We start from the raw sequence: 144,179 nt of genomic DNA, 5'->3' as shown, positions 1-144,179 counted from the left end.
CACAAGAACTGTCATATTATGCTATCTTGCCTTGTCTTTTGCCTTTTCTGTATGTCTTTTCTTTAAGTTCTGATATTCATTTTGTCGTCTCCATGAGTATTAAATATTTTTCTTGGGGATTAACCTGAAAGGTTGGTTTAAGCCTAGGTTAATTCTGAAATCTTTGAAGGCTTCCGTGGTGGTAGAAAGTTGGGTGGTATAAGGCTTCACGGTGCACCACGTATTCTTTCTGAAGTATGTGAGTGGCCCTGAAAAGGGCCTACCGAATCCCGACGTTTCGGCATGTTCTCGCCATTCTCAAGGGAATGAGAACGGCGAGAACATGCTTGCCGAAACGTCGGTATTGGGTAGGCTCTTTTCAGGGCCACTCACATACTCCAGAAAGAATACGTGGTGCACCGTGAAGCCTTATACCACCTAGATTAATTCCTCCACTTCTTTATATATAAGGCTATGCTTTATACATTTTTATGTGCCTTTATGCTGCAACGTACAATGTAGATGTTTTTATTACATTTTGAGGAAATGAAATGAATTAAATTGCTACATTAGATAGATACGAGACACTGCATAAAAGAACAACCAAAAACAAACAAACAAACAAATCACCAGGAAGTAGCAAGACATTAATCTTTTAGTTAAGGACGGATTCTAAGCTTAAAATTACAATAACGTAATTCAATACAATCAAAGTTTAATCGATTTTCAAAGCCTTCTAAGAAATGAAAAGAGAGTGTACTCCTTTACTCTGAAAAACTGGAACAGTTTTTACTGAGAAAAGAGTCTTTGAAGTTTAGTGTCTTGTCAAGGGAGTGATTTCACACAGCCGTGCTCTCCGCTGCAATGAACGGAACAATGAGCGGGATATTAAACTCCATGGTAACCACTTTGAAGGGGATATTAAACTAAACTGAAGCTTCGCCGATCATTCAGGACATTCTATTCATGACCGACAGCATCCAAGCCAGTGACATTATCCTCGCAAAAGTTAATAGAGTTGTTCTGAATTCGTATATCTGAGAAAGCCTTCGTAAGACCGGAAACAAAATGTTTGAGTAAAAAAAAAAAGTGCAAAGGAGAGAGTTTGCTATTCGCTTTATGATCCCAAACCTTAGAAATATGTTCAAGAGGATATGATTCTTACAGTTCATACAAAATGACTAGGTTTTCCACTTTCATTTGTTTTGAGTCTTAACGAAAATATAGGTCATGCGACTTTTTGTTGGTGTAATGCACGCTCACATATTCAATCGTGTGTGTTTATTGGCGCGTGTTTGTGTTTGCGTTTACGATTGTATTAGATAGTTTTATATAAGATAGCCACCACTGTTGAGTTGATAATATCAAAGTACACACAATCCATTGCAGTTTCGTTTATTTTCGTGAATAGCATAAAGCGATGAAATGTTGTTTTGACATTCAACTACATACTACATGTACATCACCGTACAATCCAACTTACAATGTACATCATGTTATCAACTTTTATTTTCCCTTGGTTGAAGATAAGACGGAATCTTAATCTGATTTTAAGGGATTGCTAAGAAGAGTACAATATAAGATACTGCGGCGCCTGTAACACATTCTGAGTAGCGATAAGACTACAATGTGAGAACATTTCTTCTTTGTTCAAATGAAAAGTCCACATTCCCTCCTATTGTTACAGTAAATACTCACCTACGTGTGAATTATAATTCACTCTGTTTCCTGAAAGAGGTAAGTAATGTATCATCTAATTTTTATTATGCCAGAAAACGGAAAATATGTTCACTAATGTGTTCTTTTATTCCCCAAGTATATTTGAGGTTCTCTCTCCTTCAATGAATTTAGTTCCTTTCTTTTTAATCAAAGAAAAGAAACGCGTGAATTTCAAAAACAATGAAAACGACTGCTCTGTGAAGCAAAGAGGTGAAAAGTTGCCTCACATTAAGTGAATTACAGACAAGAATTAGTGTTTACATGCTTTTCTGTTCAAGTTATGTTATTTACCAACTTTAGACGGAATTTTATTTTCATACTGGATGTACATGAAAACGTGGCCTATGTACACTTCGAATACTAGTATACACAAAATAGAATTGCACGTAGGCTATACGTAATGTTCTTGAATCTTCAGTTACCTGTATTAATGAGAGCAACAGTAACTCATAGTGACGATGCAAGTATCTATTCTTGCTATCTATTGACATGTTTCATTAAGTATCGATTATTGGTTCATCAATTTTAATTGTGTTTTATTTCTATTCGCGTCTGTCGGTTGATCAACATACTTTGTCCACGACTTTTCACTGTTTGCTTGTTTATTCTTTATCTTATTAGTTTTAATTGATTTATTATGTATTCAACAAAAAACATACACACGCTCACCCACACGGAGTGGAGTTGGTGTTGATGATTCGCTCGCCTACAACAAACCTTTCTTTAGTCGCATCGATTTCTACAACATCAACTGCAATCTCGTCTAATACCACAAGCTGCTTAAAGGCATAATTTACCATTTGCAGATGAAACAAAAACTCAGCATAGGTGCTTCAAAATAGTTCCAAAATAATAATAATAATAATAATAATAATAATAATAATAATAATAATAATAATAATAATAATAATAACAAAAATAATAATAATAATAATAATAATAATAATAATAATAATAATAATAATAATAATAATAATTGACAGTGCTTATATAGCGCATAACACAGAGTGATAATGTCCCTATGCGCTCAAAAAAAGAAGAAAAGATTATACAGAAACATACAATTCCAATTACAGTGATGGTACCGAGCTTCATGTATACTTACACTGTAAACAAATGCGTTTTCAAGGCAGACTTGAATCTATTCATATAAAGTGATTTGTCTTAATTTCTTAGGTAAATTATTCCATGGGAGTTAGGGATAGAAACAACTAATGTACAAAATTGAACCAGTGTAATCAATATTAAACATTGTTAGATATACAAAATGTGAAAAAATGTTTACAGACTAAGCCGTCTACAGTTATGGTCTAATGAGAAATATAGTGATATCTCCTTATATTTTAGGCTTTATAGCACAAAATGTATAATGTAGGATGCTTTGTAATGCAATGAACTATACGTATGCATCAAAAGTGATATCTTGAACATTGTTTAAAACACTGCTCCCAAAGGTAAACAGGACCTGTAAGAATACATCCTGGATATCAGTTGATCTGCTGATGGGTTGGGCGTGTACATGAGGGTAAACTTCCATTTGTCCGTATATGAAATTGAAATTAATATTTGTTTTTTCAAACAATGTGTAGCGCGCGTTCGTAACTATTTTATTTCTTACTTTGAGATTCTCATCACATAGACAAGGCGATCTAACTTGTCGCATTGCAGTGTCACGTAGATAAAAGAAAAACAATGCTAGTATGTACTCGAGACTTTTTTGTTTCCATCATCAAATTTATCTGCTTTTTATGATAAACGTACTGTAAACAATGAAGGAGCATGGATGGACCCACCCCCCCCCCCTCCACCTGTCGTTTATCTATAGGGCTTTTTACACTTGTAAATTTTTGCTTAGCCCCGGACCAACGGTGGGGCTAAGGGGGGGGGGGGGGCCTTAGCCCCACCGTTGGTACGGGACTATCCTTAGCCCACTTTCTGTTTACACTCGTTTTTGCCAAAGTGGGCTAGCCCCACCGATTATAGTACGGTACTATCTGGCCCTGCAAAATAGCAGGGGTTAGCACCGCAATTGCGGTGCCAAGCAAGTGAGTGTAAACAGAACGAAAAAATAATCCTGGGCTAAGCGACAGAGACAAAGTCCGACCCTCACTGACCAGTCAGAAACGAGGTAATCAAGTGCTGCCGGTGCGTGCGTGTACGTGTACAGTACACAGCGTAATTATGAATATTCATGTGGTTTGGAAAGTCCGGGGCTAAGAAATACGAGTGTAAAAAGGTCAGTTTTCTCCTTAGCCCCGGACAAGAGATAGTACGGGACTAATTGGCGAGTGTAAAAAGCTGAAAAAAATTGGTACGGGACTAACGATAGTCCTGGGTCAGAGAAAGTCCGGGGTTAAGAAACACAAGTGTAAAAAGCCCTTATATGACAAAGGGTCAAAGTTCGGGGAGAACAGAGTCTTACTGGCTCTGTAATAGCTTCATGCTTGTCTCTTTAAAAACTAGTTCAGCTCATCATTCTTCGCCAGTCCGTCGTGACGGAGTAGTATTAAGCTAGTCCAGCAGGACAGACTAGCTTCATATTTTCGTATTTCTGATACAAAACTAGTCCGTCATGCTGGACTAGCATTTATTCTACTCCAGCAGACAGACAGACTAGTTTAAGTTGTCAGTGTGGGTAAAAACAAGACCAAAGAACTATCATCAGTACCATTACCATTATTTCTGGGGTTTTATAACAACAACAACAACAACAAAGTAAGACTTTTCCCTTGAGTGTAATATATATATATATATATATATATATTTATATATATATATATGTATATATATATATATATATATATATATATATATATATATATATATATATTGTCATTGTCAGCGTCTTGACTGGACTCGGTAAATCCAGAGATTGATAGTACTTGAGAGAATTAACGGCAAGATTAGGCCTCTCGTAGTCAGCATCTTTTTTAATGAATAATCTGGTCCGCTGATTCGGGATTGGACGATGCGACCGTCGGAGGCTTTTGGTATTGATAAATCGTGTGGAAATCCATTTCTACCGTAGAATTAAGGCTTCTCGTAGCCATTGTTATCCTCTTCATTAAGTTGTTGACTTAGCCGTTCCGTTGGTTTAAGAAGTGTCCCGTACTCGGTTCCATCAGCATTACCGAAGTCCCCACGAGAACCAGCAGGTTTCTTGCCAAAAGGTCGCTGCAGATGTTGATAATCTTGTGAGTCATCATCAGCGGCCTCCGGTGGAGAAGCAAGCATTTCCAAAGTTTGGTAGTCGTTTGGAGAATTACCGTCTGCAGTAGATAATTCGCCATCGCCATCGTCAATGATCTTGTTGTTGGCAGATTGTGCAACCTTAGATAGTGCGGACCTTTGGAGCGTGTCATAGGTCTCAGGGTTAGTCATGGATAGTGAACTGATCTGAGGTTCTTCGTATCCTTCATCATCCCCATCCACTGATGCTGGAGCCGGCGCTTCGGGGGGACGAGATGTCTTCGCCACAGGCTCTTCGTAAGCCGATGCATTTGGTGCTGGAGTTGAAAGTGTATCGTAGTCATCTTCTCGTAACGAACTGATAGTTTGTCTTTGGCCTTTGTCGTTTGATTCTCCTGTTTCTTTTGACGTTCCAAGAGCATCGGGAGCAGTCTGGTCCAGAAGCGAGTACTCATTGTCTTCACCAAAGATATTAGTAGAGGTTTTGTTGTTCGTGGTGGGATGATAATGGTGCGATACGGAGCCGGGTTCGAGGGTCACGTAGCTGTGGTCGTCTTGCCTCAGATCCTGATATCCATATTTTTCTATCTGTGTAGCATAAGTTGCTTGTTTCTCGTCATCTGCCGCTTGCTTCGTTACACCAGAAGGGATAGACCTTGCAGCCTTTGTGATTGTATTGGGTGCTGAATTTGGAAAGAGTTCCTTGTTGCTACTATCCAGGGTAGCGGCAGTGGCGGGTGACTCCTTCCATTCCTCTGGGTTGCTGTACTCATGGTACTCGCTTGACACTCCGTCCCTGAAAAGTGCATGCGTGTCCTGCTTTTGTAGCTCATGGTAGACGTTTGCATTCAAAGGATCCTTTGATGCTTGTAGATTTGTGAAGAAGTGCTGTCGCATATTGTTGCCCTCCGCGCTTTGATTGATAACATTATTCTCCTTTACAGCGTCATCGTGTCGCTTATGTCGCCTGAGAGCAGAATGAAAAATCAATCTTTGTTAATTAGGACTACCTTCAGTTCTGTTCAGTTTTATTCATCACTATTTTAGGAGTATACTATAAAAAGACACAAAAAGATACATAATCATATGCAAAAAAATTGAACTTGATGGTGGGAATCCCAGGAGAAACGATGCTTATAGACAGCCGCCCTATAACACTCAGATATTAATTTCTGATAAACACGAATGAGAAACGAAAAAAAGTTTACATTTAAGTTTGTACATGATATTTATACATGTAGCCTACGTATTACATCCCATGCAGTTCATGATACTCAAAAACTTTGCGATTCCATTTGAATGGATTGTGATATACATAACTTAATGGTCTGACTGTATTATTCACAAAAGAAATTATGGACAGGGGCATTTGCCAGGAGTCTAATGAGAGTGGATAGCAGACTTCACATCAATGGTAACATTGAAGTTCAAATTGAAATAGTAATAATCCTAATAACAATAATAACTCAGTAAAGATGCATGTATGAATTGGGGAACAGCAGGATGATGATATGGGAACACTACGTCTTTCTAACCTTCGCCAGCACAGGATAATAATCAAACACGCGACGACAGCAAGGATAACCAGACACACTGAGACTGCCACGGCTGTGAGAGTCTCTTGTCTACCTGCAAAAGAAAATGAAAATGTGCTCGCGAGATATGGCTTTGTCTCGTTGAACAAATCATCCAAATAAGACCAAAATGCAACATTACAATTATAAGGTAGAGCTACATTTAGCATCTACTCAACTTACTCGATTTTTTTTTTACACTCAGCATTCACCTTTGTTCGTACGAATATTTGTGTTGGTGTGTATGTGTGTCTCTGTGTTTGACCTAATGTAGATTTCAAAAGTGTGTTACTAATATTTACGTAAATACAGATGATTAAAGACGATTTATGTTTGCTTTGTTGAATATTCGACTTGAATAGTATCATATGCATTTTCTGGACTTTCGGGGGAAAAAAACCCACCCGCCCTCGATAGTCCAGACGAAAAAATCAAAATGCGAATTCATACATCAAAGGGCGCATTTATGTTTGTCAACGAAATTACTCAAAATTGCAAAAGAGAAGAAGTTCAATCATTCACACAAAATAACCATTATTATATCATATTGATATATGTGACCCTTCATCATGATGGTATTTCTCTTTATTTTAAAGTTGCATATCTTATCACCAGGGGAGGAAAGTTAAAAAAAAAAAGTAATTCAACTTTGGAGGGCTGCAATTGTATAATTAATTGTCGGCTATGGAGAATGTACTGTTCGTTGTGAGGAAAGGGGAACTCTTCTTCTTTCCATTGATACCTAATTATGTTGATAATTGTCAAGCATGATGACAATAACAAATTGCACATTTTCCAAGTTTGCGTGTTATTGTGAAGGAACAATGCCTGTCTCACTAGATGGATGAGATCAGAGTAGACTGTCAATGAAAGTGGTCAAATACACCAGCCTGTACGAATGCAGGTGCAACAGAGGCCAAAATAACGGAGACCATTTTTCATATTCACCACACAGCTCGCAGCGACAAACCATGTCTTGAATATGAATAGTTAAGTATAGATAAAGGTTTGCACTTTATATGGGAAGGACCAAATTATTGACAACATGAGCATGTTCAAGGTTATGAACCACAAAGGGTTAGAAGAAATCGTAAACACGAACCTGCAGTCGGTCGTGCAGGCGGTTCTGGTGATTCGACCACTTTCCTTGACAGATCTCATCATGCAGTGAGACATGCATTGTTCCTTAACGATAATACACATACACATACGCACTGTAATAGATATGGGATGAGTCCGTCTTTTCAAAGAATATCTGCAGCATGGTCAGCGGAACCGTGGGGGCTGTGGGGGGGGGGGAGTGGAAGGGGAGATGAGCTGAGGAACTTTTTTTTTTTTTTTTTTTTTGCTTGTCAGCTGAAGAAACCCGGAAATGGAAGGGGAGAGATGAGCTGGGGACCTTTTTTTTTTTTTTTTTTTTTTTGCTTAGCTCATGAAACCCGGAAGTGGGCCCCCACACTTTTGAAAACGCTCCGCCGGACCTGTGCAGGGTTCATTATTCCACTTTCCTTCCTATGAAACTGTATGATTAAACGTAACATAATTATGATAGATAAATACTAGAATGCTACAGTTATATCTGTCGAAAGCTACTGAAAGGCACATCTTACTGCCGGTAGAAATGACAGCAGAAGTGGTCAATTCATCGCTGGTAGGAGAGGCATACTGTCCCTCGGTTCTGTCCGTAGCTGGTGAGGACTGGACGGTGGCTTCAAAGGAAAAAGACACACACAAACACGGGGTGAATGGGTCTTCATTCGGGCAATGGCGGGTAGAATATCTGCGCAATTGAAACCTTGATTCTACAAAATCGTGACGTTTGTCGTGTTTGCATGGCCTTTTGAAAGTTGTTCGGTATGGGTTTTCAATCATGCATTGATATATTGTAGTTTATGACTTGTGTTGATTCGCTAATAATTGTGGTTTACTCCCCCAGCATTTCTCTTTGATTTGGTGCATCGTATTATTATGATCGTTAGGAAAAATATTTGAAACGATTGTTGACGATTATTTTAAAATTGCATATCTTATCATCAGGGGAGGAAAGTTTAGCAGAGACCTTTGCCTTGAAAGTTGAATTTTGCGATGCTCGTAGGTACAGAGTATAGGCGATGGCATAATACAGTGCGTAAAAAAAAAAGTAATCCAACTTTGGAGGGCTGCAATTTTATAATTAATTGTTGGCTATGGAGAATGTACTGTTCGTTGTGAGGAAAGGGGAACTCTTCTTCTTTCCATTGATACCTAATTATGTTGATAATTGTCAAGCATGATGACAATAACAAATTGCACATTTTCCAAGTTTGCGTGTTATTGTTTTTTGTTTGTTTGTTTGAAAAGATTTTATTTTCTGCATTTCATATTTTCTTTCAGAATAACAAAAATAACAAAGGCAGGTTCAATTACACAAATACAATTCTGAAAATTATTGACATATTACATAGTAAGTCATATTTTGTATGTAAAGACAAATGAAACGTTAAATAACATACAAAATGTTTATATGGCCAATAATGACTTAATTCACAGTACAATATATAATATATACATAAGATGCAGAGGGCCGCCGTTATAAGCCGTGCTTGAACAGACGGACAGCCAGAGTTAAATTACCATTTTTTATTGTAGTACTTGAACACTAATACAGATGGGCCATGTTAAAGTGCGTGTAAATCCAGTTTTATACAATTACTTGGTAAACAGGAGTGGTGCCTGTGAGTGCGTGTGCAGGTGATGAAGCGCGAAAGTGTTGATGGTCAGCACTTCTAAGAAAATGATTGGATATGTTATAATAATGGGCGAAGGGTCAAGCAGCAAAGTAAAAGAAAAGGAAAAGGGGGTGGACCAAATATTGCCTTGTTGTTGAGTATAAGAGGTATATGTTTAATGATTACTGTACCGTATGATATTGTGCCAAGAAATATTTCTTTGTATTTGCCTTAAAGAAATAGAGAGATGTGCACTGTTTTATGTGGAGAGGGAGTGAATTCCAAATATCAGGCCCGTTATGCCGAATTGATTTTTGAGCTAATAGAAGTTTAGGGTTATTCAAATGGAAATCATTACGATGGCGCGTGGGGTAAGCATGGACATCCCTGTTAAGGGAAAATTCGTTGTGGAAGAGTGGGAGTAGATTTTGCGTGTATTTGAACATAAATATTGCTGTTTGAAATTTGTGTATATCGTCAACTTTAAGAACTTTTAGTCTAAGGAATAATGGATCAGTATGTTCTAGATAATGTGAGTTGGTACATATTCTTATTGCCTTTTTCTGTAAAAGAAAAATAACATTTGCTTTGGTTTTATTACAGTTTCCCCAGACAACATTACAATAATTAATGTACGGTAAGATTAATGCATTGTATAACATAATGAGTACTTTTTCCGTTACAAAATATTTTAATCTCCGAAGTATTCCAATGGCTTTGGATATTAATGTGGTTATATTGTCAATGTGGTTATTCCAATTTAAGTTGGAGTCAAGGGTTACCCCTAAGAACTTGGTTGATTTTTTTCCAACAATGGGCATACCATCAATAATAATGTTATTAGGCATTATCGGTTGCAAATGTGAAGTATTGAAGTTTATAAAACACGTTTTATCTATATTTAATGATAATTTATTGCATTTAAACCATGTAGAAATTTTTGCAAGCTCAGAATTAAGTATATCAACTAGTGTGTTTAAACAGTTGTGAGAGTAGAAGACACTGGTATCGTCCGCGAATAATACATAGGTGAGAAGGGTTGAGGAATTTATGATATCGTTGATATATATAAGAAAAAGTAGAGGTCCTAAAATGGATCCCTGTGGTACACCGCAAGTAATATATGACTTAAGCGAGGTACTTGAATGAAATGCTACGTATTGCTGACGTTGGGATAAATAATCTCGGAACCAGGAAAGAACTATTCCTCTTATGCCATAATTATGTAGCTTTTTTAATAAAATTCCATGGTCTATTGTATCAAAGGCCTTGCTCAGGTCCATAAAAACTCCTATCACGTGCTGTTTGTTCGCAATAGAATCGATAATTTTGTCACAAGTTTGAATGATTGCAAAATCTGTAGAAAAACCTTTGCGAAAGCCAAATTGGTTAGGATTTAAAATGTGGTTATCAACCAGAAACTTATACAAACGTTCATGTGCAATCTTTTCAAGGATTTTGGAAATGACGGGCAATGATGAAATTGGACGATAATTCTTTATTTGGGACGCATCATCTTTTTTGTGAATAGGGATTACTTTCGCAATCTTTAAAGAATTTGGGAAGATCCCAGTAGATAATGATAAGTTACAAATATGTACTATGGGGGTTACTAAAAAATGTATTATTTGTTTTAGTAAATGCATACTTAATCCATCGTGGCCACAAGATCTACTCGACTTAAAAGATCGAAGAATATTCAGTATTTCATTTTCATTCGTGGGAGTAAAGAATAAAGAATTATTATTACTTTCTTGAAGGTAATCTGTAAAATTTCCAGCGTTTGGAAGTATTGTTGAGGCGAGATTGGGGCCTATGTTGGTAAAGAACTTATTAAAACAATTTGCAATGATTTCAGGGTCGTTGATATCTTGGTCATTTTCGGAAATAACGGTCGGGAGTTCTTTCTTTTTATTCTTAATAAGGTCATTGATAGTTCGCCACAGTTTGGTTTTACTGTCCTTATTTGATTCTAGTATGTCTGAATAATATCGCTTTCGAGATGCCCGGATTAATGTGGTTAATGTATTTCGATATGTTCTGTATTTTGCTTTGTTCTGTGGTGTTGGTTTACGTAAGGACATTTTATATAAGCGATTACGGGTGAGTATAGAACGCATTAACCCTTTGGTAATCCATGGTTGTTTTGTTTTTGCGCGATTGTTCTTATTAACTAAGGGAATACGATTATTATAATAATAAAGAAATTTATGCAAAAACATTTCGTAAGATAAATTCGCGTCATTAACCGAAGTCACATCTTGCCATTGTTCGCGTGATAAATCAGATATTAATGAATTAATATTTTCGTGAGATTCTTTTCTTCGCGTTCTATAGCATTTTTGTTTTGGTAAATATTGGAAGATGATCAGATATATCTGAATAAAGTATCATTGTGAAGGAACAATGCCTGTCTCACTAGATGGATGAGATCAGAGTAGACTGTCAATGAAAGTGGTCAAATACACCAGCCTGTACGAATGCAGGTGCAACAGAGGCCAAAATAACGGAGACCATTTTTCATATTCACCACACAGCTCGCAGCGACAAACCATGTCTTGAATATGAATAGTGAAGTATAGATAAAGGTTTGCCCTCTATATGGGAAGGACCAAATTATTGACAACATGAGCATGTTCAAGGTTATGAACCACAACGGGTTAGAAGAAATCGTAAACACGAACCTGCAGTCGGTCGTGCAGGCGGTTCTGGTGATTCGACCACTTTCCTTGACAGATCTCATCATGCGGTGAGACATGCAATGTTCCTTCACGATAATTCACATACACACACGCACTGTAATAGATATGGGATGAGTCCGTCTTTTCAAAGAATACCTGCAGCATGGTCAGCGGAACCGTGGGGGCTGTGGGGGGCGGGGGGGGAGTGGAAGGGGAGATGAGCTGAGGACCTTCTTTTTTTCTTCTTTTTTTTTTTTTTTTTGCTTGTCAGCTGAAGAAACCCGGAAATGGAAGGGGAGAGATGAGCTGGGGACCTTTTTTTTTTTTTTTTTTTTTTTTTTTTTTTTTTTTTTTTTTTTTTTTTTTTGCTTGTTAGCTCATGAAACCCGGAAGTGTGCCCCCACACTTTTGAAAACGCTCCGCCGGCCCTGTGCAGGGTTCATTATTCCACTTTCCTTCCTATGAAACTGTATATGTGATTAAACGTAACATAATTATGATAGATAAAATGCTACAGTTATATCTGTCGAAAGCTACTGAAAGGCACATCTTACTGCCGGTAGAAATGACAGCAGAAGTGGTCAATTCATCGCTGGTAGGAGAGGCATACTGTCCCTCGGTTCTGTCCGTAGCTGGTGAGGACTGGACGGTGGCTTCAAAGGAAAATGACACACACAAACACGGGGTGAATGGGTCTTCATTCGGGCAATGGCGGGTGGAATATCTACGCAATTGAAACCTTGATTCTACAAAATCGTGACATTTGTCGTGTTTGCATGGCCTTTTGAAAGTTGTTCGGTATGCGTTTTCAATCGTGGATTGATATATTGTAGTTTATGACTTGTGTTGATTCGCTAATAATTGTGGTTTACTCCCCCAGCATTTCTCTTTGATTTGGTGCATCGTATTATTATGATCGTTAGGAAAAATATTTGAAACGATTGTTGAGATTGGAATAAGCAGAAGACTCTACGTTACACTTACATGTACTTTCAACTGTTGTATTTCGTAGAACCGTCATGGTTACATTTCCTATGGTGAGCCGAAGTGCCCCAGTGGCCTTGAATGCAATCTATATTGAGAGGCGTGAAATAACATCACATTAGACAATTTGCGAACTTATTGGTTAACCGTGGTAACCCATCCAGCACTCGATCGCACACCCCTCTCCCAACTCACACAAAGGATCCCTGAAGCCTATACTTCAATGGAATTCCGAAAACATCGGGAAGAATGTGAACACGAAGGTGCGTATCAGGACAATTACTCCTCGCTAAATACTGGTTAGTGAAAAGGTTAGAGTAAAATTCAGGGTTAGAGTTCGGTTCAGGACTTGGATGAGGGTTAGGGTAAGGGGAAGGGTCAGGGGAAATTGTCCAGGAGGTAATTACCCTAGAACCGAAAGGTGAATATGTATTTCTCCTGTGGAGTTAATTAACGGATTCAAGTTTGTCAGCATTTCCATCCATTAATTTATTTGAATTTATCGTATAAGTTGTCCAATTCGAATGTGATGGCGAACGACGTCATCTGCGTGAAAATTTGTGTCCGGTTATATCGAAATTGTTTGAAGTTGCTCTAAGACATCTCGATCATGACATTGAATTGCGCTTTGACTAAAATTTGCGATTAATTAATGACCAAACAATGGATATAAGGAGCGATTATCAGGATTATCTAGCCGCTTTCCCGTCTTTGGACAGGCTCCTCGACGAGTGTTGTAGCTAGGATGTCACCATATCGTTGTTTCGTGCTATACATAAAGCAAGGCGCATATTTGGTTGCAGCAGGTTACCTTTCCTCAGCACTCAAGTCGATACACAGGTCGTATACGTAGCAATTCATCTCAGGAATATTCCAAGCAGCACTAAGATATGGACCTACAGACCTCCTCGCTCTGATCTATTTTAACCTCTACTTTGTTGATGCCTACATAAAAATTTATACACGCTAGCGCGCACAAAAAAAAAACAAAAACACAATTTAAATACAGGGCATGTCCTCCTTTTACTATATGAAATGAAATATTATATCACATATCATATTATATAGTATATATTTATTATTATGTATTATATATTACATATTATATATCATATATTATATATCACATATCATATTATACAGTATATATTATATATTAGGTATTATATATTACATAATTATTAAATATCACATATTATATATTATTTATTAACTATTATATATCATACTTTATATTTTGTATATTACATATTAAATATTATACAAATAATGAATGTTTATGAGTGCAATGGACAGAATATTTCATGAGGTGAAAGATGAAATGATCCATTCAACGAGGCGCAGCCGACATAGCCGAGTTGAATGGATCAACATTTCATCTTTCACCGAATGAAATATTCTGTCCATTGCACGAATGAAAAACATTTATTATTTGTTTTATATAACGCCTAAAATAGATCCTTAATGTCATTTGATGTTTTATTAATTTAGAAACAGGAGAGAATCTGAGATCGCGAGAGTGCTCACCGAGTGCTCAGCGCTGTACACACACTGCAAATGCAAGCCGGCACCGTTTAACATGCGTAGACAAGTGTTCCGGGCTCTCAGCGAGCGTGCAATGGAGGAAATCGTATGGATCCAAAATTGCACGGTAAATGGAGCCACAATTGCACGGATAATGACGTCATAGTAAAATGGGCCGAATGATCAATGTTAAACAACCAATCAAATGACAAGGATCTCTTCAGGCGTATTATATTAATATGTATTATACCTGACACAACTGCCTTTCGTGGTTTTTGACATTTGGAGTTTGTCATTATTGTACAGATATGCTACTTTTTGCTTATGGCTGTCTGTCGTAATAGTACCCTGTAGACTATGTTAGAATTCGACTGGTGAAGTTGGGAATCATGCTACGGGATCTTGGTATGACGTCATACCCAGATCCCGTGGCATCAACTCATATAATATGCCTACGGGAACCTGATATAACATGTTCCAAAAAGTAGGCAAGAGTGTCTGCCACTCGTGGCCTTTGTGGATTTTTGAATGAATTTCACATGACGCACTTACCGCAGTGTGGGAGTTGGTAAATGTGCAAGAGACAGAGAGATGCACAACACCACGTCGTTGGAGCAAAGAGTGGTTTGATCTTTCACAGATCAGACTGAATCGCCCCATCCGCTGAGGTGAGCTGTCTCCCAGCATCCACAACATGTAATCAAATGACAGGAGGACAGAGGGGACATGCGGCACACCCTGGCAGACTATAACCATAGAGCCTCTCTTCCCACTGCCTGATTGATTATACCCTGACATCAAGAAGATGTGACAAACATCATTACTGCAGTTACATTTTTACAGTTGACAGTTAATTTCATTTCATATCTTTCATTTCCAACAAACATAACATACGAATGCACATACGTAGAAACCCAACAACGTACTGAAGCAAATTGTGAACTGAGATATAACGTTGAAAAGTTTTACAGGAAATACCGAAAGAAAGTTGTTGGAATGATATGGAGGCGATTGCTAAAAAGCATGTCTTGTAGTTGCAGTTCCCTCATTAAAAACGAAAAAATAAATCTAATTACAAAACTTACAATTAGGCAAGTTGATGGGGAGGGGGGACAATGACAGAAAAGAAGTACAGACGTCGTAAGCATGAACAAACAAACACGTGACAGCTCTCTTGTAAAAAAAAAAGAAAAAAAAAGGAAACTTTAAGAGGGGGAAAGTATTAAAGGACAAGTTCACCTTCATAAGCATAAGGGTTGAGAGAATGCAACAATACTAGTAGAACACATCATTGAAAGTTTGAGGAAAATTGGACAATCGATGCAAAAGTTATGATTTTTTTTTTGTGTTGGAACCGCTGGATGAGGAGACTACTACAGCTTGTGAGTCATATGCGTACAACAGTATAAAGAAAATGTAAAGAAAATTCAACATATTTTCACTTTTTTCGCATAATAAAAGAGCAATTGACTTGCCTCTTTCTAAAGGCAGGGGGAATAATATTACCCATAATATGTCGGTAACGAGTCAGGGGAATGTGTACTTTTTTCAAAAGATGAAATTTTGTGAAATTCTCTGTATATTTTCCTTATATTGATGTACGCATGTGACATCAAAGTTATTCATGCACTGCAGTAGTCTTCTCATCCAGCGGTTACTGCACAAAAACTTCAAAAATTCATAACTTTTGAACGGATTGTCCGACTTTCCTCAAACGTTCAATGATGTGTTCTATTAATATTGCTACATTCTCTCAATCCTTATGTTTATGAAGGTTAACTTGTCCTTTAAGTAAGCGTGAAATGTATGACAAGAAGTGCCTATCTACAATACACTGTAAATAGAGAAAGGGGAGAAAGAAGAGAAGATGGTGGGTTCAGTGGGTCAAAACCACGCAGGGCACCCCATACACTATATATGATATATAATCATAAATCACCGAAGTATAGCAGGATGGTGATAGAATATGTAGAGGACGATAAACAATTGTGGGAAAAAAAGGATTTTGAAATGAAGGTTTACAAGTGTATGATATTCGATATAAGAATTTCATTTATTTTGCTGTTTATTTAAATGTATAGGTATTAAGACTTAAAGTCTCTTTTATACTCTTATCAAAAGAATTTCAAAATTTCGGACCAGAAAAAAAAAAAAAGAGAATACAGATTTGGCCAAAGAAAAAAAAAATCCTGGTCAAAGGCAAGTGAAATTCTTTGGACTGCCAGGTATAATATAAATTGACACTTTCGTTTTTGATGAATATGGAATCAAATACTCAATTGAGGAGAGAATTGCAATGAGTTTGTACATATTTTTATTTATTGTCCCACGTGCAAATGATACAAACCATTAATCTTTATAATATGATTTTCATGGAATGAATCATCAGCATAATATGACATCCCCATGATTTCCTTTTTTGTTTTTATCACCGATTGTCGAAAATCACCAAAAAAAGTACTTACCGATCTATGGCACTATAATGCATTGAGCTTGTTGGAAAATACGACTCATTATCCGGGCAAATGGCTTAGCCAGATAAGTTTTTTAGTAGATCCTTTCGATGCATTGCAAGCAAATTCTAATGGTGGAAGATGGATTTAGAGCCCTTCTGAGAAGTATGTTCAGGTTTTTGAAAGCACTAAAGCACCAGGTGGGATTCGAGTTATTAAGGACCTCAGCTTCTGAGTATTACTCAAGTTCCACTGTACTGCAGCACCCGCTATTTTTCAGTTTTCACATGGTGAAAGAATACATCATGGTTGATCAGATATGAAGAGAATAAAACAGTGAATGTGCAATCCACCATTGGTCTTGCTTACCTTCGGGAGTCCATTCTCCTTCTAGTGTAGAATTGCATATTTCCTGATCCCCTGTGTTGATAGACTCTGCATTGATATCAACATTGCAGGAAAAAAAAAAAAAGAAACGATCTCGGGATATACTACGTGTGGTATGGAAATTCATCCTTTTATATCAGATTGTAAGCCACTTTTGAGTTCAATAGTTCAATAGTTCAATAGTTTATTTATTTATTTCCATCATCACAAAGAGAGAAAAGAAAAAGTTGACATAATCCAAAGTGATACAATTTTTTTTTTTATTTCTCTTACACTCGTCCGATAAAGGATTTTTTCAATACAATATAAAGTATATTATACACGAATGGTGTCGTAAAAAAGAAACAATGCACTTTGTCATGGCAACAAAAATAATAAATAATCACAATGATGGAAAACAGTGTTCCACTAAAAAAGCCACGCTTGTAAAACGTGGAACACTGGAACAAAACAACAACAGCACCAATTTGTTATACCAAATAGACATATTCATTTAAATTCTTCTATATACTATTGTACATTTTACTAATTGATATAATGATGTTGATACTATGAACAATACTTACTAGGATTTTAGGATGCAATCGTATAAACTATATAACATATCACATTTGTGGCACAGACACTATGGGGCCAGGTGTGCCAGGAAAATTGAATGGAAAAAGATATGCAATCGGCCACAAAAAAAAACATAACGACGACAACAACAATAACACAATACACAGAAATAACAAAATTTGAGGAAATGCACTCAGACAGATACTGGACAACGAAGAACGAGGAAAAAGTAGCAGGGAAGAATAGAGAAGGAAAAGGAGAGGGATGGAAAAGGTCTGTGGACACACTACAAAATCTCAAGGAAAAGTGAAACATGACGGGTTTTTCCATTGAACAGAATTAACTGGTATATTTGAAGAGTTTGTTTGCAAAAACCGATAAGTCCATATTTGCCAAATGGAGATATTTGCGATTAAAGGTCAAGAAAAATAAAGAAAATAATAAGAAAAGTTTTGCTTCTTTTGACCATAACTTCAAAAATACACCTTTTTATGTAGCGACCAATATATCATTTAAAAGGTATTATTTTGTACTTTATGACAGAGATCATACTTCAAAATCTTCAAAAATGGACTTATCGGTTTTTGCAAACAAACCCTTCATTTAGAAAACAAATATTTTTTGAGTTTATACTTAAATGTAATTAACTTCACAGATTCTTTTAGATCATTATCTAAGCTATTCCAAAATCTGGGTCCGGTATAAACAAATGTATTTTGAGTGTGTACAGTTCTAACTAAGGGAAGATGAAATTCTTTAGATGAAATTCTTAAGAGTTGGCTCATGGGCACATTGGAACAAAAGACATTTCTCTTTTTTCAGTCGGTTTTCAGAGCGACTTAATGCATTATGAAGCTTTACGTAACAATATGTGGGATTCATCATTCTCGTTGAAACAAAGAATAAACTTGCGTAGACCAAATGATCAGAATGATCCGTCAGTCAACACTTGGGAAAGCATCCATTTCATTATTTTGCATGAATGTATCGACATCCTTTCTTTTTTTTTTTTTTTCTTTTTCTATTGACATCGCCAAATCCACATTGCTGACAGGTAGATGTGCTGGCAAGCAGCATTTATAAGGATTACATGAATAATCATGACATCACAGATGCTTATCTCAGTGAATTTAAAGGCATAATTTACCATTTACAGATGAAACAAAAACCCAGCATTAGTGCTTCAAAATAGTTTTAAAATGTGAGTCAGGGATAGAAACAACCACTGTAAATATTTGAATCCGTATAATCGATGTTAAGTGTTGTTAAATACACAAAATGTGAACAATAGTTATAATAAGAATGTTTCCAGACTAAACCGTCTACAGTTACGGTTTATTGAGAAAAACACTGATATCTCCTTATATTTTAGGCCTTACTGCGAAAATTTTATACGGCAGGATGTTTTGTGACACAACAGACCTACATATATGCATCAAATGTGATATCTTGAACATGTTTTAAATCACTGCTACCAAAGGTAAACAGGACCTTTTAAAACCAACATGCCAGTTGGTCGATGTCCTTTTTTCTGCTTATGGGCAAATAGGAACAGTAGTACTGCGAACTGGCTAATTGAATGTATAGTATCATGGAAAAGAATTGACACTGATCCAGAATACTTTTGTTTACCTTAAGGCGTATGATGATGAGTGATGTATCTAGAGCTTTCTTTAATTACTTTGTAAACTCTAAAAGACAAACACAAAATATCATGTTAAAGCTATCATTTCCAGCAAAAAGATATTTTGTACTTGTAAGAAGGTATATCACACACCTATTAAAGTGCGTTATCAAAGCTGGAGATTTCTGGTTGCACCCTATCCAATGTACTAAGTAATAATTGCAGTACGCCCACATACAGTATTATTAAAGCACGCGGCAGCTCTGTTCATGACATAATCTGTCGCAAATGACGGAAAACGCAATTCCAAAGATCCCTTTATACTAAGAGTGCATGTACTAATACCTTGAAGGAATGTTTGTTGTTTTTGTTGTTGTGCGGGGTCCTTCCTGAACGGACTTCTCAAATACACTGACATCTGTATATTTTTTAGCCTTTAAGTATCTGCTACGTCTATTTATGAATAACATATTAGTCAAGCACTGACTTATTATCTCACCTACTTCTTGAACTGGAGTGGCGTAAACTGAGAACTCTCCGTCTCCCGGCTGAATTTCTGTTTTCAGCTCAACAGAAAAGTGAGGCGAGAGAAAACGTCCCGAGCCCCTGAAAGGTCGGTTTCCATTGGATTCGTATTTGGCTTCCTGGACCCCTTGAGCATCATCATCTTTTTCGATTACAATTTCGGACTGTCTTGGGTTGTCTTGCACTCTAACGAGCACTTGCCAATGCGTGGACGCATTGATAAACCAGCTGTAGTTTGCCAAGCTCTGGTTGCTCCAAAAGCAGCTGATCGTTGAGGTGACTCCAAGGGTTAAGTTGATGGCTGAATGAAATATTGGAGAGTTGGTTGGTTTGCCTTGCCAAATATCACGTGACTAATATTTCGTTTGTACAGAGCTTTTTGGAAACTAATAATCATGATGATGATTGCATTAACGTTAGATTGCACTAGCCTACATAAAATCATGCTTGCAAATATACAACAGTCTGAACATTTTATATTTCTATTATGTTATTATGCTTTATCATAATCGCGATCATATTGTACCATATCATTTACAAACTGATCAATCACAAAGTGATTTCATGTACATCAAGTTTTTTTTTAATTATATTTATCTATTTATCATGTGCTTTTAGATGCAGCTATTAAACATTTTATACTGTATTGTTTGTATCAAGTATTTGCTTCATGACATTTCACCTTCTAGTACAAATCGTTAATGCTAATTTGCAATAAGTTTGTGTTATTTTGATACAGAAATAAAGGAAACAAAATGAAAAAATAATACAGAACATTGCATTATATAACTTCATTTTATGTTATTCCTGTTATTGCATATCATTCATTATCATATTGCGTCATTTATTTCTATTTTTGTTTCATATTAACGAATCCTCGGAATGAGAACTTAAACTAAATACCAGCTTTTGGCACAGGCAGCTCGATCGCAATGGTCTCGCACAGAGCGAGCGGTGGATGGACTCGCACACAGCGAAACTCGCTGTTACTGTGCACGCCCACAAATTATTGCGAGCTGCCTTTGCAAAAATAATGCTAACCAAATACTAACTGGCAATACTCACTTGGACTACAGTCTTCGGAGAGGTATATCACCCGAATCAGCTGATCATTCATAGTTTCATTGCAGCATACCTGATCGTTGCAAGTGGAACTGGAAACTTGATCTATATGTCGAACGACTGTAGAATGACATACAGATCTTAATAAGAATCACATAATATCTGATTGAGCAATTATAAAGGCGGCATTTTGTAATAACAAGCCGCAAGTTAACGCCTAGCAGGTCTAAAGAAAAGAGTCTGCCCTTCGTAATGTGCATGTATACTGATGGTTGATTTTGGTTTCTACCAACACTTCTCACAACACAGCTATTCTTTGTCTTGTCTATCATTTGTCTTCATAGATACATATGTATATATATAGTTTAGTTATATATAGTTTATATAGGTTAGTTACAGGTTATATAATGATTGTATGTTTGTTGTCCAAATGATAATGAAATTACATACGCACACATCATTTGAAAGTGCTGAAATTACTCTATCGGAGACCTGTATAAAAAGTTTATATAATAGCAACATGGTAACGACAAGAATCCAGCTTCCTGCTTGGCTGTTGCTATTTCATCGTTTATGAAATGGGACCCAGCAATATCGAATTTACGATCATGTAATTATTACATTGATCACCCCACGCTCATGTAGGCTAGGCCTACTCCTACAGAGAAACGCAACACACACACACACACACACGCACACACACATGCACACACACACACACACTCACACTGATGAATAAGATTTAAACGTGCCTGATTGTAATTTGATAAGTCTTGCTATAACCCTACGAATGATCTGAGTAAGATAGCGTATAATAGAATTTATATAAAATGCTTTCGAGCCAGGAATTTCTACTGTTAAGAAAAGAAAATTGTATCGGGGTTCCTCCAAGGAGTCCGATCAAACTCTCCATCTAAATTCAATCTCAAACAAAAGAATTAAAATGTTATTTGAGGTATTCCTGTATTAAGGTTTCCAACGGAGAACAACATGCCCATTTTTTACCGTTTAATGGTAATGATGATTTATCATTATGAATATAAAGAAAAATGATAGTATAGGTATACCATCTCAATTCAGTTGAGATATCCTCAGAGAGACAGCCATGACAGCTCTTTAGATAAAATATGATAGGGACAGTAAAATATCTAGTTTGCCATCTGCTTGCATACAAACACTCATTTTACACACTTCATGTCGGACCACGGCTAGCATGCTGTTTCCTATAGATTAATGTAAACCGCATGCGAGTGCCAACATTGTGTCTAAATATTTGATTAATGACGTTAATTCATCCTAGCTGCATTCAGACACTAGCTCCTTTCTTAGGTACTGTGTCAATAGATCCAATGTTGAGATCACTCAAGAGAGAGGGAGAGAGAGAAAGGGGGGGGGGAAGGGGGAGAGGGGAAATGTAATTCTTACACATGTCATGTACTACCAGTTTAGTGGTCCACATCCATTTTATTCACCTACACTATAGTGTAGATTCTTATCATGGCTGAAGAAATGCATAGCGACATTAACTTTTCTTCCGGTTATACAGCTGGATGGGTAACCCGAAGGGCTCAAATGTCACATTATTAATTCAGCTTCTTTAAAGTAGGACGTGGACGAGCATACCCCCCCCCCCCTTTTTTGGGGGGGGGGATAACAGGAACCTGTTTGATTGCACTGTGTACTCTTGAGATATTTTCATTATTATTATAGAAGTTTTGACGGTCTTTTCTTTCAGACTGTGAACATTATGACCATCAACACATTTTAAGCTCACACTGTTGCTTTTTTCTTCCTATGTTACATTATGAGAATACTGCTATGAAGGATAGAAAATTCAGCCAACTATTACAAAGCCAGAAAGGTAATGACTCTTTTTCTTTCTTTTTATTTTCTTTTGGTCATCGATGTGGTTATCTTCCTAAAGAGGAAGTAATTTTAATCCTTGATATTCTTGTTTTCATTCTAGAACTTTTTTAATAGGCCTTTTTCCTTCAGCTCAGCCCATTCACATGATTTATTGTAACATAGTCTATGATATTGTAAATGATTTGTTTTTAATCTATACTTATGATTTTGTTAACCTTAATCAGCCTTTGTTGTAGTTTTGGTTTTGTCAGTACACATGTATCTTCTTTCCCGTGTTTTGAATGCTATCTTTTGTTTTGTATTATGATGTGTTGTTTTATAATGATGTAAATTGATATACGGACTCACTGAAAAACAGCCCTGAGGCTGAAAGTGTTTTTAACCGTATTGAAATAAAACAAACTAACTATCTAAAGAACAATGATGCCTATAATATTATGCCAATAATTTCTTAGTCATAACCTTACATTCACGTTGTAACGGTGTAACGCTCACAACTACGTTTGACATAGATTCAGCTACTAGCCCTTTGGAAGCACTGTTTCAAGAGTATGTTTTGTTTTTTCTTGAACGTAATTACTCCAACGTAGAAAGAAAAATTAATACTTTTCGGCTAAATAATCCCATCAGGGGCCCGTTTCATAAAACTTGTCATCAGTGACAAGTTGTCATAGATGTGACAAGCTACTGAAATCCTTTCATCTGACTGGCTGAGAGCAAATCTTTCATAGAAATGTGGCAGTTGTCACTGATGACAAGTTTTATGAAACGGGCCCCAGGACGGGGCCCTTCTGGGCTACTTCTACTACGGAACAATACCGATGGTCCAGTTTTGGCCCTATTATAATCTAATACACCAATATTATGGGCCCATAAAACCTTTTGTAGGTCCTATCTATTCCTTGAATAAAGTGATCACTTGTTTATCGCTTTGACTGGCATTAAAAGAGAAATAGATAAGGAATAAATAATTATGTGTACAGGTACATGCTTTCCATCTGCTGCATTTATGTCAACATGTTCATTCATTGTTCAAGATTCACCGATCATGAAATGTGCACGAAATATAGCTACAGGGAGATAACAATGTGACTATACACCTCGATAAGTTTTCTGCACTTTCGGATGATAATACAATCATTCTCCCCCTGCTGATCTAAGCAATTTATTAGACTGCAAACGACAATCTCTGTCTACAAAGGTACGCAACTTACGAAAGACGGCTTCGGCAAATTTGTATTAGTACACCACAATAGTCCAAAACGATGAAAAAGAATTTCACCGTTTAAACCCGGAAATGTGTAATAAAATTCAACAAACTGACGCGCAAGCATGGTGAACTAGTACAAACATTCGCTTAGTCATAACATCATTCTATGAAGTCTGTCTGCGTCATAAACCCCAGTCAAGAGTTTATCGACGTTGAAGAACTTACACACTGTAGCAAGTCGAGTCTCCACGATACAATACCGTTTGATTGCAACTTAAATATATTTTCATGTAGGCCTAACAGCCTTTATAGTAGAGCAGATAAGCCGAAAAATTGTGCAAAATTTGACTAAAGCATGAAACTTTCACCAGTGTTAGTACATGTTATAAGATTCATTTTAAGATCGGGAGGTAAGTCTGAATTGACCTCTGATGACCTCCAAAGGTCAATGACCTCAAAATTTGATAAAAATTGATATTTTGCGTCATTGATTAATCTTAAATATGGTAATGATGTACTAAAAATTCATTTTTGTTACAGTGGAATTGTTTTCATGTTCCATAGAACCCTGACAGGTTTCTACCTTTGACCTCTGATGACCTCCAGAGGTCAATGACCTAAAAATTTGATAAAAATTGATATTTTGCGTCATTGATTAATGTTAAATAATATGGTAATGATGTACTAAAAACTCATTTTTGTTACAGCGGAATTGTCTTCATGTTCCATAGATCCTTGACAGGTTTCTACCTTTGACCTCTAATGACCTCCAGAGGTCAATTATTGACCTCAAATTATCAGAATTTTGATATTTGGTGCAATTAGTTGATGATAAACATAACGATGCCCTAAAAATTCATTTGTGTTACAACTGAATCGTTTTCCTATTCCTCAGATCAAGGGAAATTATTTACATGTCTCTGCCTTTGACCTCTGAGGACTGTGACAAGTCAATTACCTCAAAATATCAAAATATCGATATTTGATGTATATTCAATGGTTAACTGTATACCTGGAGTGCAATCATGCATTATGCTATTAGCATTTATACTACATTGTACAAGAAGTGTCTTCTCATTCCACAGAACATTGGTCATTACCCTGTGTATATCCAACTTTGACCTCTAAGGACAATGTGAGGTCAGACTTTTAGAATATCACTAAAAATTTGTGTAGGATTGCAAATATTGATGTTTGGCTTCATTGGTTTAATCCTAAATGTTTAATCATGTACAAATCATGCCTTGACGTTTTAATCAAAGTATGTATGCACATTCCACAAAGCATTGGTTCATAGTAACAGGTCTCAGGAATGTGAGCGGTCAATTACTTCAGAAATTAAGCTTACGTGTCTTCAGTGATGGCAGTGACCTCGAATATAATATTTATGTTTGGGTTAGTTATGCAGACTAGCTTGCATGAAATTATGTGCAACATTATCCAATTTGCACTAGACAAAATTTGTACGCTTAAACATGGAAGGTGGGGAGAGGAGTACCATATTTTGGGTTGATGCTTAATAGTTTGTGAACAGGCATATGGCAAAGTCCCTTGAACTGGATGAAAGGGTGACAGATGCTAACCAGAAAACAACAGGCCCACCTCATCAGATGTACGTCACGAGTCAAACAACCCGAGTCGTACAGCCCATGAGTTACGCAGCTCACGAGTCATACATCCCGTGACCTAAATACTATACTAGTAGATGAACACGGCCAATGAGCTCGACATCAAATAAAATAGGCCCACAAGCTGTGCGGTCCGCGAGCTCGACACTCGAGGAAAACGAGGCCCACGAGATTATGTATTACATCAGAAAGCTTAATCTATTCAGTGTAGGTCTTGTGGACCTCCCCCTCCACCCATGTGTCGGACTCTTATGGGCCTGGTTTGCCTAAGTGTCAAGCTCATGGGCAATGCTACCTAGCTTCGAGCTGGTGGGCCTGTGTTGGTCAGTGTCAAGCTCGTGGGCTGTATGGTTTCGGTGAATGACTCATGGTCCTGGAGCATACAGTGACGTCATGGACCATCTGGAAAGCGACATACTGTGAGGCATAACATGCATTCCACATGAAGCAACCCTGTGTCTTGCAACTTGCTATTGTCATCCAATTAAGTTTGGGTCATTACGTCAGGAAATTTTGGGCATTTTTGCAATGACCTGTTTAGGAACCTCAATTCCAAATAGGAGTGGAACTACTATTTACTCTAATTGTCTTCTTTATGCTCGATACTCCTTAACACTTGGGCCTGGCCAAGAGTTGTGCCCCCATGCCCAAATATTTCGGTTGTTTCCAATATGCCGCCATCCGGTTTGCATCCAATGTGTGAATCAGGGTACCCTGGCAGCGGGTAATATCACCTGCATGATCCGGTTCAGACTCTCTGCCAGCAAGTGATGATTCAGTGTAACCTGCTGAAATTGCTCTACTGAGCTCTATACCCTCGATCTCTTTCAAGACAGGGCAGCATCTGCGTCTTCAGTGAAGCACGCGATCGGCACACAGATCTCCTCCACGACTAAACTGGATAGACATCCTGAGGTCAGACCAGCGTTCTTATAGGTGCACAGCCACTATGCGATCATCAGAGCCAGGTCTTCCAATGGCAATATCTAAACAGTTTGGGTGAAGGCAAGCTTGTCTCTATGATGAGTGCATTGCACATAGAGTACAGGATGCACGAGATGATAAGAAAGCTTCTTTTTGACTCGCGGGATAGGCTACAAGCCTTTCTCAGGCAGAGGTTCTGAATTATCGGGTCGTGCTCAGTCTGCACACAGTGAGCTGAATACCATATCAAGTATACGTGTGTAATGATATGGGGAAAATGAATGGAAAAATCTAAGTACATGTTTATGTATTCTACGTGGAATCTGTTCCTGTCTGTTGTCTTGGAAGAAATGCATCAATCTTGCAATGTTGTTGTTTATTATTTTCCCTCTCCATCACGAGTATATAATTATGGGACGTGTTGATCAAAGTTTTTGTGATGTCGGAAAATGCGGGGCTGTATTGCAGGTGGCCTATTGAAGGTGGCCTTCAATTTGTTTTTCACAGTATATTGGCATGTTTAACAGACTGTAACTCACCAAGATGCCTCTTGAAATGTTTTGAAAAACTTCTGCTTGATTTCACATGAGCGGATGATTATCAGTTGTCTTTCTGCTTTTTCATCTTGTGTGAAACAAAGTATTGTTTCTCTTCAAAGGATAGCGTGCCAATTAATCTGCACTTACTGTTGGTGCTCTATCGGCCCTATAAGACATTCAAACCCACCTTCTTCCTAGACATCCGTAGGCGTTGTGGTGTCGAGCGGGATCTGAACATCTCTCATGTAGCGAGACTTCTCTTTTCTTTTCTTTTCTCCACTAACAATATGAAACAAAGATATCCGTAGGCGTTGTGGTATGAAGACGTGGTAGAGCGAGACTTCTCTTCTCTTTTCTTTTCTTTTCCCCACTAACAAACAAGTTTAGCAGGAGACATAGAAGCATTCGCACGTACTGTTTACATTTCCCATCACATGCTTTTAACATCGGAATTTTCGTATACATATTTTGCCTGGAAAAGAATTACCAAGAACTTTTCAACACAATACATGTTCAAAAGAAGCCATTTGGTTCATATATAATTTACTCGACAGAGTGATTTATAGGGGCCTACTTTTCACTGTCTACGTACTCGAACAGTTTTCGCTAAAGATTCAAGTATGTTTACAAGACTGCAAACAGTAGAATGATTTGCCCCTTAACATATCAGACTACTACATCTTTTGAAATGTCTTCAAACGTAAATGAAAGTCATTCCTCTTAAATGATTACTCTCTGTCGACGAATGAGGTCCTCGTCTGCATGTCATTGTCGATCTCGTCAGTGTGACTGGGCCGTCCGTTGAGCGGCCTGCCGTCACGCTCTCAGTAGGCCTATTCTCTTCGTCACCATCACTATCCACTTTGTATCAGTTTGACAGTGCGCTTCAACATCTCCATCTCCGATGACACCAGTTGACTATTTGGAGTTTGTAATTGCACTCCAAATTGGCGTAAACTAAAGTTTTGTGTTATCGTGACTCATAGTTTTTCCTACTGTCCTGCTGCTCGCCGGTTCAGTCATGACAGTCAGATCCTCATCACATTCACAGCGTAGGTCGATGGTGCATTCAGCGTCGATAAAGATTAGTTGGTTGACTTGGAGGGGGGGGGGGGAGGGCATGATGTACCAAGAAAGAGGAACTCCTGACTTTATCTCTGTGGTCTCCAACTATTCTCAAAGTTCCTCAAAATTCTCTCAAAATCCTCAAAACTCTGCAGCCTTTGCTTCACTACATAGCGTGAAGCCGCTCCCACTGTGCTTGCCACTCTGATTTCTCGGCTGACACCTGTTTTCTTTTTATAATCAGTTTACTAACAAACTTCCTTTCCCTAAAGCATTTCATTGGCTCAATCTTGGGGTGTGGCGTTCACTAGAAATTAATTCCTTACTGGTCAAATGTTCAATTTGCTCCTCCTATTCGTTTCTGTGAAAACTCAATTTTCTATGATTCATCTCATTTTCTGATTAACTCGCCCACTGTCTTTTAGTTTCTTCATTCACTTGTTCTCAGTAACCACTGGTAAAGACTTTATTGTTTCTTGGATATCAATATGATAAACCAAATGAACATTAGTGTCCTTATGGCAACCAGCGTCATCGTTGTTCTGGGTCATTATCCCTGAATTTGTCTTTGGAGTTCCTGTTTGACCCACTCCACTTAACAATAAATGCTAAAATAGAGGGATAAATTCTGACAGGAGGGCCACCTTCCAGCTCAGAGGGTCATTTATGTTTGGGGATCAGAGGGCAAAAACACGTCATCACGTCATTTCTCCGTAATTTGGCGCGGGGCTTTGGGGATGGAGAGTGCTGACCACTAGCGGGAAAAGTAGCCAACATCAAACTTATAAATTCCTATGACCATAGACTTTTCTTGGAAGAGGTGGTTTTGACCAAAAAAAAAAAAGAAAAGAAAAATAAAGGAAATAGCTGGAAGGAAGATAAACGGTTTCATAAACTCCAAGAAGGGGAAAAGACTGAGCATATATTGACCATACAGGGTGTCTAGGAAAACGACTGCAGTTTTCTGTTTTCTTTTACTCTCTATCCTATTCTATTCTATTCTATTCTATTCTATTCTATTCTATTCTGTTCTATTCTATTCTATTCTTTATCATAAACATGTGCTAGTAGCCATCTGGGCTACAATTATTGTGTTTGTTTTGTACATCCTCTAAAGGTCACCTGAGGTCAAAGGTAGAGCCCTATCTGTGCTCTTTGGAATAATGAAGACAATTTCTTGTAAAACAGGTATGCTTGTTTTGTACATCTTAACCATGTTTATCATTAACTAATGACACTACAGATTAATATTATGATATTTTGAGTTCATTGACCTCTAAAAGGTCACCAGAGGTCAGAGTTAGAAACCTGTCTTTGCTCTTTGGAATATGAAGACAGTTTCATTGCAAAACAGATATGCTTGTTTTGCACATCTTATCCATGTTTATCATTAACTAATAACATCACAGATCAATATTACGGTATTTTGAGGTCATTGACCTCTAAAGGTCATCAGAGGTCAAAGGTAGAAACCTGTCAATGCCCTGTGGAATCAGAAGATTTGTAGTACAAATGCATATTTAGTGCAGGCGTAACAAAGATCTAAGCCTATCATTTACAAATGCCTCCAAACATCAATATTCTCATATTTAAAGTTCATTGAACTCTGGAGGTCATCAGAGGTCAAATCAGACTTACCTCCCGATCTTAAAATGAATCTTATGGTATGTACTAACACTGGTGAAAGTTTCATACTTTAGTCAAATTTTGCACAATTCTCATGATTTTGAGGGCTTAACCGCTCTACTATTACTACTCTGCTCTGGGTACAAACTGCTCTATGATAGGGTCTCTTATCTAAGGGTCCCGGCCCAGGCAATGAATATTAGCTGATATCTTTATATATACACAGTGATATGCTAAACATACGTTTATCATAATAACATTTAGATATTCTCTCCCTAGGGTTTTCAATGACTATATTGAAAGTCTCCCGTAAAAGGTGGAGAATCATTACTTTTCATGATACCAGCGGGGGACATCACCAAACTCATTTTGCGTATAGTGATCTGCTCACAGCAAATGGCATATCAACGATGGACATGTGTCAAAAAATTAGACGTACTGTTTTGACAATGATACCCTCTTACCACATTGGTCAGCCTTTACGATGAACAGTAAACACATCAGCAAAAACTCCCCAACGCAAATGACCCACAGAATGTACGGAAAATACATCGTGAACTCTGCCGATGCACGTCCGCCTCAGAAGCCTGCACATCAAATAGTACCCCCTAAGCACTGACTGGTGTGTCTGTTCAACATAGTGGTATACATTCAATACAATGGCACTCGTTCAACTTCTGAAAAAGAAATGCACAACAAACTCGTGCGACAGAAATGTACCGCTTTCTTGTCTACCTTTGTGTGTTGGGGTCGTGTGCAACAGACTGTATACCGACCAGTGTGATGAGCCGTGTGTACCTAGCAAACCCTTCATGCCTGCGACTTATTATACCTTGTTTAAATGGGAAAGCGGAACTTCTACTCAAAAAGAATTCGATTTGTGGTGGAGACTCCAACTCTCCCGCTTTCGACGGGAGATCTCCTGCCGAAAGCCCATTTTTGCAAAATCTCCCGTTCTCCCGCTTGAGATTTAATTTCTCCCGCCTTGGCTCTGTGTCTCCCGCTTGAAATGATTTCTTACTTAGCGTCATCGTATGTTGAAAAATAAGCCTTAGATAGCATGAGAGAGCATCTAGAACCCTAAAGCTTCCAGGGGGCCCTGGACCCCGGCCGCAAGGAACTTCGAGCTCGTGCTGTGCGCTCTGTGCGCTTTGCGCACATCGAGTTGGAGTCTCCCGTTTGCTAGGGGTTTCAGGCGGGAGAATCTCCAGATCAGAAGGTGCTCTGGGTTGGAGTCTCTGCGTGGTTCAGGGCGCAGGCTCTGCGCACTGATATTCTATAAAATGGGATTTTAGAAAAAACAAAACGAACATAAATAATGTTATTGTGGTTGCAGGATAAAACCTGGCAAAATAATTGGCAGCATGGTTAGGTAAAGTTGAGTCAATGAACCCATGCAATCTCCAAGCGGAATGTTTGTTGCAAGGCCATGTAGCTGCGTACCATGACAATCAAAATGATCCTCACCTTTTGAATTTGTGCTAAATCTTGAACAGACGTGCAAATTAACATTGACTTATTGATTGATTGAATAATTTGATTTCTTCATTTCTTTTTCAGATATAGTTGTAACACAAAGTCATGAACAAAGTAATTGAGTACTTATTGCTTGAATTTAACAGTTGAAACAGGTAAACCTGTATCGATTAAAGTTTACGTCATCATTCCATAATAATACAAGATGAAGACTAGCAGGTATTATTTTGTGCAAATAATGTTATGCAAACTTAAGAATCCATCACATGTCACACCTGCCATTCGAAAGACAAATTAAGCAACTCTGATTACAATGTATAACAGAAATACAGGAGACCATAATCATAAACGAAGACTTAACGAGGATAATGGCTTCAGAAATTGTTGCTATACAATAAAATAAGATAAAGTAAGGGAATACTCAAGACACTACTCAATAGTGAGTGAAGAAAAAGAAAAGAGAAATGAAGAAAAAAAATAGTGCAGCCGTTTATCACGCAAAACACACTGTGAAGTGTCTTTTTTCGGGGGGTGGGGGGAATAAGAGGTGTGTATGTGATGGCGAATGTCGTGTATGTTGTGAACGTTCATTTCGAGTCCTTTCTTGAATGATAGAAGTGAATTAAAGGCGTTTGATATTGGAGAACCATAACATCATCTGGAAGTGTGTGAGTGCGTTATTTTTTTTTTCAATTTTCACTTAATCTGTTTGACGTGTTTTGAAATATTACTTAGGGGTATTGATATCATCTTTACCATGCTTATATGGAGAGTTACTGTAAATGTTCGATTTTGAATGCAAATAATATTAAACTAGAAATGACATAAAGTTATACAGCCAATAATAAACTGTGTATTTTGATTTGAATAGATGTACAGTATTTGGCAAAGATTTATTTCTTAGGTATGAATATAAAATCCATCATTTGGCAGGTACGGATATTAAGGATGAATTAAGTCTAATAGAGATGGGATTTTTCTTTATTGGGATTTAGCGAAGAAACAATAAAATTCATCAAATATTTTAAGCTCTGAATGATGGAAGGAGACTAGAACTGAATATATGGAGGATAACGAAGAAAAATTCATGAAATCTTCTAAGCTATGCCAATAATGGAAGGAGACATCAAGAACTGAATGAACAGAGGATAACCATAGCATTTGCACAATAGAATATGATACAAGTCGTTTTTCCCTTCATTTTTGGAAAACATCACAGCCTACTGGTTGGTAACATGTACCGTCAAAACTTGTATATGATACAACACTCACTGGGAGAGAGATGGCTTGTATAACTCTATGGAAATAGATATTAAATTGATATTTCTTACTCTTTGGAACTTTACTTCATGTCGATGATAAGTTACGTGCGTTTTCTATGACGTAATATATGTTATACGAAGGATAACTTATTCTTTTGTTTGTTTTATGGAGGTACCATTCGATGTATAGATTTTGTCACTAGCATGTTGAGACATGTTTTTTGATTGTGGAAAAATTAATCATCTTTTCAAGTTATGCAGTCAAGATTTTGCTTCAACATCAAATCTGAAATAAAAAAAAGGGGGGTGTCAAATCAGAGCAACAAAGAAAAGCGTCGACATAAAAACAGAATCCAAGGTCGGGTAAAGCAAACAATTTTCTCAACTCCTGCTGAGTACAATAAACAGGACAGAATGAAAATGAAACTGCAAGATAACCCGACGATTCAACTTAAGTCGATATCTGTAAAAGCTGGGTTTTCAAATGTCTGTGAAGTAGCGCCAACTACGTCGCATGTCATGCTAGTAGACACTACGGCATTCTCATCGTCAGGAGCAGTTCCGTCCGGGTTCTTTGGATCTTCCTTCCTCGCGTGCGGCGCGGCGGTATTCTCTCCTTTGTCCAGCTTTGGTGCGGGTTTCTTGCGTTGAATTCTATCTCCATCTGAAGAGTCTGCATCGGGCTGGACCCCTTCTCCGTGATCGCTGCTGACAGCAGACGATCCATCGTTGGCGTCTTGGTTGTGCTTCGCACCTCCGTCAATGCAGGACTCCCCTTTCAAACCGGTGTCGGCTCTACTCGACCCTTTCTCGTGGCGTTTTTTCTCCCCAGCTGCTTTCTCCTTATCGTTCTGTGGGTCGATGCTCACCGTGTACACGCTCTCCGCCATCGTACAGTTGATGTAGCATAAGATGATGACGATGATGAGTAGGACTCCCACCACGACCGAAGCGGCGATCACTGCCACTTCGATGCTCGCGAGTCCTCCCAGGGAAGCAAGAGGAGGGACCGTTGTCCATAAAGTAGCTTCGTGCGCCATATTGAGGTATTCCTTTCAATGCACGACTGTAAAAACAAAGACAACAAGCGAAGGCAAATTAGAATGTAAAGCAAGTCAAATTGCGGTTATATTAATCATCCTGAGCTGCTGAGTATTTTGATAGTGAGCTTAGTTATAGATACGAGAATTAAAGACAGAAACTTGATTTAAACTCACAGGAACAATGAACGATGAATGAACAAACAACGAAAACACATTGACATCCTTTTTCTTTACTTTCAAACTGACAATTCCGATTCACAGAAAATGATATAGCTACAAATTGAGACAACGGGGAACACCAATGAACCGTAAGACGCACACAAAAGGGAGCTGAAAAAAATAAACCAAGGAACAAAAAAAAAAAAGACACGAAATACATCTAGAAAGTGATGACTACCCAAAGAAAAAATAAAAGAATAAAGTGGCTTCAATAGCGAAAATGAAAACACAATTAGAATCAAGTGAAAGAAGGAAAGAAAACTTGTAAAAAGAAGAGATGAGGTTAGACATGTTCCCAAAAAGTAATCAAATTTACCAGAATTATACTGTTTTCTATCCATGTAAACTTTGTACTCATGTAGTAAAGATAATGATACTTTTGGTCAATATTCCTGCATGGGCATATTGACTGTACAGTTGTAATTGCTTACTTGTCTAATTAACTTAATTTGTACTTATGCGTGAGAAATAATTCCTTTCTGTTAAAGCACTTAATGACACTCATATCAACCTCTTTAACACGATGGTCTAATATCGTACTATTAACGTCATTATCATAACGATCGGGCCTACTACTAGTAGTGTAATTACGATGATAACAATTACTGTTATTTTCATTACAATAAAAACTATAATTTTAATCATAATTTCTTATCCTATCATTATCTTTACTACATGCGTATAGAGTTTGATGATATAACTATAACGTCATAATCATAACGATAGAGCCTACGTAATTACGATGATAACAAGTATAGTTATTTTCACTGCAATAATAACTATAATATTAATCACAATTTCTTATCCCTATCATTATCTTTAGTACATGCGTATAGAGTTTGATGATATAACTATAACGTCATAATCATAACGATAGCGATAGGGCCTACTAACTAATAGTGTAATTACGATGATAACAAGTATGGTATTTTCATTTCAATAATAACTATAATTTTAATCATATTCTTATCCCTATCATTATCTTTACTACATGCGTTTAGAGTTTGATGATATTACTATACAATACGTATGGACTTACCTTCGCTCGAATATGGTGATGTTGGAAACGACATGGATTGATGCAGAAACAAGCGGATAGAGTGAAGGAAATTCTTCCTGCCAGATAACTGAGAAGATACTTAATCTTATCCAGATTCCTTCAAATTTTCCATTCGGTGCAAGGATAAGGATATTCCCGCAATTCTTGTGAGCAAAGCAAAAATCTTTCGGATGGCAGTCAAAACGACGGAGACCTGATCATCTATGATATGAATGCCTGCTCATTACTACAGTATTCCAAAGTGAATTTTGAGCGTTTGTGCTACATGAACATGCAGTCACTTGTTTCGAGACCGTTAGCATGTCTGCTCGTTTCTTTAAAAATCCGTCATAAACCATCGCGTATCACAGCGTAAACTACACTTGAAATATTTTGAGAACGTCAGATTTATGGTATGTTTGTTTTTATTGTTAAGAGTAGTCAAAGTGCACATTTAATGTTCGGTGCAGGAGCATGACGGTATACCAGGCATTCCTGAGTATGATATGGCGAAATGAATATTGTAATATGAGAGTTTAGACAAATGAACCATGGAATTAGGTGGCAAATATACCTTATGCATTATCATATTGGTATAGCATCAATGTCGAAAAGATGGTGCATTTTACTATGTATCCTGTTTCTCTCCCCTCCCCCTCCCTCTCTCTCTCTCTCTCTCTCTCTCTCTTTCTCTTTTCTTTCCTTTCCCTTATACCCTGTGACTCCTTCCCCTTTTCATTCTCGACTTCTCATATTTCTTTGATCTCTTCTCTCATTCTCTAATCTTATTCATCCACCCTCGTGTATCTTTCTTTCGACATCTTTTAAAACATTGTCTCTGTAGCAATATGTTTTTTTTTTTTTTTTTTGGTAAGGTTACGATTGGGATTTATTTCTAAATTGAAGAATTCGCAGAACAGGTGCACCTTTCTCTGTTTTATTTTCCTTGATGTTAATGTTTTTTTGTACCATTCTGGGGATTTTTTTCTTTCTTTTTGAGAGAACTAAAAACTCAGCAGATATCATGATTAAGTTGGTTGTACTGTTATAGTGACATGACTGTATTAAAACAGATTCATGAACTTACGTGAAGCCTTATCAAAGCACAAAACGCCTTACTTAATCTGAAATATTTAAAATATTACTTGTGTTTTGATCCGCATAATCCAGTGATAATTCAAACATTACTGTTTTCGTTCACACTCAATAGGCCTACACCTTGTACAACGACTACAAAGGAAGATTTGAAATTTGATACGCGCCTTTAAAACGGATAAAGATTATGTCGGGTATACAAATATTTGAGAATCGTGAGTTGGATTGAATCATTAAAAATGATAATAAATCTCGTAAAGGTGTAGGGAATGTTTAAACGAAAGTAGCATTTTGTATATAAATGACCCGACATCACTATATCGGTTGATACGCGTAGAACGACCTCGTTATGCAATGTATATGCTGCGACGTGTATGGTAATAATGTCGCAGATAATGATTATGTAATTATGATTATTGGCAAATTGTAAGAATGACATTCTGACTATTGTAGGCCTATTCGGCATTGTTAATTTTCTAATTTATGTTATGGTTTTGATAAATGTCACACAATCTAATTCTTAGTCGGTACCACAGTTGAATTTGTTGAGTTTATAGGACATACAGTAGTTTCCAAAGTGTCTGCACTCACGCTTTTGAAACATAGCAATCATTCTCAAGAAGAAAAACAGTGAAAATGGTACACAATATACCCTTAGGACGCAAAAATGAAATATTTTATTTTCACGCCCGGCATTTCAGACTTACAAAAGAACACACAAATTGTATACATAAACAAAATTGCAGCAACATGCACATCTGCAAAAATTTCTTTGACATGGGGCACTTAAAAGAGTATACACGGAAAGACTTGCATTTCTCCTTCAGGGCGACAAAAATCAACACACACCAACACACACACACACGCACACACACACACACACCCACACACACACACACACACACACCATTTACCTTGAGTCTGCCCAGGCAAAATACTTGGGTTAGCACGTTAAGCTTATCATACCATGCTAGATTCCTGCGTCTACCGCTTATGAATATAGAATAAATAGGCCTATGATTAAAGAAAAAAAAATACGATAACTATCAGGGCGAGTGCTGCAGCTGCTGCCGTTTACCATCAGTATTACATTCAGTTCAGTCATTCATTTATTCTTCATTCTCATTTTTCTTCCAACAAAACATAACACAGAATTAATTAAGAATAATATCAGATGGAAAGGGGCATAATTATGGTTATAACTCTCCACCCCAACTTTGAATTTGTCTCTCTCTCTCTCTCTCTCTCTTTCTCCCTCATTCAAGTATATAAATTCACACACACGCACACACGCACACACACACACACACACACACACACTTCAGACGCACAACACACAATGCAAAGCGCATCGACAGGTGCGTACATTTATGTTCTCTTTAGATGTTCACAATCATTCACATTGTAAACATAAAAAGCGTATGATATTCTTTTATATCAATCATGCCTGCAGGATCACATGAACCATAAACCTCTTGACAGCCAGCCCCTTTTATTATTAAGGATATATTTCAGTTCTTTGGGGTAAAAATAAAATTCATTGAATTACGATGCAATATGAATACAGATGTCACTTATTGACGGTAAAAGTCATAAGATCGGGAATCTGGTTTCAGATTTAAGTCTTTGTATCTTAAATCCATTTTCGTCTGGGTGTATAATTAATGATAACTTAAACTTGATGATCTCAATACACACTGAAGCAGTGCCATTATGATTATATTAATGAAGAGTTTGTTCGCAAAAACCGATAAGTCCATATTTGCCGAATCGAGATATCTTATCACATAAAAATCTCGGAATAAAGCTTAAAGTATAAGGAGATATTGCTATTTTTTTTTCTCAATAAACCACAACTGTAGACTGTTTATTTTAGAAACAATTAATTCATTATAACTATTGTTCACATCTTATATATCTAACACTTCTTTACGTCACTTATACTGATGAAATTTTTTTTTACATTGATTATTATTTTTTGTATCACATTTATTTTTTCACAAGCAACTCTCTTGACAAAGATGATTTATTTTATTCTTTCCTTATGAATGTGTCTATATCAGATAATTCACGAATGACTTATTTGTTTTCGAGTATAAATATTTTGGCTACAAATTTAGAGTGTATGTAAAATTGATCATTTCGACACTTCGTAATTCAGAAGAGATCAAGATAGTAGTATAGCCACACACCATACTACTTCTCCAAAGCATCGACTTAGGAGGAAACATTCGCCATACAATTTGTACCTCGTTCGACAGCATTCGCAGCGTGATCTCAAGAAGACAATATAGTTTATTCAAGGTGCCTAGTGGGATGTGTCGATGAGAAAAGCACGCCACCACTTGAGCATTGAGTGCCATGGAAGACGACGGCTGTGTACATGCAACTCTCCTTGTCTTGATCAGTGTCACATAATGCTGTGGAAGTGAAGGTCTATAACGATAATTATGGCAGATCATAATGCGAGGATCAACGGCACAAAGTGCAGTCTCCCTCTCTAATCGCTGCATTTTCGTTGATGTTGATAACATCTTTCTTGTAATGGGATCAAATTGCATTGCACGTATGTCTACAACTCTCCTTTTGAAAAAAGAAAATACATATAGACCGAATAAGATGTCAGTCCATCTTCCTCTTGAGGGGTCGCACTTTTATCACAAACAAGAACTTGGAACAGACTTTATGTCTGTTCTATCAGCTTGTCTGTGATGTTTCCCCTTGATCAAATAGCCCAAGGTGCAGTTTCATGACACACTCTTCTCAGGGTCTCGTCACAACTTAGAATGAAGTTTTGTCGGGTGCAATGTTAAATTTTTACCAGTTGACGCCACACCGAGAGAGGGCGTATACTAAGTATTCACAACTTGCGCAGCGGGGCAAAATTCTGGCATCCTTTGTTTTGGCTGAGCGCATGGAGTATAGTTTGTAATAGTGATGAGTTAAAAAGGAAGATGAATAGAATGATCATTGCGTGCATGGCGTCACCCGACTGCAGTTTCTTTGTCTTTGGCGTCTATGCACGTAGTGCTTGCGCATTCTGGTCGTCCACTGCTTGGCTCGTGGGTGGCTGGCAAACTCACTGCTCCCTGCGTAATCGCGAAAAGCTCCCCTCCCAGCAGGCTGGATGGATGATGCTGCGAATTCCCCTTCATCAGTCTCCGTCGATCGTTTTCCATCTCAAATCTCCTCCTCTCCCTCTCTTTCTCTAGCTCCTTCCGCAAACGCTCCGTATGTCTGTGCGACAACCGACGGATGTAGACCAACACGAGGCCGAGTATGACGAGGCAAACGACGGCGACAGACGTGAAGGCGATGGCGATTTTGTCGTCTCTTGTGAGACCACCTGTAGGGTCGTCCGGAGGGATTGTGGAAGACGTGGTCATGATGCTATTACGAAGAGTACCGCTTTGTTATTCCTCCTGGAAAATCAAGATATTAAAGATTGCAAGAACGTGAAGGAAAAGCTCGCTGGTAAAAAGTAAAAATAAGAATAAAAAAGAAATCGCGTGTAGATGTGTTAATACATTTTTTTTTTTTTAATTCCTTGGTCATCTGTTGGTTGCTCAAGCGTTCTGGTATGGTATCTAAATTATTTTCTTGCCTTTTGGGTAGCCTATGCAATTTTGTACATCGACATGGTGATAAGTCATATCTTGCAGTTTTCTTTAAGTTTTTTTTTTTTTTTTAACAACAGTCTTATTAATTTCGTTTTGATCACTGTTTACATTCATATTTATTCACTTCTAACTGCATAACACTGGTTTTGTAGAACAAACTACAGTGCACTCCCCTTATAACGAGCACGAATATAACGAAATTTCGGATGCAACGAAGTAGAATTCAGTGATCTAAACCACCAAGTAGATACATGTATGTTTTTACACTTTATTTTTTTTGGATTTAACAAAATTTCGATTTGTAACGAAGGAAAACTGCCGGTCCCAATGATTTAGTTATAACAGGAGTTGCCCTTTACCTTTAAAGGGGATGGCTAGTAACTGATCAGTGGGAATCAGTGGGAATGCTGGGGGATGATTGTTCCAATTCTTGTGGGATTCATTTAAGAGTACATTATATATCTATTGTTGTGTGAAAATTATTTACTTCAGAACGGTCTCGTATCCAAGTAATGTGCAGTTTAATGCCCCGTCACTGTACAGGCATGCGAACCTGGAAACATTAAACTGCACATTACTTGAATATGAGACCATTCTAAAGCAAATAATTTTCACACAACAATAGATAACGTTACTCTTAAATGAATCCCACAAGGATTGGAACAATCATCCCCCAGTATTCCCACTGATTCCCACTGATCAGTTACTAACCATAGATATTTGAAAGTGAAGGATTATAATAATATCAATGAAAGAAGTCTCCAATCACTCTGCTCCCAGGACATCTCTCTCCTCCTCGTCCTCCTCCTCCTCCTCCTGCAAGATCATTTTCTTCATCTTCTTTCAGTGCATGGTTATCTCTCCTTCTGTCTTACTTTTCATGGAATGGATGGAATAGGGGACAATATATATATATATATATATATATATATATATATATATATATATATATGTATATATATTATATATATATATACATATTTTATCGAACTACTATCAATCTTACTCTCTTAATTTCTACCAAACTTCGGTATTGCTATATTTACCGCATGAATATCTTCGTTGTAAATTCTCCTTTAACACGTATAATCTCATGTAGCAAGATTTATCAAAATATTAATAGTGGCATCAATACAATAATTATTGAAACCAATCTATTCTGTCTGCAGTGTAGATAATATCTGCTATTTTATTGTTCTCTCCTAATGATATGTTTGCCTTTTAAATATACAATGAGTCCTCATCCAATATTGTGCATTGTGCTGCATTTTTCTTTTTAAACCAGCATTCGCAGGTTCTGCGTGCCAGTTGGGGGTACAAAGGATATCATAGCACAAGGAGGACTATCCGTACAAATCTAAAGCGATTCTTCACAGTCATTTATTATTTTTATCATTATTATTAGTATTATTATTATTATTATTATTATTATTACTATCATTATTATTATTATTATTATTATTTCTTTATTTTTTTTTACACGATGCTCCCACGCGATCATTGGATACGGCATAGCTATTTGTTATATAGCATTATATGGTTACCATTATTTCCAATTACACTCAGTTAACTGTTATCATCATTGGAGGTATCGTCACCAATTTCAGCCTATTCTGTGATTGATATTATCATCATCACCATCATCATCAATAGGCCCATTACTCTGATGGGAGACAACACGATCCTAATTACAACTGGATAAAACATAATACTATAGTTATACTAACATAACTCTCAAGGTACATCGTATTTTCAAGCTCAACCCCTCTTAAACGAACGCTTTGTATGGAAATTAAATTCAGAACCATTCATAATATCATAGACCTAAAGATGATAATTATTCATGTACAAACAACATGTACAAATCACTGTATTTAGTTATGAAGATTAAAAACAAAACAAAACAAAACACCGACTGTCGTGTAACTTCAGCTATAGGTCACTGTGCCTGTTGTGGCGTTTAAGTTTGCATTATGCAAACTGTAATTGGCGTATAACAAAATGCATAAATTATTTAGTAAGCTACTTACAGCGTTTTAGAAGCATGAAAATAATAAGCTATACCACATACTTACTTACTTGGGTATACTTGGGTCTAGAGACTGGAAGCAAAGCTTATTTGTCCCTCGTTACATCCAATATACATTAAGTGTGGATATTTATTAGTTTGACGACGTCATGAGGTAAGGATAATAAATAAGAGTATAATTAAGACCCAGATATGCGCCTTGCCATCCCATGGCTACTAGTATACGTATTACTAGTACCAGAGAGGTGTAACTTCCCTGCTAGTACTATCTCGGTTATATAGAACTCTTACCTCTTTGGTGCAATACTACAATGTATGCAGGAGTCATGAACGTTGTTGGTACATCCCTATCGATTCATCTCTCGTGTATACGCCTTGGCAAGTATTATGACACGACTAGTCGTCCAAATTTTGTGTTCCTCCCATTCCGATGAATTCGTATGAAGGAGAAATTTCGCATTGCCATTAATTATCTCTGCTGTGAGCTATCACATCTGGATGTCTACCTCTATGGGTACTATCTGTCGGACCCATACTGCTATTCAGGGCCTACAGCATTGCACTTTAAACCCTGTCTCTATAATTTGTACGGCAACGAATACTGAGGCGTGTGTGTGTGTGTGTGTGTGTGTGTGTGTGTGTGTGTGTGTGTTGCGCATAAGACATGCATAGTACGTGCATCACAGCTGTAAGCGAGCTACACTATTGTCATCTGTCTATTGTTGCGAGTTCGCCCAACCTTTGCACTCTTCTCAAATCTCATTCAGAAGTAATAAGCTAGTGCAGTTAACACGACGAGATTGTATTCTTGGTTCAGGGTACAGTATTATGCCACTGAAACAGGTGCTACGTTTTTACAACTTTCGCCTGACGGCGAATGATCTCCCATTTAAGTCACAATAATTGGTGCGGGTTTCTTTTCAATGGTCCCTCACGTTTATTATTGTCGTCATTGTTACTATTATTACTATTATTATTATTATTATTATTATTATTATTATTATTATTATTATTATTGTTATTATTATCATTGTTATTATCATCATTATTATTATCATAAGAATATGAGGAACAGAAAAAAACGATAAGCACTAAACACTCGGCTTTCAACACTCCAAGTTCAACTTGTCATCATGTATGCGTATAATGTCAATCAAATAAACAATTTGGTAGACATTTCGACAAAATCAGGCATGATACTATAGTTTAAGATATAAATAAAACGAATGTAGGCCCTACCATCAGTTTTAGGATTCTTGCTGTAATGATCGGGAAAGAGACCAAATAAAACTGTTCAATAAAATTGTCTTTGTTTGTGGCTTACTGAACACCAAATCAATTCCTTGTTATTTTCCTATTCTTAAAAAAAAAAAGAAAAAAAAAATCAGCACAGCAAGGTAAGTAAGGCACTTGAGAATATTGAAGCATAATATTGCTTTCAAGATTCAAGTTTCAAGTGACCGGCCTACCTCAGTTTGAAGCTAAGGGTGCTTGCATGTTTACCTGAATGAAAGAATAAGGAGGAAAATATGAGAGATGGGTGAAAACGTTGAACGATGTACAATTGACCATTATCGGGTTTTGCGATATTCAAACCCTTGTAAAATTGTCACGTGGGGGTATTTTTCATAGTTTTAGGTATTTGGTAGGGGAGGGTTGTGCCTTTCAGAAAATATATACTTGGTATTGTTGTTACTGCATTTCCTTAAAAAAATAATGCCGTAAAGCTGAAAAAAGTGACAAAAATGCATATTTTGCGAAAAAATCCCAGAATCACACGTCGTAATTTTTGTTCTAATCCAATTCTAGGGCTTTTTTTTTTCCTTGTGGGTAAGCCCACACACTTAAACTATTTAATCAAGTATACTTCTGCCATGAATGTGTGTATTATTTATCTTGTCAGGAAATGTTGAATTCACCTATGTATGAAAAAGAACGTCTCCAAATGAATTATCTTTTTCTTGACGTAAAAAATTCAGGATGAATATGAAAACATGGGGTGAAGGCCATATTTATTTAGCGTCTTATCCATACTACCATTCCATCAAAATTTTGTGAGTGAGCTGTATGAAATAATCGCGTGGTGGCTCAGTAAAGAAAATTATACTGAATAACCATCAGAGATGTTCAATTGGTTAATGGTGTCATTAATGAAAGTGGATTATGCTTGAGATAAAAACTGGTGATCAGTATGTCAGTGTGAGCCAGGCGACTATGATGATTGGCAATTTCAGTAGCATACTGTCCACAAAAATGAGTTCTGGTTGAAAACCCAAATTGGCAAATGTCTCTGATCAAAACGAATGTCCCTGATTGAAAATCTCTGAAGGGATATTCCCTCGTCTGACACTTACGCACTGCATGATACTTTATTTGCGTGCTTATTTTACGCACTCACGCGCCATCCTGGAATGGAGTCGGCACAGTTCAATGACGGAAATGCCCACAAATCCTGAAAATGTGAGTAATAACAAAAACTTTCCTGGTGTTTGTGCCGATTTATAAGAGATATTATTCCGTAGATTTGCCAATCAGTATCATTTGTGAAATTGTATAATACTTTAATCTTTGGATTAGAGGTAAATTTAAAAAGGATAGACAGTATGTAAGAATCTCCAACACATAGATCAAAGACCGCACATCTCTGAGCAAAATGGAAAACGTCTCTGAAAATTACTGTTTCATGAAATAAAGACATCCACTATACAAATTATGAGAACATTCAGTGGCGTATCTAGGGGGGGGGGGCAAGGGGGGCACGTGCCCCGGGCGCCACTCCTTGGGGGCGCAAAAAAACGAAGAAGAAGAAGGAAAAAAAAGGAAAAAAACGAAGAAGAAGAAGAAAAAAAGAAAAGAAGAAGAAAAAGAAGAAGAAGAAGGAAAAAAACTCGCCCGAAAGGGGGAGGGAGAATGGTGAGGGGGGGGGGGGGGCAGAAAACCAAATCAAACAAGATAAAAACAAAACATGATGATGACGCGGACAAAATGACAATGTTTATTGTGTTCACACAAAAATTCCATGTTCTGTGAGCTGAAATACAAAAATTTTCGGCTCGCTCGCTGCGCTCGCTCGCCAAAATTTATATAAAAAAGAAGGTAAGAACAAAACGTGATGGTGACAAAATGACAGTGTCTATTGTGTTCACACATGTCATTTTATATTTAGCAGGCAAAATGTTTCACGGAGCAGCGGCTGCAATTTCATTCGTTCTGAAGCGATCGCCAATTGGATCAAAAGACGGCGTCAACGGTTTCGAACATACGGGGGGGGGGGCGCAAAAAAACAACAACAAATCAAACAAGATAAGAACAAAACGTATAATGATGACGCGGAAATATACAAATTTCGGCTCACTCGCTCGTACTAATTTAGAGTATTTTTTCAAGTCCTCAGTTTGTTGGTATAAATCGTTATCTGTAAGGTCGTCACTATAATTATGAGATTCAATGAGCAAAAAAATGACAAGAATTCCATGTTTTGTAAGCTGAAATACAGAAATTTTCGGCTCGCTCGCTGCGCTCGCTCGCCAAAATTTATATTAAAAAAAAGATAAGAACAATACGTGATGATGACGAGGACATTTACAAATTTCAGCTCACTCGCGCGCACTAATTTAGAGTATTTTTTAAAGTCCTCAGTTTTTTGGTATAAATCGTTATCTATAAGGCCGTCACTATATCTTGATTAGAATTGTAAGATTTGGTAAGCAAAAAATGACAAGAATTCCATGTTTTGTAAGCTGAAATACAAAAATTTTCGGCTCGCTCGCTGCGCTCGCTCGCCAAAATCTATCAAAATTTATTACATTTAAGTCACCCTCAAAAGGTCCCTTTTAAGTGCTTGAAAAAGCATCATGTGGACTTTGTTTAAAGTTCCTACCGGGATGGGGTTGGGGTTGGGGGTTGAACACTTTTTCAGAAATTAGGGGCGCAATTTTCGTGCTTGCCCCGGGCGCCGTTTTCCCTAGATACGCCACTGAGAACATTAAAGTAACATTAGCTTTGGATGGGTGCAGTTAGTATAATAGGAACAAGTAGAAAAAAAGTTTACACGGGTGTGTTATAACATTAAGAAAAATGAAGCTTCCTGAAAGATGTTGAAAATAATCGAGAGTTTAAAATTTAAGGTTTTCTGTTGACTGAGCAAATGTAAACACATTGCCAGGACAGAAACTATGTTTTATGACTAGTGATAGGTTAATCATGATTATCATGTAGTTTACATATTGAGTTTACATATTTTTTGTGAGAGAAGCAGAAATGTAAGAAAAACAGGTTTAGGTAAGGGACGTTCTCTGAACAAATAGGATCTGTGCTCAAACCAATATTAATGACCCATCCTGCCGAATTGGTGCCTACGTTTGTAGCACATAGGTTCCTCAATCCAAATATAATGCCAATATCTTGTAAAAATTATAAGCAAAGATGTTTACGTCAGATACGTTATATGGGACGTTTTACATATTTTCAACTAGTACAATTAGGAGTAGATCTTTTATTATTCCACAGTAGATGGCCCTCGTATACGTATACATTGTTCTAGATAATTTGCGCAATCTAAAAACAGTGTTGGTTTTATAATTTTGATCAGAGACGTCCATTGTGCGTACATTGTTCTTCCAGTGCATGTCAAATTGATCTTAATATCATTTCAACTCTTTTTTTTTTCTTACAGCAAGATGGGAAGACCGGATGGATTTTAAACGCTCCGAATATTAGAATTAATAATCTATTTTCTTCCTGTTCAGGATCTATAGGCTCAGTCATGATCATGGAGCCTACAAGTTCCAGGCCACAGCCGTGGTACTGGCAAGACTGGACGGACATGTTGGAGGTGCCACCTGTTTACAAAATAATGATTATCCCAACCCCGGTTCCAGGTTGCAAGCGACGCAGTCGGTACCATGCACTGATTGAGGACATTGAATACCAAGTGGAGGAGAAATTCAGGTCAATGTTATAATGCGGACTCTGTTTTTAATGCGCATCACTACGTTTGCGTTTGAGCCTGTGAAATTTGAGGCTTACACGCTAATGAATAAAGGTTCTAATTTGCACCTAATTTGAAACAATAGCAGCACACCTGCGGTGCACCACTTGCACCCTTACTTTTTTATGCTTAATTGCACCCTTAATTAACTGCCTTTTTGAAGTTTTGCTAATTTCTGCAAACAAGTTCTCGTACAGTGGATAAGAATATGCAAATGAGTGAGCTAACCATGTCATAACCTCACAATTTTCCATTGCGGATCGTTTACAAAAAATAGCGAAAAATCAATGTTTCTGTCTTCTGTCTAAAACATGATGCTATTCTTGCCGGGTGATTACCTTCAGAATAGTGATCAGTTAGATATACCCGGATTTAAGCCTCGGGCATAAGAATGTTTGAATGAAAAACTGGAAATTTCAAAATGTTTATGTATATACAAACGTTATGGCAAGTTGTGGATGACATGCTCACTTTGCCATTAAGTTTTGCAGATTCATAATGACCGTTCAAAAGTGACTGTTTCCTGAAAAATTAGCGAAACTTCAAAATGTCGTAACTTCCTTATTTTTGTTGAGCCCGTAAGATTTTATTCTTTCTTATCAGCGACTAACTTACATTTGGGCTGAATTTCCCCTTTAATGAAGCTTTTCCTTTAAAAGTAAAGTGAGATATTGTAGTGATATTTTTGAGGTTTGTAAGACAAATACATGAAAAAAAGGAAAAACACTAACTTCTGTGATGAAACAAGAAAACATCTATTAAGAGTGTTCCTTACTTAGTTTCCTCTTACAACACTACTAATGTATCGCCTTTGAGGAGAAGGAAGAAGGATTAATAATCCCCTACCGATGTGACAGGTAAAATGTGATATTGAAATGTTATCATTGTCAACCTCTTGAAAGAGGTTTTCAGTTAATTTCTGGTCAACAAACAGTTGCTCTTATACTAGTACCACACCGTTCATATTCTTTTTAAGTTTGGTGTTGTGGCAACTGCATTACATTGTTTACAAATATATCTGCCATAGCATACAAAAAAGCGCAGCGGAATTTGACACTTCTAGGATGATGAGTAAAGGTTATTACTTCCAGCTTTCTGAGACCACATCATAACAGTGGCCCAGGTACAGTCCCTAGTAAAAATCCGAACTGGCCCGACATACACATACAATCATAATCACATTAGGCACAGTGGTAAAATTGAATTAGTATTAGTAAATGTGTGTTTACCTTTGTTATGGATTTGGATTACATTCAAAAGCAAACTATTATAATGCAATATTGATAGCGTGTGGGCACACCTGCGTATGCACTGGAAGGTGAAATACGAAGTAGTGGTCATCAGAAACAAAAACAATTCTTGGCATATAGGCCTGAGATAAATGATTTCTCAATGCATGTGGAATGTTGAGTTATGAGCATCTTTGAAAATACGGAGTTTGATGTTTAATTCTAATGATAACTTACAGCCGAAACGTCCCTGATGGAAAAGCAAATGTCTCTGATCAATATACGCGAGTAATTAGGTAAAGTAGTCGAAATTGCAAGTATTTCATGTAATTTTGTTGTCTGTCATTCAAAAGTGTTGTAAGATCTGAATGATATGACAAGAACAGGTTTGTAGTTGATTTTTGGTCATTTTTTTCTAATCCAAATGTACCTAATTATTATTGTTACTGCTGTTATTTTCATTGATATAATGTGATAGGCCTAAGGATATGACAGTCCCCTGGCCACTCTTGATTATATTGTCATCGTCGTCCTCGTCAGCCAATCAGATGCAAGGATTTCAGTAGCTTTTAACAGTCTGTCAGACAAAATACCTGACAAAACGCTTCATGATGCCCCCTCATCGTTCACGTAACCATTATTGAGGAGCTGCTGTGCAGCTGTGTGACTAAACCGACAAGTTGGATGGCCTCTGGCTGGGCTGCCCATCCAGTCCGCGACCTCCAAAAAAGACAGTACGCGTGATCTGCATGCTGCCCTCTATCGATCTAGGCCCATAATCATATCACACAGCGAAATAAACACAGTCCGAGCTCCACCTGCTTGAAAAAAGTTCTTCGAACTTCTGTGCGTACATCATTCCTAATACCGCTGTAAGTTACCAATGTTTTAATTAACTTTTGCATTTTATATGTCCAGCTACCTCACAGAATTCAGGGCGCCAAAGTTTATGAGTTGTTGATGTTAGCAATTCCGAACAGTTGATTCCTAACTCCTGTTACAGATTCTTCCGAGTACGTACACGTACGTTTAAATACATGGCCACATAATACTAGTAACATGGTTAGGCCTATATGATAACCGTGTACAAATTTCCCATGGCACGACGACGCGACGGCAACCCACTGCCGCGAATGCCGTGCCGCCAGCGCGTCGCGAGGATTTGTCCGTGCTGGTGTGCCATGGTAAATCGTACAGCGACACGAACGATAGGACTTTGTATAGATGTATTTGTATTCTCATCATACCCGTGTACATTAACCGAAATCGCAATAGCTTGTTAAAAATAGAACTCACTAAAAATCAAAGGACGTATCATTTAACAAGTTACATTGTAACTGTTGTGGGGTTCATGCGCTAACATGTACTTCCGCGATTCCGCATGAAGCATCATCTGCAATCTGATATTGTGGACGGTGACACAAACAGGACCGTATTTGTAGTTGTAACTTTAGTCCAATGCAGTGCCAGTCCACCTTAAACTGCTTTTCACAGGATTCACGGTTTACACAACTAACGTTAGATTTTACAGCTATAGACCCTAACGTTAGATCTAGTGAAATGTAGGGCAGTTAATTTGTACACTTGTGTTGTAACGTAGTGTGCAGGTCTCCCTTCATGCACAAAATAACTAATGTTAGGCCTAATGTTTATTGAAGGAGTAGGCCTAGACTAGTAGGGTCAATACACCGCTGATGCAAGGACAAGTTGTCACGTTGTAGAATGTAGGCTAGAAATATACAATGTGCACTGTACACTGTAAGCGCGTAGAATAGAATAAAAAGGTACCCTATAAAAGTCAGACAGAAATTTGTCATGAACAAAGTCCATAAACTACATGTAGTTGTGATTCAAGGAATCAGACATCTACACTGTAGATATATTTTAGAAATCTAGACCTAGATATAATTCTAGATTAGATAGGCCTACATACAGGGGTGTATTGTATCTAGGATTTTTTCTGGGGGGGGGGGGGTCGTGATCATAATTTTTTTTACCTTTTTGCAATGAAAAATAGTATGCAAAGAAAATATTGTAAGGTGCATGTGCACGCATTCGAATGATGCTAGCTAGACCATACACAGGAAATTTTTTTCCGGGGGGGGGGGGGGGGGAACAAGGGTATGTTCAGTATTTATGGAAAACACGCAAACGCAAGCAAGGGAGCAGATGAGCATAATGAGAGTGTTGGCCCATACGAAGGATATTTTTCATTTTTAGAACTGAAATTCAACAATCTGGTGCACTTTTTTTTTTTTTTTTTTTGGGGGGGGGGGGGAAATATTTGGAAAATTGTTAATCCAAAAGCGAAAAATATATGTATTCAATGATAATCAGAATGGCTACATTGTAAATTGAGGGGTCTGTCACCATTTTTTCCCATCTGCGTGTGATAAGTCAGGGAAGATGGAGAGAAGGGGAGGGTGTAGGAGGGAGTGTCCCCCTCCCACACAGGGAGTTTTTGCATTTTTAGAACTGGAATTCAACGATCTGCGTTCATATTTTTGAAGTTAATATTCAGTCAAAAAGTAAAAATTAGTATTTATAAGAACGATTTGAAGGGCTAAATTGTGGTGTCTGACACATTTTTCTTTACATCGCGTCTGCGTCCTTCACTGTGTACTATCAAAGTCTATGGAGATGGACTGAAGGGGGAGGGTGTGGGCCCACACAAAGGAGATTTTTCAATTTTTTGAACTGAAATTGAACAATCTGGTGCACTCTTGTTCGGGGAAATATTTAGAAAATCGTCAATCAAAAAGTAAGATAAAATATTCAACGATATTAAGAATGGCTAAATTGAGGGGTCTGTCACCTCTCTGTTTTCCATTTGAGTCTTTACTGTGTGCTAAGTCATAGAAGATGGACGGAAGGGGACGGTGTGTCCCCTCCAACAAACTGGATTTCAACGATCTGGATGAATTAAGGGGTTAATCACTCAAAAAGAAAGAAAAAATAATATTTAACAACAATGTGAAGTGCTAAACTGTGGTATCTGGCACCTTTTTTTTTTTTTTTTTTCACCGCGTCAGCGTCCTTTCACTGTGTACTATCAAAGTTTATGGAAATGGACCGAAGGGGGAGGGTGTGGGAGGGGGAATCTCCCTCCCACATGAGAAAAGTTTTGCATTTTGATAACTGAAATTGAACGATCCGGTGTACACTTGTGATATGTTTCGTGAAAATTAATTATCAACCAAAAAGTTAGAAAACTGAATGTTCAAGAACAATGTGAATGTTGTCTTATGTCACCTCGTTTTCCGCGTGTGTATCTGCACTTTTTCAGCGGAGATAGACCAAATGGGGGGGGGGGGGTGGGAAGGGGTAATTCTCTCCCATATGAGGGCTCTTTATTTAGGACTGAAATTGAATGATCTGGTGCACACTTTGGTGGAATATTTGTATAATTGTCAATCAAAAAGATAGAATAAGGAATGTTCAAGACTAATCTATATAGTATCTTTCATCTCTTTTTTCGTGACCTGCATCTTCACTGTGTACCAAGTCTGTGGAGTTGGACAGACCAAGGAGATGGTGCTATCTCTCCCCCCCCCCCCCCCCCCCCACATGAGGGAGCTTTTACATATATTATTTAGACTTTAATATTCAGCTATCTGCTGCACACTTTCTGGGGGAATATGAAGAATATTGTTATTTTTTGGATAAAAAGGGTGAAAAACAAATACTCAACAAAATGGGAGTGTCTGAATTGTGTTTTTTCCCCAGTCACTGTCACTGTATACGGAGGTGGAAAGGGCAGAGAGGGGATGGGAGTGGTCCCCCTCTCACATGAGGGAGCTTCTGCATTTTTATGCCTCCGCCACGAAGTGGTGCCGGAGGCATTATGTTTTCGGGTTGTCCGTCCGTCCGTCCGTCCGTAATGAATTTTGTGGACAAGGTAACTATCAAAACCTGTTGAGGTATCCTAATGAAACTTGGCATGTATGTGTATTAGGGGGTGAAGTTGTGCCTATCAACTTTTGGGTGCACATGCTCAAGGTCAAAGGTCAAAAGGTCAAGGTCAAATGTGACATAAAATTTCACTATTTCCACCATATCTATTGAATGCCTGAAGATATTTTCTTGAAACTTAGTGTATACATGTATTACCCAATTAAGATTCTCTGGTGAAAGTTTGGGTCATGAGGTCAAAGGTCAAAAGGTCAGGGTCAAATACATAAAATTTCACTATTTCCACCATATCTATTGAATGCCTGAAGATATTTTCTTGAAACTTAGTGTATACATGTATTACCCAATTAAGATTCTCTGGTGAAAGTTTGGGTCATGAGGTCAAAGGTCAAAGGTCAAAAGGTCAAGTAAAAATATTAAAACTTCTTTTTTTTCTCCGTACCTTGGAAAATTGTTCAAGGTATCTTCATGGAACATAGTATATACATGTACTGACTGGAAGTGATTATCTAGAGAATGTAGGGTTCATGGGGTCAAAGGTCAGGGGTCAAAGGTCAAGTGCAAGACTTCAAAATTTTACTATTACCCTCATATTCATGCAATGCCAGCAGGGTTATTTTTTTACACTTGGTGTATGCGTGTGTAACCTAATAGAAATTCTCTGGAAAGTTTTTTTTTTTTTTCTCTTTTTGCCTCAAAGGTCAAAGATCAAGTGAAAGTGCTGAACTAACTTTTTCCTCCATATCTCGGAAGTGACTCAAGTTACCTTGAAACTTAGTACATATTATGCATGTTCTACCTGAAAGTAATTATCTTATGAATTTTAGGGTCGAGGACCAGATGAAAATGGTAACAATTTACTATTCAATTCAGAAATTTCACTTTTTCTCCACACTTGTACCTTGAAAATTACTCAATGCCTAAATGTATGAATGGGTCAAAGTCAAGTTAAAGTCCTTAAATCCCTAGATACATGCTCTCTTATTCATCCAATTAAACCTACGTCAAGGAAGGTGAACAGTCAACACATTTGTGACAAACTTGTCATTCCAATATTTTGCCAATTTTGTGAAAATGTAATCACACAGTGTCCACATGTACTATCTAGACCTATTGGGAAAATCATGCATTATGGCGGAGGCATACCAGTCGCCAAAGCGACATTTCTAGTTACAATTGTAATTCAACGGTATGGTGCACACTTTTGGTGGAATTTTGAGAAACATTTCAATATTGAGGGAAAATCTGAATGGCTAAAACATGGAATCTGCCACGTCTTTTTTCAGTGTGTGTGCCTTTGTTGTCTATGGAGGTACATAGCGCTAGAGCTCACTGACAGTAACAAAGCTGCAAGGTAGCCTATGTAAGTTCAAACAGTACTACAACTGTAAAGTACTGACCTGACTGGCGTGCAGGTCAACTACTCGTGACATGTCAAGGTTTGTGTTGCTGTTCATCACAAAGTAGGTCTAGCCTATAGAGAAAAGGCGACGCGCAAACAATGATCATGTGTTGCTCCTGCAAACAACTGGCACAGGGCGAAGCTCGAGTAACTTTCAGCCAATTGTGATAAGTTGCTGGGAGACACGAAAATCGATTGCAGCGCGGCTTGAAGTGGATGGCAGACTCGTTGCAGCACAGTGTCAGAATGGCTGGAATTGGGTTAGAATTATACATCACGCAATTGGCAAAGGTTGTTGGACTCTTTGCTGATGGGCAGTCAGTATTTTTTTTTTTCATTTAGGTCATTGTGGAAAGGCCCTCAGAAAAAACAACTGTATAGCTTTTGCAAAAATGTGGACCTTTTGAAATTGGGGGGGGGGGGGGTCGTACAACCCTCACAACCCCCTTGCATGTACACCCATGACATATGTACACCAATGTACATGATAATACAAATTATAACTACCAGTACTGGTATTAAAAAGTCCCACTGCTATAATGTCAATAGGTGTCTATACACCTAGCAAAACTTGTATTTTGAGTTTTTAGGGCTGTCACAATAATATTGCACAATAAAAAAAGGAAATTTTCGAATTAATCTCAATGTAGTGAATTGCATATTTATGGGAGATCTTATTTTTCATTCATTTATTCATTATACAGAGTTTTGTTTTCATTGCATAAGATAGGGTGAATTGTAATGTCAATTCAAATTAAATTAATTGTACAGGCAGTGTTTAAAGATTAAAGACTGTCCCATTTGCAACCCTGAAAATTAGATTCCTTTCATTATCTGATGCAGAGATTTACTTCAGACCTTTCCTCTTGAATGATAAAACAGGAAACTATTTCTGATGGGGGGGGGGGGTGACCAATAGATTCCCAACAAATTTATAAAATGTTACGCTCACTAAGCAAACTAAACTTCCATGCTAAGCAGACTGTAATTGTTCAATAGTCCTTGTACACTTGCTTGTTATATTCAAACCACCATTGTTATTTTTTATTTGAAATTGCTTCAAGCTATGTTTTTATCTTCTTATACTGTAGTTCTGTGGTATACTCCAGTCTCCTGGATTATTGTAGTTTGCTAAAATTGTATCTGATTGTTCTTACTTTTACCTAGATAACATGAAATAACTTTCAAATGTCACTAAGCACATCTTTTTCCAATTTCTAAATCATTACAGGGTGGTCCCATTATATTATTGTTATTGTAATGTTTATGATTATGGTTATGATTGTGATTAACGATTATTATACCGGTAATTATTACTATTTATTTGACCAAGTAACTTTGACATCTAGTGTACATACAACTGTATCATACAACATTACAAACACGAAACCAAAACCAGAATGAACATTATAAAGGAATGTGTACTGTACATGTAAGTACGAAATGAGTATTAATTTATAATGTTACATCCTTTTTTTTTTAATAGGTTACAACAGACTGATGGTCCTTCCCTCGTGATATTGGTTGGTTTAACCCACCTCTCTTTAAATAGCGTACACATAGCTGTGCTGAAAGCAGCACAGATCAACAGCGCCCCCATGTGTTCATGAGCTGCTGCGCTGGGTGCTCTATGTTCAAGAGGCGGCGCGACGGCGGCGTGACCAATCACCCGGTGGCGCCAGTGGACCAGAATGTGCTCCATCCCCGCCCTTCCTCGCTGCTTCAAGAGGATCCACATCTCAGCTACCCCAGCAGCAACAATTCAGCGCAAGTGAGGGTGAGACTCGCCCCAACAACATTTGCATCTAGACATCTTTTAATAGAACACTCCCACCTCATTAATATTGGTTCCTCGTTCTTGCTGTAATCCAGAAAATGCATCGTTTTGTGTGCAGTGATTTTCAAATAAATGGTTAGACTGTGTTTCTATGAAGGATGTTGAAAGAAAAGAAAAATAGGGGTTCATTTCAGTTGCTCCAAAAAATATGTTAGCTCAATGTGATGTTCAAGGTTTAAGTTGCCTGTTTCTTTGTAAATTGTAGTTGCTCTAAGATGGCAAATACATTGTACATGACAGGTAAAACTTATTTTACAGTGTACATGCAAAACAGATAGATACAAACAAACAAACAAGCAATCAAACAACCAAACAAACAAAGTTTACATTGTTTTGTCAGACATTAATGGGCAGAATTTGTAGATTGATGACAAACACTGCAATGTTGATAAAATTGCAAACAAAAAAGAAGAGAGAGAGAAAAAATACCAGAGAAAGCAAACAAAGCATAAAATACTGAACATTTTTGTGACTGCTTGGATTTTTCAATGCATGTAGCAACAGATGCATGCAATGGGCATTGGAGACTGCTACAGTAAATTGCAAACTTAGACATCTTGTGTGTGATTCTCATCAATTCTGTATTATGACACACAAGATCAAAAAACTCCCAATTTTGAATCAAGTTCTCATAATCTGTCCTTGGAAGATTGCATAGTGGCTGTTACCCACTTAAAAGTGTATCTTGCTCAAAGCAATGGAGGCCATTTCTTTCTTTCTTTCTTTTTTCTTTTTTTTTTGAGCATCTGTAAAGGAAAATAGCAAAGAGAAATACTTGTGACATTTCACCTACAATGGAGAGTTTATACAAATGTAGTGTAAGTACACATGATGTTCTTTCTATGCGTTTAAGCGTGTGAATCAACATGTACTGTTAAATTCAAATGATTGTGTGTCACTACGCCCTTGACTCACAAGAGATATTAATATTATTATTATTTTTTTTTTACTTTCTTTTCGGGCAAGTAAAATTCATTTGTTCATACAATTAATCTGTAGCGGTTTGAAAATCTGCTTGCCTGACCGGGCAAGCAGGCAAAAAAAAAAGTTTTGTAGCACCCTGCATTTTCATTGGATTGTGAGGTCATGTTTGTTTTTCTACATAAGCAAGATTTTGAAGGGACAGTCCTCTCTCTCCTGATATAATACATGAGATTACGTGTGCACCGGCGTGTGACAAAACTCTTCTGTTTCAAGCATTTATGTGTATTTCCTCTGAGTTTGAAATCAGAAGAAATCGGGGATCTGGGCTGTCTAATCTTCGATTCCGCCTGACCGGCCATTAATCCGCGCGGAAATGGACGGGAAATCCATCCCCCAAGCAGTTCTTCTGACTTGCCAGCGCGCCTCTCTCGATCCATCCATTTCCTCCAGACGAGGCGCCTAATTGCCCGTGGTCAGTGAGATATCAGGGCCAATGCTGAGCTACTATATCTTGTTTCTCCATCCGGCCACATCTGAGTCTTGTTAGCAGGAGTTGATTTACGATGGTGGCGCTGCTCAATTAGTCAGGGTTTTTTTTTTTTTCTTTCTTTTTTTTTTACCTTTGTGGCGGCCACAATTCGGTCATTCTTGAAGGTGAACAGGAGTTCCGTTGCATTTCGGAAGAATTTGGATGACTCTAAGGGGTTCAACACTCACACTACTTGCAAGCCTCGTATCTACACACTACCTATTAAAGTGTACATTTACGTGTTACATAAAATATTACAATCTGTTTGCCATTGTAGCAAAGCAAAACATTTTATGCAGGAAAGATAGATCTCCATTTTGATCGACTACTCGTACATGTACTACAATGATGAGATCTAAAGTGGCTGTGTGTCTCAGCTACACCGTATGTGTACATTGTATCAAAATCAAGCATTAATCTTGTGTTTATTTCACCATTGACATACAAATTTTAGGTTTTTACTGCAGTTATTCTTTGTGTAAACATTTTTGTCTACAGGTGGACTTATACATATACGTATATATTGTTGTAATGTATGTTTTTATTTTGTAGTTGTAGTTTGTTTGTTTCTATTTTTTCCCCATCTGCAATAAATTCAAATTGAATCAAATCTCATCAAATGCACCTTTTTTTGGGGGGGGGGGGTGGGGGATGGGGGAGGGGCTGGATGGGCAGATTCAAGGCATTACATGTATTTACCATTTGCAGATTTAAAAAACAAGAAGCTTTAATTCAATATTCAAAATAGTTCTAACAATAAAATGTGAGGGATAGAAACAGGCTTAACAGCCAATGTAAAAATTTGAATCAGTATTATCAGTCTTATGGTAAGTATTGGTAAATGTACAAAATATGAACAATACGGTAATTACAATGAAAATGTATAGGGGCAATTCCACGGTAACTCGCGTTACAAATAATGGGTACATTTATGGGATAATGTGCCAACATCTTTGTAATTGGAAGGATCCACAAGTTACTTTTTTCATCATTGGTTAAGTAGACATACACCAACTAAATGAATCCAAAAAGAAAAATAAAGGACAAACATGTTGGGATTCTTGAATCATTTAATTTTGGTAACTCGCGTTACACAAAAAGGACATGGTCAATTCTATAAAGGCCTCTTTTTGGAAACTCTCCTCATACTAGACAATCCTGATAAAAGTTTTCCTACCTTGAATTGATAGTGGGTTAGGACTCATGAATTAACACTATCAAAGTTGAGCAACAATGACCTGGTAAAATGTAGGGAGCCTTTATATCGGTAACTCGCGTTACGGTAACTCGCGTTACATTATGTCCACTAACACAGGGTGACACAAATTGATGACATACAACTGTTCTGATGGCACTGAATCTTGTGTTGAATATTTTGAGAGATGCTTAGTACATAGTAAAATGAATAAATGTTAAACAAATATTTTACTAATCAACCCAATTGATAGAGAAGAATGTGTTTAAGACTAAAAAGAGCTTCACTCCTCAAAGAGACCCTGAATATGTTTCAATATATACCCAGATGATTTAGGTATATAAGTACATAATTTTTCAGAGTGTAAAAATGAAAGATGTTGAAATTCTTTTAAAAACAAAACATAAAAGTATCAAACCCTATTGACAAGTTTACAAAAAAGCCTACAATCTTTCAAAATTAAAATCCTGTCTTTTTGAAAACTCTAATTTCTTTGCAACTGATTGACAAATAGACCAGTTCGTAATTCCACTTTGCGCATGAGCAGAAAAAGTTCATTTGTACCAACAGGCATTTTGGTTTGTAAATTCACTGATATAATCATCTGTGATGCGATGATTATTCATGTGATCCTTATCTAAATGATACTTGCCAGCACATCCACCTGACAGCAAGAATGGTATTTTGCAATATAACTTGAGGAAATAAGCTGTTACTGCATTCAGTACAAAACAATGAAATGGATGCTTGCTAAATTATAAACTGATGGGAGTATTCTGATCCCCTGATCCAAATGCAAGTTCATTCTTTTTTTGAACATGAATTCCATAAATTGTTATGTCGGGCAAGTTTTATGCATTATGCCGCTTTGAAAAAGAGTGAAGTGCCGAACCAAATGAGAGAAAAGAAAGGTCATTTGTACCAATGTGTACATGAGCTACAGTGTAATTACGAACTGGCTTATTACCCTACATTGTACATCAACTTGAATAAGCACTCAATTGATCAGTGTTTTAGTAGTAGCCATGATAAAAAAAAGTCATGGGCGTGCATACTCGAGCAGTATTCGAACTAAGACCTCCTGATCTCCGGACGGGCATCATCTCGGAACTAGACCACCGAACTTCCGCCCGACAAGAAGTGTTGGTTCTAATCCTTATATCATGCAGCGGGTACTGCATAATTATTCAAATTCATGAAATTCTTTCGTTGAGATGTAATTATTGCAACTAATTGACAAATTGCCCCACATCAACATAATAAAAACTGAATTGATCAGTGTTTTATTAGTAGCCATGATAAAAAATCATGGGCACACATACTTGAGCAGGCCGGATTCGAACCCACAACCTCCTGATCTCCGGACAGGCGTCATTTTCTCTAGACCACCGAATAAGTATTAGAACCAACACTTGCTGCTTTATAGCATTCTGTAATAAAAATTCTGTAATACTAATGCAGGAATTTCGGAAGATAAATTTTAGGTTAACCTTGTTCACTGCTGGATGTACATGTACACATGCAGTGAAAGCCTGGATAGACTCCTCAATGTGGCATGTGATCAGTGGCCTTGATGCTAGTATTATACAATCACAGTTTATTAGGCTACTCTCCTTTGTTTCAGTCCAGCATAGTGTGTATAACACTGGATTTGATTGTTTTCACCATGATATAGCTCAATTAAGTGTTAAAATTTGCTTACGTTGGTGGAAACTTGTGTTTATAGTCGGTAACTCGCGTTACATACCGGTAACTCGCGTTACATGGTAACTCGCGTTACACTTTTCATTGACATTTTTTAATGTGATGACAGTGTTTATTCAAGTCAACATCCTGTGTACAGTCTCAGGGTGTGATGAATTTAGAAAATTATGATTCCCAACAAATTACCTCCACTGCTTCCTTCAGAATGAAAAATATTTCTTGTTTCGGTAACTCGCGTTACATGGCTCAAGGGCTGAACTTTCAGGTGGTGATAAAAAATTTTTGAAGGTGGCATAGAAATTTTCTCATGGGAGACTGAAGTAGAACCAATTTGCTTCTTTAAAATGAATTAACTGAAGTGCTAGCAGAATTTTTCTTTAAAAAAAATGTATATCAAGTTAAGCATGCATTTTAGCAATTTGGACGACTGAAAAATTGTCTTGAACATTTGTAGCTGTTTCTCGGGAAATATTTGACCGATTGATATAATTCTTTGAGTTTCTTCAACTTCAATATATGGGTAATACATAATGAGTAATTCTTTTGCAATATCATAAACTTGAAATTTTAGTGCCATGTCCACATTCCCATGGAATTGCCCATAGACTAAACCTTGATATACAGTTATGGTTTCCTGAGAAAAAGAGTGATATCTCTGTTTATTTTACTACTAGGCTTTATTGTGAAATTGTTATATGGTACAACCTTGTAGGATGTTTTGTGATGCAACTGATCTACCTGTGCGGCACATGCATCAAACGAGATGTTCACACATTTATTAAATCGCTGCTCCCAATGGTAATTCTGATGCATTTAGCAAAAGCTGGCAATATAAAAGTGAAGAGAATTATGGTAATTAGCTAAAGTAGCAAGATCTTGAAGCTACAGGAGATGAATGATGTCTTGATATTTTCCACAGTGCTTTTGTAACTCTCACACTCTGCAGAGTACATTGTACAATGTAGTTCAATCATAATTTTTGTCGTCGTTTTTTGTTGTTTTTGTTTTTACATTGCGTACCATAAGCTTGAATACCTGTAGGGATGTGCAGACTTATCAGAATGATAGAATTCGCTCTGGCGCCCTCTCTTGCTCACTAGCTGGTATCAATGTGCATGCACTTTATTGTTGTGAACCCCTGATTCCTTGCCAGTCCATTTGGCTACAGTTACTAAACATTACATTGCTTGTGTTGTATTTAAGTGTCTAGTAAGTTGACCTACATTTGTAGAATTTCTCCAAGAGTGTGCCATGTCCAGAAGTTGGAAATAGAGTGATTATAGTTTTTTTCATGCATTTTGCATGCACTACCATGCACACTGTGATGAAGGTATGTAAAGGAAATCAAGTTTCATAAGTAAACACAGAATTATTCTGATGTGTTTCCATGCTTCTGTCTTCTCTATATCAAGCATAATTGTTTGCAAAATATTTTGAATATCAATACTCTATAAGCTGTTATTTCGCGAGGGTTTTATTTTTGCGAATTTCGCGAATCACAGTTGGATCGCGAATTTAACAACATGCCAAAATGTTGCCAGATGCTAGAGATAGTACATTTAAACTGGCGTAGGTGTCAATTCGCCAAAAAAAACATATTGTGAAAAAGTCTGTAACCTCCTCATTTGTGAAAATATCTGTACGCGAAAATAACAGCGTACGTATACAGTAATCAGTAGTTTAAGATAGCAGAAAACATAGAAGCTGTCCAAGTGAGCTATAGCTCATACCCATATCCGGCCAATTACCCCCGAGTGCAATTACCCCCCACCCCCCCCCCCCCCCCCCACCCCGGGCTAAATACTGTTTAATGATAAGGTTAGAGTATTAAAAATTAGGGTTAGGGTTAGGATTAGGGTTAGGAGTATGGGTTAGGGTTACGATTAGGTTCAGGATTAGGATTAGGGCCACGGGGAGGGTCAGGGGTAATTGCCCAGGGGGTAATTGCCCTAGAGCCCTCATGCCCTTTTTGTATTTTTATATGAAATAACTTTACCAGTCCCACCATTATCAAATGACTCTCTGTGGTAATTCTTTCTCATATTCCACGTACACTGTACCATTTGTGACCCTGCACCACAAAACAAACAAAAAGTCTCCAGACATGAATTTTTAGTTAAGACCATAATTATGCTGAAAGAGCAGACTTTAAGCTTTAAAATGATGTATAACTCAAATCAAAGGGACTCTCCTAACCTATCTAAATATTGGAAAGAAAGCACAAACTCAGGGAAAGTGTGAACTGAGAAAAGAGGCTGTGAAGTACAGTGTCTATTCAAGCACTTAATCTTTACCAAGCCTTGCTGGCTGTGCGATGAATGGGACAAAAAACAGGAAGTAAACCACCGGAGTAACAACAATTAAGGGATTATCAGATTAAACTGAAATTGAGCATACCTCATTAACACAATCTGTTCATAATTAATGCCAACTTTCAAAGGAGTACCATTATTCTTTCAAAAGTTATTAGAGTTGAAAATTGAAGAGTGTGTACAAGGTTTTTCAGAAATGAAAAGGGGACTCTAAAGACACACCTAATCACACTATTCTACCAAAAAATGTTCAAGATAACTGCTAAAAAACACACTTTCCTGCCTGTTTTATGATCCCAAATTTTAGCATAATGCAAAAGAAGACTTGCTCTTTCAGAAAATATGAAAAAGTCAAGATCGGCCAGGTTGACCCATTTCACTTAGTTTTCAGTCCTCACGCAAAATCAGTGTGTGCGACTTTTTGTTCGTTTTGAGATGCACGGTCACATTTGGTGTGATATTTTATCTGTATCATGAATTCACTGTTTCCTGAAAACAACAAGTTTTCTACATCAGTCCCCTAAAAAGATGTACAGTGTACTTAATACATTTTGAGTTGTGGTAAAATACTGTACATTTGTGGTTTCAAATTTGTGACTATAGCAGTTACCAAACTGTTGCTAAACCCTTTACTTTCTTTTTTTTTTTTTAAGTGAATGTCAGTTCTGGTTATTATAGAAGTGATTGGTAAAAACAACTAATAAGTAAATGAATAGAAATATGAATGAATAAATTTATAAATAAATAAATCAATAGATAAATAAATGAATAAATAGAAACAAATGAGTAAATGCAGCTCAACATCATAGACATCAGCCTTTCAGTATTAAAGGCATAATTTACCATTTGCAGATGAAACAAAAACCCAGCATTAGTGCTTTGAAATAGTTCCAAAATGTGAGTTTGGGATAGAAACAACCACTGTAAAAATTTGAATTTGTATAGTCAATGTTAAGTCTTGTTAAATAGACAAAATGTAAACAATAGTTATAATAAAACATTTGTCAGACTAAACTGGCTACAGTTATGGTTTAATGAGAAAAATACTGATATCTCCTTATATTTTAGGCTTTATTGCAAGAATTTTATATGGTAGGATGTTTTGTGATACAACAGACCTAAACATATGCATCAAATGTGATATCTTGAAAATTTTAAAAATCACTGTTCTCAAAGGTACTGTAAACAGGACCTTTAACTTTACAAACGGTCACTTTTTATGCTATTTGCTTGTTTGCTTGTTTGTGTTTTGCAAGTTATATATATATATTTTTTTTGGGGGGGGGGGGGAGGGGTGGAGTTATTAGAACAAACAAATAAACAAATAAACAAACAAACAAAAAACAAAACAAAACCAAAATAAAGCAAACAAAGCAAGAGAGAGCCTCAAACCCTATAAAAACATCAACAACAAGTAATGAACTACTAGTACTACAATTAAATGGAACTAAAGAAAATGCAGAGACATGAAAGATAAGGGGAATATTCCTTCCCACTCTTAAACTAGTATTCTGCAGTGCATTGGTTTTGACTTAAAAAAAAAAAGTTCTTTTCGCCAATCTTCACATTCTAAATGTGGGCACTATTACAATTGTACATGTATACCGATGTAAAGTCAGAGATGTGAGTGCCAAAATTGAAATTTTATTATTTTGTTATTTATTTTGCAGGTCTATGCAGATCATAATTTAAAGTGTTTAAAGATTACGAGTTTATTTGTTTTATTACGTTCAGAATTGAGAATCTCGAGTTGAACTGATTTTCACAGATGGGTAGTAACAGTATTAACATATCCTACAGAAGCTGTTGTCTCAGGAAGAGAATGCATATGAGAACTAATTAAACCCCCCCCCCCCCTTCATATTTGTTTCAACCCCCCCCCCCCAAAAAAAAAGGTCAGTTTTATTCAAAGAGTCTGGAACCAAGGCTAGTGGCACATATCCTCTTCTCCCCTCCCCTCCCCACTTTGAGTCTGTCCATTCTAGCCACCCATCCTAGCCGTCCGTCTGCAGTCCGAATTTGGATGTACATGTACGCGAAGCCGCATAGACACCTGTTCCCTTCAGCTTTGCCGGGAGGTGGAAATTCGAATCACTGTAGGGGAGTGCTAGGATTTCCTCCAGCCAACCCCCTTGAGTTCCTTGGGGACTGCGGAGGCCTGGTTAGCTCTTGTCGCCCACCGCTGGATTGGCTGGGAGGCTGATAAGTGCGGTGACAAGATTTTTTAGCAGAGAGAAGAGAGAGATCAGAGAAGGGGGGGGGGGGGAATGTTAACCGAGTTGACGAACTCTCATGCCAACACTGCCCCCTCGTGCTAGAGTCAAGAGTAGTTAGGGGTGAACGCTATGGGCACGTACCTTTATGTACATTATATGCATGGAGTTCTTCTTTGGTGCCGATGTACATGACCGTGTGTGTGTGTGTCCTTTTGGTCTGCCAAAATTTGAAAGCAAACTGCCAGCTGTAGCGCTGCATTAGCTGTGATCAGTCAGCCTAGTCTACCATTCTAGCCTGGTGTTCCTACGACGTCAGATCCTACCATAGTCCAGGAGTGGATTTTACGCTGTTACACCGTAGTCAATTGTCCAGGTGGTGCTGATGTACAGTACGCCAGTTTAAAACCACCTCGGCCCTTTGGTTGCAAGACATCTGTGATACTGTTCAATATTTGCATGGAAGTCCTCCATTGATCTACGTGATCGTTATTATTGCTCTTTTTATCATTTGATCATGAACAACCAGAAATGACGCCTGTATCATTAGACTATCAAAGTCAAAGTGGATGCCGTTTTGGGAGAAAAAGGAATATTATTTTGGGACACCTGCCCTTGTGAGTCTCAGGGAAGGGAAGATAAAAGACTGGGATGAGATCTCGCAAAGTCACTGAACTCGAAGGAAAAGTGCAAGTGGCAAAGTCTCTTGCGTCTTGTTTGTTTTTTTCCTTTGTCGAAGAAAAAAACAATATTGATTTTTTTATTCAAGCTTAATTGTGACTTGTCTTGTCGGAAAATGGTGATACTCATTTGCTGATGCTTTGCTATGGAGGCGCATTTTTCTGTGATATCTCTGGAAAAGCAGCGTGACTCGGAATTTCCAGACAGATTAACCCCGGGCCACTGAGGCCGCACTTCGGGTTGTCGAGCTTCTACCAGTGGCATCTGGGCACCCTAAACTATTAAGATACAAGCACTCTGGCACTGAGTTGGATGTGAGGGGGAGTGGGAGGACTAGAGTAAAGCCACCGAGACTTGCAAGTCGTGTCGTCGAGCCAGCAGTGGCAGCAGTCCCTATCACACAGTACATCAACCTCTATTCTGCCTCCTGCTGCGGCGTTGTCGGGACCATCTGTGATGCGGACGCTGTGAAGGGGGACGATGTCTCAATCATGTGTTGTGGAGGTTGTTGCGTTCAACTTCAAGGCCCACGGGGTCATCCTCGCGGTCCGCCCAGGGGTAATTCATGACCAACTTTAGCATGCTTGCAGTATTTCAGTTCTCAAGGAAACTACAATATTAAGGGGGGCAATGACACACTACCATCTGAGCATTTTAGATCTACTTATTTTGTATTCACTGATGTAGGAAATTTAGCGGGAAAAAAAATGATTTATTCATTTCATTCCAACTCCCCTTCTTGTATTTAGGCCTGTATTTCATGATTGTACGCCCAAATTTTTAGTTTTGTGCATCTCAATGTAATTTGTCTTCAAATGCAGTTGCAAATAACTGCAAGTTCAGAATACAACGTATGTGCATGCTTTTGTGCTGCGGTGTAGGCCATAACTACTTCTATTTGCTGTTTGTGCTTCAAGCAGTGACATTTTCTTGTCTCTAGCCACTAGAGGACATGGCACCAAAATCAGATGTTGCTACAATTTGTAAGTCAGACAAGCTCTAGGAAGCTGCACAGTTGTCATGAATCACCTTTCATGCAAAGACCTCAAATACATAAGATCTGAATGCATAAACCAGTAATAGACTTCTTGATAACAATCTAGTGGCATACACTTTGTGATTAATGATCTTAATTGTATGTCCTGCAGTATAGAATAGTGATTGTTAAATTCATGGACCAGGCACAACGTGGATCTATTTCATTCTCATGGAAGTTTAAAGAGTTATTACATTCTTATTTAGTGTTTGTGTGTTGTTGTTTTTTTTTCCTGTTTTTTTCTGCATGTTTTCTTGTAATCTAATAGACTTGTTCTGTGATTTATAAATCTAGTGTGATTTCTTCAGGACTTTTTTAGAACACTGTACACACAGGTCCTGTGTTGTTTAAAGAAGCTTTCTCAAATTTGACAACAATTGTACCAATGTGGATTAAAGGTGCACGATCCCGGCGTTTTAGTCAAATGCTTACGCGGGCGCACGGCGCAGGTTTCCTATAGAGACCTACAGAGCTTGGCTACAGATGACTCTTTGATGCTCACCCTGCCAAAATAGAGATTCATGCATTAGTCTACAGGCATTAACCCTTTCAGTTCTGGGCACTTTGGACAGTGTGTATTATATAACGGCTGAAGAGAGTGTACGCTATCGACTCCTCTTTAGCGCTTACGCTTTGGCCCACTTCCCCGAGTCCGAAGAAGTCCGATTCGCTGTAGTCAGTGGTCTGATCACAGTTCGGCTCAAGATTCGGCTGAGGGGGATGACAGCTTTTAGTAGCAAACTTCTTTTGTGATATCATAATAACAAGCTCATGCACGCACCCTGGCATTACTACAGACTGCGCGATGCGCAAAGAAGACAACGAAGGCAACGTTACTTAGCAACACCTACGCACTTTACTCTTGAGGACAGCTCAACTTTGGTAATCTTCGTATCAATGCTAACAGTGATCGGCAGTATCATCAACAGCGCCTTCTACACTAACGGGACTATGCCCCTTTAACAGTTTCCTCCCCTCCCCCCCCCCCCCAAGTTTTATTTTTTGTGCATTGCTGATGTCCAGTTACTGTATCAACTGTGAGATGAGAATTAAATAATAATGAGGTTTTGAATATTGAGTGACAGCTCTGCATTTGGTTTTTTTTTTTTCTACATGTCTGTAGCAATTTTTTTTTTCAATTTTTTGTTGATTATTTGTCAAATGATGGAAAGCCATTCAGCTATTATACTGCTGCTATATACACCCTGTACATCTTCAAGCAAATTTTTGCAGCAAAACAAGCATGCAGCTACATGTACACTGTACATTGGACAAGGTAAATTAGATTTGTGACCGTGCACCTCAAAACGAACATAAAGTCGCACACACTGATTTTGCGTGAGGACTGAAAATAAGTGAAATGGGTCAACCTAGCCGAACTTGACTTTTTCATATTTTCTGAAAGAGCGGGTCTTCTTTTACATTATGCTAAAATTTGGTATCATAAAACAGGCAGGAAAGTGTGTGTGTTTTTTTTAGCAGTTTATCTCGAACATTTTTGGTAGAATAGTGTGATTAGGTGTGTCTTTAGAATCCCTTTTTCATTTCTGAAAAACCTTGTCCACACTCTTCACTTTCAACTCTAATAACTTTTGAAAGGATAGTGCTACTGCTTTGAAAGTTGGCATTGATTATGGACAGAATGTGTTAATGAGGCATGCTTAATTTCAGTTTAATCTGATAATCCCTTCATTGTTGTTACTCTGGTGGTTTACTTCCTGTTTTTTGTCCCATTCATCACACAGCCAGCACGGTTTGGTAAAGATTAAGCGCTTGAATAGACACTGTACTTCAGAGCCTCTTTTCTCAGTTCACACTTTTCCTGAGTTTGTGCTTTCTTTCCAATATTTAGATAGGTTAGGAGAGTCCATTTGATTTGAGTTATACATCATTTTAAAGCTTAAAGTCTGCTCTTTCAGAATATGGTCTTAACTAAAAACTCATGTTTGGCGACTTTTTGTTTGTTTTGAGGTGCAGGGTCACATTTAGAAATACCAAAAGTACCCACAATTATGAGGCAGAAAGAGCACAAATGTTGATAGCAGAAAACTGTAATCTAGTATGGAAATAAAATTTTCAACTCTTTATAATACTAACAAAATCTAAATTTATGTCCCAGAATGTAGACACTGATTGCGTATAGTTTTGGGAACCTGGTACATGTATACTGGTGTACTGTACCATGCAGGTTCCCATTAGGAATGATCGTGAGTTACAAAATTTATGCAAGACCAAGCAGTGTCCTGTGTGAGGTGTACAATTTACAGTATTATTAGCAGTTGAACCTCTCTTATCCGGCCTCCCTTTATCCGGATCTCTCTATTATACGGACGCAATCTCGCAGTGATTTTTTTTTTTAAATAATTACGGGAGGAAAGGGGTATTCCCAACTCCTTGAGAACTCCTACTCAAACACACATGAATTACATATTACTTCCAACATGATTAACATACAGTACATCAAATTTCCTTCCAAATTGCTTACCTTCAGACATTAACATCCCCAAACATCCCCAAATGTAACAATGAAAAGGTTGCAGTATTATACACATTACTACATGTGGTACTACAATGGGCTACATCAGTACATAGTATGTGTATGTACATGTATATGTACATGTATAAAGCATTGAGTCTCCCGTATCCGGCCAAATCCCTTATCCGGATGAGCCCCAGTCCCGACTTGTCCGGATACGAGAGGTTCAACTATAGTCATCTACCATACATGCTATAACTTTGCCTCATGGATCTTTGTTTCATGACCATAGGATTTATAAAATCACAAACCACAGTCAGCCACAAGGACCTTGGATTTTAGTCAAAAGACTCTCACCACAGAGAGGGAGAGAGATCATACAATGTTCTGTACAGTACATGATATGTAGAAAGAGGAGAGAGAGAGAGAGAGAGGGGTGGAGATGGCAGGAAATTTGCCAAAATTAATGAGAAGTTCCAACAAGCCAACAATAGGCCCGTTCACACACAAGGGAAAAAGTGCGATTTAAAAATCAATTTTCTTATCGCGATCAAAATTTCGAAATTTTTTCCAGTGTGGACAGAAAAATCTCACTAATTACCGCGATCCTTATCGCGATCCAACTCGCACTATTAGTGCGATTTTTCAGAATAATCGCGATTATTTTGCCAAGCGTCGTGTGTGTGAGCGCGATCGAGATTCGGAAATCGGTATTTTTAATCCCATCGTTCGTAGCGCGTGCGAAACTCTATTGGGACTGCGGGGTCAGTCTTCGGTCATGCAAGATTCGCGCATGCGCAGTTTGGCCACTGATCGTTCTTTCCTTGCTGCACTCCTTGCCCTGTGTATGAACGGTCGAAGAAAAAAATCGAAATTTGGATCGCGACTGAAATTTCGATTTTCGTTGTTTGTGAACGGGCCTTATATAGAGCAGCAAGCCTGGGCAACTCATCCTGTGCTGCCGATTGAGATGCCCTTCAGTTTTGCCTGAAGGAGGAAGAAGGGGTATTGGAGTGTGTTTTTTGGCAAAACAGTTGTCTTGAGGATATCATTACAATGCCATCAACAATGATGTCAAAATGTATTCTGGCATTGATGTGGTTGTAACATAGTAGACTACATTGTGTGCCTACAGACTGTCAAGTCTACAACTGTTTGATGAGCATACATCGTGTATTCCCAGCTGTTGCTCTGAATGATAAACAGCAGTCTTTTAATAGGGGGAAACTTCCCCTTGCAATTTCCTCATTATGCAGAGATGCCACACTGCAAAACTTCATTTGTCACAACTTTTGAAGGGATTGTAAAGTTTTAGTTACCTGAAACTTTTATTATGTTTTACAGTTTTGTTTGTACATATACATGTAGTGAATTTATGCAGACATTTAGGTAAACTTCTCCTTGTAAAAGAAGCAGCCTCACACCATTCATGTTATATTGTATTACCCTGACAGATTTACAATAAAGTATGACTTGTCCAATTTTATTTCCAAAAATACAACAGTCATGACAGAAAAGAGAGCTGGGGTCAGTTTCATGAGAGTCTTATGAGATACTTTTCGCTTTAAAGACAAACTTATGAGAAACTATGAAATGGATTTTACTTCTCTCTGAAAGTGTCTCGTATGGTTATGAGTGACTTTGGCCATTCTGAGATTTGTAAATTCTGTCTGTGTTGACTTTTATGTGATTACTTCATCAAACGGACCTCAGGTCAACAGATTAAAGAGGAAATCCGCACCAGAATAAATAAACTTCAAAAGAAAGAGGAAAATGTTCCCTACGGAATGATACAAAAATGACAAAAATCTGATTTAAGAGGATACATGTAAGGAAGATACACATTTTGAAATTTCACTTTTTTTTTTGAAAAACATTTCTTGACCAGTCCTTATGAATATTCAAAGTAGCAAGTTGACGACACAAGGGGGACGTTTTGCATAGGCAGCAATGTGTTTTTACTAGAGATGTGTTGTGGCAGTTGGCCAGTGAGTATTACACAAGCGTGCTTGCCCTGTCTTAGAATTGGTGGACTTTGAGTCTAAGACTTATTAGCATTCCCCTTTCTGCTTTCTATTTGCCTCTTTGTTCACGAGAGCTCTTCGTCTCTATAAAGACTTGAGAAGTCGGGATTGGGGCTCTCCAAACAGATCAAGTCTTGCATACTAAAAGAAAGAATGAAAGGAGGGGGGGGGGGGGGGAAGGATGCCCTCTGTATACAGAGTGATGTGTCAGAAGGTGCTATCTTTCAATCGTAGAAAGACTTTCATAGTTCACTATCAGCCCAGCAGCATTGATGGAGACACTTCCGAGGGACGACGAGAAATAACATGCAAAGCCCAAATGTCAAAGTAAGTGTGATATCAAACTGTCGTTGCGCTTTCGCCTTATGACTGATTGGACGGGTAAGACCCAGTGTGGAGTGATGGGTTTCCTCTCTCAACTTTTTAGGCCCCTTCTTGAGTTGGCAAGTTCCCCCCTTCTCTCTCGCTCTCTCTCGGCTAAGAACCAAGGGTGGCTCAGAGTCCCCTGTACACGTCCGTCCGTCCGTGTGGAATTGGCCACCATGGCAGTGTTGACTCGCGATGAAAAGAGTCACCTAGAAAGGGGAAGCTGTGGCATGTAAGAACAGTGTAGCGGGACCGTGTAGCATGATTTTTATCGCGGCCAAAACTGAAACATGCACAGAATGTGTGCTGTGGTTCTCCCCTCCCCCCCCCCCCCCAATCTGCTGTGTTTTCAGATCAGGGAAATGTGATTTATTTCAGGGCTAATGTGCCATTGCCCTGTCTTTAAACTATAATACATTGCTGATCTCTGTCTGAGATACACTATACCTTAGATTTCAACCCTGTCAAAGATGTGAATATTAGATTCTCTTTAAACATTACAAGCAGAATGCATACAAGTCATGAGTGTTTACGTAAACACGTTGATAGAAACTGCCAAGGGGCTTTTCATTTTGTGACACATTCTGCAATTAAAAAAGAAAGATAAAAATGTATAGAAGCCTTATATAATTCTTTCATCTATTAAAAAGCAATTACTGTATTGGTAAAACATGATTTTACCTTGAACCATCTGGAGTACCATGCACACTGCTTATTTCAATAGTACAGTTACAGTGTATTACAATTGTAATGTACTGCATTGTTGCATGCAGTATTATGTACTTGTGATGCTCAGGGTAAAATGCCGGTAACCATTTGAAAAAGTAATGTGATTACAGGCTTTATAATTAATGTGCCATTATCTGGTTGACAGTGCTACATGTAGGAACCATACACTGTATACAATTGTACCTTTTTTTTTTTTACCTAGCCGCCAAGGGAGGAGGTTATGTTTTCGTAACCGTTGGTTTGTGTGTTCGTTCGTTGTCCGTGTGCAAAATAACTCAAAAAGTAGTTAAAGGATTGGGATGAAACTTGCAGGAAAGGTTGAGAATGACACAAGTAACAAACGATTAACTTTTGGTGGTGATCCGAGAATTTTGGGGGAATTATTTTTGATATTTTGGCAGGTAGGGTCAATGAACTTGGGAGTATGCGCGCACTAGAATGCGTGCTCTAGTTTCTGCTAGGACGAAGCGCGCCATGCAGCTGAGAGTTTATGACGTAACAAAGGCTTCTATATTGGGAAATCGGGCGACATTCACCACACAATGCTATGTACATATGGGCAATTCCACGGTAACTGACGTTACACGTAAGGATTTTCATGAAATTGTTTACCTTGTAGTTTTGTGAATGAAAGCACCTTGGGCTTGTAATTAGCATTGATGAATAAGTTCATGAGAATGAAGAAATAGGTGGAAAGTTTTTCTCTCAAACTGCATTTCTTATCACATAGCAAGTGAAAATGTGTCGGTAACTGACGTTACGGAAAAAGGACATGGGAAATTATGGTGTAGATGTAAATGGAAATATCTCATGTCCCTGACTTTTAGCCTTTATGTGTTTAATATGGCAATACACCTAGGTTCTTAGGAACAGGTGTGCAAAATAATGTGCACTTTAGTTGTCTCCTTTTACCACCATGCCAATTTCAGTGAAGGCATGACGGTAACTGACGTTACGTAACTGACGTTACGCTTACATTTGCCATAGGGTTTACACATGCAAAATCATGATTGGGAATAGCTATGTGATATTTCATAATTCTGACCATTCAGAATGATTTGGTTGATATGGAGTCATACCTTGGTTCATCAGTCATAAATACACAATGAAATGAAACAGTAGTCCATTTTCTTTGTGTTCTATGAAAACTTAAAGGTAAACATGTCAGTAACTGACGTTACGTAACTGACGTTACACATACTTTGCCGTGGGGTTTACAGAGAACTAATTCATTTAGCAGGTTATTATACTGCTGCAATGTACCAGTGACAATCCCAGGCAACTACAGCAACAAATTAAAAGAAAATCTAAAGACACAAATAATATTGGGTGGGCCCTTAGGGAGCACCCCCCCCCCCCCATGCCATAGCACAGTTGGGCAAAAATAATGTAAATGCACAAGAGGATATTTCTTGACATTTGTCTGAAGATTTAATTTTTATTCAACATTTATTATTACACAGAGCCATTAATAGATTAAGCAGTTCCAAGTATAAATATATTGACATGACTAAGGACTTTTTTGTTTGTTTGTTTGTTTGTTTTTTAATGAACAGGAAAGTTTTATTGCTCCACCCATAATACCTTGTAGTACTACACAAAACATGGATATTTTTGTGCTTGAAAAAAAAAATTTAAAAATATCTTCCAGGTCATGGGGAAAAAAACATGTATCAACTCATAAATATGTATGAAATCTATTGTGATATATTTCTCCTTCTTTTCTTTATTTTACTCCTGATGATCTCCATCATCAATTGATTTAAATGAAAAGTGTCGCACTTTTAATATTTTTCTGTGAAGAAGAAAAATAAATGTTTTTTTTTTGGTCAAAAGAGCATTTTGTTTTATTCCTAGCTTGAAGTAATTTAACTGTTTTTCTTTTCCTTTTCACTGATATATCACGGCTTGCAAATACATTCGAGATACCAAGAAATCGGACTTTGCAACGAAAGAATACTAAAATCAATATAAAAAACTCTTCCTGTTCATAATTATCAGGTGTTGTATTACAAAATGTCCGTGCATGAATAGAATAAAGTAATCAACAAATACACACTGTATGAACAATTTTTTTAAAAACCCTATAGAATCCTCTCTCACTTTGAGCAACATCAGTGTTAAGTTTCAAACAATAGATGAGTACATGCCTTACGTACCATAATACAAGATGAGCCATGTTAACTACACCACACATTTAAGTGCAAGAGAAGAAATATCTGTTTGTGCATTTGCCTTGAGGTAGAAACTTGACTAAGCTTCCTGAAAAAAAAAATGCCAGCAAAAGCAAACATTGGTGAAGATTGTTAAACTGTTGGTATACAGCTGTGCAGAAGTTTGTTTGTTTTTGTTTTTATAGAAAATGTGGTTAACATGCAATCATGTCACTGATTAGGCCTACAAACTTTGGTAGCTTTATCATCCCGTAGGACTGGGAATGTACTAATTTGAGTGCATATATTGCATGTGGCAAACTAAACTTCCAGATGATTTAACCTTAAACTTGTGCTGAATCAAAAATCGAAAGCTCAAGCCCCCCGCCCCCCCCCCAAAAAAAAGATAATCATGGTAAATGAATGAATAAATGAGTTTATAAATAAAATAAAATAAAAAAAAAATATCCATGGACATACCATGGTAATGATATCATTTCCTATGAAAGGGATTGCTGCTCTTTGTTGTAAGTTGACTTCCCAGATGTATTGAAATGGCCAAAAGTCAAAAAATTTGCCTCAGTTATAATTACTGTCATGGTAACTGACGTTACATACTCGTGTATGACGTTTCGGTAACTGACGTTACACATTTTGTAGTGTTCATTTTGACTCTCCAGTATGCCGAGTATCCTTATTTCTGGTATTAAAATAAAGGCATATGGGCATACATTAGAAATCCCAAGTTACATCATACAGCTCACTTTCTTTGATGAATAAACTTAAAGATTCCTTGTTTTTGGTATTAACTGACGTTACATCCATCATTATCAAAGTAATTAACAGTTTTTATCAAATTCTTTAAAGCTACCAGCTTTTTTTTCTATCGTGTGGTAAAAGACTTCTCTGGTAACTGCATACATATGAAAGATTGTTGTTTAGAGTACTAATAAAGTGGATATACAGAGAGTAAGTTATGCGACAATACACTCTTTTCACCATTGAGTTATAGGCATATTTTGGCAGCCATTTTGAAAATCAAAATGGTCGTTTTTATTGAAAAACATAATGATTCTTAAAACTTCAACTCAAGTACTGTCTGAAAATGTATGGTGTTTAAAACAAATATCATTTTGAATTTTTGGCACCTGTGTCCTAGTTACCGTGGAATTGCCCATATACATGGAAATCATTGATATCTCTATGGAAGAACAAGATCAGTGGTGGAAATGAGCTGCATGCTTGGCGGAGGTCTGCGCTCTCAGAGTGCTTTTATAGTTTAACCCGTTTAGGACGGTTTGATTTTGCTACAACACGCATTTCCCATAGACACCTGTCCGAGTATACTCGGGACTCGTCCTCAACGGGTTAAGTCAAGTGTTCATCTTTCTGCCAGCACTGATGAAGAGAACTTTCCAACTTTCCCAGTCTGAGGGAGAATGAACCTTACAGGTCGACAGCCGTACTGTATGTAACTCTCGCTCCCATCTCCACCACGACCCTCGCTGACCCCGTAAGCAATTTGTACCCATCCTGTTATGATTCAATTCAAAACTGGAAGCTTGCGCCCCTCCAGGGGTGGATTTTCACCACCTTGGCGTTTCCGCGCTGGAAGAGGGGGGAAACGGAACACCAATCAAAAGGGACATACCAGTGGAGGGGTGGGAATTATTTTTATCATAATTCCAGCTCTCTGGAGTTGTGTGTGCTCCGTTTTTTCTTGCCTTTTGTGGTTAATTCATCAGAGAGAACTTCGGGATACTGAATTAGGAAGATTTTTTTCTCCTTTTTTTTTCTATTTAAGAACAGCAGATCCACATGATTTCTCTATCCTGTGAAATAATGACACATTGTAGAAAAAAGGCAACCTAAACAGAACAGAAACTAGAATCTTTCCAGAGGTACTAAAGTTAGCTTTACTATTGAATCAATTTTTTTGTCGAATGCTGTAAATGTATGACCTCGGAAACCAGGCAGTTTGTTATGATTATTTTTTTTCTTTCATGCATATTATTATAAGAAACTGTTTAACTTAACCTGCAAAGGTGAACGTACAGTATTTAAAGGGTGTACAACATGTGTGCTCTAGTTTGGTGATCAATAGCATTTTCCCACAGTTGATACACTCAGGATTATTAAACGTAGAAATCATATCATTCATTATTGAAATAAGGCTTCACATTGTACTGCAAGTTTGTAACAATTGCAGTGGAATTATAATTCCCGTATCTTCCTTGTTGTACACCATATGAGAAATACGCAACAAAAGAGAGGGATGCAGTGCACTCCCATTATAGTGAACAGGGTTATAACGAAATTTCCGCCACAATGAAGTAAATATACAGGCCACAACATTATCCACATATACCCGTATTATACGCATTTTTATTGTTTATTTGTTTGCTTATTTAACAAAACTCGATATAACGAAAGAAAACTACCAGTCCCAAGCACTTCGTTACAACGGGAGTCCACTGTAGTTCCGCTACAGAGAGAGAGTTCTAAACATAGAGAAAAGGATGAGAGATAGAGGGGATGGGGGGATGAACACAATGTTAGTTCATATAGATGCGGTAGATGGATTTTGTACTTTTGTTGTTGTTGTTGTTGTTGTTGTTGTTGTTGTTGTTTTGTTATTGAAACCTGATTGTGTGAGAGCCATTGTCGGCTATCCAGTGACATATTTTACAGTAATGACACTAAGATGAAGGTGCACAGGATCAAATGACAATACATTGTCATGTATTATTCAAAACTGTGTTTTAGCTCTTTTCCACCTTGTTTTGAGTACAAAAACTCCTTTATTCAAAGGTTAACAACACTTTACTTTTATACTTTCCATAAAGTACAGTCCCATGGAATATGCAGATCCAGTGAATGAGAGTGCATCACCTGAATAGAATGATCCAAGTTTCATCAATTTTCTATTGAATACATAAAAGTCATGAAATTCAGTAGTATAACCGAAATTCTTCACAAACTGCACTGAATTACAAAAGTAGGTGATATCATCACAGAACAACTCGCAAATACAAATATAGTACCGGTATGTACAATGTATTAAATTCAAATCATGGTTTGGGACATTAAGTCATGCAATACAACCTGTAGCAGCTTCTGTGTACAAGCTCACTCACTGCCTACATGTGTACAAAGTTATCAGTGCTGGGTTTAATACATGATCACAGTACTAATTTGATGTTACAGTATGGATATGTCTAGATTTCTTCATTTAATGCCAAAAAGGGGACATTTCATAAAGATTGGTGTACACTTCAATGAAGTGAAAGGGCAAGGGCATTATCACCACTGCCACATGTTTGCAACTAATACTGGTTATCACTACAACACAGAGGACAACTCACTTGACATAGAATCTCAGTATGTCTTATGAGACCCAAAGCCATTTTTCCAAAAATCTCAGACCTTTGAGAAAAAATGCAAAATTTGATGTAAAACCAAAGTAGTGATATTCTTTTCATCTCATTCTGCTCCTGATGTAATATTGACAGAGCATGAAAAACATCGTATGGAATTGAGATTATTTGTAACACATTTTAATGTGCAAGCAGTCTTTCAAATTTTGTTAATCAATCATAAAGGAGATGAAGACATTACCTTGTTATCTCAGGGCCTCACAAAGTGCCGAGCAACCCTTGATTGACCTGCACGTAGGTGGGATTATGGGGATAGCTAAATTTGTGACTGCATTAGCATCATGATGGAGCGAGCTGTGTAATCTGAAAAATGTTGAATCTCATTCTGATCTCGTTGGTGCTAAGGAAGTCATTGACAGAGCCAGGTGCGAGTCGATCGGCTTCGATTCGTGGAATCAACAATGGCTAATTTTGGAGTCTCACAAGACCTCTTCCATGTCAAATGATTTGTCATGTGTTTTTTTTTTTTTTTTTTTTAGTTTTGTTCTGTTTTGTGTAGGGACGAAAAAATTCTTTTTTATCTTGCGCTTGCTGTAGTTCACAGATTTGATTAAAGGAGACAAGATGTGATTAAAGAGAGAGAGAGAAAAAATGAATTATGATGACGTGTTTGTTTGATGCAGATTCCTTGTAAAAATAATGTTTCTTGTTAATTAGAAAAAGGAAATCATAGATTTTGATTGAGCCTTCACCTTAAAAGGGCATCAGGTTTACATGATGTGGTTAAACACTGTGACAAAAAAGTAGCAGAATATTATTTTTTTTTTTGGGGGGGGAGGGGAAGATCTAAAGACTGAAGCTGTGCCAATTTTTTTTTATTTGTATATTGGGTAAGAATTATTTTCCATTTTGTGTTCATTTATTTCAAACTAAAATTATCAAATTATGCTGATGGTATGTGAAATGCTCGACATTCCAGCTGTCTGGATGCCAACTTTTTGCATGGAGATAAAACTGTAAAAGTGGATATTTTCACGTGACTAATTTTTCGCGCTTGGCTGGGTCAGAAGAGTTTCGTGTGTTTCCGCGGAATCTAGACATCACGCACAAGAACATATGGCAAGCAAAAATATTCGCGGGCTTTTATTTTTGCGCTAGTTTCTGGTTGCGCGAAATGCGCGAAAATTTCAACACCGCGAAAATTTCCACTTTTACAGTAGCATTATTGCCTGTCTTTGTTCTTTAAATGGCAGCTTACATGTAATCTCAAATATCCTAACTTAAAGGACAAGTCCACCTTCATAGTCATGTGGATTGAGTGAGTGCAGCAATATTAGTAGAACACTTCAGTAAGGGTTTGAGGAAAATCGGACAAACTGTTCAAAAGTTATGAATTTTTGAAGTTTTTCCTCAGTCACTGCTCGATGAGAAGACTACTACGGCTTGTGATGTCACATGTGTACAACGATATAAAGAAAACATAAAGAAAATTCAGCATATTTTCACTTTTCTCGCATACCGGGTAATAAAATAATGCTTGACTTGCCTCTTTCAGAAGGCAGGGGGAATAATATTTCCCTTAACATATCAGTGACAGGTTAAGGAAATGCATACTTTTTTCCAAAAAAAATGTAATTTTGTGAAATTCTCTTTATATTTTCCTTTATGTCGTTGTACGCATGTGTCATTACACACTGTAGTAGTCTTTTCATCCAGCAGTGACTGCACAGATGATTTAAAAGTTCATATGTTTAAACGGATTGTCGGATTTTCCCCAAACTTTCACTGATGTGTTCTAATAATATTGCTGCATTCACTTAATCCACATGTGTATAAAGGCGAACCTGTCCTCTATTACAAGAATGGAATTTGCTAATTATGCGGGGAAAATCGTAATTTGCTGTAGTGTTCAGATACCTACTGTGTTGATATTTGAATGAGGGCGCTATTTCTCAAATAATCACGATAATTTTGAAATAATCACAAGAAGCTGAAACACAGTGAATGATACATATACTGGCAAATTTTATCATTATTTGAAGCATTTTTTTTTTTTCTTTTGAAGCTTGTTTAGTTTATCATTTCATCGCTTCGTATCTACACAATATCTTTGACTATGGTAGTATTTAACCTATGTAGCAGCTCAGATTCCTCAAACTGGGAACATTGGTTATGCCTAGCATAATCAGGAAGTAGCCTATCAGTGCTAATCAATGTACAGTTACGTATACATCACTTATTCTACTTGTATTCTACCATCGTAATGACTCCCTTTCTCGTGTCCTTGACCCTTTTGCCCCCTGCAGGTAGATCCTGGTTACGGGTATCCCCCGGCTGCCGCGCCCCTGCGGCCGAACCAGCACTCTGGGCTGAGGACGGGCCACAAAGAAACAGGAGGCATGGTAGCGGAGCGAAAGCCCCCCTGTGAGTAGCCTGAGATGCCCCATTTAGACGGGAGAGGGGTGTGTGTGTTATCTCAACAAGCGGAACTAAAGATTTAAGCATGATCCTAGAAGGTCAGCTAGGTGGTGACAACAGCACTGGTTATTATCAAACTCATTTTGATACAGTTGAATTGGATTGGATTAGATTTGATTCTACAGATTGGATTGGATTGAGTTCAATTGGATTCAATCACGTTTGATTGGATAGGATCAGATAGTATTGAATTTGATTTTTATGGAACTGAATTTATAGAATGAGATTAAATCAAAATTCTATTTGGAATATCACAAAAATTCTTTCAAATAAAATGATTACAAAAAGTCATAATGTCGTACAAAAATTGGGCTTAATTCATTTGAATTGAATTCATGTCGTAAAGCTATTGTACGTAAGTATTAAATACATGAAAAATTATTGCATGAATGCCGACACTGAAGAAATTAATAAGCCTGTCAATTTTTTATGGTATTGTTAATGTCTTCTTATCTAGCAAATATGATGTGATAATTAGTATTGCATGCCCTGCAAAAATGAGTGGAATTCAGGCATATCATAATGATTACACAAATTTTACTAGTCTACATGTAGGCAATAAACGTATTTAAGCCCAGCTCTTTGGCATAGAGGGTACCGGCTGAATGTACCGTATGTCCCTCCCCCCCCCCCAAAAAAAAAAAAAAAAAAAAAAAAAAATTACAATGAGATACTCTGCAGTGATATCTTTAAAAATAGTGAATCAATCGAAATACAAATTAAAGGTATGAAACTATAACTCATTGCCCACATCTTACAGAAAACCCTATTTGATTTGCTTCAGTGGCCAAAGAGAAATGAGGAATTTTGCAGAGGATGTCAGGAATCTCTTCCCTCCAAGTTCTATCTATTGTACTCACACACAAAAGCATACATGTAGAAGTGCTAAACTTGGAAGAATCAGACTCATGACATGCTTTACAACTTTTCACATTTCTCTGTGACCGCTTAACCAAGTTGAATGGGGTTTTCTACAAAATAGAGATAAGATGTTATGTTTTAAGACTATGAAGTAGCATTGAGACAGTTTCATATTGGGTGTTATCAATGCAAAAATTTGATTGTAATTTTCTGGGGGACATACTGTACACATCTTGCATGATGCCAGCCTTTGGTCTACGATGTATTCATTGAAATGTGATGGATGTGTGCGTGTGTGTGTGTGTGTGTGTGTGTGCATATACACTATGTTTGTATGTGTATGAATCCAAAATATCGGTTTTCATTATTGGTTCTTGTATAGTTGTCTTCTTCTTCACCTCCTTCCTTTTGTAGTGTTTGTTTTAAAATATTAAGAAATCAGAGTTTAGTCTCATAGCAGTTCTGAGGACAGAGTTGTAGAGAACTATCTCTTCAGCATAGGTGCCCAGAAAATTCAGTTCCCAGAGCTTTAATCCATTGAGTACGGGTTGACTTTTCAACAACACACATTTCCCATAGACACTTGCCTGAGTATACTCGGGACTCGTCCTGAACTGGTAAAACAAAAACCCAGCATTAGTGCTTCAAAAGGCTCTGAAATATGGGTTAATGATAAAAACAACGGATGTAAAAATGTTAATTCGTTTTAATCAATGTTTGAGTATTGTTGAACATACAAAATGTGAATAATACTATGATAAAATTGTTTTTAGAAAAAAAAAATCTGTATTTGTAAAATACTTCATTGAGAGAAAATAGTGAGAACTCTTGTATTTTAGGCTCTATCACGAAATTTTTTCAGAGGTTGTTTTGTGATACAACTGATTTACACATTCTGCATCAAATGTGATAACTTGAACATTTAAATCACTGCCTCCAATTGTAAACAGTACCTTTTAAAATAAACACCCTGCAACTCACCATTGTGATATCAGTAGGATTTGAATATACCTATAATTTTTATTTTTTTTTATGCCACCTGCAAAACTGCTCTTAAAACGAGCTAATCTAGAAATGTCTACGTATGTCTGGCAGAAGACATCCCCGCAGATCCAGCCGTGTGGGCCCTGTTCAAAGGAACCCATGGACTGTCAACTGCACTCTTCAGTCGTAGGAGTTGCAGCAGCACAATCGGCAATCAGCCGAGGAGACACTGATCTCTCCCTCGCGTCGAGAGCTTAATAAGAGAAAGGGATCGGAGGAGGGGCGAATGCCTACCCCAATTTCCTCCAACAAGCCACCGCCGCTCTCTGCTTCTCTCTCGGCAGAGCCGAGGCGTCGAAACGCAGCCAGGAGAAACGACAAGAAGAACAAAAATCTCAGGAAACCAAAACTTTTCTAAAGTACACTTTCAAAATCTTGTCCCATACGAGGGAGATGTGCAGCTGCTGTCGGAGTCGACCGTTGGGATTTCATGGCGAGCCGAGATTCTGCTGGGGACAATTTATATCTCCTGCGGTTAAGCGGTCATTTGTAGTCCTTTTTTTTTTTGTCCGGGCTGTCTGTTTCTGTTTGGAGTCTTCGTAGTTGCCATTTTTTGTCTCCATCCTCGTCCCAAGAATTGTTTGAATTATAATGGACCACGTGTATTTCCCAGCTGTCCAAAAACACCAGTCCTGTTACATCATACTTGTAGGACTGCAGCTGGATGTTCGCATTCTTGGACATTCCTAGTTGTTCTGATTTTATACAAACTTATCCTCACCATTATCTCATGAATTCAATACAACTGTATTGTAATTCATCTCACATTTGTTTGAACTTTTTGGTCAAATATGAATGTGGTTGTTTGGCACTATGAAGAACAAAGCAAATTTGTTCAGTGTTTCTGCCTTATTCATATAGTTCAGTGCCTTGCACTTTTATCTTTCTTTGAATACTTTTTTTTTTTCAATCAATAGTAGCAACTATAAACCAACTTGATGAGTACACGCACAAACACAACCGACTTTCTCGCAGAAAACTTTTGCAAGGTTATGTACATGTATTGTCATGCTCCCAAATAGGGACAACACAGATTTAAAGATCTTTGGTAAACTATATTATACACAGTATGTGTATGTTCAGTGCCTGATTGCTTTCACCGAGTCCTCATGTCTGTGTTTACTTCCACGGGTAGGAAACAATGGAGGTACATTGAATTGTATTAATCCCCATTCAAATATATATATGAATTTCCTTGTCTTCAAATACAATGTATGTACCACCAAATGTCAGTCAAGAGTCTTTCAAGGTACCAACCTGAAATTCAGGCCCATTGTCTATACTGTTCCTTTTTTACTGGTAGCATGACTATTTAAATTGTATGTTAGTTCATTAGGCACAGTGGTTATGCTCTTGTGCAGGAAGCTGTAGGGCATGGGTTCGAGTCTCACAGGGTGGCTCCCCCCCCCCCCCCCCCAGCTTGGTGCTCTACATGTATGCAATGAACAGTAGATGCATCTCATTTTGACTAGATGTGTATGTCCAGCTCATCTTCACCTATCACACCGAAACATGCACAACATGTGGACACACTCACACGTACACACTCTTTAGACACACTCATGCAAAGCACAGACACGCATACACACAGACACTTATGCACCGAGGGCAAAAAAGAAAAAAAAAAAAAAGAGAGAAAGAAAAAGGCACCGTTCCATATATATACCGGGATGTTTCATCCATCACTTTATTAACCTTCTAATAGGACTGGATAATTGCGTTCAGCCCAGACCCACCCCCTTCCTGTTCAACTCCTAATCTCATTTGTACCTCATCCCCTGTTGGAGAGGGAGTGAGGGGGGCAGGGAGCTACCTCCAGTTTTACCAAGATCCAGAAGAATCTGAGCCAGAGAGAGTCGAATGGCGTCTCGGCTGGAACATGTGTGCCTACGTCATGAGCACAGATATATCTCGATTTGCACTTGTCGCCACGGAGAGCTAACGATAAGGAACGCTTCGCTCATCAGTAATTCAATCAGTATAATCATCATTTTTCTTCTTCTTTTTTTTTTCAGGGAAGAAATGTGAGTGACTTCGGAACTGATTGATGTTGAGGCAAATGGATCGATGGGGCGGGTGGGGATTTGAAATTGATACAAGCCTCTGAAGTTGGTTATGGTTTGATAGTATCAGTCACCAAAGACTTGTGGATTAACTCACAGTGAGACACGAACTCCAAATGTCATAGAAGCTTGTGCTGAGTGTATGAATAGCTGAAACGGGGCAAAGAAAAAAATATATTCGCCCACATGATTTCTTTTTTTTTTTTTTTCAGTGCTACGATTCCACTCCACATTTCCTGACCACCCAAGCATATGTACATGTGTTTATGAGCAATGGATATTTGCAATGATGAGGATTTTAATGCATGACTGTTTTTGTGAATGTGACTCATACAGATAATATGCTTTCAATATGCACATGTACTCTACAAGGTATTGTTTCTCTTTTTTTTTCAAACTTAACAGTTCATGTGCCTTCTATATAAAGGGATTCAGCATCTTATAGGGAATATGACAAGTTATCATGATTACCTACTCTTTGTAAGGTGTTAGTACAATACCTGTGCTAGCCTTGTTATAAGAAGGAATTATAAAACTGCTTGTGCTCTTCCTTTTCCACTATGTTTCAGGGATTATTTGTGATATAAAAATTAAAAAGAAAAGAGCAGTCTGATTCACAATCTTTAGCACATTGTACAAGGTACTTTTTTTTTTTTTTTTTTTTTTTTTTAGTTGTTTTGTAAACTACAGAGACACTTTGTAATTCCATGTTCGATTTAGATTCATTTTTTTTTTTTTAATGATGAAATATCACCAACTTTATTTTCATGGATTTTTTCCGCTTTTATTCTTGCAGTTGTTCGGGACCCGCTGACTCTCTCTGTAGATTTCCTGGTGAGGTATGTTGGGATGATTGCCACAGCCCAGGGTCTTCAGCACTCACAAGAAGACCACCTAGACCTGATCCAGGCCCTAGACCAGGCACAGGTTTGGACCAAAACTTTCTACCATTTCCAGTTCCAGTGCCTGCTCTAAATAGTCCCGAGTGTACATGTAGTGAAGAATTGTTGTAGCCTGTTACTTTGTTCTATCGATCCTTTTCAAACAAATTCCAGGCCATAGACCAGGGAAAGCTGGACCGAATCTAATGTTTACTACCAAATTCCATACATTCAGGGTAGCCTAAAGGCCCTGTTTACACCAAAGCTTTGCCATGGCCCAAGGTTGGCATAAACAGTAGAATGTGAATCCGAGCAGTGGCCCAGTTTCAATTGCGGTGTGAATTGGGCCTAAGGCATATAGTGAAATATTTATGGAGGGCTTTCACCTTTTAGCTGTGATGTTTTAAAAGTGGAGCCATATCTGCATTGAAAAGAGACGTTCAACCCTGAACCAGTAAGATCTGTGTCTACAAGCCAAATATTGTGTGAGGGATTACTCTGTACCACTGTACTTGCACCATGTAGTTTTTGTCAGTGTATTTGTCACATGGCCTCACAAACTCCTCACACTCTTTTAAAGTGATTTGGCACTGATCTCCTGTTATGCCATTGTTGGCAAAATAAGAAGAAGAATCCCTCTTCAAGTGTTTCCGCATAAAAATCAAGAGGGAATTTTGCTGCATAAGTCATTATCTTGTCATGATTGAATAGCATCTCTGGATTTTACTCTGTGTATTTGAATATCAAAACAGATTGCCTAGAACTGGTTAAATGAATAAATTCTGCTCAAAATCAGAGGAAAAAAAAAATTATGAAAATTCTCCAATTTGAGGGACAAGCGATTATTGTTAGCATTGATCTCATAAAATGTGTCACCAACTCCAGAATGAATAATGTGTCACCAACTCCTGAAAAAATATAGCAATGAAGAGGCTCTTCAAAAATTCTGCAGTTGAAATGAACAGGAGAACAGAACACTCCAATCAAAGAGAATTTTTACTCTACCTTGACACACTAGCAGTGATTTATACGTGTAGGATACAATGATGTCATAAATATACATACGGTATACAGTCCATCGTTTGTTATTGATTTAACCGAGTATGATGTTATGGGGCAGTGCTGTTCTATCACAATTCATAGTGGTAGAATAGAGACATAAACATCAGATACATTGTAGGACATCACGAGACTTTGGCCTCTTGGGACAGAGACATGGGACTTTACGGGACAAGGACAGACAATTGTACATTGTGCAAGTCAACACAGGAGCATATGGAGTTGTCTTCAGACGTGCTCACACCACACATTGGTCATGTAATTTGATAGGAGAGCTATTAATTGGGGAGCTGTCATAATACAGAGCAGGAAGTAGCAGTAGAGGCTCCCCTTTGAGGCCCCCTCCTTTTTTTTTAGGAGTGAAAGGGTTGCCAGTAATTATAGTGACATACAGGGTAGCATCCAAGGACAAGTTCACCTTCATTAACATGAGGATTGAGAGAATGCAGCAATATTAGTAGAACACATCAGTGAAAGTTTGAGGAAAATTGGACAATTGATGCAAAAGTTATGAATTTTTTAAATTTGTGTGTTGGAACCGCTGGATGAGGAGACTACTAAGGCTCGTGATGTCATATGAGTACAACAGTATAAAGAAAATGTAAAGAAAATTCAACATATTTTCACTTTTTTCGCATAATAAAAGAGCACTTGACTTGCCTCTTTCTAAATGCAATGGGAATAATATTACCCATAACATATGTCAGTAACAAGTCAAGGGAATGTGTACTTTTTTGAAAAGATGACATTTTGCGAAATTCTCTTTATATTTTCCTTATATTGTTGTACACCTGTGACATCATACACTGCAGTAGTCTTCTCATCCAGCGGTGACTGCTCAAAAACTTCAAAAATTCATGACTTTTGAACGGATTGGCCGATTTTCCTCAAACTTTCAATGATGTGTTCTACTAATATTGCTACATTCTCTCAATCCTTATGTTAATAAAGGTGAACTTGTCCTTAAAGTGGTTCACTGGATGATCCGTGGATGTCATGTCTGCATTATATGGAGCAGGTTCTTGGTTTGATTCACTGGAAGGGTCAGACCCTTTAGAAGTCTTCTTAAAGACATTATTTACCATTTGAAGCTGAAACAAAAACCCAGTGCTTCAAAATTGTTCTAAAATGTGAGTTATTGATAGAAGCAACCAATGTAAAAATACCCTATAATCAGTATTAAAAATATAATACAAAATGCGAACAATAGTTTTAATAAGATGGTTTCTAGGATATACAATGTAGTCTACTGTTATGGTTTATCTTCTTATATTTTAGGCTTTATTGCAAAATTTTAATACAGTAGATATTTTGTGATACAAGTGACCGACCCGTATCTATATGCATCATATGTAATAATGTGAACATTTTTTGAAATCACTGCTCCCAATTCCAAACATTACCTGTAATCTCTTCATTTTCATTCATTTGATTGGTTATTTTAGAAAAATTGAAGTAATAAACCTGGGTTTTCTAGGGGGTCAACATTTGGTGTATCTATCTAAATCATGACAGTAAAGTGTATTAAAAAAAATTGCTACTCAGTATGCAACTACAGTGACTGTATAAATCTTTGCAATGCACTATATGCAAAGAATAGGAAATACAAGAATGAAAAGTGCTTGGTGATTATTGTATTTGAAAATTAATAAAAGTCTTGCACATTATCACACAATTTGTTATAGTCATTATTTGATGTGGAGAAAAGTGAAGGAGGTTGAAAATAATGCAAATATCGAGTAGCCTTAAGGATTAATGCAGCAAAATTCATAAAGGACATACCTGTATGAAGGGAAACACAAGAAAGGTAAAAACAATCTACATTAATTTTAATCTGCTTGAGTATCACTCTTAAAATAAAGAGTCAGTGTGGATAATAGATTTTACTCGGTAGATGACAAGCTTTGCTATAATTCCCATGCATGTCATATACAAATCTCCCTTTCTTTGAGGTGAATGTCACTTTAAATATTCAAAGTTCGTAATAATCTGCACCCTCAACAGATGGATGGTCAGTTCAAGTTTGCAGAGAATGACCAGGACTTTGTCACGCTCAACCTCTCCAAGTACGGCATGAAGATAGTGGAGAAACTTCCGCAGGACCGGTATCAGGTTCCGTCGGGCATGAGACCACCGCAGGTAGGTTGGACAAGATACCGCATACCCCCCTTTTTTGGTTCCATGGAAGTTACTCTTGCAACAATTGCTCCCATGAAATATTTACATGCTATTAAAGCCAAACATAAATTCTACCCACAATCATAAACCTAACCCTAATCTTAAACCTCACATCAAACTAAATCTAAAACCCTATCACAATCCTAATCCTAAGCCCCAGGTTTTTGAGAGAAAGTAAAACCAGAGCATTTGTCGCAGGAGCAAATGTAGCGTCACCCTTTTTTTATCCTGTCTATTAAAATTCAAGCCTTCCCATACATTGTATATGTAGATACCGCATTTCAATATTGCTTTTTATTTGAAGTGCACTTAAATAAAAATGTTTCTGTTTTGGGATTATTTTGATACAAAATATCTAGACAAGATGGAGCTATCTCGATATTGTACATTCCGGTTGATGTTCTTCCCTTTATGACAAAATTCTACAAACACCTGATGGTGCTAGGGCAGAGTTACACTTTGTATGCAATGAATCATCGGTATTATCTAGTCCTGATTTTGTTCTCCAAAGCAGCTGTATTTCAGAAGACTTTTGCAGCTCACACGATCCATAGGCTTCTGCCAACCTTTAGTGACTTGCTGGCTAGCTTTCGTCCATTCGAGTGGACTTCTTCAGGCCAAGTGATTGCACCAATGATTCAGATTCAGATTCAGATCGTTTATTGTTATGCACTACGGCATAAAAATCTTTGCAACAGTCTCCATTAAAAATGGTCCAATCATCAAGAAACAAGCAGGCAGTGTCAGAGAAATGGTACAGTCACTTGGCCTGAAGAAGAAGAAGTCCACAGGAGTGGATAAAAGCTAGCCAGCAAGTCACTAAAGGTTGGTAGAAGCCTAAATCTCCTATTGTACGATCTCCCCAACTGATGAAAGTTTTCTGCACTTTTACAGCTACTTCATTTTCATCCGAGTGAGAAAATGAGTGTACAGTTCGAGGAAAGGCTTGTAATCATAAAGTTGTCCTCATTTGTTTGATAAATGCAATCATCTAGTGTGTGTGCATTACATACATGTATGTGTGCCGTTGCCTGTCGAAGGAGTGGAAATTTTCAATCCTGCGTTATTCACAAGATAGTGAAAAGGTCTTGAATTTTGTGGAGTACTGTGACATGGTATACAACTATGATAATAAATGGAATATTATTTGGAATGATGCAAACATAAACTTTCAATTCTACTATTTTCATCACCCTTCAGGGGAGATTCTTGTAATACATTCAGAGTTTGATATTAGCATCACGTCTCCTCTTTATTTCTTTTTTGCTACCCTTCCCCAATGCCACATTTCCACACCCCCCCCCCCAAAAAAAAAAAAAAAAAAATCATAATAATAACGAACACGAATACAGGTAGTACGTTGGAGACATGGTCTGGTAGAAATCATACGCGCCGTCCATTACGAGGACAGCTTGGGCCGGCAGTTGATGGCGGTCAAGCTTGGTCAAGAGGGGGAAGAGGTCTACGACTGTCTGCTGTTTGAATGTACTCACCAGGTAAGGGTTGTGTGATGATTCCATTTGTACGTATGGTAAGGTGGTTCCACGTGGCCTTGTTACTGGTCCCTTTTATACTACAGTTAAACTCGCATAAGTCGATCTTCTCGGGACTGAGCAAAACACATCGACTTTTATAGGCGATTTTCGACTTGTGCGTAAGTCGAAAAAAATCGACTTACAGTTACACCACACGTACATATGTATAATGTACATGTATGTTGTCTACTCTGGAGCCGAGAGCTGGAGCGGTGTGCCGCAGCACGGGTCGCCCGGCAGGGCCGCGGCTAACTTTGCATGGACAGTGCATTAGTATTGGCACAGGTCCGATTACTTTACACCCTTGTTAAACCTTGGGGAAGTGAATATGAACGATATTTGAGCAGTGACTGATTCCAGTTTACCATACCGTGGCTTGAAATGCGTGTAGAGGTGCAATTCTGATTTACCCGTGCCCGTAACTTTCCCCCTACTTTCCGCTTTGAAAACTCAGCAGCTTCGTCCATACCACTCCACTGCACGGCACTGCAAATGCAAATGCCCAAACTACACTGCAAGCTCAATACTGTACATGTAAATGAACGCATATGTACTGTACGAACGCCTTACTGCGAGTGGAGCAATACACAGCCCAGTCGCTGTACGTATATAGCGCGGCAGCTGACAGGGCTGTACCAGCGGACCTCCAAACAAGAAGAGAGTTCAACGAGTTCATGCGATCGCTTTGAATTTTGATACTTTAGATCATTTTTTTTGTTGTCACCTTAAACTCATCTGACAAACAAAATAATAATGAGTAATAAATAATGAATAATGACAGTGATTTATTACACAATAAAATCTTATTCGACTTAGGCACAGTGAATTCAATGGTTTTTCCGTGAAAGCGTTCTTGGAATTTCATCGACATAGGCGAGTATTCGACTTACAAAATTCGACTTGTGAGTGAATTAATACACGTAAGTCAATGGGGAAAAATCGGGACTTTTTAAAATCATCGACTTACGCGATTATTCGACATATGCGATGTCGACTTAGGCGAGTTTAACTGTAGTGTCATTTGAATTTGATGAGGTTAGTGTACAAATAATGCTCATGTGAGATTGTGTTTATACTGGAGATGCAGCACACTCAAGAGCATGTACAGTCGTGCAATGATCAGGAATACATGCACCTGAAAGTGTGCGGATTTCCCCTATTGCATTGTACATCACATAAACCTGTGCATTATTTGTTTTATAAAGTGGGTCTATTATCTAATCTGTGCATTATTTGTTTAATAAAGTTTGTCTCTTATGAAACTGATATCAGCTGGTTAAACATTGTATGTCAGTACAATGGGGCCACTCTTCGATTTGGTCGTGTCTACGACTGTGTGAAACAAAGCAATTGAAGGGGTCGGTGCAATATAGTGCTAACCCACACTTCTGTCAAAATTGAGTTACATGCATTTTCATATGGTAATTCAACCAATAAGATGGTAAAAAATGCATGCATTCATGTTTTATCAATGTACAATGTATGGACTTTCCAAACATTCAACAGCGATTATCTCAAAATGAACATTGTGTGGGTTAGCACTATATTGCACCGACCCCTTCAATTGTTGAGGTTCGTGCTGCATGCACAGGTCACGGCTACATATAGTTGCCACAGAGCAATTGGTATTTATCTGCTGTAGGATACGACACAGTGCTGTTATGCATTTTTGCACCCTTTTTGCACTCCAGTGCATTAGTGAAAAAAATACAGAGAGCAGAAGTGAACATTTTAGCACTATTGAACCTGTTTTGTATAGTGTACACACCTTTTACAGTTCATATAGTGTATGTGTGTATCATGTTCAAACTGCTCCATATTTAAACTGGATTATCGCCTTCCTTTGTTTGAAAAGTTGGAGTCCCATCTGGAGCAGAATTAGAGGCATATCCACCCTCGGATCCCGTGCGTGAAGATCTGGTTTGTGACACCAAGTGTTTGGCCACGTTGCCAAGGGTTAGGCGTGCTCACGCCTCGATCATGGCGAGGATCCTTCTTGGGAAGTCCTGCGCACGTGAAGTGGCGCAGAGATATCGAATCCTTCTGTGGTCAGAATTGTTCCCAGGAATTTTATTGGTGATTCGTCCGTCTCAGCCTCCAGATGTACTGTATTCCTCCTAATGCACTGCAGAGGCAAACATGCCCATGAGTCAGTTTTTACATTCAACTTCTGTCCTGGGCGTAGACACTGAATACTCTCAATACATGGTGAGATATCATTGAGCAATTTAGAGGAACAATTCACCTTCACATACATGTAGGTTGAGTAAATGCAACAATATACAGTTGTAATAGTAGAATACATCAGTGAAAGTTTGGGGAAAATCGGACAATCCGTTCAAAAATTATGAGTTTTTGAATGTTCTGCACAGTCACTGCTAGATGAGAAGACTACTTCAGTGTATGATGTCACATGCGTAGATCAATATAGGGAAAATATAAAGAGAATTTCACAATATATATGGGTGGTTTTTTGTTGTTTTTTTTTTGCAAAAAGTGCATATTTCCTTTACAATGTACTTGTCACTGATGTATGTTGTATGTAAGTTGAGTGTTTTTTTATTAAAGTGAGAAAGGTGACAACATGTTTGTTATAGGCTATTTATTTATAACGTTATGAAATAATGTAGTAGTATTTAAAATAGGAAATAATGGTGTCCTACAAACACAAAACACCTGTCTGTAAAGAGAAGGAATATACCCTATTAAACACACATTTGCAATCAGGAATTGAATTACCAATCCTCAAGATCTGATTGAAGACCGTGTCTTTGAGCATTGTTTTCATTGAGAACTGAAAGAAAGAGCATGATACTGCCACAGAGGTTAATTCAAGGGTTTGTTGTTTTGTTCTAAACTGTGCACCTGAGGGCATGCAACTGTTTTAAATTAAGAGGACAAAAATATAGAGGACTAAATCTAGATGTTTGACAAACAGCATGGTGGAACAGAGATAGATTTAAGAGGGATTAAGGTGTAGGACTGATAAACTCCTGTCTGAATTCAAAAGGTTCTTTTCCGTTCAATTCTTAAGCACCCAAGTCCGCACTTTCCCCCCTCGGGAGGCGGAGAGTAGAGCTCCAGTGTCGAAATCTGGGGTTCGAAACATAACATCCCTGCCCCATCGCCATGCATTAAAATGTCCTGCAGCGGTGATCGCTATCACTCGTTGATACGTCGAGCTGACTCAGCTGCCCAGCGTACCCACTCTCCCAATTTCTCTCCTCGCTTCACCGGCTTTCACTGTCTTTCTGCGAGCCTTCCCATCGTCTCGCTTTCCTGCGTCTTTTATGTTTCCTGTCAGGGAGGCCAGGCAAATTTTCCCCCTCCCCCCAACAGCCTGTGCCAAGTTTTGAAAATGTTTGTTTAATTATCAACCCTCTCACCAAGTTCCATGATAAGCGATAGTATCTTTATGTCTTCTTGGCAGTATGATCGGAAGTTATGTGTGCATTACTCTTCTGTAGTTGTCATATGTCTTTCCACAAATTTCCATCTTTTCAAAGTCATTGCTCTATTTTCTTTCTTCTTTTTTTTATGTTACTTTACTTCATTAATTTTCAGTGTTTCATGGAAAAATTTGATCATCATGGCTCCATTTTTCCCTCACATATCCAATATGCGACCACCCACAATTAAAGCCACTGTTTACTATTGGGAGCAGTGATTTATTTATTTATTTATTTTTTTTGATTATCACATTTGATGCATAGGTACTGTACGTGTATGTACATGTAGTACAGTTGTATCACAAAACATCCCAACATATAAAAATTCAGCTATAGAATCGCAAATATGAGGAGATATCACTAGTTTTTTTTTAATAAACCATAACTGTAGAGGGTCTATTCTAGAAATGATTTTAACAAACTACAATGTATTGTTTACTTTTTTATATTTTACAATACTTATCATGGATAATACTGATCAAAATTTATATATGACATTGTATAATCTATAGTTATTCGTACCTCACATTTTAGAGCTGTTTTGTTTTATCTGCAAATGATAGATAGTGGCTTTAAAGGGAAAGTCCACCCAAATTTTTTTTTTTTTTTTATCATTATCATCATACCAATATAGAACCAGAAAAAAAAAAGAGAGAAATGACGAAATAAATGTTTGACCAAATTCTGATTAAAAATTTGAAGGTGCAACCAGTCAAATGGAAATGGACTCCCCCATTATGTTGTAGCATGGAGGAGTTGTATAGAAAAATATTTTCAGCACTATTATGGCGGCATGATGATCGGAAATTAAACTTGATGGGAAAATTTGAATTTCTCATTCCACAGTACAAAGCAATGGGGAAGGGGGGAGAGCTAACATATGATATCAGGAAATTGCCAATTTGTGTCTGATAATCACAACTTCCAAAAAATCATAGCTTTCTTTAATTTTTGTTTAGAATTGGCTCAAACTTTTGCCTTCCTGTTCTTCCTATTTTTCTGCTTATATTCACACAAATTAATTTGCAGGGTGAACTTTCCCTTTAACCCATAGCCTATACAGACCAATTTGTGGATTTAGCAGAGCTGCCAACTAGTACTGATTTTCAGTCATTTCTACTGAAATTGGACAAGAATACTGAAGGTTACAAGCAAATTACTGATTTTAGAAATCATTGTCTGTGATAAATTCTATAACACTGTGAAGGATTACTGATTTTCACTCAAAAAAGGTGCAAATTACTGATTTTCAGCCATCATAGTACTGAAAGGCTTTTACAAAAGTTGGCAGCTCTGATTTAGTGTCGTGCGTTCACAAATCCCCAATACAAAAGTAATCCCAAGTCAGTTCTTTCTTTTTACCATGTCTTAAAAATTATACTCTAAGCTTTACACAGACATGCATCTGTTAGTTATGTAATGTTGATTTTTCCAGACCTTCAGGATGCAGCATAGATATTTAACTTGCTGAGGATGGGCTGATTTTGCTATAACACACATTTCCATAGACGCCTGCCCGAGTATACTCGGGACTTGTCTTCAACGGGTTAAGGAATTTCAACTTTTAGAATAATGATTTGAATTCACATTAACTCTTTGGTCCGAATTCACGAAGGTGGTACAAATGAAACCATGGTTTAAACCATGGACAAAAACCATGGAGCGCCAAGTGTCGCACGGAATATTTCGTTACGAAATTGGTCATTTCGTCGACAAAATAGCCGTTTCGTTAACGAAATTATCATGTCATGGAGGAAATGTTTATTTAGTTACAAAATGTTGCCATTTCGTTACAAAATAATCATTTCATCGACGAAATAACTGAATTCGTAACAAAATACCCCATGCGACACTTGGCGTTCCATGATTTTTGTCCATGGTTTAAACCATGGTTTCATTTGTACCACCTTCGTGAATTCGGGCCTTTGTGTGCCATACAGTGTATCTGCATGCCCAGCTCAGTCGATGGTTTGCCAACTGGTTTTAAACAAAAATGTTTTCCAGAAGTGCACATGCTTTGTGGTAACAGAATAATGGAGCACAAAGGAGATATACACCATGGCACACAAATCGTTGAAGTCTGTCAGTGGAAAAAATTGTACAAGGATTTTTATTGATAATGTGCACTGGAGGTGATGGAGTTGTTGAACAGAGCTAATGATATGTGCTGACTTTCACTAGTAAGTCAGTGGAGCAATATTGAGCAAATTCTTCAGCAGCTAGGGATTGTCAAATTTGCATAATTGATCATGACTAATAGCACTGTTTGCAAAACAGTGTTACATTACATTTCAAAGTTTAGTCATTCTATTATTCTTCAATCAAGTATGGTGAAACTGTCATTGAAATATTTGTTTGATTTTTCTCTATGTTTTGAAGTCAGCTTGGACATGGGGTGTTCACTTTAGATTGTTTGGATATTCTCTATGTTCTGTACTCCATGGCCCGAATTCACGAAGGTGGTACAAACGAAACCATGGTTTAAATCATGGACAAAAACCATGGCGTGCCAAGTGTCGCACGGAATATTTCGTGAACGAAATGTTCATTTAGTTACAAAATGTTGTCATTTTGTTACAAAATAATCATTTTATTGACGAAATGAGTGATTTCGTAACGTAATATTCCATGCGAAACTTGGCGCTCCATGGTTTTTGTTTGTGGTTTAAACCGTGGTTTCATTTGTACCACCTTCGTGAATTTGGGCCAATATGATTTGCATGTCTCCCCACAAGTCACTAATGTCGGTCTTTAGGATTTTGCGTCCTTTTGTTTCACTGCAATGTTTCTTTTCTCTGTTTTTCTCCTTAACTTCAGCCCCAGGCGACACAGATCTGCAAATGTCTGGAGCTGCTCTTCAACGCGGTGTGCCAGTTCACGCCTCTCTGAGTCGACCAAGGTGCTACTATGTCAGCCCCGACTTTGTGCTAACTCACGACCCCTCCTCTTGGCATGGGCAGAGTTCTGCATTTCCCCCTGTAGTGAGTGGCAGACCTGAGAAGCAGCACAGTCCGGCGTTGGAGGACCAGATCAAGCCCTATGCCTCAGCGAGGCTCCAAACGCGAAGCTTTGTTTACATCGTGTTTTCTCTACTATGATACCCAGAAGGACGGATCCAGTTGTAGTGTCACAGAAAAACTGTGAAAGATGTTGTTGTATTGTTGTTATTGATGATGATGGTGTGTTGGTGTTGTTATGGTCAACCCCTATATGGATCTATGTTGGTGATATAAAGAACCTGGGATACTTCATTTTCAATTGAAATAGATCTCTGGCAGTCCAGATAAATTCAAAAGACTGTGGTCCGTATTGTAGGTTTTAAGATGGTACTGTAATAACACTTGCCTGTACTACTTAAATATGGCTTTTGTTTTGTAGAAACCCTATAGTTTCCCTTCTTGGTTTTGCTTGCTTTTTTTTCCCCCTATGACATCAGCAGTGATTTTTCTTCTCTTGATTTCAAGCATGCATCCACACATGGATTAAATTGGAGATATTTTTTCAAAGATGTCAGCTGTTACATTTTTTTTTTTTTTTTTTCACAGGCAGTATTTTGTACTGCTTGTTACCAAAAACATTGCAAGTTTCTAGTTAGTCATTGGCATATTCGGGAATGAGGATGCCTCTTTTTTTTTTTTTTTGTTATTGTGTTTTTTTTTACCATGTATTTTGTGCCAAAAGCTGACAGGTAGCAAGATGAGAACAATGTTATTCTCGACTGTTGTGTGTTTCGGTGGTGGATGGGATCATATAGCACTTTCAATTTTATTTTCCAAGTGTGAACAGGCCAGGCACTATGAGGCTTTGCGTTTGCTGCTCCCCGACTCCCCAAAGATGGCGCTATACTAGCTAGGTAAACCAGAAACATTGGATGACTGATATTTTCAAGTTCCTGAAATGTAGTAGGGTCACCATTGATAAAAATATTGCATCATTTTTTTTTCTACCCCCATTCCCCCCCCCCCCCAAGAAAAAAAAAAAAGGAAAACAAAATCACTTTTGCATTGTCAGTAAACTGCACTTACTTGATCATGTTTTTTACGTTTTCTGCTGTGGGTGTCCCAGGTTCTAGGGTAGTCAGCAGGCAGCTATAAATGGTTGTGAAGGTAAGATGAAAACTAAAGAATAAAATCCTAGAACTTGCCAGTAGCTTACCTATAAACATTGCAATCACTCAAGTTTGCACATTAAACTTAAGCAATATGTACTTAAAACAATAAGTTAAGTTTATTAGCTTTTTAAACAGCACTATTTTTGACAAAGAATTATCCCCAAATTGAAATAAATGTTGAGACACTAGTCGTATATTAGCAGAAGAATCTGAAGTGATGGAAGTGATATTGGACTGAAGCGTTTCCTCTGTTGATGGTGTCGCTGCCATGGAACAGAGTAAAACCAAATACGTGGAGGGATTGTCTTTTTATCATACAACCCATCCCCCCTTTCAAACAACAGAAGAACAAGAAGAATGTACAGAATGATTTTTAAAGCTTAGAGAAGAATGTCAAAATATTTGATGATGTCAGCTGAGGGTGTAGACATAAGGAATAAGAGAATTCCTGAAATTTTCCTTCCACTTTCTCACGTCTTCCATACGCCTTTGAAAATGAGGTAGTCTCATTTGAGATGTCTGTGTAGCAAGATTTTTCTATGCATTGAAATTCTTGGATCATTTTATCTATAATGTGCCTCCCAAGATTCAGTGGTACATCCAGTGAGAGTATACAATGTATGTTGCTTTATGAGCCCTTCACAACCATTTGTCATGGAGTGATGACTGCAAGCTTGTTAAACATTGAATAGAATCTTTGTGGAACTGATCTTTCATATGACTTTCCCTACTGAAGATCTTATCATGATTTACTACTGCACTGACACACACATCAGTCTCTCTAAAAAGAAGGCAACTTTTCATCATAAGAACTTTGAGAACCGAATACAGAACTAGGCCTATCCTTTCATGCAGTAATTCTGGAGTTGCTTCCTTACAAAATTCACCTCACAACTCAAATCAGAAGAGCTTGACATGAGCAAAATGGTTTGTTGAATGCCTAGAAATTAAATTCATCTCAGCAGCCTGAATGGAGAAGGCCATTGCTGGGATTTTTTTTTTTTTTTTTTTTTTTTTTTTTTTTTTGCTTGCATCCTCAGAGATGCCTTGAAATTTTAGGGGTTGTTGAGTTCATTTGTCTGTAAGTGTGATGAGTATCTTTACAGATGATGTGAGGAAAGCAAAATGTGATGATTGCGTCCATGAAGAATTTAAAGAGGAACACGGCACTGCGAGTTATTTTGTCCAAGTGTTGCAGATGATTGTGAAAACATTGATATTTTTGAGTATGTGAATGTGTGTTTGTGTGTAAACATGGAGGGTGTGATGATGAGTGTGTTTCTAGTCTTCCTGTGTGCTTTCTTTCTCGGCAAGCACTTCTGTCTGTGCTTTGTCAGAAACCTATGTGTCCTGTGACATTCTTGTAAATAGAAACAAACGTGAGAAGTACTGTCCAACTTAACTTTTTTTTTTTTGAAGGAAATATGATGGAAATGCATTGCCTTGCTCATTTGTCAATCTGTGTAAATACTGAGTTTTATTCATGCATTGATGTACTTAAAAAAAACAAAAACAAAAGCAGAAACGACAGAGAATAGTTCTTAGTTAGGAAAATATCTGAAATCATATGCCTGAGTAGGCAAACAATCAAGGTTGTAATTGGTAAAGAGTGTGGCCAAATTGTTTGAAGGCAGAGCTGAAGATGTCTGCTGTTTAGCAGTATGATGAATATCATCTAAACTGGAATGTTGACTCACACTTATCAAAGATGCGTGACTAGAGTTACTCTGTACTTATGTGTTAGTGTCAAGTCTAGCTTTAGAAAAGTGTGGTATGATAGAGATACAGTATATTTATGAATATGATACCTATATTTTGTATTGTACTCATATGAGAGCTCTAGCAGACTAAGTTTGTTTCATATCAGAAGTCTTCCATGATAGATGTAGTTTGTGGAGAAGTCAGAAGTGCAGTTCCGCATCGTATTTGAGTTGACTCCTCCTTTTTAATCAGGGAAACCAGAGGAACAGAACAGTGAAATTATCACCAAAATATTTCATCAAAGGGTAATGGTGGTCAAAATCACATGTGCAAACTTTCATATCTCTTTGATCTGTGCGCGCACACACACACACACACACACACACACACACACACACACACACACACCCACTGAAAGAAATGGAAAAAAAAGTAATGTTTATGGCCAATAATTTAGCCACCACACCCCTTTCCTTCAGAGCCATAATTGCTTGCTTATTTCAACAACACAAAAATTTGATAGGCAGGATGCAATTTTTGTATTGATTTAATTTTCATTTCATGTAAAAACTTAAAAAGTGCTTTGAAGATGTGTGCGCACATTAGTTTGAGACGTCACTTGCAAAGTGATTATCTTGACATCCCATCCTATTTGCATATTATGGAGTTGCTAGTAGCATTTCTGTTTTGGGACAACTTGTCAAAGTTTAAAACTTGGCTTCAATGAACTTGATAAACCCTCTACCATTCTGCTCATTTGATTTTAAGCAATTTACTATTAAAAGCTAACTTGAATTTGGTATCATATACACTGTAGTTCTTTTGAGGGTTTCAAATGGAGTGCAGTGTAGAAATTTAGATTACTCAATACAAAAATTATGATGAGCAGCTGTGGATTTGTATGATCCATGCCAGAATAATGGGCCTGTTGAATGGAAGAAAGAATAGTACAAACCTTGATGGTGACTGTCTCCCAATCTAGGGAATTGTTCTATCAGTGTTGGCCAAATTTTGTTTGGTTTTCACTGTTTTGTGTCTTTATAAGCTCGGAGTGATGTGTAGGTTTCCTTCCGTCAGCCATGTGTGTAACATTTTGTACTCCACAAAGTTTTGAACCTCACAAAGTTTTGAACCTGAAGATGCTGTGTAGCATTCTTTTGGCTTAACCCTATTCTAACTGGGGGGGGGGTCAAATTGACCCCCCCCCCTCGACGTTTCGCGCCATGATTCCGCAACGCGCAAAGATTTTGCCGCGTCGTTTCATGACTTTTTTCATTCGAGTCTCCCGCATATTTTGAGACCAAATTTGCGACGTCCGGGTACACCGTTCTGAAGTTATGCAATGTTTTGAATATGCATGTCAACCCGAAAAACGCTCGAATTCATGATTTCGTGTGCAAATCCAATGCAAACTGTGTTTTTTTTTTTGTTTAATTGATATAAATTAGATTATTTCAACTTTTAACCATTGAAATAAATCAATTCTAATGTAGATAAGCTTGAAAAAGTGCCTCCAACAAATTTTGGCAAAAACAATAGAAAACAAACGATCGAAAAAACAATAAAATACATAAGAAATTAACAAAACAATAAAAAACAAAAAATGATTTTGATTGCGCTATTTTTTTTACTAGAAAATTGTTTGATGTGTCTTGAGGAACTCTGACACAAAAATTTAATAATCCTTCAGTCTTTTTGATGGAGTTATAGGTGAAAGTATGATTTCATGCGTTAATTTGCATAATTAATTTATTAAAAAATATGAAATCAAAATTTTTCTATTGTATGACCATGTAATCTTGAAGTTGACATCCGGCTCTATGTTCAGGCAAAATTTTGCGGTGATCGCGCGATCGGCGGCCGAGATCTGAAGGGGGTTCAAATTGACCCCCCCCCCCCCCCAGTAAAAACTTGGTCTCAAATAGCCCAGTCAGAATAGGGTTAATTTTGAAGTTGACAACAAACAAACAAACAAACAAACAAAACAAAACAGTCCTTAGACATTGTTAACCAAGCTAGGTGACATTACTCTATTCAAATGAAGGAGAGAACACTTGAGTATACCAATTCTTTGAAAACCATGTTGTCGCTATCAACATAATTATATATACTCCGCTGTAAGCATATTTCTAAATACATGTACTAGGGGATTGTTTCAAAATGTTTAATTCTAAAACAGTTAAACTACTGTTTCGGAACTAGTTTTGTGATGAATTTGTGCTTGTATTTTGCTGATTTTTCTGTTCAGTGAGCATTTGCTATTTATATTCAGCAGAACATTCTTCATAACTTCATGTTTACACAACATCAGAGATACAGGTAACGAGCAGGATTGTGCAGTTGTGATGGTTGTTTGCTTGTTTGTTTGTTTTTTCTTGTTTGTTTTTTTAAACTTAAACAATGGATTAATTACAGTTTTAAACTTTGAGACTTTGTTCATGTGAGTACACAATTCTTTTGATAATATACTTGATATTTATGCAGGTGAAGAATAGTGTGCCAATATAATACAATGTACATGAGTCAGTGTTGCTGTTTGATGCTCGCTACGTGATGATACGTAGATGCTCAGTGGTTTTCAAGTCTTGATTATCTCAGTGTTAGCAGGAACGACAATGCCAAACTTGAAAACAGTTGACGTTTGAAATAGCGTGTTGAACTCAAACTATGACACATGTGCTGCTGGTAACACGTATAGGGGCCCGACGTTGAACGTTGTCGGTTGAATCGGGCTCCTCATGTTTAATATCCACTTGTGCGCCTTTTTCTCTTTGGCTTACACCAGCCTTCAGGGATTATTAAGTTTGACATTTCAAGTTCGGTGTTAGTGTTAGCAGTGCTGTACTTTTGAGACCCGCCCACATCCCTATTGAGATTACTCGCATTAACTACCGTGGTAGGCATACGTATAGCGTGCTCTTTCAACGCACACGGAACGTCCACGAATACACTTGTCACAGTCGCATTAATTCGTTCCTGATGGGAGCAAAATAATGATTTGTGTATTCAAAGCTGTTCAGAAATTAGTGGCATGTTCAGTCTTTTTTCCTGGCCCTATCATCTGACCGTCTGTGTTTGAGCTGGATTTCATGCAGGTAATAACACCAACCCCCAGCACTAGCACCGAATTCGAAAATTACTCAGTGTGCTTGTCATGTTCCAGTGTAGTTGGGCTCTCGCCTCAATTAAAACGGATCTTCCTTTACCTGTGGGCTTCCAGCTTGGTGTTGATGTCATTTATACAAAGATATTAACCCGTTCTCTACGGTGGGTTCTACAATGTCTGTAGACTTTTTTTTTTTTTTTTTTTACAGGGCTTACCAGGTTTACAGAGACAGGGAGTGAATTTCTATCGTCTTCGTTTAAATGATATGTCAAAGTTTATATTTTGTTACTCAGTACATTAGATAGATCTGTGCTTACGTAGGATTGCAGTATTGCTTCTGTAATATGGCCTGTTATTTCTTGAGTCACATGACAAGACCAGGGCTGTGAAATAAAAATGTCTGATTTTCTTTTTACTGCACCTGTGTGTTCCTTGTGTCGTGTCATTGTGATGTCATAATGACTTTGCAGGGTGAGGGTGTATTGTCTAATTAGTAATACATGTGTAGTAGTAGTAGTAGTAGTAGTAATAGTAATAGTAGTGACCTGTAGTAGCAGTAGTAATAGTAGTAGCAGTAGTAGCAGTAGTAGTGTAGTAGTAGTAGTAGTAGTAGTAGTAGTAGTAGTGTAGTAGTAGTAGTAGTAGTAGTAGTAGCAGTAGTAATAGTAGTAGCAGTAGTAGCAGTAGTGGTGTAGTAGTAGTAGTACAGTGTATGAGTGGTGGTGGTTATAGTAGTGGTGGTGGTGGTGGTAGTAGTAGTAGTAGTAGTAGTAGTCGTGGTGGTGGTGGTAGCAGTAGAAGTAGTACATGTAGTAATAGTAGTGGTAGTGGTGATGATGGTTGTAGTATAGGAAATGAGTTAGAGAGTGAAAAAAAAGGGTTGTTGTGGAGTCTAACCTCGATATTACGAGCAGTGATACGACGGAATGCCAAATGTGCCGATGAAATTTCTGCTGTCCCAATTTTTCTTCTACATTAGTTTGCTTTATAATACAAATACAAAAGTGTACTAGCTGCTCACATGGTACAAGATGTCAACGAAAAAAAAAAAAAAAAAAAAATCCAAAAGTAGTCTTGGGAAATTTTCTATTCAATACTGCAAGGGGGGGGGGGGGGTCGATCACTACTCACAAATATGTTAACATCGGAAATAGCGATGCCATTCGAGCTTATCCGTATTATATGAAATCGGCAAGGCATAAAAAAACATTTTTTTTTTTTCTGTAGAGCATTATGTATGTGCATACACTATGTACAGGTATAAATGGCCTAGCTTGTTTGGGGACTTCATGAAGAATTAATGACGTTCTATAGGAATTTACCTGCGGTATAGTCGTCGAGTTGCAAAAATTATATTTTCACTCCAGTAATGTGTAACTACTACTCTGATGGACAGTCTGGTGTCACTTGGGGCCTATACAAATAAACTGTACCGAGTGAGGGTAGAGTTACAAGTATGTGGTTCAAAATCTTGGAAAAGAAGCGGACCGGTGGTATACAACGGACCGAAATGTTGCCTGCTCTGCCAGCTAAAGCATGTCTTGCCAGCACAGTGCTATACCTGTGTGCTCCGGTCAAAGGTAATAGATTGCATAGATAGTGTCTGACTATAGATCGAGTGCCTTTTAGTTACAATGTATAATAGAAACGACGTTATTATTTCTGTTTTCATTCGCCATTTCAGTTGCTGCATACTCCATGTCAACATTTTCTGCTGCATTATTTGAATAAAAGAAAACAGGAATTTAGGAGAGTGGACGTATTAAATAACTACTAGTAGACGAGTAATGTCGCCGGATTAACAATAACCTAAACAACACCGTGCAATTGCGGAAGTAGATAAAAAAAAAACAAACAAACAAACAAACGACATATTTTGACAATTTCAACAGCATGCCTTGTTGATTAGAATAACAAAAGCCTGTATTATAGATTACATTTTATATAGCATAAGATGATTGTGCTAGCAGTATAGAATAACGTAATTTGCTATTTGTTTGTTTGTCTGTTTGTTATCTATACACACGCGCAGGATTTACTTATGTCGGTTGCTTCAGGAATAGCGTCCCGAATCGTTTACTGCCAGATCTGATCCACTGTGATCCCGCGCGATCTCCCTTATATCGAGTCTGCCAGAGCCAGGGATGCGAACAAGATCAGATAAACTACTGCCAGACCGTCGACATGACAACGGAGATGTGTCGGAACATGTGCGCGCACCAGAACATGAGGTACTTCGGGTTGGAGGCGGGAAAGCAGTGTTTCTGCGGAGGAGATTTTGCTCCTGTCAAGGCAGCCATGGCCACTGCATCACTAACATCTGACGTCGAGTTTTGCTCCACACCATGTCTGGGAAATTCCAGCCAGATTTGTGGAAGCGACTTGTACATCAGTGTTTATGAACTCATTCGTAAGTGGTATACATCCCTCGGCTTGCTGATCATTAAAACTGGTTGCACCAACTACCTCCTCCCCGCGCCTCCACCCGTCCCTAAATTACTTGCTGCTATAGCCAAGCTATCGGCACCATATAAAATCAACGCAATATTTTGCATGAGTTTACACACAATGGAGACAGGAGGAATATCAGAGTACTGAATTTTCGTACTATTTGTCGTTGCTGGCTTTCTGTGTTCTGCACTCGGCAAGAATTTGCTTGTTTATAATTAAACACTAACAGCTTTTTGGTGCACATTCCGCTAATTGGTTCCAAAACAATCCTCGAAATAAGGTGAAGATCTCGGAAAAATATCTTCGCCAGTATGCGATTATTTTTACTTTCTTTTTTCTTTTAATTCCACTCTAACTGCACTGCTATTGGACCAATTATGCTTCTACATAACTTCATTTGGAAAACCATGATAGGTATAACCATGCTGTGCATATAATATCATGCACGAAGTTACCAATTTTGTGCGGTTCGGAAAATAATATACGATTGTTTTCCCCTGGAGGAAAACATAATTATGTTTTAGAACATAAATGGTGTTTAAATTTACGACGGCTGTCTTGGGGATCTGTGATTGCTTTTTCATTCCATCCTCATTGTTTAGTATTGGTTTATGTAACTGGTGGCAAGCGTCCTTGTGTGTATTATGAAGCTATCTACATTCTTGTTAATTTGAGATATCTGTGATTAAAGCTGCTAAAAAACAAAGAAAAAGATAGGATAATATATGACATTTGTAATCATAACTTCTAGAATATTCCTTGTTATGTTTTACAGGTGAAGTCTCATTGGAACGGTTTTATTTTGCTCTCTCTGACGATGGGCACACTTTAAAATCTTGAAAAATGGCGCTTAGCCCATTTTATAATGAGACTCGTCATATTTTAGTTCATTCAAAATCAACATTACAAGGTGAAAAGGAAAACAGCAACAACATCAACAACAAAATACAGAAAACAAAGAAACTGCACATCCCAAGTAAAGCCTCTTCTGTCTGTAGGTCCAGCCGGTACCGATTGCTTCAACCCGGGGTACGTTCCACACGGCGGACTGATCGAGTTGACTGGCTTCTACAATGCCATGGACATTGTCGACTTCTCTTCCGTCTGTCTCCCGCCGAGTATCAGGCGGGGTTCGCCAACCAGTTTCTGCTCACCGGCTGGCAATTGGTCGGACCCGCCGCCGACTTGCTCCGTGCGCTGCCCCAGACCCGAGCCGCCGTCGGGGTCGTCGTTCAGTTCGAACGAGACCATCGCAGACACGTACGGCGAAAGCGAGACCTTGCTCTATGACTGCCTCCACGACTCGAACAAGGCGGACCAAATGCTGAGATGCGGTTACTATGGCAACTGGCGAGCATCAGCTTTATGTCCTGAAGCAGGTAAGATATCTGTACTTTGTTCTTTACAATGACAACTATTTATTTCACTAGGGGCATAGTCATGAATTGTTATATTCTATACATGCTTGTCTACATAAATGTTGATCGGTGATTGGTGACAAAGAAATCACGTGACTGATGTCACAAGGATCGAAATCGTTATATTACAAATAGTGACGTCATGTCAGGTAATTGTAATTCCAGAAATTAAATGGCATCCGACGGGGTAGAATGAAATGACGTGTATTCATGTAGCCCATTTTACGTTCTTACATTGACTTTCGTTGTAGACCTTTCAAAATTCTTGGCGTTATAACTGCCCCTCGAGACAATATTTTTCCAGAGCGTTGCGCGCTGCGGGAGTTGACAGCTCACGCTGGGGCATTTATTTAGTATTGTATTACACCCCTAAAGATGCATTTAACCATATCTGTTTTTGTTTTGTTTTTTTCTTCCTGAGAGGATTTACTGTGATACAATCAGATATAGAATACGAATTTCCAATCTTCAGGTTTCCCGGTCCGGGTCTATAGTTGCAGTATGTATAGTGCCCTATAGGCAAGACACTTGATATCCCATTATGGATGGGACGTACCATCCGTCGCATCGGCTTTACGTCGCGTTTGTGTCTCGGTTGCTTACTCATAAAACACTTAACTGATGGCACCATTAGGTCAGTAAAACGAATCCAAACTTACATCACACCTTGCATTTTTCATTGCCATGCGTCATCGAATGAAATAGATTATAAGGATCAAGGTTTTTCGTATACATTTGCTTCATTCCGTAAACGAGATTTAACAAATTAATGTGTAACGGTATAAAGTGCAGGTTAAAGGGTGTGTAAACTGGTCGAGGTGAGGATTTAGCTTTTAACGTTTTGTGAGATATTCAGAAACCACTCTATGAGATGTCAAAGAGCATGCAGTTCAAAGGGGTATCAAAAGTTTATTCGATGAAAATCGGTTTTGAAATGGCTGAGATATCCAAAAACAAGGTGAAACAAAGAGATCCTATTAAAGTTGTGGCATGTCGCCTTTTGTTATTAGCACTTTTTTTGGATATCTCAGCCATTTGAAAACCAATTTTCATCAAATAAACGTTGAATCCTTCTTAAAATTATAGTCATATTTCATAAGAGGCTTTTCACTATCTCACTTAGGAATGTTCAAAACATGAATCCCCACCTCAACCAGTACTGTACAGTCCCTTTAAAATAAAAGTTTTCTGATTTGAGTGACTGACAGAAATGATCACTTCGTCCATCACCTTTTTTTTAACGAAATGGAAAAGCGACCCCAACGGCAGAATCGACTTTCACATCGTCTCCTGCAGTATCAACTTCATTGACATCGGCGAATACAACTGATCTAACCAGGGCCAGTCAGACACTATCAACAGAGATTCCTGGCCCGCCGACATCGGCGGAGACGACTGACCAAGTCAAGATCGATCGGCAGTTTTCAACACAGCCGATCACTTCAGTGATAGAAGCTGCATTATCAGAACGCCCTACTCTAGGTCCTAATGTGGATGATTTTACGGGTAAGAGATGGATCAAAGAGGTCTTCCTTAGATAGATTAAGTGCAATTCCTAGACTTTAATGTTGCAAGATTCCTATAGACTAGTAGATGGAGTAATGTTAGACTAATAGAATGGGAGAGCATTGATCGAAATCGATGTTAAGTTGCAACAGTTGTGGGGTTTGAATTCTTTACTATTCAGGTTTTCAGCCAATAATGTATAGCGATATCAGCCGCAACAGCATGACATGTATTGTTTTTCATTATTTCCTTGTCCGATGATATTGTCATCAACTCGTAACTGTGCTATGAATCCTAAGGTTTGTCCACCAAAATTCAAAGAAGTCTTGTTTTTCTGCTGATTTTGGCAGCAACCAACTACAAACAGGTCCCACCAAAAACAACAATAATAACAATAACAGCAGCAGCAGCAACAACAACAACAGCAACAACAGAAACAAAGTGGAGAAATTAGAATATCTGGTCAGTTGTACTGGATCGTACATCCCTCCCCATTTCAAATGTATGAGATGTTGAACGGTCTTTACTGCTCTTTAAGTAAAAAAAAAAAAAAAAAAAAAATGAAAGAGGAATAGTGTAAACCTGTAGTGATTTATAAACTTTTGCAGAGCAATATTATCTCGTGACTTCTTATCTCGAGCATGCTCAACTTTCTTCTGCTTGGTTCAGTGCTCGCTGGGGTCGTTCTCGGAATCATCGCCGTGATCATCGTCGTGGCCATCGTCATTGGCCTAGTCAGCGGCAAGAAGCAACAACCGCAGTAAGATACAACTATCATACTCTTGTACCTGGGACGTATATGAAAGTGATATCCTGTATATTTCCCAGGATACTATAGAAGTTGGTTTACCAAATTGGTAACCAACTTCTGATATCCTGGGGAAATAATCTGATGTACATGACATCACTTCCATTTCTTTGTCTCATGTGTATATGAACTCTAACGTACAATCACTGAATAAGGTGTTTGTTCGTTTGTCTGTGCCATGTGCTAAATCCAACTACATGCCACCTTTCGCTAAAAAGTTAAAAGTCACCTCTAGCACGAAACATGACACAATTATTTTGAAGGTGGTGTACCCTCCTTCATTCTTTGGACATGCCAATGAAACAACAACTTTACTCCGCTTCTTATACTTATTTGTTAGTTTGTTTTTGAGTGCGGAAATGGCTTTGCAGTCTTGAATCTTAGCCTACAATAATAATAATAATAATAATAATAATAATAATAATAATAATAATAATAATAATAATAATAATAATAATAATAATAATGATAATAATAATAATAATAATGTGAACTATTCATATAAGCGCTTAAAACAACATGTTTCGAAGCGCTTTACAACTGTCAAAACAAACAAACAAACGTACAAATCAGCTTTGAAATACAATCAACTATACAGTCATGGTCATTAGTTCTTTCTAGAAATAAATAGTATATCGGTATGTAATTACGGTGAAGGACATTTTGTTATCCGACTGCTCACAGGAGTCGTTTTCTCCCGATATGTATCTAGCGTTTGGTGGATGATTATGATAACGCTATCGACTTTTTTCATCAGGGACAAGGGAGTGATCAGGACGGGCGACGATACGGGAATCGACGAAGCCTACGACTTGGCCGCAGACCAACAAGAAGGAGAAACCGCGCCCGAAACAGAGGTTGACGGGCAAGGCCCGTCACCGACATCGCCATTGCCCCTACCCCAGCCGATTGGAGTAAGTAGAGGCGATACAGTCCTACACACGTACTACCCACCCGGTCAGGCTTTCGACATCCTCTCGGGCATCCGTGTCGGCGATGACTCGGTAGGTGATGTCGGAGGTGATGTCAGCCACGGTTCTTCCGTTCAGCGACACGTGTACGAAGACCCCGACAAAATCACTGCGTCCGGTGGAGGCCAGGCTGTGGGACGACACGCGCATTCCAGGAAGATACATAATACCAAAATGTAAGAAAAAAAAAAAGATAAATAATTGAGTATAAAAAAATGTAGTCCCACTGCCGGCGCCATGTTTTCAAAAGTGTCTGTGTGTAGGGACGGGGGTCACTTCTGGGTTTCATGAGCTAACAAGCAAAAGAAAAAAAAGGAGGGGGTGGCCTTCAGCCATAGGCGCCGGAAGTGGGGGGGGGGGGGGGGGGGGCGGCCGCCCCCAATCCAAAAAGTGGGGGGGGGGGGGCAAAACGCATTTTTGCCCACCCCCAAAGCCCCCCCCCAAAAAAAAAAATAAATAAATAAATAAATAAATAAAAAATAAATAAATAAATAAACAAATGAATAAAAATAGATAAAATAAGATAGATATGTATATAAATGAATAAACGCGAAAAAACATAGCTACAAACGGCAGTTTTTGGACTGTAAAATGTCAAAATTTCCAAGCTCTCTCGCTCCGCTCGCTCGCATTCAATCACTATGCCATTCTCCTGATGTTGTGCCAGTAATTGCCAGCAGTTGCGCCTGGGCCGCCCCCCCCCCCCTTAATTTCCAAAGCTAAATATATATATATATATATATATATATATATATATATATATATAGCTACAAACGGCAGTTTGGGGACTGTAAAATGTCAAAATTAATCGTCAAATTTATTCGTTATGCCATTTTCCTAACGTTGCAGCAAGTAATTGCCAGCAGTTGAGCCCGGTGCGCCTCCCCCTTAATTTCCAAAGCGAAAAACATAGCTACAACGGCAGTTTTTGGACTGAAGAATGTCAAAATTTTCAAGCTCGCTCGCTTCGCTTACAATGTTGCTCAATGACTGCGTTGTTGAATGTACATGTGTATCACATTCCGTAATGTATTGTAGTCCCATTATTGCGCACGCACATAGATATATATGTATATATATACACACACACACACACACACACATAATATATGTACATATATATGAAGAGTTTGTTTGCAAAAAACGATAAGTCCATATTTGCCAAATGGAGATATTTGCGATTAAAGGTCAAGAAAAACAAAGAGAATAACAAGAAAAATTTAGCTTCTTTTGACCATAACTTCAAAAATGTACCTTTTTTGTAGTGAGCAATATATCATTTAAAAGATATTATTTTGTACTTTATGACAGAGACCGTACTTCAAAATCTTGAAAAATGGACTTATCGGTTTTTGCAAACAAACTCTTCATATATATATATAGATGTGTGTGTGTGTGTGTGTGTGTGTGTATGTGTATATTGTGTAACATAATTATGTATGGTCTATCGTGAGCCCCCTCCAATATGTGCCCCCCCCCCCCCAATCCAAAACTGCTTCCGGCGCGCCTGCCTTCAGCGCAACTTCTGGTGCCATTTCCGGGTTTCTTCAGCTGACAAGCACCCACATCACCCCCGACCCATTACATACATTACTGTATTTTGTTGTTGTTTTTTCAGAGAAAAGGGAGTGACCAAGGGGAGCGACGATACGGACATCGAGCAAGCACGTAACTTGACTGCAGACCAACATGAAGGAGAAACCGCAGTCGAGACAGAGGTTGACGGGCAAGGCTCGTCACCGACATCGTCATTCTATTTGCCCATCATACCCCAGCCGATTGGAGAAAGCAGAGACGGCACAATCCTACACACGTACTACCGACCCGGTCAGGCTACCGACATCCTTTCCCGCACCCACGTGGGCGATGAGTCGGGAGGTGATGTTGGGGGTGATGTCAACCGCGGTTCGTCCATTCAGCGACACGTGTACGAAGACCCCGACAAAATCACCGCGTTCGGCGGCGGCCAGGCTTTGGGAGGACACGCGGACTTGAGTGTGCAGATACCTAGGACCAATACTTTCCATGCTTACGAAGAAATCGACTAATACGCATGCATGTAGCTTTATACCAGTCAGACTCAGACTTTATCATTAACATAAAGAATTGGTCCTAGAGCGAATGAACGACATATATTTCGAAGGGCACAAAAAATTATCAACTCTTAAACAGTGGCGTATGTAGGGAGGGGGGGGCAAGGGGGCACGTGCCCCAGGCGCCACTCCTTGGGGGCGCAAAAAAAAAAGAAAAAAAAAGAAAAAAAAAAGAAAAAAAAAACGAAGAAGAAGAAAAGAAAAATGAAAAGAAGAAGAAGAAGAAGAGGAAGAAGAAGAAGAAGAAAAAGAGGGGGGAGAATGGTGGGGGGGGGCAGAAAACCAAATCAAACAAGATAAAAACAAAACATGATGACGCGGACAAAATGACAATGTTTATTGTATTCACACAAGAATTCCATGTTTTGTAAGCTGAAATACAAAAATTTTCGGCTCGGTCGCCAAAATTTATATAAAAAAGAGAGTAAGAACAAAACGTGATGATGACGCGGACAAGACGACACTCTCTATTGTGTTCACACATGTCATTTTATATTTAGGAGGAAAAATGTTACACAGAGCAGCGACTGCAATTTCATTCCTTCTGAAGCGATCGCCGATTGGATCAAAAGAGGACGCCAACGGTTTCGAACATACGCGGGAGGGGGGGGGCAAAAAAAAATAAAAAAGATAGAACAAAACGTAATGATGACGCGGAAATATACAAATTTCGGCTCACTCGCTGCTACTAATTTAGAGTATTTTTTCAAGTACTCAGTTTGTAGGTATACATCGTTATCTATAAGGTCGTCATTGTATCTTGATTAGAATTGTAAGATTTTACAAGCAAAAAATGACAAGAATTCCATGTTTTGTATCTAAGCTGAAATACAGAAAATCTTCGGCTCGCTCGCTGCGCTCGCTCGCCAAAATTTATCCAAAAAGAAAAAAAAAAATAAGAACAAAACGTGATGATGACGCGGAAATATACAAATTTCGGCTCACTCGCGCGCACTAATTTAGAGTATTTTGTAAAGTCCTCATTTTGTTGGTATAAATCGTTATCTATAAAGCCGTCACTATATCTTGATTAGAATTGTAGCATTTGATAAGCAAAAACGACAAGAATTCCATGTTTTGTAAGCTGAAATACAAAAATTTTCGGCTCGCTCGCTGTGCTTGCTCGCCAAAGTTTATCAAAATTCATTACATTTAAATCACCCTCAAAAGACCCCTTTTAAGTGCTTGAAAAAGCATATCATGTTGTTGAACACTTTTTCAGAAATTAGGGGCGCAATTTTCGCGCTTGCCCCGGGCGCCGTTTTCCCTAGATACGCCACTGATCTTATAATGATGACAAATATACTAACTACTACTACTACTACTACTACTACTACTACTACTACTACTACTACTACTACTACTACTACTGCTGCTACTACTACTACTGTACTACTACTACTACTACTACTAGGCCTGTTATAAAGGAAGTGCACTGTGCATGTGTGTATGCATGCATGTTATATGTATGTATGTATGTATGGTGTGTGTGTGTGTGTGTGTGTGTGTTTATACCTGAAGAAAACAAAATATTTTACTCTGCTTCAGTCTCTTTATATTGTTTTGATTATGCAGCCAAACCGATACACAGAGGATAGCCTAATGATGAAGAAGCAGAGGAGGTAGAAGTACACTGTATTGTTGAAGTGTATTTCAACGAATGTAAAGCCTTAAAGGAATCGTACAGTTTTGGCTGAGACCTAATTTCAGGTTTCTAACATTTTTTTGGTGAGATAATGAGAAACCTCTTATGAAATATGAAAGAGCATGTAATTCTATGAGGAATTCAACGTTTATTTGATGAAAATTGGTTTTGAAGTGGCTGAGATATCCATAAAAGAGCGATTCTAATAAAGTGTGGTACAATAATGTACCCACACTTTATTACGATCGCTTTGTTTTACTTTGTGTCTGGATGTTTCAGTCATTCCAAACCCGATTTTTATCAAATAAACTTTGAATTCCACTTAATATGGTATGCTCTGTACTATATCATAAGCATTTTCTTGGTATCTCGCAAAAAAAAAGAGAAAAACCCAATTCTCATTTCCCACAATACTGTACCATCCATTGAAGCTGAAAGCTGCTCCGAGATAACACAGTGACTGATGTACATGTTCATTTCACGGTATATAGTACTGCGTTGTACCTCAACTTGTTCTGTTTAAACATATTAGTCTCCCTTTAAAGTGACCTCTGCTTCGTGTTCTGTTATTGACTATCATCAATATAGGTGGATATTAGTGTGTGTAGTCTAATGACATGGTTAATGGTGTTTTAAACAAAGGTGGACAAATTATGAAGTCTTGGAATATGAAAGTTTTCCCCGATGTTTTGTTTTATAAGCATTTTATAATGAAAGTGTTAATCATTCACAGGTCTGGACTGGGTAACTTGCAGGGAAGAAACAACGAAGTAATATCTACAAAATAGATTCTGTCCATGGCTTTGCATCATAACGTGCCAATGATTTAGAAATCATCAGCCCTAAATTTATTCAATTCAGAAGTTTACATTTAAAACCATTACGAACATAGAGCAATTGAATGTGGGAAATGAACTTTTTCTCTTTCATTCGAATTCAAATATCTAACTAAAGGTAGACAAGTGCACGTTTGTTCATGGCAAATTTGGCATGAATCTGGCTGTCTATAATACATTCAGTTGTATATGAATGACAACAGTTATCACTGCTTTAGCTGTGATGATTTTTGTGTATGTGTGTGTGGGAGTGTGGCTAGTTGTGGCTTTAAAGGCATTTATACTGTTTACCATTGCAGATGAAACACAAAATCCAGTTTAAGTGCTTGAAAATGATTCTAAAATGGCAGTTAGGGATAGAAACAACCAATGTAAAAATTGGAATCGGTGTAATTAATGTTAAGTACTGTTAAATATACAAAATGTTAACAATAGTTATAATAAAAATATTTCTGGAGTAAACCATCTACAGTTACTATTTATTGAGAAAAATAGTGATATCTCCTTATATTTCAGGCTTCATTGCAAAATTGCAAATAGTAGGACGTTTTGTGATACAACTGACCAACACATAAGCATCAAATGTGATATCTCGAACCTTTTTTGAAATCACTGCACCCAATAGCAAACAGGACAATCATTTTAATGATAATGAAAGAAATATATTATGTTTTCCTTCAGCTCAATTTACACATTTCTCTGACATGGATTCTACCAAAGTAATACTCAGAATATAAAATGATGATGAAGAAAAATTGATCTCGTGTTGTTAATGTTCTGAAAAATTCTAATTAGGCCTAATCCATTCTGAAAGACAATCTAAGATAATGGGCCCTACATGTGGTGAATAAAACCCTGCTGGAGAGAACTCAGTGTCCAACAAAGCAAAACACAATGTGAAACACAGTGTGAACACATTGTGAACACAGTGTGAAATCTCTTCACACTCTTGAATTCGAGCACTTTAACAGTGTGGACACATCTTGAATAATTAGATCACAGTGTAAAGCAAAACAATATGTGAATACCCTGTGAAAAACTACACCACAGTGTAAAATAATCTTCACTGTGAAATTCGAGTGATTTATAGTTGACTATGTGAACAGTGTGAACACACTATGGGACACTGTGTTGTTTCCAGCAGGGAATACTATTATTGTTCACTGTATTAGTGTTCTATTGTATACCTCAACTTATCCTGATTAAACACGTTATATTTCTGCCTTTGACAACTCTGCAATACACATCAGTCATAGGTGAATACACATGTTGGTAAACAAGTGAAAGGATCAATATCGTTTGAAATAAAGTAGCACGAATTATAACGTTTTGGAATATTATATTCTTGTCTTCCCAGTCATCATTGTTTACATTTCATGAAAATAGTCCCGATGATTCACAGTCGAGGGTAGTAAGTAAGTGTAGTATTCATAGTCCAGGGCTCACGTCAAGGGCAGTAACGGTGATGCTGTATATTCAGTGCACATTTCTGTCATAAGAACGATATCTCCAATCGCGATGAGCTAGAGCTTCTTTTAGGAATAATTCCTGCACCGATTAGCCGGCTCATTACTGGGAGCAAATTAGTCCTGCCAAATTAGTCAAATTAGATAGTACTGCCAAGGTAATGCGCTTGTAGTAATACTGCATGTATGGTGCAGTAGTGCACGGTAAGGTGACACGAAGCAAATTGACACCACCCTTCACGTGTAACACATTTGCTCCTGCGACAATAAATATGCTCCAGTCCGGTCTTGTTTTCTCCAAAGACTTAGCCTAACCTGCTGTTAGTACGGTTAGGGTTAGGGTTGTGACAGGGTTTTAGATTTTGTTTGAGGTGAAGTTTAGGATTATAGGGTTAGGTTCATGTTTGTACGTTGTATTTATGTTTTACTTGAAATAGCGTGCAGATGTTTCATGGGAGCAATTCAATTCATTTATATTCATTCTTCTCTTTTTTCCAACAGAACACAACACAGTATAAATTAGGAATTATATCACAAACGTATACATACAAATTTGCAAATGATATCAAATGATACAAATAAAGGTATATATATATATATATATATATATATATATATATATATATATATATATATTGCATGCATACTTGCAAAAATAATACAAGGTTATGTTGAAGTTGAGAAAAAAAAAAAGAATTGAGAGGTCCACTAAAAAGCAAGCTTGTAGATTGTGAACCACTCAAAGGAAAATATAATGAAATACTTATTTGCATATACTTAGCACAAATATAATTTACGACAAGACGAAACAAAACAGGAGACACACAGCAACATGACACGACTTGACATAATGGATGGAAAATGGAAGGAAAGAAGGAAAAAAGAGAATGCCTGCACGGTGATCAAGGAAACGAAAGAGGGAATTGAAGAGGTGCTTCAAACCGCTGATGGCTCTACACAGCCGTGCAAAGATTATGATGGCTATTTCATTATAACGAATTCAGAGATTAATTGATTGATGGTTGGATGATGAACCCTGTGATTGTTGAGACTTAGCTAATGAATACGAAACATCAGGGAGGGTTTAACAGAAAGGATTTCAACTTCCGCTTAAAAGAATACAAAGATGGAGACTTTTTTTATTTCGCAGCTTAATAAATTCCAGAATCTAGGGCCTGAGTATATGAATGTATCCTGAGCCAGTAAAGTTCTCAGAAGGGGTAAATGAAACTCATTAGATTGCCTAGTGGGATAATTATGAAAAACCTGGTTCCGTGTAAACATTGAATTGAATATACAGGGAAGTGCATTTGCGTTGAAATTAAACATAAACTGACCAAGTTGAAAAAAAAATACAAATCTTTGGTTGTTAAAATCTTATATTTGGTAAATAATGGATCTGTATGGGAACGTGACGGAACGCCACAAATAACACGAAGTGCCCTTTTTTGTAATAACAATAGTCTATCTAATAAAGTTTGATGGGCGCTACCCCATGCTAAAAGTCCGTAATAAGTAAGATAACGTAAAATTAGAGAAAAACACAACGTCAGCAAAGAAGACAATGGAATATGAAACTTGAGTCTACCAATTATACCAATATCACGTGAAATTATTGTACTAATGTTAATAATATGTGGCCTCCATGAAAGTTTGTCGTCCACTGTAATCCCAAGGAATTTTATATGAGATACGTATTGAGTGCCATCAAAAATATCATCTTTGCGTATAGGCCCGTCTTAGTTTTCAAAAGATTAAGTGATAATTCATTAGCTCCTATCCACTGGGTCACTTTTTCAATTCGGAATTAACAATGTGTATGAGAGTGATTCTGGATTTTGATGTGAAAAGAAAATACTTGAATCATCAGCAAAAGTATAAATGACAACACGTCGGATGATCTGCAAAAGTCATTGATATAAATGATAAAAAGTAAAGGTCCTAATAAGCAACCCTGTGGGACGCCACATTTAATGAATTCAAGACTTGAAACGTTTTCGTTGAGAGTTACGTATTGTTTTCGGTTTTGCCGGTAGCTCCTAAACCACTCCACAGGTCTTTCCCCTTATTCCATAATGAGACAATTTGTAAAGTAAAATATCTTGATTAATTGTATCGAAGGCCTTGGAGAAGTCCAGGAATATACCAATAAGATGGGAATGATTATCAATAGTATGCGCTGCGTGGTCGATAAACTTCAAAAGGGCATGAATGGTACTATCCAAATTGAAAATTTGTAAAAACATTATGAGAATTTTAAAAATTGATTGTTCTTTTAAATTTCAATTTTTCCAAGATTTTAGATCAGGATGATAGCAAAGGAATGGGCCCTGTAATTACTCATATCAGAACCATCTCCTTTTTTTTTTTTAATAAAGGGAAAACCTTAGCTATTCTCATAAAATCAGGAAAAACACCACATGCAATGATATAGATCTATTAAAAATATGTGAAAGTGGATCAGCAATTGAAGATATTATTCCCTTTAAAATGAAATTACTTACATCATCATAACTAGCACTTCGCTTATCATTCATGACAGTAACAATATCAATAATTTCATATTTCGTAGTTTGAACGAAAATATAGAACTAGAATTTGATTGACCTAAAAACGTTACAAAATGCGTATTTGACTGTGGTACCTTTTTTGTCAGATTCTCCCCAATCATTGAAAAATAAAAAATAAAAAATATATTAGCTGTATCACTGGGATCTTCAAATATTTTATTATTGTATCTTATTTTTGTAATATTCAATTTCTTTTTTATATATTCATGACCTGGTTCAATGCCTTCCACGTATTTTTCATATCATGTCTATATTTTTCTATATTAACCATACTTAAACATATAATATTTCCTCTTTTCCAATCGTATAATCTAAGTTAAAATATTTTAAACGAAGTGTATTTTTCTTTTGGCTTCTCCGTTTTTTTCATTTTGAATTAATAATATAACCTATTTTTCCTTTAATTGAACGAAGAAGAGAAATTTTGAGATCCATGGAAATCTGGGGGATGTTTTGTAATTAACTAACTTATCTTCTAATTTAGGTATATATTCATCTATATAATTATCAATTATCCCTGAAAAATTATTAAATGATAATTATATTAACATCATCACTATCATAAACACTAGACCAATCAGCCCTATCTAAGCTAGCGCCAAGGCTAGCCAAATTTTCTGGTTTTATAGCCCTACGTCTGGTTGCAAAAAAAAGAAAAAAAAAATCTTATTAGCCGAATACCCGAGATCAATTGTCGCAGACCCAAATGTTGTGGAACCCCCTCAACGAGACCCTGAGGATTGTTACTGGCTGTATGACACCCACTCTGACCAACAGATTGCCAGACATCCTTCCCATACTGTCTGGTATTGCACCAGCTACCCTCTACGGGGAAAATCACACCTACAGACTATAATGAGCAAATCAGATCATCTCGCGCAAGACCAAACGCCATCTTCTACATAAACTTGCGTCGGACTCTCAAGACCTTGCCATGGTCGCCCTCCGAAATGATGTCTGCCTTCTTGCCATTGTTGGTTCCTCGCCACTTTAATAGCTTCTCTTTGTGGCTCCGGTTTTAGTATGAAAAACTGGCTGGCATAAGACACACTAACCTGCCCAACTCATCATCCCAAACGCTGGTTAACAATACGTGCCCCACCTCCCCCCCCCCCCCCCCCCCGCCATCAAACGATCTGGACCCCATTTCATAAAAGATGTTAGGATAGCAACTTCTGCTGGAGTGGCAATTTCCCAGAGCAACAGCCAATCAGGAAGCTGGATTCTTGTCGTTACCATGACAATTGCCATTCCAGCAAGAGTTGCCATCACATCAACTTTTTGTATGAAATGGGGCCCTGGAACTCTGAAACCCATACCTAGACACAGTGAGCTGCCTGCAGTGGCTTTGATAGCATCATCGCGTAGATAAGACGTCTGATACGAATGAAGAGGGAGATTGATTTGCGCAGAAAATAGAACAAAGACCATAATTATCTATGTCACTAATTTAGCAGGTACAGCCCTTTCCCTCTCAACAGTCATCGCTGTTAGGTTTCGAAAACATTACAGAATAGATGCGAAGGATGCAGTTTCTTTCCTTTTTTTCATGTCAAAATAGGAAGATCTAATGAAGATAGCAAATGTCTATGTCAGTGGGAGACTTGTCAAGCCATAACACGATATTCCTACCTTCATCTTATTTGCAATTCGGAGTTGCTACTGATATTGCTGTTTAGTGAAAGTTTGTGAAAGTTTAAGCTTCCACAACTTTCTTATATCAGATCAGAATTTGATGAACCCTCTGCCATTCGGTATAATGTTACTCTTTATCAAACATAACCTAAATGTAACATTGAATTGCACTGTAACTTGAATGGCGAAAATTACCGTTTGATAACTATTAAGTAAGATGTGAGGTCAGTGCCTGATAAAGTCGTTTGACTGTATAATACGCTACTTCGGTTCGGATTTCTGTCCCAAACAGTCTGTCAAACTGTCTGTTGCACAATATGAGATAGAGACATCTTTTTCAGGATTTCTAATTATGTAGCAATCACTTCTGTCAAGTAGCTGTATTCTTTCACTTTCTCTCTCTCTCTCTCTCTCTCTCTCTCTCCTTCTACGGTTTATCTCGACCTCTCAAGTCCCCTCACTTTTCCAGTCTTTACAGTTACATAATCCCCCCCCCCCTTTCCAATCATCTTTCACATGAGGGTACAATAATGTCATGTCGTTTGTGGCTCCATGATGAGACTGAAGACCTTGCTAGTTCGTGGTAGAGCAATTATTATATCAGGCGTATTTGTCTGCGATCACATTCGTATTGAATGTTGTTATGGCGACAAAGCTTCTATGCTTGAGTGCTCCTGGTAATCTGCTGTACTATGGCTGTACCATCGACCTTTTGTATCGACAGCACAGACTCCCTAGCATGTGTTCTATAAACAGTGGGCGCGTGTGCGTGCGTGCGTGTGTTCGGTGAGGAATATACATTCACACGTTCGACGTTCCGTTAATGCAGTGCGTTTGATATTATTTTTTAGCTGGTGCCATTACCACTGAAAATATAATTTTTCATCAGGAAGATACATTGTATATTAGAAAGAAAATGGGACAGTGTTCAATTGTGATCAACACCCGGATTTGGCAGCATTTGGATGTGAGAAAAGTACGTCAAACACCACACCACCGGAGTCTGACAAGTTCGTCTTTGGTAGAATATTCAAAAGTGAGTATGTGTTGGTGATTATTCGCTAACAAAGACAAAGGAAAACATTGGCCTCGACGGAAGTTGGTTGTCCAATCAATGAGTAGGTGAAAGCATCAAAGACAGGCACGGGTCAACGACTTGGCTTTTGTTTCATCACAGCTTCAATGTTTGCTCAGCGGCGATGGAGTTGTCACAGACTCTTTTACGCTAGCTCTCCGAATGTCTCATTCTGTGCTCTACTTGAAAAACAAGAAGTATGATGGGCGGTAGTGCGGAATATCATTACCTCTGTCAGTTGTAATGTCCTCATCATTTGGGATGTGCAGGTGGTAAGTGCAAACTGTCTGTACTCACAGCTTTGTCTCGATCGTTTTTGTGAACGGCTTCGTTCAAATCACACTTGATTAAAGAGGCTTTGAATTCTACGCCATGATCAAGGCGACTGAAAAGGATAATGAAAAACATGTATGCTTACATAAAAGTGAATAACACATAATTATAATGATCGTGTGTTGACAGTTCCTTGCTTGCCGATATTTTACTTTCCGTTAAAGACAATGAACTTTGAGTCCATAAGTCCATATAACTTCATATACTTCATGTCCGATTTTGAAGAAACTCTCTTATGCATACATTCTGTTAGTCTGGTTTTAGTCTGGTCTTATGAAAGCTATCTTCAGCATGAAGTAGAATTGCGCTTTAAGATTACATATTGATATTTTGTCTTATTGATTGGGCTCTCTTTCCATTTAATTCTATTATGTCCAGACTCAAGAAATGAAGGAGCGAGCATCGTCTAAAAATAGCGAGTTTCGCCGCCATGAGCTTCCAAAAGGAAAGCAAGAAGACCAGGAAGCGGACTGGTAAGTTTGGAAAAGTGGGTAAGGTTTCCCCGCTCAACACGACCGCGGACCAAAATATGGAAACGAAGCCCTCGAGTGGCAACGGCAACGGGACGGAAGGCGACGTCGAGAATAGTTTCATGAACTTATTAACGGAGGACCCGTCTCGGGCGAGCAGTGATGGGGGCGACAAGTTCAAAGACGTGAAACGAAACAAGCGGCTGTCTACTGCAGGAGGAACAGGTGAGTTGGCCAGGAGTCTCGTGCAAGCTCTTTTTGACATTGTTGGTTCCTTGTTTGAGTATACCAGGAATCTCTTTTTGTTTTGTTTTGTTTTGTTTTGACGCTGTTTCGAGATTTGGCAGCTACCGAGACGGAAAATGTACTATAACTCCCTAGTAACGATACGTTTATTTTACCCATTACTTGCCAAGATTCAAACTTCGCATCACGTACAATAATAGACATCAGCTATGCACTACTCAGGAAATTTCTAAAACAGACAGACAAACAAACAAACAACAAAATAAATCGGATTCTCAAGCGGTTTTCGGCACAACTTGTTTTGCTTGAGAGCACGTAATTACTAAGGGCATCGGGGTACTACTTGTACAGAGGTTTGTCCGTTCATCACAGTGCCATGGGAATAAAGAATCACCTTGGTCGGAGCGTATCTTGTTATTGTCTTCTTTGTATGAGACCACCGCATAGAATTGATCTCAGTGACAGTCTGAACAATTATTTGAACGCCTATGCAGTCTGTCTCTTCCCCCCCCCCCCCCCCTTCCTCTTTAACTGTTAGCAGTTCTTTGTAAGCAATCGGTTACCATATAGAGGACTGTTCATTAGTACAAGATCAAACTTTAATGAGGACTTTTGAAGGGGCATTCCACACGATTTTCATAATTTCACATCCTAGTACATAAATCATAGGCTCCATGAATGTATATATTTGTGGAATTTACTGTGGTCCTTGAGCAGAGAAATCGATGCTATGAAAACCCTAAACAAATTACACTGAACAAAGAAGATGACATAGGAGCCTCGCGTAATATATTTCATAAATGTAGCAATGAAATTCTATTCCAATATCACGTGCTTAACAAGTTCACCTGCGTAGAACCATGGAAGTACAATGTTTGTTTGTACCTCCATGGTGGAACTTATGCTTGCCTTCTTCTTTTGTTGTGCTTCCTTGAGCTCAGGACTACTCGTGCATTATTGTTGTGAGGCTGGCAAGTCATCATCCTTGTTCATTACAATCTTATAAATACATTTTGAAAACACTCACTCATTATTCCTCATCCCAATCACTACAAATTCTGAAACTCGGCACCTAGTGTAACCAATAAGTTGTTCATAATATGTAAAACTCTGCAGTCATCCGGAGGTCTATTTTTATTTAGAGGAGCTTTGAGTGAGAGATATTTTACGCCGTCATTATTGATATTCCAAATGCTTGTGGTCCACTCGTGACTGTGCACTATTGTGAAAATCGGCACAAGTACGATACATTGTATGGGAGTGAGTAGCGCCATGTCAGAATTTTCAAAGCAACAAACTCCTTTGTCCCAACTTTTTCTGTATCCGCCTGCAATGTCACACAAATAAATTATGCTCGTGAATACGACATCTCGGGCTTGTGTTTGCCTGCCTATACTTGTGTATGATAATGCGCCTGCTTTTGCTTCACTGAACACAGTCTGTTAAAACCCGTTGAAGACTAAATAATAGTCCCAAGTATCAGGAGTTTTTATCAGGTAGAACGGTGTCTATGGATGGGAAATGAGCATTGTAGCAAAATCAGCCCGTCCTGAACGGGTCAATATTCTTATTTAGACATGAACCTTGCCAAGGTATGATCGATTAATCTCTGTTGCACTTCCCCTTCCCCCCTCAGCCTGCCATCACCCTGCCCACTTCTTCAATCATTTCCGTCCTCGTATTATAGACCTATACCTTCTTTTGGCCTGCCATTAACATAATCTTTCTGAAATATTGTTTCAACAGTTGAAAACAGAGAAACCATTTAACATGAGTGCCAAGCAGACAATAAGAAAAATAAAAAGAATATCCTCCAAAATCTAACAGACAAAGAAAAAACAACAACAATCGACTCAGAACTCGGTGGGCGTGCCGTTTTCGTGGTCATGTGCTTCTAAAGAGTTAAACATTGGAAACAGCATACTTGCATTGCACTTATGAATGTTGGAGCTATAACTCTTTAAGGCAAACTGTGGACCTGCTGATGTTTTTGTTTTGCTTTATTTTTTAGATGTATTATTTGATATCTCCCAGGATGAATCAGAACTTTGTTTATTGATTTCATAAGACAGTATTATGCCTCTTCCATGTTTGATACTTCGGGAAGCAATAAACCTACGTTTCACTCTTATGAATAATACATAAACTTGCTTCCACCAGGTCATCGTTTCCTTTAACCCCTTTATGCCTTAAATTTCATTGTAGTTTGTCTTGTTTTCGAATCTACATGGGAAAAATCACAAATTCTTTTATTCAGATGTCGGCATCGATGCGAACATCATTTCTGGGCCCAAAAACCCGAATGTGGCGAATACCGAACTCATCGGCTACTTCGGTCACCTGGCGATATCAGCTGATCCAAACATCGCCATCGACTTGGAGTACCTGGAGCTGATCCTTCGGCGGGGAGCCGACATCAACTGCACGGACAGCTACGGCCAGACGGTACTTCATGAGGTGGGTTGACATTCCACTTTGAATACTCTAGTCACAATGGTACTATTTGAATTATGCTGTAAAGGATTGGTATAAAGAGGAAAATCTGTCGAATGTTTACTTGGCATTTGTTTTCTTGTGCCATATCGTCCCCTCAAGAAAACAGTGCACAATAAAGGAGGCCGTACCGTGCGTAATAGTCATGATGTTTTATACCAAATTTCACAAACAGATTTTAAGAATTAATAGTAGAATCGTAAAGTGAATTTCTCATGACCGGCCTGAAAGAAAACGGGCAGAAACTCACGGAAAAAAAGCTAAGAGAACCAAACTGAAAATTGGAAACATTCATCGCAATCCAAGCAATTTTTTTTTTTTTTTTTGGCAAACCGAGACATAGAAAAAAAAAAACAAGTTGGCCCTTCATTAACGAAATAGAAAGGGGGAGAGGGAGAGAAGGAAAATACGGTAGGAAAATTTCAGAAATTAGAATCAGTATCATGTTGAAAGTTTTAAGTGCCATCCAAACCAAAGTCTTAATCATTGTTGTCATCCTTGTTGTTGCCACTGCGCTGTTTTTTTGTTTCTCTTGTTTTGTTTTGTTTTGTTTTGTTTTTGGCATCGTCACAGAGAAACAGCAAAGAAAATAAAAATTTTGATTTAAGCATAAAACTTAACGAATTGTCATGGCTATAGGGAAAAAAGTAAACCGTAATATAGATATTCATGCTGCTGTGGTATAACAGGTTGCACGTACATGGGACCCGGACGTGGCAATGTTTCTCATTGAGCGGGGCAGCCGGGTGGACCAGGCCGACTCATACGGTAGGACTCCGTTACACGTCGCCGCTACCGTCAACTTTCCAGGGATGGTCGACATCCTTCTCGATTGCGGAGGTATATATAGGTCTAAGATACATGAATTATTTCTTGATAAATTTAAAGAGAGATCTTTATAAACTCTCCCAAGTAAGTTTGACATTCATTGGCATGTAAATTTCATGATATGCGTGCTTGATTACATTGTTTCATCATCCTTAGGGCCCTATTGCATCTGAAACAAACATTAAAAATAACTATACTGATAGGAACACGAGTACATAATGTTTTTGGATGTGGGAGTGCGTTGCTTAACTCAGGGAAAATATAGAAATACGGGATATTGAAATTGGCTATAAAACTCAGAAACGTGTGGTAAAGGTCAGTCCCTATTTTATCAGAAACACAAGTAGGGCCTCCATATGAAAATATTGCAAAAACTATCGGACATAGGACCTACGGAAACAGGCAAGAAGATTTATAATGCAATTGCCGAATAGAAACCACCTGTTTGGTAAGTATCTCTGATTCTTCCTTGCATTTATGTCTGTCAAAGTGTGTGTTCATCGATTTCTCTTCCCTTCCTTTCTCTCTTTCCCTTTTTATTTGCCTATCTATCTGTTATCTATTCATCTATATTCATTTAATTATCTATCTATTTATCTATCTATCTATCTATCAATTTATCTATCTATCTTATCCCCCCCCCCCCCTCATGTCTACCATAATTGTGGCCTTCGCAGCGGACATAGAGTACGCAACAAAAGGCGAAAACCAAACTCCTCTCCACTACGCAGCGCGGAACGACGCCTGTAAGACGCTCCGAGCTTTGGTCAAGCGGGGCGCCTTCCTACAGGCGAGAGACTACAAGGGAAGGACGCCGCTACAGGTCGCCGCAGAATACGGTCTGCATACATTTTGTTGTTCTAACCTTTCATTGATATTTAATTATCATCGTCTTTGTTTTATCATGTTTTGTATATTCGATTACATTCATCCCACTGATGTCCACACGGGAGACATAATTTCTAAGTAATTTGTTCAATAATTCAAGGAGATATGTATTATTCTTTCAGGCAGAACTATACATCTCCTTCTCTCTCTTTAATTGTATGCTAATTGCATGTATCTGGTACCATCAATTCCCCTGGAAATTTACATTTTCGGACGCATTTCCATTATCTTTGTCAGTATTTCTCATTTAAAAGAAACCAACATGCAGAAACAAACCAAAACAACAATAACAAACAACAACAACATAAAAAGCAACAAACCAACCGACAAACGAACGAACAAGACAAATCAAATAGTCTACATTATATCACTGTATATTCTGGCAAGACTTGAACACGAAACGGCAATGGCACTGCCTTTTTGGAGAACAGCGTGTACATTAGATAGGCTAAAGGTACAATTTTACGATCAGTTTATTATTCGTCGGTCCAGATCGCAGCGAGACGGCCAGATTGCTGCTCGAATCGGGAGGGACGGCGTCGGACACGGACGACTCCGGCCACTCAGCCATGCAGTTTATGGTCACGAAGATGCCCCACGTGGTAAGTTTGCACCAACCGACATTCAGTTTATGCCTCACAAAACGTTATAGGCTATCTCGAATTAACCCATTCAATACATAATTCTGAAATGCCCATAGACTTGATACATACTCGGGCCATCAGGTTCCCGTGTCGAACGGGTAAGAATCTCGGTGGGAACTTTTTATGACAAGGAAAAGAACTATACGGATCGCAGTAAAGTAATGTCAATAACAGCATGCTTGAATTAAAAAAAAAAAGGAACGTGATATCAAGATGCCTGTGCAGTGTTAATCTAAGGTATGCTAAAAAGAACACACACATACACACACACAAAAAACACCACACACACACACACACACACACACACACACACACACACACACACGATTTGAGTAGTTGGAGTGGACACACGTAAAATACATTCAAAAGACAGACATAATATTGAAAAGGAGCATCCATGATGTTTTCGTTCCAAAGCTCTGTCACTATGGTGTAAGGGGTGTGGCTTATCAGTGGTTTTCTAGCTACTTGTCAATGAGAAGACAGTTTACTCACTGCAACTCTGTTAATTCTGACATTCTGTATCTGAAATGTGGTGTTCCACAGGGATCCATTCTAGGCCCACTTTTATTTCTCATCTACATAAATGACATTTGTGATGTTTCAACAATCTTGACCTACACCTTATTTGCAGATGATACCAGTGTTTTCTTATCTCATCGTGATGTTCGAACCCTAGAACTCACTATTAATTCAGAATTACCAAAGCTAACATCATGGTTCAGAAGTAACATACTATCTCTGAATGTGCAGAAGACTAATTTCATTCACTTTAAAGGGAGGAAATGCTCAGGTGCTCAACAAATTAATGTCAATCTAGATGGTACCCGCATTGAAAGGAAAACATGTACAAAGTTCCTTGGCGTATATATTAATGATAAACTTAATTGGAGTGACCATGTGAATCATATCGCTACACCGATATCCCGCAATATTGGTATATTATATAAAGTAAAAAGTTTTGTTTCTGACAAAGTGCTTTTGATGTTATATAACACACTTATCTTACCTTATATTTCGTATTGTAATATTCTGTGGGCAACGTCAAAGAGTTTGACAGATAATATCCTTTTGTTGCAAAAGAAAGCTGTTCGCATATGTACAGGGTCTGGTTTCCTAGAACATACAGACCCATTGTTCTTGAAATTAAAATGTTTAAAAGTAGATGATATACATTTCCTACAGACTGCCCTCTTCATGTTTCGTTCTAAGCAAGACCTATTACCTGTCTCTTTTTCGACAATGTTTCAACTTAACAGTGCAGTTCACTCGTATCCCACGAGACAAGCATCAGATATACATTTAGTGAACCCCGGTACTGCACTAGCCTATAAATCAGTCAGACATAGCGGTCCTGATGTCTGGAATGCGCTACCTCAGCATGTTCGTAATTTACAAAAAATAGTTACTTTCAAAAGGTCGATCAAACATATTCTATTATCAGCTTCACGCTGAACTCCTGGATACTATTAACTATTAAACTTGCTGTGATCATATATTTCCCCTGAAATCAACATTTGAATGGGATTTATGAGAAATTTAATCAATTCAATCAGTATAATTTGCTTATAATGACTTGACACTTTAAACTTTTTCTTGCTCTCTCTTGTCAATGTCCGACAGGACAAATAGGCACCACACATGCATTTCTTCTTTCCCCCTCATGTTCCCATGCTCTCTTTGTAAATACCCCCCCCCCCAACTCCTATCAAGTATCATTTAAACTATTTGCAAGCATATAAAGATTGTGTGCACAGGGGGTTGCAACGATTCTCAAGCTTTAAGCTTATGTTGCAATTCCTTTGCGTGTTCGTAACCTTGAATAATGTAGCTCTCTTAGTGGAGTTGTATACTATCCTGTAACTGCTTCTTATCAATGTATACTTATTATATATATTCTGTCTTGGCTATATGAGATGTACTTGCATACATTTGTATGCATTCCTATTTTGTGAACACGCATGAAAGCTTGAATAAATAAATAAAAAAGAAAAATGTTTGTATTCATCAAAGATTCATAAGTGTGCACTTTGGCGTCGCAAAGGCGGCCCACTTTTGTAGCATGAGGAGCGAGCTCTAAATATATGAATTTTGCACTATCAAACGACATGTATTCAACTAAATGGCTACACCCTCCTCCTCCGTCCCGTTTGTGACATGATAATTATCACAGTTGTCGGTTGTCATATATTGCAAGGTTGGGAACACCCACTCCCCCGAAGTAGGAGATCATAATACATATCTATCTTGCTCATCCATATTTCCTTTTTTTTTACCCTATAGGCAATGAGAGCGTTGAATCAATTTTACAAGTGTGACCGCCCAAGCCGGAAGCAGTACTTTGACCTGCATCTACTGGAACCACTGAAGAAGAAATCCAACCGGAACGTTTATGCTCGGACAGTGGTAAGAACTGTGGTCCCCCTTCTCATGTATCATCAGGATGGTGGATTTGTGGAATGCGATTGCAGACATTGTAAATAATTATGATCAATGTGAATCGTTTAATCATTCAAGTCATTGCAAGGTTAGATATTGTAAGGAGCCCATCCTCATATTTGTTTGGTTGTGTTATTGTTCTTCATTCCCCAATGGTCTCGATCGTCGATCGTTTGCATACTATAGTATTCCATGTACAGAAAATTTGACCCTGTTACTTCCGACTTAATATCCATTCACATTATTAGATGTTCTAAGAGTTAGACATACGTTTACACTATCTTTCCAGTTTTCATTCACATTATTAGAGAGTTAGACATAAGTTTACACTATCTTACCAGTTACAGAAAACAACGGCCTTTTAATAGCAAAGATCAGGAGCTAAAGTATATCTCGTAAGCCCCCCCCCCCCAAAAAAAAAAAGAAAAAGAAAAAGAAAAGAAAGAAAGAAAGAAAAGAAGTGGCAACAAACGAACGCATGCCGGGGCGCAAGCTGATATGTCTGTACAGAGGAACGTTATGCCCTTTTATACCATAATATAATTGTTCTATGGACAGGTAAAACATTATATCAATACGTTCCGTTCTCATCACGTTCTTTTCTCAACAAATTTTTACCACTTTGTGTAAGTTCATTGGAAATAGCTGTTATCTTATGTTGTAAAAATGCATTCAGAGCCAAACTGTAATCTTAGGTGGTGGCTCTCTCTTTACTCAGTTTATATCAGTCGTATCATATCGTTCCTTCTTTTTATTCATGTTCAGTCTGCTTCCTACTAACCCTACCAATCTTACGTATTTGAGTTATCATTTACTTCATATTTTAAGCGCGTTCATACGAACAGGACAACTATATTTACCAGGTATTTACTTTCTTAAAATGATCATGACTTAAGCAGGGTCACCTTATCAGCAATATTGAAATCAAATTATTCTTAGAATCATTATTACACCAGACTTTCCATCTGTTCGATCTGCAGCTTCAGTCTATTGTAGACTTCAACCAGCTGGAGTTAATTGTGCATCCCGTAATCAGAAAGCTTGTGGAAGTGAAGTGGACACGGTTTGGCAGGTAATGCAGTGTTTACTTTATATATATTTTTTTTTTTTCACGTCACTTTACAAGCGATCGATCGCATGCACCCATTCCTCCCCCCCCCCCCCACACACACATACAAGAGAAATAAAGTCAAATCAAAACAAGACAATGAGTGAACTAATCAATAGATGAAGAGTTTGTTTGCAAAAACCGATAAGTCCATATTTGTCAAATGGAGATATTTGCGATTAAAGGTCAAGAAAAATAAAGAAAATAATAAGAAAATTTTTGCTTCGTTTGACCATAACTTCAAAAATATACCTTTATATGTAGTGATCAATGTATCATTTAAAAGGTATTATTTTGTACTTTATGACAGAGACCGTACTTCAAAATCTTCAAAAATGGACTTATCGGTTTTTGCAAACAAACTCTTCAGATGTTTATCTAGATGAGAATTAAGGATAATGTGGTAAGATATATTATGAACCTTTTTTTTTTCTCAACTGACATTTGCCTGTCATATACGCGGGCAACGATTGTCTAGAGGGAATACGGTATGATGATTACAGACAAATCGGAGTTATTTCCTTTTCACGAAGGTTTAAGACTTACAGTTGCATCTACGAGGACAATGGTCAAGATCAATAGAATTGTCTGAGTACGAATACTGTAGTTTGTCTCGATACCTCAATTGTTATAGGTCAAATGCCAAGCAGAAAAAAAAAAAAAAAACCCGCATGGTATACAATGAGTTATTTTGCTCAGTTTCACTTCCAATCGTGTCTGGCAGGTTTGGTGCCTACAAACAGCTGGCCTTCAACTTGCTTTTCATTCTGATGTGGACAGTTCTGGCTTTAAGCCTGGACACTCCCTTTCGGTTTGTCCTACCCGCTGACATATGGCGTCTTGCTTTGGAGGTGGGTGACGGTTCCCTACACAAACCATTTCCCAGAGGCTTTTTTTTTTTGGTTAAAAAATGATAGTTATGAAAAAGAAATAAATCCGCCAAGCAAGAAAGAGCGTACACCTTTGTGAAAATAAAATGAGCACTCGAAGGAAATTATGAAAAAAAAAACAACAACAAATAAGGACAGTTCTACATAACGTTTTACAGATTGAATTTCTTGGTTCTTTTTTAACTCTCCGTGACACAGATATTTAATTAAAAAAGAACAACAAGAAATTCAATTCAATTGCGGTATAATCTCCATTCATGCAGATAAGACACATATGGTATGCAGAAATATATTCTCCTTAATATATCACTGTGCTATTGGGAAAACTGAAAACAAATAAATCAAAAAGCAAGTATACCAACTGAGACTTTGCGCAAGAAATGGACAGGTAGTCATCTCCATCCAGTGACCACGAATGATAACGATAATGACAGTAATAATAATGATAAAAATAATAATCATTGTAATAATAGAATTATTGATACAAGTAATAGTAGTAATGATAATCGTGATCATAATGATAATGATAGTGATGAAGAGTAATAACAATCACAACGACAACGATACCGCCAATAAAAGATAAACTCTTCATTCCTTTTTAAATTCTGTTTACATTTTCAATGACTCATCTAGTCCTTAAAACGCTCACATCGGGAAGTAATTCCAAACTGGGAGTTGTGATTTCCTTTTACAGTTGAGTTTCTTTGACTAAAGCGCTTCAATACCAGTGGTGTGTTCATGAGTTTTGAATTGTCTCCTTGGGAATCCGAAGAATATCATTATACCAGTGATAGTATGGAGTCGATATTTTTCTTAATGTTCTTACTTTGCAGATCTCCGGAGTACTGTTAACTCTATTCCAGATTTTCCAAGAACTGAAGGAATTCTTTGATTCAAAGGCAGTGTTCTTGGTAAGACTTTTATATATACCTTCTTCGCCATTACCAGCACATGAAGGACATTCCAATGTAGAGACAAAAAAGCAAAGAAACAAGATTAAGATTAAAGTATACAGAGTGCACAGGAGAGATGCACACACAGATACAGCGAGTGGAATCAATTTATTGTAAGATATTTCAAGGTCTTCACCGCAAGAAATTATTATCATTGTTTGCTCAAATCCACATTTACGATTATTGCCAGAATGTTCAATATGGGTGGAGCAAATATACAACAGTCAAGTGTATTATGGGGCACATTCTTCTATTTTGTTTTTCGTTTGTGATCTGATATAATCTAGAAATACACAAATATGCGCGAATGATTTTAATGTGTGAGCATTGGATTACAATAGTGATCAGGAAGTATGTAGTTTTTGTAGTAATTATGATATTGAGACATATAATAGTTTTGTGAACAGACTCGCATATGGATTGCAGTATTTCTGATACATATTTGTTTCATGGGAGAGAAATTTTATTGACATTTAAACATTCAGGTGCAATTAGAAATCATTCGACATGATACACATCGTATATATATGAAATACACGATTTGGCAGAAAGCTACAAACCGTCTATATGATGTAAATTGGTTAGATTTCAGCTAATATGGGATATAAGAACTCTGTTTTTTGTTTTGTTTTGTTTTATTTTTGTTTTGGCTGACATAAGGTCATCTATTTTCTTTGCTTATTTTGTTTACATGACAATGAGGGAGATTCTAATGATGTCTTTTTCGTTTCTGTCAGAAAATATGTGAAAGTTCTTTCCCTTATTTTCATTCGAAAACTAATCTCACATAATTATGAGCAGAAATGGAAGAAATGGCGGATGAATGATATCAAACGCGACTATGATTACGCCCATCCAAGATGGCCGCAAGAAAAGCAATACCTGGACCAAGAGATTGCAGCGATCAAGGACAAGTCACCCTCCTACTTCGCCGATGCATGGTAAGTGACTCTTTCAGAATAGGTCCCAAGGTAGACTAATCGTAAATTACTGGCCCTGTTCGAGCAGGGTAAGAAAGTATAAAGGCTGGGTATTTGTTAAATGGAACTCAGAATTAATCTGACTGAAGCCGATCTTCCTGAAAAAGGGCGAGTTTTGTGCGGTATCAGTAATGTGACCGACACTGGGTGCAGGCTGCTAACAATAACTAGTGTTCTTTAGTGATGAATACTCCGTTCATTTCCCTACCAACTTAGAGCGATGATGTGGCTCACCCGGTAGCGTGTCAGTGCCTCGCAATCAAACGGCTCCGCCGGGTTCGACTCCCACTTGAGTCTATAACTGAACAATATTGTGAGTGTAATCATGCCATCCCCTCTAGTAATAAGTAAAAACCCTCTGTCTCTCGGTTGTCTCTTTCTATGAACAGAGAGGTGGGTGAGGGAGTCACGACTCATGCACGCCACTTTCTCGCAAATGGTAGGGTGCCGATGCAGTGGTCTACCCCACTATACCCGCGTCAGAAAACAGCGAATGATGCCGATCCCTCGTGACTACCAATTTAGTCAGCGGAAGGTACCGACCAGACACATTGTGCCGAATATGTAGAAGTAGAAGCCCTATCAACACCAATAAATGTGCAAATCGAGAAGCTGTATTTACTTGAGCCATTTTGTTGCAAGTACGAGTGTCTTCAACCCAGGGTTACACTTGAAACTTTGCCGCCATGAGTGATACAGTAGTAACTTCAGATAGTCGCAGACTTCGTATAAGCGCCATCTATAGTAAATTCTTCTTGTCTCCGGACCTATGATGTCATTTTTTTTTTCTCATTCTTTTTTTTTCTCCTGCAATCTGTCTTCTAACGTTCCCCTCCAACCTATGATAAACTATCTCTCACATATCACCTCGCGTGTCTCTATGTTTGTCTGTATAATAGTATGTCTCTCCTTTTTTTTTCCTTCCCCGTCACTGTCTGCAATCTCTCACTTTGTCTGACATTATCGTATAATAATGTCTTGGCAGGAATGGATTCGATTGGTTCGTCTACCTCTCCCTGCTCTGCGTCAGCATCCTTCACGTGGTCGACATCTTCATCGACTTGGACAGGTTGAGCAAAGCCACTAGTGAGCTCTTCTCGATCGTCATCATTCTCGTCTGGATCAGATTGATGAAGAGCGTGCGAGCTTTCCGCTCACTCGGTAAACTCATCCTCATGATGATTCATTGATGCAGTGTGATATGATGTGATGTGATATGTTTTGATGTGATGGTAAGTTATGTGATATGATGCGAATGAATAAAATGTCATATGATGTGATGTTATATGACGTGATCTGATGTGATGTGATGTGATATGATGTGATTAAGATGTGATGTGATAGTACGTGATGTGATGTGATGCGATATGATATGATGTGATGTGATGTGATATGATATGATGTGATGTGATGTGATGGATGTGATGTGATTTAATGTGATATGATGTGATGTGATGGTACGTGGTGTGATATGATGCGATGTGATGTGATGTGATGTGATATGACGTGATGTGATGCGATGTGATGTGATGAGATGTGATATGACGTGATGTGATATGATGCGATGTGATGTGATGTTATGTGATGTGGTGTGATGTTATTGGATGTGATGTGAGGTGATATGATGTGATGTGATGTGATGTGATATGATGTGATGTGATGGTTCTTGATGTGATATGATGCGATATGATGTGATGTGATGTGATGTGATTTAATGTGATATGATGTGATGTGATGTGATATGACGTGATGTGATGCGATGTGATGTGATGTGATGTGATATGACGTGATGTGATGTGATGTGTTGTGATAGAATGTGATTCGATGTGATATGTGATGTGATGTGATATGACGTGATGTGATGTGATGTGATTTGATGTGATATGATGTGATGTGATGGTACGTAATGTGATATGATGCGATGTGATGTGATGTTATTCGATGTGACGTGTTGTGATGTGATTGACAGGTACGTGATGTGATGTGATATGATGTGATGTGATATGATGTGATGTGATAGTACGTGATGTGATATGATGCGATATGATATGATGTGATGTGATGTGATATGATGTGATGTGATGGATGTGATGTGATATGATGTGATGTGATGGTACGTGGTGTGATATGATGCGATGTTATGTGATGTGATATGACGTGATGTGATGTGACGTCACGTAATGTGATGTGATATGACGTGATGTGATGTGATGTGATGTGACGTGATGTGATGTGATGCGATGCGATGTGATGTGAAGTGATTTGATGTGATTTGATGTGATATGTGATGTGATGTGATTTGATGTAATATGATGTGTTGTGATGGTACGTGATCTTATATGATGAGATGTGATGTGATGTGATGTCATGTCATGTCATGTCATGTGATTTGATTTGATGTGATATGATGTGATGTGATGGTACGTGATGTGATATGATATGCGATGTGATATTGTGATGTGATGTGATGTGATGACGTGATGTGGATGTGATATGATATGACATGATGTGATGTGATTTGATTTGATGTGATTTGATCTGATGTGATATGATGAGATGTGATATGATGCGATGTGATGTGATGTGACGTGATGTGATATGATGTCATGTCTTGCCATGTGCTGTGATATGATATACTATGATTGATTTGATTTGAATTGATCTATTAGTTTCCGTACCTTCATACAATAATAAAACACATATACATGTAATCTGTATCTATTATAATTTATATAGGTAATTTTCCCTCCAAAGGAAGGCACTGGTGCCTGTAGGCTGTATCAATGTCCATTATCAAACGTCATATGTATTCGTGAAGGTTTCAGATCATATCAGTTTATAAGATGTTTAACTTAATCTTGTGGTTTCTGTACGTTCATACATGCGCGTATGTATGTAAATCAACAACAACAAAAATACACGTGATCGCCAGCTGTTTAAGAGGATGGATACTCACTTCTGACAATATCGTGTTTGCTGATTTAGATTATTTTGTTGGAAAATTGGAAGCAAAACGTATAAGTGTTGGTTTGAATGAAAAGACTGCGAAACATTGCCTAGAAACACACATTATATCGTACTTAATGCATTTACTTAATGCGTTTACATGTGAGAAAAATAGAGCACGGATGGTATATTATCTCTCTCTCTCTCTCTCTCTCTCTCTCTCTCTATATATATATATATATATATATATACTCTTCGGCTAACCTGTGTCAAATTACAGCTGTATTTGCCTTTGATACCGAGAACTTTACCCGCATAAGTTCTCCAAAGGCAATGGACAGAGGGAAAATGTCGAAACAGACACAATTTTTTGCTCTGTCTATAACTGTCTGGAAAGACCTTAAACCTGAAATACAGTAGGCCTATCTAAAGGCAAACGTAAGGGTCATACTTTACTTTCATAGGTTCTCAGGTTCATAATAAATTGAAAAGTCTTATCGGAAAATCGGGTTAAGTGTCATTTTTAGACATTTAAAAGTACATGTAAGTTCATCATCAAGTAGAACAAAATAAAACCTTTCAAACAATACCTCACTTTTCCTTGTGGAGTTATAACTAAAGATATTCAATTTTCTGCGTTTTTCAACAGCTGTAATCGCAAATATCTAAAATTAATACAAACGGATTTTTTTTTTGTGACCAAATTCTTCAATTATTCTTGTGTTTTTGTTTATTTGCTTGTGTGTTTATTGTTTTTATCTTGCAGGGCCTTTCATTGTCATGCTTGGCTTGGTGCTTAATGACTTCGGAGTCTTCATATTTCTCTACGCCAACTTCTACATTCCATATGGTGAGACTTTTCGTAGATATATACGAAAATAGAACTTCGTGTCCACTCAAAATAATACGTGATTGATATTTTATGTATAAAAAGCGTCATTACAACTGTCAGTACACCAGTTGCGTGCTATTGCATAAAACTCTTAAATTAAGATCATTTTGTACCAGTAACCCCATCCCCGAGAAGACAACACAACGAACAAACAAACACACACACACGCACACACACACACGCACAAGAAATACGAAACAGATCATGAAAGAGCCTCAAGTGTCAATAAACACACATTCTACGCCATTTATTGGTGGTCCAATCCCATTCGTAACCCTTACTGTTGATCTTAGTTGTTTTTTCCCCTCTTTTTTACATTCACTTAGGGTACAAATAAGCCCAAAGAAAGGAAATGAATATAGAAGCAGTCATAATTATATCCCAAGATCATCCCCATACATCTAAACTACATTCATTGCTATACTTTATACCACCCGAATCAGTATCTATATTTAGTAAACTTCTGCGAATTTGAGATGCAAATTAGGCCTATATTGTGTACTCGTCGTTTAGCTAAAATCATGACCGTGACATAACCTTGTTCCGTAATAAATCAACACTATGATACCATAATAATACTGTCCTGCTTGATATCATCTGCATGCTGTAAGCAAACTTTTAGAGGATACAATAAGTCGATTATGTGGAATATATGATTTTGTTGAAATTGACATTGATAATGTATAATAAAAACGTAAAGACGTTACCAAGGAGTTTTTCGTCTGCCTTGTTCGTTCTACATTGTATCAGTTGGGGTAAAATAGTATAGCGTCGCTTAACCGTTGATTGTGCTTGTTTTGACTGCAGCCTGTGCGTTCTGGATGAATTTTGGCGGGGTGCGCGTTGCTAACGGAACCATTCCTAGCATGTCAACCGTAGACCAGATGATGTACAGTCTCTTCCGGATCACGCTGGTCGATGAATACGACTTTGATGTAAGTTTTTCTCTACACAGTTTTAGCCCATCAATCATTCATATGAATGATAATGTATCTCTCTCTCTCTCTCTCTCTCTCTCTCTCTCTCTTTTATAGCCATTCTGAATTAATAACTCTGTTTATGCAGATTCATTTCATAGCCGTGGCGGGAAAGGTGGGCATCTTATCTAGTGTACGGAATAAAAGTTGTACTATTCTTTGTGTTGGTTTTGCAGTAGGCCTAGTAACTATTTCAGTTTAGTATAGTCATATTCCTGTGTATTAACTTATAAAAAGGCAAGGAGATCAATAGTGTCATTTTCATGGCAATGTTATCAGCATCATTAACATTAGCAGTATATACATGCATAATAAGCAGTAGTAGAAGCAGTAGTAGCTGCAATAGTAGTAGTAGTAGTAGTAGCAGTAGTAGTAGCAGTATAGTAGTAGTATAGTAATAGTAAAATTAGGGCCTACATTGCCAGTAATCTTCCAGTTTACACATATGTTTATTGTCCCTGACCTCGGCATATTCTTGCCATGTTGCTTTTCTCCTCCATCAGCTGATGCGTGAGGAAAACGCGATCATGGCGTACATCCTCCTCGTGTCATTCCTAACAATCTCCGCCGTCCTCTGTCTCAACGTGCTCATTGCCATGCTGTCTAACACCTTCCAAAGGTAGGTAGTGGTGTCGTGGAGTAGTTAAACATTTTCTGCAACCTCCATTTCCCCTTCATCCTACTATAATAATAACAACACGCTCTTCTTTATCCGGGGTACGTAGCCTCTTCAGTGTTGCCACTGTTCTACCAGAGGGCCCTGCCATTATTATTACCCTGTAGTGTTGCCAGGTACCCATTTATACACCTGGGTCGAGAGGGACATTGTTTATAAAACATAATGTCCAGCATGTCCATGGACGTTAGCACTGGGCGGGGAATCGCACAGGGTCCTCCGATTCGGCCAGGAGTCCACGGTGTTATCCACCATGTCCACTGTACATACCACAGCGCCCCTACATGTAATGCACACACACACACACACACACACACACACAGACAGACACACACACACACACACCAGCGGTAATCTACCCCACCCATCCCACATAAACATACGCAAATAAAAATCACCTTTTTTGCCATCCAACGACGATCTTGTACAGTGCCACCATATTGATAACTGTGCTATAACACATGATTCTGTCGTCAAACTCCCATCAAAAGGTCTTAGTTTTCTTTCATCAGTTTTTATAAAGCCTTGTCGATTTGTAATCCGGTGACACATTCATTAAACTAATTATTGTTTCAAGAGTTGATCGTAATAAAAGACGGTGAGCGAAAATAAAATGTGCACATGTTTTTATCACATCGAAAAAGCAGGTTTCCGAGGAAAGGCTCAGAAACCAAAAGGTAGAAGAAGAAGAAGAAGAAGAAGAAGAAGAAGAAGAAGACGTGGAAAAGTGGAAGAGAAGAAGAAGAAGAAAGAAATAATTAAAAGGAAGTAAAAGGAGAAGAGAAGGAGGAAAGAGAAAGTAGCCGGCACAAATCACGAATAGGCATATCAAATTAAATATCATTCGTCGTGTTTGTCGCTCTCTGATGCGCAGGATCTACGACAACGCGACCGCCATTGCCCTTATCCAGCAGGCAAAGATCACGCTGGCAATCGAGGACGGACTTTTCGAGAGGACGAGAAAAAAATACGCCGAGCACATCCGGGAACACTGCAGTCCGCTCAGCGTCTACTACGACGATGATGTCGTGACGGAAGAAGGAGAGGATCTAAAGAAGGCTACTTTCCACATTCAGGTTAGCCCTGTAGCACTTTATTCAGTTTTCTCGAAATTCTTCTTTCGGAAGGGTGCAGTATTTAAAATTAAAGCAGATGTCTGGATAATTTTCAGAATTTTGCATTTGCAAGATTTAATCGGTTTTACTCAAGCCACACAAAGTTTCAAAATTACATATTGATTGGGATGAGGAGTAACAATGTTTTCAAAATTCATAACAAATCACAGTAAACAAGGATTGTGACATAGCAGCTGACATAAAACATCATTTTTATGTCATCCCCCACCCACACACACAAACATTACACGCACACATTCTCTCTTCAAACTTTATCTAACGGAAGTTAATGAACGGAAGTTAGATTTTGATATAACACTCTCTGCCTTTATTATCGTACAGAATTCTTTGATGGAACTGGAAGAATTTCTGCAGGATCAGAAGAATCCAGCCCAGATGCAAGGCATCGCGCGCCTGAATAGGAAAGTCGACATCATGACCGAGAGGAACAACGTCATGTTCGCAAAGATGCAGGCTGACATGGAGACCATGCAAGAACTTTTGAAGAACATTGTCGAACAACAGCAACAAGCGGCACAGGGGAGAGGGAACGATGATGATAGTGATGACGGTGATGATGGAAAAGGAGAACAGAGTGATGGAGAGGAAAGAGGAGGAGGAGGAGATGGAGGAGGAAGAGGAGGAGGAGGAGGATTAAACGATGGTAGTTATGACGACGGCGGAGGAGATGACAGAAAGAGAAGACAAAAAGGAGGAGGAGGAGGAGAGCGAGGTGGCACAAGAAGAGGGAGGCGGAGACAAGATAGACGAAGTGATGATGATGATGACGACGACAGTGACGTCAGAAGGAAAGGAAGACAAAGGAGGAAGAAGAAGGAAGAATTGAGCAGGAGCGCGAGTAGGAGCAATTACACAGACAGAGGCGAACAACAATCGGACACACGAAGTAGTAAGTACAATACCATAACAGTCTGAAAGATATTACAGACTAGATCGAGGTGTCTGCGCGCATGTGAGTTTGTGTGTGTGTGCATGCATGTGTATGTGTGTGTGTGTACTTGCTGATATCAAATGAAATTCAAATGGAGAATATCATAAAACAGAAAAAAAAAATGTGTGCTTTCGTTTATGGAATGTCAAGCTGTATGTGTGTGTCTTGGGTACTACAGCTACGTATTTGTCTTTGCGTTGCGTGTGACTTATAGAGTGATTGTCTCTTGTGTGTGAGTATGCCTGTTTCCACCTGTCATTCGTAAACAAAACATCAGAGAAAATGTTATGATACACGCTTCAAAACGTACACAACTTGGACGGAACAGAGTTCAAAAAGGGTAGCAAAATCCCCCATAAACCTAACATAGAAGCCATCACGAAATACTGCATTCCACTGATAGAATACATTTTATGACAGGGCCTGTGATAAACTGCTCTGAAATACCACAGTAAGAGTAAGAGCATATTTGGATACAGATTATCCACTTTATGATTTTAATTTCTGTTTTTTTTTCCGACGCCAGGAACTTTGCATCTGTCGAGGAGTTCGACCCAGAACATCGAAATTGACAATGACGACGAACCTGCGGTGACCTCGCGAAGGTTTCTGCCAAGGCATACGACAGGAAGAAGAAGTTCTCTCTTTGATAATGCAATGGAATTTCAGCGTCTAGGGTAAGATCCAATTTAAAGAAAATTGAAATGCGAGGGATGGAGGGGTAAGATAATGTCTAATTGAAATGCAAACCGTCAACAGTTAATCTGTAAATTACGTAATGTTAGTTATTTCGAAATGATGTTGGTTAACCCCAAAACGCAATAAGGTTCGTAATTCCGATGATTCGTTAGTAGGCATTTTTCTTTTGCGGTTCCTTTTTCGGAATTAAAGAACCTTCGGAATAACGAGCCTGTATATCCTTTTCGGATTAACGAACCTTAGGAATAAAGAACGTTTATTTTATTTTCATATTAACGAGCCTCAGAGTAATGAACCCTATTTCATTTTCGGTGTAACAAACCTTCGGAATAACGCTACAGATGTTCGGATTGACGAACATCTACAAAGGTGTGTAAAGAATTTTGTGTCAGAATACCGAACCTTCGGAATAACGAGCATCGTAATCTTTATAGCTACACATTATTATGCTCTCGAAGTATTGACTTCGAGTGATGTTACAGTGAGTCAATAACAGAAATGAAGAAAGGAATACATTTCAACGCTATTAACACTGTTCTGTTCAATGCTGCCCTATAATTTTACTTATGTTATCATTGGCTATGGCAACGTCGACGATGGTGCTTAAGCACTGCACACACTCGTGGAATATTCCTTTGTGGTTCTATACAATCTTCTGATTTAATATCTTTCATGGGTTCGTAATTATAATATTAACGTTTCAACGTAATATCAAGGGCTATAATGGCACCTGATTCAAGGCAAAAGGCAAAGATCGAAAACATGGTCACCTCTTATAGTCGCATGTAATATTATACTAGAGGGGTACTCAATTCTATGTTATCCCCTTTTACGCAGGCCTGGCTCATTGCTTCCGCCAATAGCCGCGACGATGGAGGATGGTGGAGACGCTGCACAAAGGTACAATGACCCGCCAACAGTCGTTAAGAAGATCCGTTGCTTGAAATTGGCTTTTAAACCACAAGAAATCAAAATGAAATGACTATTCTCAAAGGATTGTTTTCAGTAACTGGACCTTTAATATTAAACACAGGTTGTGGGTGATACCTGGGTTTGGCCTCAGGTTTCGTTTAATCGCAAATCGAGTTTCTAGCACACATCACGATGATTCAAGTCTGATAAGTTGATTTCAGAGAGAGTTCCATGATTCAAGCCAGTGGCGACCACTTATTCAGGTCACGAGTTCAAACAAAAACAATCGTCATGCACTTGGTCCAGTGGTCGCGCAGCGCACACACAATTATACAAATCACTTTTTGACATCCTTGACCGCAGTGTAGGGTATCTGTTCGATACCGCCCAAGCAACTCTGTTTATTGGTGTCAAATAGGCCTACTGTATGTTTTCAAGCCGAGTGACGATTCTTTTTTTAATCATAGTTAGGTATACCTGTCACATAAAACAAATATTGGACGGTATGGTTCGCAGCTCATACTTCTGACAAAGGCGAATCGGGTGCAAATCCTTGTTAGCGTTCGTACGTCTACGTAGCTTATGTTTATAGGCCCACACTATCACGCTTTTCCATCAGTTTATCACTCTTTGCAATTGTGAATGCATGGAGGTTCCTGAATTGTTTGATATTGGGTCCGATGTGGGATGAACATCACTTAAAAATACTAGACGAAGCAGAAATGAACAGGTGCACCTATCTACGCAAGGCTGAAAGCTAAAGTCCTGCGTTACAAGAAATTATTTACAAAATATAAAGGAAATGACATTAAACGCAATTTACAAGGGTCACGGGTTTATAGTCTTTTGAAAAATGATGGGCACACCACTAATTTCATCAGCTTGAAAAGAACATTCTTTTACACAGGTTTAAAAAAAAAAAAACAATATCTGCTACATTCTCGTTGTATGTAGAGCGAGACTGCTTCGTAGCGACAGTAAGATGGAGCGGAAGCTCCGGAGACAGCGTGAGGAGTACCTCCAGCAAAAGCTGAACAGCTCGCTCAATGCCACCGAAACGAGCTTCGCCGACGTGCCGCGCCCGGAGGAGGAACCCTTGGCGGACATTATTCGGATGAGGCAGTCAGCTTTACGTGGTGGGTTTCTTTATTGTCACACATTTGCAATTGCAACCGTAACACCTTATGTCACACATTTGCAATTGCAACTCCGCTTGGGATGGCGATTTTGTCACACATTTGGAATTGCAATACCTCTAGGTTGACGATTTTGTTTCTGAGGAGCCTGTGTCAAAATCGAACACTGGAACTTTAGGGCAGTTGCCCTAGCTGAACTTACCTGCATATTTCTGAAGTTATGTTGCATTAGCATTCATTGGTTTTACATTCATTCTGAATTTGACAATAGATAGCGATTCTAATTGGTTAAAAAGGTCTGACGTACATTTTGATCAATTAGGGTCTACCACGAAAAGAGAGGATACGAGATCTATACTCAAGTGTATAGAGTATGAATAAGTGTGAAACTGACCGAAAAGAATTAAAACGCTGGGAATTCACTGACGTCATTGTATACGACAATAAGATCTATAAAAACTTGCAAATGCCCCAACACTTTCGTTAGCGTATATCATGTTATGCGCTAGGTGTGGCGTAAAGGTAACTATCCGGAAAGTTATTCTCGGATAATTAATTTTCCTATCATGAAAGCCAATTATAATTGTGATTAACAAATTGGAATTCGACCTTGGTCTGATTGTTACACTGGACTCATCGACACTTCATTGATATGTTGGGGCTTTATTCCGAAATTTTCTGTCACGTAATCCTATTATGTTTCTAGGTAGCTTACAACATCTTTTATTCTTTTTTGTTCCCCTCCCATTTCCTTTCCATCACGTGTCTTCCCCTTTCCTCATCTTCTTCTCTTTCCACCTTCTTTGTCCAAACTTCAAATTGCCCTCCTCCTTTGTTCTTATACTTTATCTCCTTCCTCCTGCTCTTAATATTTATTTTTTTCTTCTTCCCCTTCACTCCTTCTCCTAATTCCTTCCCATTATCTTTCGTATTTCCTTTTGCTCTACCCTAATTCAACAGATTGATGCAGACAAAAGGAGAATGCGAAATGATTCCAGACACACTTCCAAGACGATGGAGGACAAGACCGTCATTAGGAATACATTTCAGCAATGTTTCGATAAATAATAATGGGTCATCATCGTCATCAACACCATTATCATCATCATCATCATCATAAACATCATCATCAACGTCATCATCAACATCATCATCATCATCATCACCACCACCATCATGATAAAGTCTCATTTTATCCAGGGTGTGTAGCCTCTACCAGAGGGCCCTACCATTAAGACCATGGCGTTGACCCGTATCACCCATTCACACACCTGGGTCGGGGAGGGACATGCTTGCTAAAAAAAAAACACAAAAACAAAAACATCTTGTCCAAGGGCGAAAGCACTGGACTCGAGTTTTACGAGCGTTCCTCCGATTGATAGTCAGGAGTCTTTAAATATCCACTATACATGACACATGGATATGGAAGCAATGTTATATCAGAGGGGCCGCGAAACCGGGTTTAGATAATTTATACGTACAGTGTATTATAAGTATCAGTTCAGGTCGTCAAAAACGAAAGGGAACCTTCGGCAATGTTACAGAGTGCTTGCAGCAACTCACGGCAATGGAGTTACAACATGTTGTATTAAAACTTTTCCGTGCTCCCAATGGAACTTTGCCTTTATAATAGATTGACTTTCTAAGGTAGGAGAAAACGAAGTTACCACATCAGCGGAAATTTCTGTAAATCCTGCAAATTTAATCGAAATGTGTCGTAAATGGTGCGTTATCATTACATAATAGGATTATGTATCGCAGGAATTTTACACAATGTGACTATAAAAGAGTGATGCTACTATCTCTGTAATGTCCACCTTTTGGAGTACATCTATGATTTAATACAGTGTTCTCTTCATTTATGTGTACGTGTTTGCACTATCGGATGTATAAAAAGCTTTTGATTTAATGCCGAAAGATATCCTTATTGAAAAGTTAAAATACCTGGAATTTGATGATTTGGCA

The 144,179-nt window shown here is 38.0% G+C and overlaps 4 protein-coding genes across 4 annotated transcripts; 3 read left to right on the top strand and 1 right to left on the bottom strand.

Annotated features, from left to right (window-relative positions):
• Positions 1–38,943: 38,943 nt before the first annotated feature.
• On the bottom strand, positions 38,944–42,090 carry LOC140233684 (uncharacterized). The gene is made up of 2 exons (XM_072313783.1): positions 41,900–42,090; positions 38,944–39,381 (listed from the first exon to the last, which is right to left on the bottom strand). The coding sequence occupies exon 2, from the start codon at positions 39,343–39,345 to the stop codon at positions 38,944–38,946; it is 402 nt and encodes a 133-aa protein (XP_072169884.1). The 5' UTR covers positions 39,346–39,381; positions 41,900–42,090.
• Positions 42,091–54,633: 12,543 nt separating this feature from the next.
• On the top strand, positions 54,634–95,731 carry LOC140234255 (integrin beta-1-binding protein 1-like). The gene is made up of 6 exons (XM_072314315.1): positions 54,634–54,918; positions 79,004–79,121; positions 83,940–84,070; positions 87,088–87,226; positions 88,618–88,757; positions 95,063–95,731. The coding sequence occupies exons 1-6, from the start codon at positions 54,748–54,750 to the stop codon at positions 95,132–95,134; spliced, it is 771 nt and encodes a 256-aa protein (XP_072170416.1). The 5' UTR covers positions 54,634–54,747; the 3' UTR covers positions 95,135–95,731.
• Positions 95,732–103,347: 7,616 nt separating this feature from the next.
• LOC140234436 (uncharacterized) lies at positions 103,348–110,502 on the top strand. Its single transcript, XM_072314482.1, has 6 exons — positions 103,348–103,573; positions 104,613–104,993; positions 106,287–106,538; positions 107,208–107,298; positions 108,104–108,493; positions 109,936–110,502. The coding sequence occupies exons 1-6, from the start codon at positions 103,348–103,350 to the stop codon at positions 110,363–110,365; spliced, it is 1,770 nt and encodes a 589-aa protein (XP_072170583.1). The 3' UTR covers positions 110,366–110,502.
• A 9,898-nt stretch (positions 110,503–120,400) lies between these two features.
• Positions 120,401–143,179, top strand: LOC140234435 (uncharacterized). Its single transcript, XM_072314481.1, has 20 exons — positions 120,401–120,665; positions 122,944–123,143; positions 123,869–124,019; positions 124,685–124,846; positions 125,388–125,497; positions 127,823–127,945; positions 128,959–129,050; positions 129,811–129,937; positions 130,810–130,887; positions 131,731–131,870; positions 132,895–133,070; positions 135,622–135,705; positions 136,555–136,682; positions 137,228–137,343; positions 138,275–138,476; positions 138,858–139,110; positions 139,994–140,144; positions 141,004–141,066; positions 142,033–142,214; positions 143,175–143,179. The coding sequence occupies exons 1-20, from the start codon at positions 120,401–120,403 to the stop codon at positions 143,177–143,179; spliced, it is 2,808 nt and encodes a 935-aa protein (XP_072170582.1).
• The last annotated feature ends 1,000 nt before the right edge of the window (positions 143,180–144,179 follow it).

Source organism: Diadema setosum, chromosome 10 (genome assembly GCF_964275005.1).
Source record: "Diadema setosum chromosome 10, eeDiaSeto1, whole genome shotgun sequence".
Lineage (NCBI taxonomy): Eukaryota > Metazoa > Echinodermata > Echinoidea > Diadematoida > Diadematidae > Diadema > Diadema setosum.
This window is presented reverse-complemented; position numbering and strand designations above follow the sequence as displayed.

Excerpts from the sequence above, each read along its gene's own strand:
- LOC140233684 (XM_072313783.1), bottom strand. The coding sequence starts at position 39,345 with ATGACCACGTCTTCCACAATCCCTCCGGACGACCCTACAGGTGGTCTC.
- LOC140234255 (XM_072314315.1), top strand. The coding sequence starts at position 54,748 with ATGAGCTGCTGCGCTGGGTGCTCTATGTTCAAGAGGCGGCGCGACGGC. Across the intron at positions 79,122-83,939 it reads AGCGGAGCGAAAGCCCCCCT|TTGTTCGGGACCCGCTGACT; the intron begins GTGAGTAGCCTG and ends TTATTCTTGCAG. Across the intron at positions 84,071-87,087 it reads AGGCCCTAGACCAGGCACAG|ATGGATGGTCAGTTCAAGTT; the intron begins GTTTGGACCAAA and ends CACCCTCAACAG.
- LOC140234436 (XM_072314482.1), top strand. The coding sequence starts at position 103,348 with ATGACAACGGAGATGTGTCGGAACATGTGCGCGCACCAGAACATGAGG. Across the intron at positions 104,994-106,286 it reads AGCTTTATGTCCTGAAGCAG|CGACCCCAACGGCAGAATCG; the intron begins GTAAGATATCTG and ends GAAATGGAAAAG. Across the intron at positions 107,299-108,103 it reads GGCAAGAAGCAACAACCGCA|GGACAAGGGAGTGATCAGGA; the intron begins GTAAGATACAAC and ends TTTTTTCATCAG.
- LOC140234435 (XM_072314481.1), top strand. The coding sequence starts at position 120,401 with ATGAGCTTCCAAAAGGAAAGCAAGAAGACCAGGAAGCGGACTGGTAAG. Across the intron at positions 124,847-125,387 it reads ACAGGTCGCCGCAGAATACG|ATCGCAGCGAGACGGCCAGA; the intron begins GTCTGCATACAT and ends TCGTCGGTCCAG. Across the intron at positions 137,344-138,274 it reads CTGTCTAACACCTTCCAAAG|GATCTACGACAACGCGACCG; the intron begins GTAGGTAGTGGT and ends TCTGATGCGCAG.